The sequence below is a fragment of the Bufo bufo genome, chromosome 10 (assembly GCF_905171765.1).
Source record: "Bufo bufo chromosome 10, aBufBuf1.1, whole genome shotgun sequence".
Classification (NCBI taxonomy): Eukaryota; Metazoa; Chordata; class Amphibia; order Anura; family Bufonidae; genus Bufo; species Bufo bufo.
The window spans coordinates 128,271,954-128,414,506 of NC_053398.1; the positions used below are offsets into that span (position 1 = coordinate 128,271,954).

Consider the following 142,553-nt stretch of genomic DNA (forward strand, 5'->3'; position numbering starts at 1 on the left):
AGCAAAAATGGATTTTATAATGTTGGAAAAGAGGAGACGAACCCAAAAAGATCTGGTTCTGAGACAGAGGAGAGGAATCTCCCAACACAAACCACTGTTCGCTTTAGGGCGAAAAGACAATCAACCCCCGGATATGGACAATGAAGCCTCAGAAATGGCGTCTAAAAGACAGAATCTGGAGAAAATGAGAAAGATCCTGAGACATGAAATCCTTACTGAGAAAAGGAAAATGGAGAACCTCAAGGAATCTCACTCTGCAAACTCCGCCGATCAAGAACTTCAGAGGACCATACTTAACACCTTAAAGAAAATCGGAGAACTGGTCCCTGAAACAAGGAGGAGGAACAAAAATGAAATCCTCAAAAAGCGGAGAAATATCATCAGTGTAGAGTTGGAAATGGAAGAGGTTCTCCAAGAAACACCAAGACATGTCCCAATCTCCAGATCTGAGACCCCAGAGGCTCGAAACCTACAAAGAGAGGCAGCCCAGAAGAGAACCAAAAACAACAGGGACTGGGTTGTCCAATGTAGGAGACGTCTCATCTATGCAAGGCCAATTGTCAATGGAAACGGTGCATTAAAAAGGTCCAGGTCATCATCTAAAAACATGTCCTTCACAGAGTCCAACAGTCCACTGGTGAAAGATGCATCAGGTAAGATGGAAATAGTTCATTATAATAAGACTGGATGATGTGGGTTATACTCCCAATATTATGTATAGGCTTTATTTATCAAAACTGTCTTCTGGAATAACTGTTGTTGTTGCCCTTAGCAACCAATCACAAGGCAGCTTTCATTGTTTCTGAGAATTTTAAGAAATGGAACCTGAGCTCTGAATGGTTGCTATGGGCAACAAGGAAAATTGTTTCAACTAGACGGGCCCAAATATTCTAGCATTTCCTGCTTATTTACATTAATAATAAGGAATCTTCTTTCCTTCCAGCAGATGGAAGCCTTAATCCAACCTCCCATACAGCGGCCATGTCAGTAGAAGACCTTGGTTATGCCAGTAGCCGTACTCCATCCCCCAAAGAATCGGTCAACACAATAAAACCTATTGACCTTGACAATCTGCAGTTTCAAAAACTGCTTGGAAAGGGGAGCTACGGAAAAGTAAGTGACCAAAGCTTTTTACAAAGTGTAAATGACTTCTAAAAATTACACTTCTCTGTATGACGTCACTTTCTTTCCTCCAAATTCCTCTTGGTCTGATCTGTTGTCATTCTCCTTCAGGTCATCTTGGCATCAGAGCCGGCCACACAAGAACTGTTGGCTGTAAAAATTATGACCAAGAGTCGTATAGAGGACAAAATCTTTGCAGAACTAAAAGTCCTCAAAATTGCGGCTGGGAGTCGCTTCCTGACATCTATGCGGGCATCTATGGAGACACCTGAGGTTTACATCATAGCAATGGACTACATGGCTGGAGGAGACCTGTTTAACCTGATGATGGAATGGATGCCGTTTGATATCCAGACAACAAGGTAATAATCCTAATAATCTGCTGCATGTACATTGTAGTCCTAGAGCAATGGACGGCAGGAGATAATGAAGACATGGAGAGGACACTTCTCTGGAACCATCTCATGTCCTCTGTATGATTATGTACGTAACCACTGATCCATTCTCTACTTTCTACTCCAGGCCTTTTGCGGCAGAGATGATCTGCGGACTCCAATACCTTCATGACCATGGCATTGTACATCGGTGTGTAGTGTATATGTATTACTACATCTTCTTCTTACCTATCTATTCTATAAAGATCTTCTCATGAGTTATCCATCATACTAAGTGTCTGCTCCTTCTCCCTGCAGTGACCTGAAGCCTGAAAACATCCTCCTTGATGACATCGGACACATCAGAATTGCTGACTTTGGTTTAGCAGCAGTGAATGTGTTTGGGGAGGACACAATGAACGACTTTTTAGGCTCTACTGGTTACATTGCCCCAGAGGTGAGGAACATCCCTGACTGACTGATGCAGATAGTAGGACTGAGTAATAATCTGTAACTTCTTACATGACCCAAATATCTATACTGTATGTATGTAATCCCAGACTGGACCTCATAGCCTCTGTGTGTAAGTCCCCTCACCAGTACATTCAGCTCATCCCCTACTGATCTTCCTACAGGTGATGGACGGTGAACGATACAACCATCTGGTGGACTCATTTGCCTTCGGCGTCACCTTATTTATGATGAGTGTAGGTGATCAGCCGTTCTATAGCCAAGGCTCAGTGGAGGATTATCATCTGTCACTGCAGGAGGATGACCCGTCCTTTCTACCGGGAATGTGCCCTGATGCCATCAATATCATATCAGGGGTGAGTAGGATCAGATGGCAGATTAGTCGAAGGAGTAGAATACGAGAAATGGAGCTGATACATGAGTGTGATGCTGGATCAGACATTTTCCATGTTGTCCTCATCTTTATATATATTGTGGCATAACATAATGGCTAAATGTCTCTTTTTCTCGTTTTCAGCTCCTCTGCAAATCTCCATGTGGCCGACTGGCAATAACATCGTCCATCAGATGCCACCCGTTCTTCCACTCAGTAAACTGGGAGGATGTGGAGTCCGGCAGAGCCCACCCGCCATTCCAATGGGACTTTGTAAGTATAACACCCATCACACCCATCTATAGTGTCATCAGCGCTCTGTAGGACACACCGTATACAGCATTTAGTAGATGAGATACTGATCTGGACATATATATCTGTCTTCCCACAGGAGTAATTGGCTGATATAACCAGCCCCATTCCAGTAACATCCAGGAATGAACCTCACTTCACCGGATATGACAAACTCACCAAGCTTCCACTACTCTGGACATGGAGATCTGTCCATTAACATCAAGTGGATGATACAACTCAACCGGACTGGCAGAGACAGAAGGAAGCTGCTGAGATACAAAGCAGCTCCTTCACCCACCGATCAGAGACAGAAGGAAGCTGCTGAGATACAAAGCAGCTCCTTCACCCACCGATCAGAGACAGAAGGAAGCTGCTGAGATACAAAGCAGCTCCTTCACCCACCGGACATGACAATCAGAAGGCTGAATGGTTGATCGCTGTGTTGTAGGAAGAACATCATAGAGGAATCCGGACCTGGATTTTCAAAAGCAACACAAGTGTAAGCCAAGCCCTGAAGAGCGGAATCATCATCATCTGCTTCTTTCTACAGAAAATGACGAGATAAAGTCTTTTCTTGCTTGTATGATAATAACATCTTTCATTAATAATTAAACATCAAATATAAACATCAGAAAAAGCTTTGGATGAATTATTTCAGCTTTTCTAGGGTGTAAAAATGTGTCTGTTTTCCATAAGTCACACAAACTTTGCTTTTACTTACCTTTGTAATCCTGTAACCTCACGACACATCATCACACTCCTGTGTGCACAGAGGGCCAATGAGCGGTGAGTAACAAAAAAAAATCTAATTTTCTCATCCGTGTCATTGGGGAACACAGCAAAGACCTTGGGACGTCCTAGAGCAGTCCCTATGGGTGGGAAGACAAAGAAGCAACTTGAGTAGCATGAGTGCTGTCAATGCAACACCGCTTGCAGCACCCTGCGACCAAGAGAGGTGCTTCCCACGTGTGTTCGCCGCCCCATTCCCTTCTATAGGACTGCTGCGGGCACTGTACTCGGCAGTCCCATAGAAGTGAATGGACTTACAGACAAGGATACCCACCGTCGCTCCATTCTCATAGGCAGATAGGCGGCACTTGCGGATCCCATTTCTTGTGATGGCTGATGGTCCAGCAGTCAGACCCCCGGCAATCAAACACTTATCCCCTGTTCTGTGAATAGGAAATAAGTGTTATTAGTGGCACAACCCCTTGAATATTATCAGCAAGTGAAGAATTGCAAAGGTGACTACATGACAAGAATTACATTTTAATATTAGGCACTATTCACACAACCATATTTTCGGATCGACACCTGATCTGCATTTTTTGCTGATCAGATGCGGACTCAACCACTTCAATGGGGCCACAAAACTGCGGCCAGCACACCGTGTGCTGTGTGCATCTGTATGTCCAGTCCGTGGCCACAAAAAAAGATAGAACATGTCCTATTCTTGTCTGTTTTGCGGATAAGAATAGGCATTGTTACAATGGGGCACGCGAAAAGTGCGGGATGCATATGAACCAGATTCAGGATACCACAAAAATAAAGTCCCTAATACATGCATAAAAGTAATACCGACCAGGGAAGGAGGGGAGCCCTACCCCAAAGCATGTTTTGCCTTAGATTCTTCTGGGACTACCGGTATATATATATATATATATATATATATATATAGACTAGCAGTAAAGAATATTTAGATTTGATGTCTGGTGCACTTTATGGTAATTTTTTGTAGGAGTTGTAGCTTGCAATACACTGTTTTGTTTCTTACAATTTATCCCCTATACACAGAATAGGGGATAGTTATTAAATCGGTAGGGGTCCTATCGCTGGCATCCCCACCAATCAAGAATACAGGGATCTCATACCCCTCAGAGGACCCTGAAATGAACAGAGGTTGAGGAAGCACTCTGCCGCTCCGTGCATCTTTACGACAGGTCCGGAGACAGCAGAGCACAGTGCTCGGCTATCTTCAGAACCCCCATAGAGATGAATGGAGCAGCAGTGCATGCCTGACCGGCCTCTGCATTCATTTCAGGGACCCTGAGGGGTACGGGTCCCCGTTCTTGTGATCAGTGGAGGTCTCAGCAATAGGAACCCCACCAATCTAATAGTTAACTCCTATTCTGTAGACAAAATATCCCTGTAATTCCCAGGAAGCCCCTTAAAATTTCTTCCATAACTGAAATAATCCTTTAAAGGAGTTTTCCGAGATATTTTATCCTCAGGATAGGTAAACAGTATCTGATCAGAAGGGGTCAGACACCCGGGACCCCCATCGATCAGCTGTATGAGAAGACACCAAGCGGTCCTGTGAGCGCCGCGGCCTTCTCTCTGCTCTTCCTAGGCCAGTAATGTCACGTTCATGTGTCACATGGACTAGGAGCAGTTCAGCCCCATTCAAGTGAATAGGGCTGAGTTGCGATATGAAGCACATCCACTATACTATGTACGGCGCTGTGCTTGGTGAGCTGTGAGAAGGCACCTTTCTTCTCAAAACAGCTGATCGGCGGGGGGCCCAGGTGTTGGACCCCCACCGATCAGATACTGATGTGGTAAAGCAAATAATGTTTGGTGTGAGATACTAGACCAAGCAGCGGTGCCCTTGATAGGGTAGGTTCAATCTCCTTAGTACAAAGTAAAAAGTTAAATGCGGGAACCGCGCTGTATTTTTGACAGTTTATATGCATGTGAAAACTTTGGAATATGTGAGTACAATAAAACTTGGTTACCTGAGTGTTGAGGGTATTGCACCATCTCTTTGTCCTTCTGTGAAGGTAATCTTGACCCGGTTTGGAGTGAGCGGTCGGTGGCTCAAAGCGAGATCTAACGACAGGCTGGAGGTGGATAGCAGGTTCACTATACGAGAAGTACGGACTTGTGATTGCCACTTCTGACAGCTGAATATAAACTTGGTTCTCCACGTTTATGGTTCTTCATTCCAACTACTTTCATAAACTGTCAAAAATACAGCGCGGTTCCTGCATTTAACTTTTTACTTTGTACTAAGGAGATTGATCAGATACTGATGACCTTGAAAAGCCCAAGGAGGGAAAAGATTAGAGGTGAGCATAGCTGCTAATTTTTATTACACTAAGGGTCCATTCAGACAACTAAGTGTTTTGCAGTCCGCAAATTGCGGATCCACAAAACACGGATACCGGCCGTGTGTGTTCCGCATTATTTATCCATTTATACGGTCGTGTGAATGCACCCTAAGGCTGGGTTCACACATGACTGATTTGCTATGGATTTGCCATTGCGGAAATGCATGTGTGCTGTCTGCATCTTTTCCGGCCTCATTGAAAATGAATGGGTCCGCACCTGTTCTGCATAATTGCGGAACGGATCCGGACCCATCTACGGACGTCTGAATGGACCCTAAGGCTGGGTTCACACATTACTTTTTTGCTAAAATTTCAGAATCCGTATGTTGCATAAAAAAAACTCAGTAGAAAAGCTGCGGTACTGGGGATTTGAAATCCACAGCTTGTCAATTTATCCAGTGGATTTCTCTTCCGGATTTCACCCTTCTCAATGGAGAGAGTGAATTTTGCTGGCTTCTCAGCAGTAAAAACCGCTGCATTTTCCATAACGTGTCCTTGGCCTTAACGTTGGCTTCCAAGATTTTTATACCGATGACTTATCCTCTGGATAGGTCATTGGTATCTGATCAGTGAGGGTCCGACACCCAGGATCCCTGATCAGCTGTTTGAAAAGGCCGTGCTCGCAGTAGCGCCGCGGCCTTCTCTTTGCTTTTCCTAGGCCGAGTGATGACACGTTCATTGATCATGTGGCCCAGGAGCAGCTCAGCCCCATAGAAGTGAATGGGACTGCATGCGATACCAAGCACAGCCGCTATACTAGGTACAGCACCGTGCTTGCAATACCTTTTTAAAACAGCTGATCTACGGGGGTCCTGGGTGTCTGAACCCCACTTATGAGATACTGATGACAGTTAAAAAATCCTTTTAACCACGCTTGTAAGGGCTCTTTCACACGAGCGGATGCCGTGCGTGGAAGAGAGCCAAGCCCCGTTCCGGGCAGCAGAGACACAGAGCATTAACATGACTGACAATGCTCCGTGCCTCTCTGTGACCTTTTTACTACAAAATCAGGGTGACAACTTTATCTCACTGTGATTTTGTAGTAAAATGATCACAGAGAGGCACGGAGCATTGTCAGTCATGTTAATGCTCCCTGTCTCTGCTGTCCGGAACGGGGCTTGGCTTTCTTTCACTCAGCGGAGTACCCGCACGACATCCGCTTGTGTGAAAGAGCCCTAACTGTGCCCAATGCCTATCTACACACGCCCAATCCCACCCAGCACCCCATACAGCACTTATTTGCCCCATAGTACTCCCCGCACAGTAGTTTTGCTCCGTTAGTACTCCCCACACAGTGAGAATACCTTGTCAGCGCCCCCCACTGTCAGGCATGGTCGCACACCCTAGTTATGCCCCCTTAGTGCCCTTCTCACAGTAGTTTTGCCCGTTAGTACTCCCCTCACAGTGAGAATACCTTGTTAGCGCCCCCCACTGTCAGGCATGGTCGCACACCCTAGTTATGCCCCCTTAGTGCCCTGCTCACAGTAGGTTTGCCTTCTCACTGCCCCCCTTACAATCAACAGGGACGCCCACAGATTCTGACAGAAGTCAGAGCATGTGAAGCAAACAAGCGCAATGTTATCATGTGCTGCATTACGGTGAGATATGGGGTTATTGATTTTTAGTGCACAAAGGTGTCCAAAGCTATGTTGCATGAGAGAGAAAGGAGTCCTATACCCTGCCAGGGTAGGGAGGTTTGTTAGCACCCACCATACACCCCTCCAGTTCCCTCCTCAGAGCCCCCCTGAGGCGTCCATTACGATTAGTGAGGTTTGCACATTGATAAACGTCCTTTTTATGTAAAGTCCATATACTGAGAGCTTTACATACACAGCGTCTCTTTCTTGACATCACAGCCTGTGTTCCCCTGACCTCACCCGGAGGAGTCAACCGTCCTGCTCATAGGACGAGTCACGACTACTGTACTACGTCATAGGGTTATACCAAATATCATTATATACTCCTCCCCCACCCCCTGCAAAGAGACTGTGTGTGTGTGGAATATTTCGGTCACGTGATCTGTTTAGCCCGCGAAATCCGAGTTCCACTGGGCGTTCTGCCCCGGATTTGTGTCCAATAGGAGGCTTCGGAAGCAGTGACGTCACGCCCCGGGCGGAGTGACCCTCTGGGTCTTTTCGCGGGTTTCCACACTCAGGTTAGAGGAGAGCTGTGTGCTTGGAGGAGGTGCGAACATGGCGCAGATGAGAGTCACCGATTTCTTCGGGCAGCGAAAGCGAGCTGCGGCGGCGGGGCCTCTGGAGACGAAGCGGAGGAAGGTCCAGTCTGTGCAGGATGGAGCTCCCCGCACCGTAACCCGCAGCAACAAGTTAGAGGAGTTGTTGCGGCCGCCCAGCACCCCGGAGCGGTCTACGCAAGCCGAACCTCCTGCCTCTGTAGTGCCCGGCAGCAAGAAGCGGAGCCGACAGGCCTCAGACCCGGAGGTCACCCGCCCGGAGGTGCAGGGCAAGAGGTCAGCGCGGAAGAAGCTGAAGCTACCGGAAGAGAAGCCCCAGGTACCTGCAGCGGCCGGTGTATTCCAGGGCAGCCAATCAGGTGTCGGCTTTCACTTCGTAAATACTTTCTGAAAAATGAAAGCTGTAACTTGATTGGCTGGCTTGCCAGCACCCCATAGCACTGTGGCCTGTCCATCCCATTGACTTCTATGGCCACCTGGCTGGAGTTTCTGTTGTGTGCCCCCCACTGATTGGTAGAATGAGGTGGCAGAGGTGCCCAGGCTGTTTCAGAAAAGCTTATTGGTCTAGTGATCAGTTAATATATTAAACTATCCATAGGATAGGGGACAACTATTGCTGGGAGCCCCACCCATTATGGTAACAGGGCTACTCTAGTCCCTAAAATGAATGGAGTGGCTGGCAGGCCATACACTTATCTGCTCTATTCACTTCTATGGGTATTCTGGAGATAGACTTTCCTGTAGAAGTGAATGAGGGAGGGGGCTGGAATTTGGACCCTTGCCGAGCTGATATATCAAACTGGACAACCCCTTTAATGTAACCAGAATATCCCTTTTAACAGCCATTCCTCAGCCCCATTCAAATGAACAGATGTGCACTACCACTCTATTCAGAGAAGGGATCCTTCTGGTTGGATCTCCAGAGATCCATAACTTTTGGGCTATCCTTTTGGCTGGCTAGTATGTATTTTTCTTTGTTTAACCCCCTTTAAGCGGTTGTCTTAAGATTCACAGAGCTGATCACAAAGACTGGCTCATTTGGAGGCTGCCATTTTTAATGTTCCCATGCTGCCCCCATTGTTAAAGTATGGCTAATGGGTGCTTCCTGAAGCAAAATCAGGACCTGTGGCAGTCTGGCGATCCTGTGGAGCCCCCTAATAAAGTGCTAAAAAATGGGAAATCCATAGATGATTACAGGGTTTCATATGTTCCCATTGAATACGGTGGTGCCCAACAGTTTACACTGTTCATTTCAGGGGGCTCCACAGGATACATGGCTCTTGTGAGTGTTCTCATGGTAGGACCCCCCCACCGATTTATTAGTTATCCTTTCCTGTGGATAGGGGATAATTTCATATAACCGGCATACCCCTTTAAAGGGAGTCTTTCACCTTAACTGACTGTGTTAGAACACTAACCCTATGGTCTGCATTATAGTCCCCATATTTGAATGCTACTTACCGTCTAGCTGTCCATCGCTTATTTCCCTAAAAAACACTTCACAAGATTTGCCGCGCCTGCGCACTTCATTCCCCATTATGGGCAGAGGCACAATAGCGTTTAATGCGCATGTGCCGGCCTGTACATCTAGCCGGTGTTGTGCCTCTGCCTATAATGGGGAATGAAGTGCGCAGGCGCGGCGAGTCTTGTGAACGGCACTGGCTTTCCTAGGGCGGGCCAGAGGGGTGTAAGGAGGGGCCTGGGCACCTTCAGAACCTAATTAACATATTGAATAAATGGTTCTTTTTTTAAAGCAAAAAATAAGAGACGGGGAGCTCTACGGTAAGTAGCCTTCAAATATGGGGACTATAATGCAGATCATAGGGTTAGTGTTCTATAATGGTCAGTTTAGGTGAACGACTCCCTTTTAAGTGAAGAGTCTAATTCTTGTTTTTGTGTTATCTCGCAGTGTTTGAGCCCATGCTCCAAAGTGCAAGTCCAGTGTGAGACTTCTCCATCTCTGGGACAGAAGATAAAGGACTTTGTCAATGTGACACTTTCTCCAAAAAGTAGTGTACTGCAGACTGGCCCAGCAGAGGTGCAGGTACGTGCTGGTTAAACAAAGCCTTGTATTGCTGATGTGGTGTCACTGCTGCTAGATGTCACCATAGCCGTAACCACTAAAAGGGGTTGTCCGGGTTCAGAGCTGAACCTGGACATACCCCTATCTTCACCCCTCTGGTCCCCCTGCTATGATGCTCTCCCTTGCCCTGTGCTGGATCGAGCAGGGCAAAAGCATTTTATGGAGTTCCAGCTCTCCATAGTGTAAGCAAGGTGGAGGTTTCTGGAGAGCAGTGAGCCTGGTGATGTCAGTGGCATTGATGGGCATGCTTTAGTGCTGCCCTAGCCTGTAAAGCAGCTAAGGCAGAGCCAGTGACTTCACTGAATACACTGCTGGGTGGTGGTAAATATGCAAGTCCTTCCTTTGCGCAATCCAGTGCAAGGTAGAGGATCAGAGAGGCGAAGATGTGGGATATGTCCAGGTTCAGCTCTTAACCCGGACAGCCCCCTTTAAAGGGGTTATCCAGTAAAAGCTATTTATGAATTATCCTTGGGATAGGTAATCGGTATCAGATCTGCAGGGGTGAGGCGCTGAGAGTGTGGCCTCATCCTAGGGCAGTGACATCGCTGTATGTTGAGCACATGGCCTAGTTGTAGGTCTGCCCTATTCAAGTCAATGGGCCCTAGCTGCAATACTAAGGACAGCCATTATAGCTTACAAAAGAAGAAAATCCAGCACAGGAAAATGAAATTCCAGTGTAGAAACAATACAAAGCAGTGGCACTTCAACTCCCGACACCTCCCATCAGCTCGACATGTTTCGAACCAAAAAGAGGTTCTTAATCATGATCCATTATACATTGTACAGCGCTGTCCTCGGAAAGTTGCTGGGAGCCTGCATTGCTTTGGTGAGCGTAGCGGCTCCTCGAAACAGCTGATTGGTGAGGGTGCTGGAACTTGGACCCCTGCTGATGTGATAATGACCTATCCTAAGTACATCAGCTTGGTATATAGTTTAGCCTTGGGCAGTCTTGCAAACCTATGAATGCATGGACCTGGAGGAGAGCGTTTCCTGTTTGTGGTCTGCATTGTGCTTATTTATGTGTTTATTTTCATCCAGGTTCCATCCAAGGAGAATCTTGAATTACAATCTCGTCTGCAGAGGATACAGGAGCTGAGTCAGAAGCTAAAAGTTCCTGCTGCCCCCGTCGAAAGTAAAGTTACGATCACAGACTTGAAAGCAAGGCTCAAAAAAGCTCAAGAACTTGAGTCTAAGATCAGAGGGAAGAAAACTGTAGAAAAACAGAAGGCTGAGCAGGTAGAGGAGCCAAACAGGGAAAGGTCAGTTTTGTTTTTTATATTTTTAGCACATTCACTTTGGATATAACCAAATCGCTAACAAGGGTTAACTATTACTTTTGCAGTGAGAAGGCTCCAGCCTATGAGCGGTTTCACACACTTGCCCAAGATGTTCCACCAGGGCTCTCGCTGCCATTTAGGTACAAAGTGCTTTCAGAAATGTTCCGCAGCATGGACACCATTGTTGGAATGCTGTTCAACCGCTCAGAGACAATCACCTTTTCAAAAGTGAAGCAAGGAGTCCAGGACATGATGCGCAAGTAAGTAGGAAAGAGTTTAGTTGTACAGACCTTTTAAAAAAAATAAAGAAATGTATGTACAATAAACTAACTCTTGTCACTTCACAGGCAGTTTGAGGAACGTAATGTTGGACAGATTAAGACTGTCTACCCTACAGCCTACAGATTCAGACAGGAGAAGAATATTCCCACATTCAAGGATGGAGTGAAGAAGACAGATTATCATCTTACTGTGGAGCCAATTGTCCCAGAAGGTGAATTTGTGTTAAGATGTAGTTTGGTTACCACCATTATTTCAGTGTTGCATAAGCTAATGACTCTTAAATGGGTTGTTAAAGTAATACATCCCCAGCAGCTATAAATGTAAAGAGTGGGGAAGACCCCCCCCCCCCCCCCCCTCTAAGATTTTAACCAGTTCTGATGTTTCATTTCTTGATCTTGCAGAGGATAAGCTTGATGGTCGCCTTCAGCTCACAGCAAGTCGCCTACTGGAACGCAGGAAGCTATTCCACAGAAGCCTTACCAGTATTGTGAAGCAACACCACAAAGTAAGTGCTGGGTCAGATGTTGTGCAGATATTTTCACTGTTGTCGTGCACAAGCTAATCTTTTGATGTCCCTTTCTGTAGTCTTTTCTGGCGACTTTGACTCCACCGATGGTGGTGCCTGATGATCGGCTAACTCGCTGGCACCCAAGGTTTAATGTAGATGAGGTTCCAGACATAGCGGCAGCAGAACTTCCACAACCACCACAAGTAGACAAGCTGTCCACCGCACAGGAGGTATTGACTAAAGCAAGAGGCTTGATGACTCCTAAGGTGAGTGTTGTGCTAAGGCATTGCCCCCATCTTTGTTCAGTGAGCACTTTGCTACACATCTTTTATTCACATTTGGTAACTGCGCTGATTTATTTTTATAATTTTTTTTTTTTTCTAGATGGAAAAGGCTCTTGCAAATTTGGCTTTAAGAACTGCAGAGACTAATACTGAAGACAAAAAGCCTGGTCCTTCAGAAGAGTCTAAACCTGCCCCGGCTGCATCCAGTGCCCTAAAAGGAGTATCCCAATCCCTACTGGAAAGGGTAGGCATAGTTTAAAACCCTCCCCCGCCCTGTTTTAAAAGAGCGGTTTTTGCCTAAACTTTGTTCATACTAGGAGAAACTTTAGTCTGAAATACTGCCTGCTTTTCAGATTCGTGCTAAGGAAGCACAGAAGCTTCAAGCCATGATGACCCGCAAACCCCAGCATGAGGAGCATCTCCTCATGATGTCCAGGCTGCCAGAGCTTGCCCGTATTCTTCGAAATGTCTTTGTTTCAGAGAAGAAGCCAGCCCTGACTGTGGAAGTTGTGTGCGACAGAGTAATCTCCAGTTGCCGATCATCAATGTCTCCAGGTAGGGAAGACTTACTTTGTTTGTTGCATAAAGGGGGGGGTTGTTCTGTGACTTTCAGATCTGTGAGATTAACCTAAGTGATTCTTGTATGATTTGAGCAAACAATGACATGGATGCCTTATACCACATTGGGTTAAAAAAAAACTCATTGAACCACGTGTGTGCAAACATTTTGACGGAAAGTACACCAACATAGATGGTGTAAAGTTGTCTAAAGATGCACAAAATGTATTACATCCAGCATGAACCACTTGGGCACATCTTTAGACCGTCAGATTGGAGTTTACATTGTCTAATATCTGTTCAATTTTCTAGTTTTTGAGATCTTTGCTCTCTAGTTGCTTACCATAAAATCCTTCTCTTCCATGTGTTTGGAGGACACAGGCAGAACCATAGATATGGGGGCAGGGGAAAGGCAAGACCATGGTATGTCCTAGAGCAGTCTAAAGGGTGGGCAGAAAACAGATAAACGCAGTCCAAGAACCACCTTGTGGCCCACAACCATGTCAGTGGATGCAAAGGTATATTCCCGATAACATTAAAGAGAGGCCCAGGTAACAGCCATAGACACCTGGAGAGGGGACACCTAATGATGCAACACCTAAGAGCCCCACAAAACAAGTGGAGTGTGAAAGGAGGATCCCTGTCTTTAGTTCAGTATTAGATGGCCAAACATATCCTATGGGAGATGGCAGACTTGGGATGCAGCAAGATCCTTCCTGGGGCTATTGAAAATAAGATGGTGGGAAGTAAACCATGAGTTAGATTAAGCATTTCACAGCTGCTGGCTGCCTAGAACTGATAGTCTAGGTCACAGTTAAGGAAACCATGGGCTGAGTGGCGACTTCTACAGCGTTGCTGTTAAAGGTAATCTGCTAAAACCTGGTGACATATTAAGCTGTCACCATTGCCATGTACAATAAGTTACCTTCTTTCCTGCTGTGGTCCTCTTTTATCATTTCATGGTGTCATTTTGATAAAGCGCATTTTAATTGTTCATATTAAGACCATGTTTTCCATTAATTGCAAGCAAAGATCTTGATGTGATGTCTCCCTCTGCTTTGTCCTTGTAGTAATTTGTTTTTTTCCCCTCCCTCAGGAGAGATGGAGAAGCATCTGTCATTACTGGTGGATCTGCTTCCAGACTGGCTCACAGTTCACCCCGTCAGAAAGGACACTTACTACAAATTAAACAAGACTATGGACTTGAATCTTATTTTGGAAAGACTGGCAAAGAAAATGAAGGAAGAGGAGTCGCGCTGACATGCTAGTTTTAGATATTAGGCAAGGTTTTCTTTTTGAGACTTTGTTTATAGGTTTTTACAAGGATGCAGTCCTTTTTTAAATCAATCGCTTTCCAGTTTGTGTGTGAAACCATGTTCTGGTGTCTAGACTTCTGGCATCTTGGTGCTGCTAGTTTTGTGTAAAATTGCATTGAAGGGAATATTACAGGAAAATGTAAAATAAACCTGGATTTTTTTTTTTACAACATCAAAAGTTTCACATGGCAGTGCTGTCAAAAGGACTTATGACTTTTTTTTGACCAGCCATGCAACAATTAGTTTTACGTTGTGTTAAACAGTTTGGCAGGACCTAGGCAGTTTACTAACACTTACACCTAGCCACAGGCGTGAATGTTGGCAAAAAATGAATCCGGTCAGGGGCTGTAGTATCTTTTGACAGGTGCATGGACTGCCATAATATTTGGTTAATTAGGTGAAGATGAGACTGGTGTAAAAAGCCGGTCTTAATAAATGACCCAGTGTTTTTGTTTTTTTATATTTACTTTTTAAAAGGCTTTGTCAGGTCAGCAACTGTAGGCACTCCAGCTGTTGTGAAACTACAACTCCTACCATGCACAGTTACTCAGCTGTTCTCAGAAATTAGAATGGTGTGTGCTGGGAGTTGTAGTTTCACAATAGCAGGTATGGTGGAGGCAGCGGTCTGCATTTTCCCCTAGGGCTCATGCACATGACTGTATGCCCTCAGACGTACAGTCCGTGAGTGGGCCATATGTCCTGAAGCGGCATTGATTGTATGCACAGTATCATGGGCTACTATGATGCTGTGTGCATCGGGCTGCCTGTGGGACTATTGTCCCGCACTCATATGATATGTGTGGGACAATAGCCCTGTGGGTGGCCTGGTGCGCAGAGCATTATAGTAACCTATGATACTGTGCATTCCCGTGCATACAATCAATGCTGCTTCAGGACATATGGCCCACAAAGGGACCGTATGTCTGAGGCATACAGTCATGTGCATGAGCCCTTAATTTGCAATACTCTTTTGCCTTTCTGTCTGTTTTATGCCAGGGTTTGGTGTAGGTGTCCATGGACTAGTTCTAGTACTACAACTAGTAATACATGGAATCATGTGTATGAGACTTTCTATCACACAGCGGTCACAGGTTTATTTGCACAGCTCTTCAAGCTATTTGTGCGAGTTGCACATCAACAGCCATGAGCAGTTTGTTACCATGGCTTTCTGTAGATGTGTGGTGTGAAGCTGCACCACTCTGTGGCCTCACTATTCTGAGACCGTCAGTATAAAGGCAGCTGCTGTGCTACACACAATATAGTCTGACATGGTGAGCCTCCAGCCTGATCCTTTGTTTCATGCATCCTGTTCCTACGGAAAGCAATTCTGATTGATATCTATAGCTCTGAGCTGCACTGCCAGACTGACTTTTTTTTTTGTCTTATACAGGTATATTAAGTGGTTATTGACTGCATCAAATGCAGATTTTTATAAGTAAAAAAAGTAATTTCCATGTTGCCAATAAGCACAAGGCAAAACTGTAAATGCATATGGTTTATAGTTTGTTTTTGTTGGTCAATGACAATGTCTGAATACACCTTTTAGCGATCAACTCCTTGGCTGGGTTTACATGTTCAGGCAGTTTCAGCCTAAACCAGGTGTAGATTATGAAAGGGTATTTGTTCTGTGGAAATCACCCCCTTATGATCCACTTGTAGTTTTCAAGCCAAACCCATATTTAAATGTGTAAACCTAGCCTTAAAGGGCACATGTGATAACTTATGTAGGGCACAAGCATCTGTGGGTGTCCTACTCCAACTGTTGTACATGGGAAGGACGGGGTTCTGTGTGCCAGTATAAGTAGTCAACAGCATGCAGACATTTGCGCCATTATCTCTGGGAGATGGCCAAGCACTACTAATAAAGGTGCAGTGGACCTGCTCCATTCATACCCCTTAAGTTTGGTATGATTTAAAGGGTTTTTATTTATCTTAAACACCCATTTCAGGTTAGGGCTGCACCTGTAGTGGAGGGGGATAAACTGGCCTGCGCCTTTATTTTAGGGTGCAGCCCCCGGTGTGTCATGTCTGCTACTACAGCCAATGGCTTCGCTGGTGATGTGCCACCTCTGTGGCCAGTGATTTGGCTGCAGCAGTGAACATGACCCACCCAGGGACCAGACAGAGGTGAACCAGACCCTTGGCACTCAATTGAAACAGTGGGGTGCAAGGTTTTTTAAAAAAAATATTCAGATACAGCACTGTGCTGGCCCTAGCCAACATAGGGGGTTGAAGCTGGAAAAGCTTAAAATTGTACTAAGGCTGGGTTCACATGAGCGGATGCCGTGTGTGGCATCCGCTCCATGAAAGAGTGCCAAGACCCGATGGAGACTGCAGAGGCACGGAGCATTAACATGACTGATAATGCTCCGTGCCTCTCTACTACGAAATCATTATGAGATAAAGTTGTCACTGTGATTTCGTAGTAAAGAGATCAGAGAGGCACGGAGCATTGTCAGTCATGTTAATGCTCTGTGCCTCTGCAGTCTGCATCGGGTCTTGGCTGTCATTCACGGAGCGGATGCCATGCACGGCATCCACTCGTGTGAACCCAGCCTAAGAATAACTGGGCAGCATGGCAGGTTACTTTGTGGTTTGGGCCACCTGCTCACGACTCATTGTGAAATACGCATAGTTTGTGTGGAAAAATCATAGTGTAGTACAGTACCAGCAAGGTGTATGAGATTACACATCTCATGTACACTTTATAGATTGTGTGCGGAAATTGATCGGCCGAGCAGATTTCCAAATCCACAGCATGGTAATTGTGTATTTCACCCTTCATTGGAAATCCGCAATTTAGAAATAGCGGATTTTGCTGTGGAAATTTTATGTGGATCTTAAGTGTGTTCACCGGCACTCGTGTGCAGGCGGCTTAAAGGGGTTTTCTGGGATTATATATTGATGACCTGCCCCCCCCAATCAGCTGGTTGGAGAGATGACTGCTCATTGTTTACCTGCTTGACATTGCAGCGGTGGGCAGTGTAATTACAAGCGTCCCATTCACGTCTATGGGGCAGCTATGTAGTATTTAAGTGTAGAGGAAGGAGCCGTCCCATAGAAGTGAATGGGACGGCTTGTATAACACTGCTCACCGCAGTAAATAATGATAGGAAGGCCTTCTGTTCAAACAGCTGATCGGTGGGAGTGCTGGGTGTCAGACCCCTGCATATCCGATATTGATGACATATCCTGAGGATGGGTCATCAATATTAAAATCCCACTCAAGCATGTATTTTTGCAAGTGAAACTGATTTATTGCTTCAACTGCAATGTGTAAACCTGCCCTATAAGCCAGTTCTGTATGTGGTTTAATTGTTCATTGCAGGATCTTGTTTAACCACCTCAGCCCCCAGTGCTTAAACACCCTGAAAGACCAGGCCACTTTTTACACTTCTGACCTACACTACTTTCACCGTTTATTGCTCGGTCATGCAACTTACCACCCAAATGAATTTTACCTCCTTTTCTTCTCACTAATAGAGCTTTCATTTGGTGGTATTTCATTGCTGCTGACATTTTTACTTTTTTTGTTATTAATCGAAATTTAACGATTTTTTTTGCAAAAAAATGACATTTTTCACTTTCAGTTGTAAAATTTTGCAAAAAAAACGACATCCATATAGAAATTTTGCTCTAAATTTATAGTTCTACATGTCTTTGATAAAAAAAAAATGTTTGGGTAAAAAAAAAATGGTTTGGGTAAAAGTTATAGCGTTTACAAACTATGGTACAAAAATGTGAATTTCCGCTTTTTGAAGCCGCTCTGACTTTCTGAGCACCTGTCATGTTTCCTGAGGTTCTACAATGCCCAGACAGTACAAACACCCCACAAATGACCCCATTTCTGAAAGTACACACCCTAAGGTATTCGCTGATGGGCATAGTAAGTTCATAGAACTTTTTATTTTTTGTCACAAGTTAGCGGAAAATTATGATTATTTTTTTTTTTTTTTTTTTTTTTTTTTCTTACAAAGTCTCATATTCCACTAACTTGTGACAAAAAATAAAAAGTTCTATGAACTCACTATGCCCATCAGCGAATACCTTGGGGTCTCTTCTTTCCAAAATGGGGTCACTTGTGGGGTAGTTATACTGCCCTGGCATTCTAGGGGCCCAAATGTGTGGTAAGTAGGTAAATGACCTGTGAAATCCGAAAGGTGCTCTTTGGAATGTGGGCCCCTTTGCCCACCTAGGCTGCAAAAAAGTGTCACACATCTGGTATCTCTGTATTCAGGAGAAGTTGAGGAATGTGTTTTGGGGTGTCTTTTTACATATACCCATGCTGGGTGAGATAAATATCTTGGTCAAATGCCAACTTTGTATAAAAAAATGGGAAAAGTTGTCTTTTGCCAAGATATTTCTCTCACCCAGCATGGGTATATGTAAAATGACACCCCAAAACACATTCCCCAACTTCTCCCGATTACGGAGATACCAGATGTGTGACACTTTTTTGCAGCCTAGGTGGGCAAAGGGGCCCATATTCCAAAGAGCACCTTTCGGATTTCACAGGTCATTTTTTACAGAATTTGATTTCAAACTCCTTACCACACATTTGGGCCCCTAGAATGCCAGGGCAGTATAACTACCCCACAAGTGACCCCATTTTGGAAAGAAGAGACCCCAAGGTATTCGCTGATGGGCATAGTGAGTTCATGGAACTTTTTATTTTTTGTCACAAGTTTGTGGAATATGAGACTTTGATGATTTTTTTTTTTATTTTTTTTTTCATACAAAGTCTCATATTCCACTAACTTGTGACAAAAAATAAAAACTTCCATGAACTCGCCATGCCCCTCACGGAATACCTTGGGGTGTCTTCTTTCCAAAATGGGGTCACTTGTGGGGTAGTTATACTGCCCTGGCATTTTCCAGGGGCCCTAATGTGTGGTAAGTAGGTAAATGACCTGTGAAATCCTAAAGGTGCTCTTTGGAATATGGGCCCCTTTGCCCACCTAGGCTGCAAAAAAGTGTCACACATGTGGTATCGCCGTATTCAGGAGAAGTTGGGGAATGTGTTTTGGGGTGTCATTTTACATATACCCATGCTGGGTGAGAGAAATATCTTGGCAAAAGACAACTTTTCCCATTTTTTTATACAAAGTTGGCATTTGACCAAGATATTTCTCTCACCCAGCATGGGTATATGTAAAATGACACCCCAAAACACATTCCCCAACTTCTCCTGAGTACGGCGATACCAGATGTGTGACACTTTTTTGCAGCCTAGATGCGCAAAGGTGCCCAAATTCCTTTTAGGAGGGCATTTTTAGACATTTGGATACCAGACTTTTTCTCACGCTTTGGGGCCCCTAGAATGCCAGAGCAGTATAAATACCCCACATGTGACCCCATTTTGGAAAGAAGACACCCCAAGGTATTCAATGAGGGGCATGGCGAGTTCATAGAAATTTTTTTTTTTTGGCACAAGTTAGCGGAAATTGATATTTTTAATTTTTTTCTCACAAAGTCTCCCGTTCCGCTAACTTGGGACAAAAATTTCAATCTTTCATGGACTCAATATGCCCCTCACGGAATACCTGGGGGTGTCTTCTTTCCGAAATGGGGTCACATGTGGGGTATTTATACTGCCCTGGCATTCTAGGGGCCCTAAAGCGTGAGAAGAAGTCTGGAATATAAATGTCTAAAAAATTTTACGCATTTGGATTCCGTGAGGGGTATGGTGAGTTCATGTGAGATTTTATTTTTTGACACAAGTTAGTGGAATATGAGACTTTGTAAGAAAAAAAAAAAAAAATTCTGCTAACTTGGGCCAAAAAAATATCTGAATGGAGCCTTACAGAGGGTTGATCAATGACAGGGGGGGGGGGGGGGTTGATCAATGACAGGGGGGGGGGGATCAATGACAGGGGGGGGGGGGGGTTGATCAATGACGGGGGGGGGGGGTTGATCAATGACGGGGGGGGGGGGGGGGGGGTTGATCAATGACGGGGGGGGGGGGGGGGGGTTGATCAATGACGGGGGGGGGGGGTTGATCAATGACGGGGGGGGGGGGGGGGGGGTTGATCAATGACTCTATATGGGGTGATCACCACAGTCATTGATCACGCCCCTGTAAGGCTTCATTCAGACGTCCGGATGCGTTTTGCGGATCGGATCCATCTATCAGTGCATCCGTAAAAATCATGCGGACATCTGAATGGAGCTTTACAGGGGGGTAATCAATGACAGGGGGGGTGATCAGGGAGTCTATATGGGGTGATCACCACAGTCATTGATCATGCCCCTGTAAGGCTTCATTCAGACGTCCGGATGCGTTTTGCGGATCGGATCCATCTATCAGTGCATCCGTAAAAATCATGCGGACATCTGAATGGAGCTTTACAAGGGGGTGATCAATGACAGGGGGGTGATCAGGGAGTCTATATGGGGTGATAAGGGGTTAATAAGTGACGGGGGGGGGGGGGGGGGGTGGGTGTAGTGTAGTGGTGCTTGGTGGGACTTTACTGAGCTACCTGTGTCCTCTGGTGGTCGATCCAAACAAATGGGACCACCAGAGGACCAGGTAGCAGGTATATTAGACGCTGTTATCAAAACAGCGTCTAATATACCTGTTAGGGGTTAAAAAAAAACACATCTCCAGCCTGCCAGCGAACGATCTCGCCGCTGGCAGGCTGGAGATCAACTCTCTTACCTTCCGTTCCTGTGTGCGCGCGTTCACAGGAAATCTCGCCCATCGCGAGATGACGCATATATGCGTGACTCTGCGCAGGGCTGCCACCTCCGGAACGTGATCCTGCGTTAGGCGGTCCGGAGGTGGTTAAAGGATTTGTCTGAGATCATTAAATCTTGAACAAGCCCTAAAATGTTACTCGCCCCTTTTTTCAGCGTTCTTCTAGTTCTCCTGTCACTGTTTGTTCACATGCCATATTTCTGCAGTTTGCAATCGCTGTCCTTGGCGGTATACCTCAGGTGTTTCAGAATGACTCGTAATGCAGTGTAAGGTGGGATTGTATTTATTATTGCAGTTCTTCATTGTAGGTAATTACCTCCCAAAAATAACCGTGTGTGGACAGGACCCTAAGCCAGGTTTGTCCATAAAGACCAGTATAAAATAAATCTACGTCTACCTCCTCTCCACATGTGTGTGTATATAGTGTCCCAGTAATCAATGCCTGGCACCATAGATGAAGGGATCAGCAACTTCCAGCACTCCAACTGTTGAGAAACTAACTCCCAGCACTTCTATAGGAGTTCCTAGAATAACCAAGTGAGTGTGCATGCTGGGAGTTGTAGTTTCAGCACAGCTGGACTGCTACAGGTTGCTGATACCTACCCATATGCTTGGACATGACCAGATACACTGGGGTCACAGATGGGACCCTGATTAGTCCTTCTTCGTTCCTCAGCATGCAGATGCTCCTTTTTGATTTTAAGTCCTGGAAACCTAAATTAAGGCCTCTTTCACACTTGCGTTGTTGGGATCCGGCATGCACTTCCGTTGCCGGAGGTGCCTGCCGGATCCGGAAAAACGCAAGTGTACTGAAAGCATTTGAAGACGGAACCGTCTTCCAAATGCTTTCAGTGTTACTATGGCACCCAGGACGCTATTAAAGTCCTGGTTGCCATAGTAGGAGCGGGGGAGAGGTATACTTACAGTCCGTGCGGCTCCCGGGGCGCTCCAGAATGACGTCAGAGCGCCCCATGCGCATGGATGACGTGATCACATGGATCACGTGATCCATGCGCTTGGGGCGCCCTGACGTCACTCTGGAGCGCCCGGGGAGCCGCACGGACGGTAAGTACACTGCTCCCCCGCTCCCCACTACACTTACCATGGCTGTCAGGACTTTAGCGTCCCGGCAGCCATGGTAACCACTCTGAAAAAGCTAAATGTCGGCTCCGGCAATGCGCCGAAACGACGTTTAGCTTAAGGCCGGATCCGGATCAATGCCTTCCAATGGGCATTAATTCCGGATCCGGCCTTGCGGCAAGTGTTCCGGATTTTTGGCCGGAGCAAAAAGCGCAGCATGCTGCGGTATTTTCTCCGGCCAACAAACGTTCCGTACCGGAACTGAAGACATCCTGATGCATCCTGAACGGATTACTCTCCATTCAGAATGCATTAGGATAATCCTGATCAGGATTCTTCCGGCATAGAGCCCCGACGACGGAACTCTATGCCGGAAGACAATAACGCAGGTGTGAAAGAGCCCTAACATGTAAATCAAATGCAGCAAAATTAAGTCCCAGCAGCTTCTGGATCTTCCGGATCAGTCGTACTGCAGCAAGGTGTGAACGGGGTGCGGTTTAAGCTTCTCTGCCCCTTTCAGTGACTTGAGCTCTATCAGCACCAGGCAGGCCAGTATGTCTGCCTGTCTTCTCTGCAGTAGTTGACAAGCTGCAGACATTGTCCCTGTAAATAACCAAATACATCAGGTTACTATGAGCATGGCTGCTCCTAAAACAGCACCACACTTGTGACTTGTGCTCAGGTGGTATTGCAGCTGTTCCCAATTCGAAGGACAGGTATTGTGCTATTTCTGGAAGAAAGCAGCCATGTTTTTGTAATCCTATACAACCTCCTAAAAAATAAATGTATGCAGATTTTGTAATTGTCACCTCACCTGATCCTGTCAATGGAGTAAAGGGAGGGGCAAGGGTGCACAGAGTGGCTTTGGCCCGCCCTTGGTGCACTTAACTGTTTATTTGCATATGAATTGAGAAATACTTATTCTCCAGAATGAATCACTAAGTGAAAGGTATCATGTTCAGCTGAGCTGAGTGACACTCCCTTTAAGCGATCGATAAAGGGGGGGGGGGCTCTCACCCCACCAATCATCATTTTAACAAAAGTTTGTTAAAATAAGTAGTAGAGAAAAGCAAATAGATTTGAGAGAGTTCTGCACCTGCAATGGAGTTTCTCAGAAGCCGAGGATGTCCCGCCGCCGCCCCCCCTCTTGATTGACAGGGGCTCTGACAATCTTGTGCCAAGTAGCGGTGCAAGCGCAGGGCCTCTGCTTCCGGTGCAGCAACTGTTCCTGCGAAGCTGCCCAGAAGTGTAGTGACGTCACTTCTCCAGTAGCGCAAGAAGATCGTCAGGTCCGGCCCTGTCAATCAAGCAGCAGAGGGGGTGTCCTCCACTTTAAGGACACCCCGTTGCAGAATCCTGCTTGATGAGACGAGTCAATTCTGATGAATTTGCTCCTTCTAACAGGTACATTTTAAAGTCACATCTCAGAATGAAAAATGTGCATACAATGTGGCATATTAGACCTGTTTTTACCTCCAGTGGCCAATAAATCATCAATTATCACAACCTTCTGCCCCGGATGCACAGCATCAGTCTGAATTTCAATCTCTGCCTGAAAAAGACACAAAAGAACTGGAATGAGGGGAAAAAAAAAAAAAGGGAACAGCATTAGGCTGTCCAAAAAATTCAATTTTCTTTTTATTTATATAAAAAGCTAATAATGCAAAAGCTAACTATGCCCCCCTCCGCCCAAACCCCTACATGTATATGACATCCCTGGCGCCCGTGTGACGACGGCGCCCCTATACTGTATTTACCTTTCCATACTCCAGAGAATAGGACACAGACTCTGTTGGACCTGGTAACTTTCCCTTCTTCCGAATCAACACAAACCCAATTCCAAATCTTTGTGCCAACGACGGACCGAAAAGAAAACCGCGGGAGTCCAGCCCTGTAATGAAGGAATGCCTCCATTATACTTTATTATCCAGACGTGTTTTGTTGCGTTTTATACATCGCATTACAATTAATTCAACGTAGCAAAAGATATTGCTGTGTCCTGGATGTCACCCCTTCACAGACGCTTCCCTAAATAACCCAAAGGCCTCATGCACACGACCGTTTTTTTTTTGCGGTCCGCAAAATGGATTTCCGTTGTTCCGTGACCGTTTTTTCTTCCGTGGGTCTTCCTTGATTTTTGGAGGATCCACGGACATGAAAAGTGAAAAAAAAAAAAAAAGTCAAGTTTCCATTGAAAATGATAGGAAAAACGGATCACGGACGACTATCTTGTGTGCATCCGTAATTTTTCACGGACCCATTGACTTGAATGGGTCCGTGAAAAAAATAGGACGGACTGGAAAAACGGATCACGGACGCGGAAGCCAAACGGTGCATTTTCCGATTTTTCCACGGACCCATTGAAAGTCAATGGGTCCGCGAAAAAAAACGGAACGGCCGCGGGTGTGCATGAGGCCTAAGGCTGAGTTCACACGGGCGCGACGGATTTGTTCAGGATGCGGCCCGGGCGAGTAGGTACCCAATTTCAGTTTTTATCACGCGGGTGCAATGCGTTTTGCACGCGCGTGATAAAAACCTGAATGTGGTACCCAGACCCGAAGTTCTTCACTGAAGTTCAGGTTTGGGTTTGGTGTTGTGTAGATGTAATTATTTTCCCTTATAACATGGTTATAAGGGAAAATAATAGCATTCTTTAATACAGAATGCTTAGTAGAAGGTCAATTGAGGGTTAAAAAATTAACTCACCTCCTCCAATTGATCACGTAGCTGCTGGTCTCCTGTTCTTTCTTCAGGACCTGTGGTGATGTCACTGAGCTGATCACATGGTCCATCACCATGTGATGTGACGTCACCACAGGTCCTTTAGCCGGCAGCTCATGATTAAAGAAGTAAGAAGAGACCGGGAACTACGCGATCAAGAGGCGGAGGTGAGTTCATTTTTTTTTCTTTTTTAACCCTCAATTGACTTTCTACTAAGCATTCTGTATTAAAGAATGCTATTATTTTCCCTTATAACCATGTTATAAGGGAAAATAATACAGTGAATAGACTGTCATCTTAGCAACCATGCGTGAAAATCGCACCGCATCCGCACTTGCTTGCGGATGCTTGTGATTTTCACTCAGCCCCATTCACTTCTATGGGGCCTGCGTTGCGTGATAAACACACTATATATAGCATGCTGCAATTTTCACCCAACGCATAAGTGATGCGTGAAAATCACCGCTCATGTGCACAGCCCCATAGAAGTGAATGGGTCCTGATTCAGTGCTGGTGCAATGCGTTCACCTCACGCATTGCACCCGCGCGGAAATCTCGCCCGTGTGAACTCAGCCTAAGGGTTTGATTACACTTGTGGCACACCCACCCCTGGCAGGCAATTGCCACACACTTTTATGGTGAAATCATGTAGCCAGCCGCACCCTGGGGTTGTACCCTACACATTTTATCCTACTGTCTACGTACGTGCCCACTTTACATGGCCCTATGGGTACAAGTGGGGCATTAGCTGCTGTCTAGCTTCCATAATTACTTTCTTGATATATCACCACCCTTGCACTAACATTTGTTAAAAAAAAATAATTCTGTTTGCCCCCCCCCTCAAGCCCTCCACCTCTAAACACATCAGTTTCCCCAGCGATTCATCCATAGATGCACCTCTAGAGGTTGAGTATGGAGGACCTTTTGGCCGATAACATTGTGTGGACTATGTGTGGCTGGCCATAGTGATGCATCCATCAAGGCAACTCTTCGCTCTGCAAAAGATAGGACATGTCCAATGTTCAGCCGCACCTTGCTTATCGCGGACCCATTGAAGGCAAATGGTCTGCACCATGATGCAGATTGCACACAGCCGATGTCCGTGTTTTGCAGATGCACGCTTTGCAGTTAGAAAAACGGGCAAAGCCGTCCCACAGTGACGTGAACGTGGCCTAAGAACAAACAGATCCCCAATAACCTGGTGGCGAAAGGTCCCCTCCCACTATGTGCCACCTTACCAGCAATGAGATCGATCTTTGGAAATTTTTCTCGGAGGTAGGCCTCAAACAGGTCGATGGCGGCGGAGAACGCAGCGGGGTCTCTAAGAACTGGGGTGATGTCCCTGGAATGAAGGAATCAGAAGACACACACATAGGATATGGAAACTATAACATGGAGCCTATCCCACGCATTGTATCCTGGGACAACCATAAGTATCTGATTGTTCGGGGACCAAATGATGAGACCCCCCCCACTGATCACAAGAATGATAGTTCCAAGTTCTCCAACTGAATGAAGCAGCAGTCAAGAGGTGCACCCCCTCCCTATCCACAATCAGATACAGTGCCTTGCAAAAGTATTCACCCCCCTTGACTTTTTTCCTATTTTGTTACATTACAGCCCTATGTTCAATGTTTTGTTAATCTGAATTTCATGTGATGGATCAGAACACAATAGTCTAAGTTGGTGAAGTGAAATGAGAAAAATATATAAATAAAACTATTGTTTAGAAATAGAAAACAGAAAATTGGCATGTGCCTATGTATTCACCCCCTTTCTTAGGAAGCCCATAAAATGCTCTGGTGTAACCAATTACCTTCAGAAGTCACATAATTAGTGACATGATGTCCACCTGTGTGCAATCTAAGTGTCACATCATCTGTCATTACATATACACACCTTTTTTTGAAAGGCCCCAGAGGCTGCAACACCTAAGCAAGAGGCATCACTAACCAAACCTGCCATGAAGGCCGAGGAACTCTCCAAACAAGTAAGGGACAATGTTGTTGAGAAGTACAAGTCAGGGTTAGGTTATAAAAACATATCCAAATCTTTGATGATCCCCAGGAGCACCATCAAATCCATGATAACCAAATGAAAAGAACATGGCACAACAGCAAACCTGCCAAGAGACGGCTGCCCACCAAAACTCACGGATCGGGCAAGGAGGGCATTAATCAGAGAGGCAGCACAGAGACCTAAGGTAACCCTGGAGGAGCTGCAGAGTTCCACAGCAGAGACTGGAGTATCTGTACATAGGACGACAATAAGCCGTACACTTCATAGAGTTGGGCTTTATGGCAGAGCGGCCAGAAGAAAGCCATTACTTTCAGCTAAAAACAAAAAGGCACGTTGTGAGTTGGCGAAAAGGCCTGTGGGAGACTCCCAAAATGTATGGAGGAAGGTGTATTTGAGGAGACTAAAATTGAATTTTTTGGCCATCAAAGAAAACGCTATGTCTGCCGCAACCCAACACATCACCCAAAGAACACCACCCCCACAGTGAAACATGGTGGTGGCAGCATCATGCTGGGGGGATGGGACTGGGAAACTGGTCAGAGTGGAGGGAAAGATGGATGGTGCTAAATACAGGGATATTCTTCAGCAAAACCTGTCCCACTCTGTGCGTGATCTGAGGCCAGGACGGAGGTTTACCAGCAGGACAATGCCCCCAAACACACTGCTACAGCAACACTTGACTGGATTAACCCCTTCAACCCTGTCCTGTTTTCACCTTCCTGCCCAGGCCATTTTTTGCATATCTGACCAGTGTTACTTTATGTGGTAATAACTTTAAAACGCTTTTACTTATACAGGCCATTCTGAGATTGTTTTCTCGTCACACATCGTATTTCATGACAGTGGTAAAAATGAGTAAAAAAATACCAAATTTTTATTTCTCTACTTTTATAATATATAGTAATACCTCCAAAAATAGTAATTACTTTACATTCCCCGTATGTCTACTTCATGTTTGGATCATTTTGAAAATGACATTTTATTTTTTGGGGACGTTAGAAGTTGGAAGCAAATCTTGAAATTTTTTGGAAAATTTCTAAGGACCAGTTCAGGTCTGAAGTAGGGGTGGGCGATATGCGATATAAATTTGCGCCACGATATGGATTTTGTGCATATCGCCGGACCGCGATATAACCACGGAGCGGTAGTGAAAGATTGCGCTCTCAGCGCGCACCATGTTCTCCTGAGCCGGCACAGTGGAGAAGGAGAGGAGTCCCTCCGTCCCCACTGTGCGCGGCTGCCGCTGGCCACCAATAAGAACAGAGTAGGAGGAGGGGAGGGACTGTGGCCACTGCGCCACCAATGAATGCCTGAATACCAACGTGCCGCCCATATCCCGGCCCCTATGACTGCACGCTGCGATCCGCCGCAATTAACCCCTCAGTTGAGGGGTTAATCGCGCGGATCACAGCGTCCTGTCAGAGGTCGGGTGCCGGGAATGTTCTTCAGTCTCTGCATTGGTGGCAGTGGGCAGTTCCGATCGGAGTCCCAGCAGTGTAATGCAGCCAGGAGTCACGCTACTGAAGTCCTGGCTGCCATGGTATGTTAGTGAGCAGCATTATACTCACGTGCGCCGTGGCCGCCGGTCGCTCCTTCTTCTGTCTGTGCGGCGCATTGCTAATGCTTATAGCATTAGCAATGCGGCGCACAAACCTATGAGAAGAAGGAGCGCCCGGCGGCCACGGCGCACGTGAGTATAATGCTGCTCACTAACATACCATGGCAGCCAGGACTTCAGTAGCGTCCTAGCTGCCATAGTAACCGATCGGAGCCCCAGCATGGTTATAACGGAATCCCATAAGACGGAAGGACGGATCCGTTCTTCTGCCCATAGACTTTTATTATGACGGAATGCAAAATGGAAGCCTTTAAAAGGCATTCCGTTTGCTCTCCGTCCTAATAGAAGTCTATGGGAAAGCATAACGAATCCGTCTGGGTCCCGTTATGCAAGACGGAAAACAAAGTCCTTTGCTTTCCGTCTTGCATAACGTGACCCAGACAGATCCGTTTTGATTCCCATAGACTTCTATTAGGACGGAGAGCAAACGGAATGCCTTTTAAAGGCTTCCATTTTGCATTCCATCATAATACAAGTCTATGGGCAGAAGAACGTATCCGTCCTTCCGTCTTATGGATTCCGTTATTTTCTGTTATAACGGAATCCCTAACGCTAGTGTGAACCCACCCTAAGACACATTCTTATCAGTAAGAACTGGGCTATAATGAGTGCGCTGTGTCCTCTCCGTCACTTCGGGACCCCATTTTGAAGACAGGAGCAGATCCCTGAGGTGGGACCCATCTGGCACTGATGGGTATATGGTACTGATATGCCATCAATGTGCCAGATAGGAATAGGCCTTTAAATTATGATGGGCTCCAGTAATATGGCCGCCTCCAAGGTATAGAAGTGAAAAGAACGTGCGGCCAAAGGAAAAAGAAAACTAATTGCAAGCTCAGCCATCTCCCTGATGATGTGTGCAGCCCGTGGGGACGGCTCATGTCGTCTGATGGGACTCTGCTACACAGGACAGGTATGCCAGAAACGGAGGAGGAGGAGGGCACTGACCTGAAGATGATGCCGGGAGCGGGGAAGTCGGGGAACTCCCGCACCGAGCCCCGGAGCAGCATCTGCTTATCCAGCAAACTCATTCTTACCGGAGAACACGTGACCTCCCGTGACGTCATCACCACGCTACTGGGAGACCCACGTGCGACCTGGGGAGCGGCCATCTTAGTACACCCACTGCTCTCTGTGTGTCTGTCGCACAGTGACCCCGTGTCTCCCGGCAGAGTACAGCCCCCCAGCTCAGAAGTGATGTGCACATCAATGGGACGTCGTCATTCAAGAGGTTTTACAAGGAGAGCAAACAGAAGCGTCTCCTAGTTTCAATTGTGTGGAATTCTTTTCATATGGGAAACAGGCACAGCCACGTCACCCCCGTGCACAGGGACAGCCACGTCACCCACCCCCGTGACAGGGACAGCCACGTCACCCACCCCCGTGACAGGGACAGCCACGTCACCCACCCCCGTGACAGGGACAGCCACGTCACCCCGGTAACAGGTAACTCCATTATACTGGGCCTCTAGTTCTGTTAATGTTTAAAACCCCAAAAAACTGATTTCTCATAAATTTGTAAACAGAACAGAAGCTTTTATGATTTATCATTTTATAATCAGCGCAGTTCAGTCCAAGCATTGATAAAAAAAATAAAATCACCCGTCCCACAGGCGGCGCTCCTGCCGGCAGGCGTACAGTCTAATCCCAGGCACATTGGACCAAACCTTCTGCAGACAAATGGAAGCGAAGTGTTCGGTAGCGTCCAATCAGATCACTCCGATTCTGATGGCTGGAATCTGATTGGTTTCTGCCTCTTGTCTGGAGGTGACCCTTGGTATATTGCAGATGAAATGCACATGGAGGTAGGAGTGTTCATGTATAAACAGCACGATAAATCACATACAGCAGATTTCTACTATTATTTTCTACCAGGAAATTCATCCTAATATATAAATTGCTTTAGAAGAGAGAAAAACATCTTATGGCACCGAGGAAACGAAACAGGATAAAAGACATTTAAAACTGCTTCCATGTAATGGAGGTGAGGATGCAGAAGTCACACTCAGGACCTGGTACCTGAAGGAGCCCCTGTAAGAGGACACGAAGGTCAGAAATGCTGTGGGATGGCGGCGGGGATCAGCAACCTCCTAAACTACAACTCCCAGAATGCTCTATTCACTTTTATGGGAATTGTTAGAACAGCCGAGCATGTTTGCATGCTGGGAGTTGTAGTTTCACCTCAGCTGGAGCGCCGAAGGTTGCTGATCCCTGTAGTAGAGAATTTGCTTCAGGCCTCTCCTGCACATCTCAGTGACCACGGCTGTATAGTTATATGTTGCATCAGTTCACATAGGCTGCCTTATGGACAAGGCACATCCATAGGTAGCTGTAAACACCCTTACAAGTTTACATTAATGTACTTCAAGGGCAGGTCCAGCCTCCCAGACCATTTACATTCTTGCGTCTAAAATGAATGAAGCCACGTTGCAAGTAGCCTGGATGTGAAATCTCCTTCCATTCTGTATGTTCAGTGCAGATCTATAGGTATCTATGGTTACAGACTACAAAAAGAACCCTGTCGTCTGATCGTCCACCAGACTCCCTCTTAATTCTTGCTAACCCATTGCTGTAAGAGCATGCTGAGAGTTGTAGTTTCTTTAAAAACTAAAAAAACGTATATTGAAGACTGCCGCATAAGGGTTTCACAAAATTTTGCACAAGCATAGATAGTCTGTAAAACACTGGTCTATCCTCAAACCCTGAGTGTATAGAAAAGAGAAGGTTCAAGTTAAAATGATTTAGATTTTTCACCTTGCTAGATCATCTCGTTGTGCAGTATTAGGCTGTGGAGTGTACAATTGGGCAGCATGTGCCAGCTTAGGCTACTTTCACACCAGAGGCACGGACCTCCGGCAGGCTGTTCCGTCGGGTCAACAGCCTGTCGGATCCGTCCTGCCGCTAGTGACTGTCAATGGGACTGCCGGACTGCTGCTTCGTCCCCATTGACTAAAATGGGGGCAGAGTTCCGGCAGAGGCACGGCGAGAGGCTGCCGGAATAAAACTACGGCATGTCCGACATTTATTCCGACAGCCTCTCACCGTGCACTGCCATGCCTCACCGGAACTCCGCCCTCGTCCCTATTATAGTCAATGGGGACGGAGCGGAAGTCCAGAGGCACGCGGTCACTAGTGGCAGGACGGATCCGACAGGCTGTTCACCCGACGGAACAGCCTGCCGGAGGTCCGTGCCGCTGGTGTGAAAGTAGCCTTAGAAGGGGTGTCTTGACATGGCAACCCCTATCCACCTGCCCTGCCGTGTATGACATGATACTACTTTCGCCCAGTGGGGGATACGTGGAGTCATCCCCTGGTGATCGCTAGGGCTTTCAAATGACAGAGCGGCAGCAATCTGCTGACCACCATGTTGATCTCCTTTTAATGTGGAGGAGTCTGGTTGAGGCTAGCCCCTTCATTTCTACTTAGTATTGTTCCTACAGCGCTGTCCTTACAGTTCATTGCAGGAATACAGCATTTCATAGAGCGCCAAGGCAAAGCGGTAATAATGCAGTAAGTGTCAGGGGAGCGCTGCTCTGGTCCTTGATTCGCAAAAGAAAGATCCGTGGTTTTCTGAAAGGCTGGAGAATAAAGCACATCTTGCAGCCCGTCAGTGTGGCCAGACACATTTCCAAGGTTTTGACTCTGGAGGAGTCAGGCACTTCCCGAGCTTCTCACATCCAGGAGGTGACCAGTTCTGCCAAACATCAAGAAGTAGGAGACAAAAATAAAATAAAAAATAAATCAACATTTCATATATTGAGTCAAATTAAAGTCCAGAAGTAGGTGTCGCAAATACCCAACTCCATCCATTGTGTAGCGGATGAAGCTGGAAACCACAGCGCTGCTCCCATTCATTTAGTGGGAGCCGTACTGCAGAAACCAGCTCTGTCCACTACACAATGGACGAGGGCAGGTAGTTCCAGCGCTGGGGCTACTCCAGAACAGTGTTAGATCCGATATTGATGGCCTATTGTGAGAATAAGCCATCAATATAAAAGTAGACTTTTTGCTCAAATGTAAATAAAAGCTGAGAAATGTTTTTTTCCCCCACAATAATGCCTCTTGTACATCGTCTTATTATCTTTTGGGAGACACCGATGTCATTTCCCGTCAAAAAATTACTTGCTGGTTGAATAAAAGTAACTTTAAGTCAAAATTTGCCAGGGGTATGAATAATTATGGGCAGCACTGTACATGACCACTGCATCACTACCTGTAGTGCTGTCAGCAGTTTTGAGTGCTATAGACTCTTATTAGACTCCTTTTAAGGGGCATCTGTCAGCAGATTTGTACCTATGATACTGGCTGACCTGCTTTATGTGTTGGTCCGATGTTCCTATGTGCCCACATTGCTGAGAAAAGTGATGTTTTAATATATGCAAATGAGCCTCTAGGAGCAACGGGGGCGTTGTCATTACACCTAGAGGCTCTGCTCTCTCTGCAACTGCTGCGCCCTCTGTACTTTGACGGAGCCAGGCAGTGTAAACATGATCACACCTGGCCCCTGATTTCTCCTAAAGTCTTGCGCTGTGCCGTGCGCTTCAGAATCTGGTGCAGGCGCAGCACAGGAAAGAGGCTCTGCAGCAGTTCTCTTCTGTACTGCGAGGCTCTCTCCTGTACTCCTACTGAGAACACATCTTGTTTCAGATGAGCAGGCGTATGTATGAGGGGACTGGGCCGACAGCTGCCTTATATGTATGTCTAGCCTTTGGGTAACTGACCGCGATGTGGACTACATGCGGTTTTTACACAAAAACTTTCGCTCTCAAAAACCGCAGCGGTTTGCGACTTCAATAGGGTTAACAAACAGGAAATATGCACAAAAAAAAACACTTAAAAAAATGCACCAAAACCGTAATATATAGTGCAGATTTATGTGCAGTTTTGGTGCAGATTTCTTGCAGAATTTCTGCACACAGATCTGTACCATGTGCAGGTTTCAAAACAGAAAATCAGTTGTTTTTTTGTACAGATTTGTGTCCGTTTCTGCGCCAGATGTTACTTGCAGTTTTTGTTGTGGATTTGAAAAGGGTGAAATCCGCACACTCAAAAAAAATAAATAAATAAAAAATCTCACAAACAATTGACATGATGCATAATTCTAAATCCACACGGCAGGTCAATTTACACACGGAAGAAAGAAGCAGAGTGTACATGAGACTTGCCTCACGCCATACACTTTGCTGGTACTGCATGACGCTGCGGTTATTCTGCACTTAAATCCGCTTGGAAAAAGCACACGTAATTTACCTCGTGTGCAGGCGAGCAGTAAGGGTCCATTCACACTTCCGTTGTTTCTTTCCTGATCTGTTCCGTTTTTTGCGGAACAGATCTGGACCAGTTCTGTACCCATTCATTTTCAATGGGTCCTGAAAAAAAAAATCAGACATTGAGCTGTCCGATTTTTTTCAGGACCCATTGAAAATGAATGGGTACAGAACTGGTCCAGATCTGTTCCGCAAAAAACGGAACAGATCAGGAAAGAAACAACGGAAGTGTGAATGGACCCTTAAAGTCTACAAAATACACTAGGTTTAGACTACAGCTTGATGTGTACAATAATTCGGCCACTAGAGGGCGCTTACAGCTCATACATTTAGCAGAATTCTAGAATACAGAATTGGGGTATTTGCGAGTTCTGAAAACATACATCCCAAAATGTAGGATATGGCAGCAATTCAGACACCTTCAATATCCTATACAAACTCACCATAACAGCCAAGTCGCACACATTCAGCTGGGGCTCCCCAGGAATCATGGAGTCCTTGTGCTGGCGGACCACAGGGGTAATTCCTAACATCGCCGTCTGGTACTCCGCACTTTCTGTCCTGTAAGATAAAGCACAGGGAGTAATGGAGGCGCAAGTCTAGGGATAGACAAAAGGTCTGTGCTACCCCCTCCCCCCCCAAATACATACTGTTCTGTATACTGGTCCCAGTGGTGCTGTTGTGTTATCTGGAGCAGGTGAATATACGGGATTAACCCCTTGGCTGCCTTAGAGCTTTCACCATCTCCTGGGGAGTCCCCGGGGACCCGAGCACAGGTGTGCAGTGCACTTGCTTCATTTACTATAATTGACCCTTCAGCTATGTGCTAGGCTTATGGAGAGGGGAGCAGCTGCGCTGCAAGACACCAGGGTCATATTCCTGGTCTAGAGAAGATCTGCATAACCCTGTGCGAGGCATGGTATGCAAAGATCTCAGCCCCCCATCTGCCTCACCTGCTCAATGTGTGCATGAAGCGCCTGGCATAACTCTACCAACCATCTCTATCTTTAACCGGCGGGCACAGACGACCAGAGGTCACTGCTCCATCTGTGTCACTGCCACGTTTAGTCAGCTCAAGCCTTACCACGGTCAGTGTTGGATCCTGCAGTAAACTGCATTCTTAAAGTGAACGGCCGCTTGAATGTATAAGGAATGGCATCTGCAGTAATTCCCTAATATATACTGTATGTCGTACATGCTATAATTACATATAGATGGAAAAACTAGGCGCCATTCAAAGGGTTTTGTGCAGGCAGAATTTGTTGCGTATTCTGCACCAAAAAGTGGCCGTGTGGAGTCCGGCTTCCCATTGTTTTCTATAGAAGGCCACGCCCGCATTTATACGTCTGCAGTATATTGCTGCGACCCCTTCTTAGTGCAGCCTCCCATTGAAAACAATCTGGAATTTGTGCCAACTTCTGCTAGCACAAAATGCAGAGTGAACGGTTACCTTTTTGTGTATGGAAAAGCCTCACCAAAACCACCCAAAAAAAGCGCACAAAAATCCACACTATTGTGGGTTTGGTGCGTCTTTTGTGTGGTTTTTATGCAGATTTTTATGTGGTTTCATGCTGTTTATGTTAACAACCCCATTGAAGTCTAATGAACTGGTCAATTTCTGCACAGAAATAAAAAAACAAAAAGGGGGTCATTTATCCTGCTCGCCTGATTTTTAGATTGAGATTAGATCGGCGCATAGTATTTAGAAGGAGTCGCGCAGCAGGTGATGAATTAGGTGCGGCATCTTTGTGTTCATCAGGACGCAGGTGGATCGTGTTCAATTACACTACACGTTGGTCAGCTCATGAATTAGGTGCAAAATTGCAGCCAAAAAGTCGCATATAAGACATAAAAAGTGGTAGCCATATAGATATGTTTATGTTTGTGAAAAGCGGATGCAACTATTTTAATAAAATTTTTGCAGGGCACCACTAAAGACTTCCAAAAAAAAAGTAAGCCACCCCTGGAGTGGTGTAAAAATTTGAATGTTTTTGTGCCTAATTCATGTGTAACAAAGGAACGCCTACACAAATAGGCCAAAAAAATGCACAAAAAAAAATCACCAGAATTAGACTAAAACTGAAACTTGAAATGTCTCCAAAACAGGCGCACTTTCATTAGTAAATGCATCTAAAACAATGAAAGAGTCTAAAATAGGAAATATTAAACTAAAACAGGCGCAAAACACTATAATAAATGACCCCAAAGTGTACATGAGATTAGTCAAATCTCATTCATTTTGCAGCATTTTTTCCGCATGAAAATAAACGTGGAAAAAAACTAAAATAATTCTGCATCGTGTGTAGTTGCCCTTATGGTTTCTGTAACCCCCTCAACTGAAGGGTAGATTGGCTGCACTAATGTCCGCAACCCTCACATCTGAATGGGGCCTGCAGAAATACATGCACATGCTGCAGAAAATAAAAATCCATTCAGATGAATGGAACCGATATTCAGTCACAGAAATTTCTACAACAAAATCTGCCGCGTGTGGATATTCCCCAAGTCTTCCTGTGAGAGATAGGAAGCTAGGACATTACTAAGTTTACCTTATGGGGTACTTTTCTCCAGGGTCTCTTCCTAAGTGGAACAAGAGAGGCTTGACATACCCCACTTGGTCATGTGTCGTCACACCGGTAATATTCTGTCCCGGACAGAAATTAATACCCTGTAACAAGAATCACTGGGTTGGAATGATGCTGGGAATACAGGGAGGACTGATCAATTAACATTACATACAGATATTAAAACATTTCCATGAGATAATACGTGGAGCTGTCAGTGTGTGCGAGGAGGGGGGGCATTTACGTATTGCTATATGACCTGCCTCCAGGGACTTCTCTGGACATGGACCTAGTCATACAAGGCCTGGGTCAATGTCATATAAGGAGCAGACTGGTCACTGGCTCTAAATCCGCCGCCAGGTCTGCCCTGTATTATCAGAACATAGGACATGACTACTTACCTGGGACAGTTCCTCCCATGAGTTACTCCAGGTCCAGTAATGAGCCTTGTATGGCCCCATCCGGACGGCCATGAGCTCGTTGCCTCGATAATAGAATATTGGCCTGAGAGAGACAGCATAAGATATGGTTAGAAATGGCAGAGGAATAGACGCTTGGTTCTGGCGGTATTGTAATTGCTGAAATTCCTCATGGAAATACTGTATATCAAGACATTGATAAATTGCGTTACACAATCTGAGAGCGAGACCACACGGTGCAGCGGCCGAGATGGTGCAGCTTGGATTATGCTGCCAGGTTTGCAATCGATTCCTACATTTCCAGGAAGAAAAACCGAAACAATGCTCCATAAGGAAAATCAAGTATATGTAAAGCTGACAGGTCCCTTTCAAAGTGTTGTTTCATCAAACAAGCCCTTTCAGAATGCGTCCCCCCAGGGTGATCAAATAATCCCCCTGGGTCCCACTCCTGGTGACCCTGGCAAATAATCAATATTGTTTGGCTGGCACTGACCAGGCATTTATCTTAAAGGGCACCTGTCAGTAAATTTGTACCTATGACACTGGCTGACCTGAGCTGAAGGCCTCTGTCTTAGTCCCATGTTCCTATGTGCCCACATTGCTGAGAAAAAATATGTTTTAATATATGCAAATGAGCCTCTAGGAGCAACGGGGGCGTTACCATTACACCTAGAGGCTCAGTTCTCTCTGCAACTGCTGCGCCCTCTGTACTTTGATTGACAGGACCAGGTATGATGATGTTTACACTGCCTGGTCCTGTCAATCAAAGTGCAGAAGGCGCAGCAGTTGCAGAGAGAGCTGAGCCTCTAGGTGTAACGGCAACACCCCCGTTGCTCCTACAGCCTCATTTGCATATATTAAACCATCATTTTTCTCAGCAATGCGGGCACATATGGACATTGGACCAACACCGATGTCTTTAGCTGCCAAGCGCACATGTAACAGGTCAGCCGGTGTCATAGGGACAAATCTACCGACAGATGCCCTTTAATCCAGGCACTTCAGGGAAAACACAGTATTACTTGGTGGCCATTTAGATAAATGGACGCCAGAACACTAGCAGCTCTTCGTTGGGGGTATTCTCAAGAAGGGACCCATGCCCCCTATGATGTCCATATGGACAAGGGTTGTCTTCATGACACAACTCCTTTAAGGACTGACAATCCAACCACCATTAAATCTTCTACATCCAAAACCAATCCATTCAACCAAATGCCCCCATTGCCAAAAATGTCCCCCGGTGAATAATCTCCAGCACACAGAAAAATTGCATCAGTTCCTGGCAGCAGCCAATCAGATCTCTGCTTTTATTTTCCGGCTTGATTTTGTCCGATTGGCCACCAGGTCACTGCTTGCTTTGCACTAGTAGTAACGCACGAACAGCGTGTGATCTTTACCTCTCAATTTCTTTGCCTGCCAGAATGACAGGCGACAGATCGATGCCATCAATTTGTCTGTCCGCAGGAGGGTCCAGTCCTGCCAGGGCCAGGCTGGTTGTGAACAGATCCATGATGCTGGCCAGCTGGAAGCTCACCTTGGAGAAACATAGACAATCACAGTTATGGAAAATAATAAAAAAAAAGAACAAATATGATATAAAATTAGACTGGAGCAAGGCAAGTGCACAACGCTGGTCTGAACTATGCCCACCCGTGGAAGCCAAGGGGCGTAAGAACCAAGTAATGGATCAGCAAATCAATAAAAACAAAATAATCTGGAATCACGGATTACAGAATTTTTTGAATTTTTTAAGATGACATGTGCTGTATATGAGAATATCCAAACTCAATAAAAAAAATAAAAACTAGCAGATTGCCAGCCGTTACTAATGCAGGAAAGAATGAATGACCTCAGCCGGTCACTGACTGTTATCAGCAAGTCACAGACATGGAGTCATTTTCCTTCTGCATTTTACTTCCTTTACGTTAAAGGTGCAGAAACCTTCTTTTCAACACCTTTCTGCCACCAAATCTGCTTAAATGGACGCTGTCATCAGAAAGGGAGATATTTTTATACTCAATGGGGGTCAGTTACAAAGACTGACTTTTTACGCCGGTCTTTGTTTCCCCCTTGCGCCGGTGAAGAAAGCGCCTAATATATGACAAGCCTTGTCATATATTAGGTGCACCTCTGGCCAGGGGGCGGTCTGGCCATAGACCCTACAGGGAAATTTCCTGGTGGGCAGACATCCAGGGGGCTGCCCAAGCCTTCATGCTGGCTGATCTGACGCTCTCAGTATTAATTAATGCTAGAAACATCAGGTACGGTACTTATGCACCTGGCTGCCGGCCATAGGTCCCCTCCTGAATTCAACCATATCGCCGCCCTCAGGACAGTGGAGTATTGCAGCTGAGGCAGCAGTATTTTGTGCTGCACTAAGGTATTGTTGGCCTTGCCTACTTCTTTTGCCCCACCTACAACATAGGGCCACTGTTAATATATATAATTTTTTTTCAGGGCCACTTTAAGTTCCTCGTCCGCCGTTGCCTCTGGCAGTCTGTGCACCTGGAGTAAAAACTACTCCAGCCCCTGACTGTAGAGTAGTTTTTATTCCTCTTTTACGCCAGTTTCTAGGTGTAAAGATCGTAAATATGTCGGGGCCAAAGTCCTGGCCCCAGCCACACCTTTGTCACTCCCATGTGGCGAGAATGACACAAAGACACCCCTGTGACGAAATATTGATGCACAGGCATTCAAAGAAGGGTCTGGTGGCCAAAAGCTGGCGTAAAAATAATAATAGTAAACTTTTTTTTTTGAATTTTTGCCATTTTTCTTTTTTCACTCATCCTCCTTCGCACAACTTACCTGACCAGCAGCCAAGCGCCCCGGCCACCAAGCAATGCCGGGTACCCTCATGCCGCCCTCGAATGTTGTCTGCTTCCCACAAAGGAAAGGCGAGTTACTGCCGCCTAGAACAAAATAGAGGAATGTAGATTAAAGATGTAACGATCCCTCCGTCAAAATCTGCAGTCTGTTACCTTGGTTCGGAGCAGAGATGAGCGCAGCGCCATTATCAGACGTGAAGAATACGAAAGTGTCATTCGCGATCCCCATGTTCTGTAAAAGCTCTAAGATCTTCCCTATGCTGAAGTCAATTTCACGAACGGCATCTCCATACCTTGGGAAAATGAAGTTATGCATGTGTATCAGCTATGAGGTTCTGTATACTATGGCTTCTGCCACTATGGAAGATCTGGTGGTTTCTTTTGAAGGAAAAGTAAATCCTTTTTTATCGGTGTCCCTTTAAAGAGGAGCTTTCACCTCACACTCTCACCTAACTACTTGCATTCCCCATGTCATAAAAATTCTGGAGCATCTATTCTTATAACTCAATGTTGTATCATTTCTCCATTATTCCTTTTAGAACTTTATGAGCGAATTGCTCACAGTCTGCAATAAAGGTCCATGTGGGTGTTAACAGTTGGGGGGGGTCCCTGCACAATCTGACACTATCCAATCAGTGCTGCCAGTGTCAGATTGTACAGGAACACACCCTTAACTGGTAACACCCAGCTGGACCTTCATTGAAAACTGCTAGTAATTCATTCATAGCTTCTGGCGGGAATAATAAAGGAATGGCACAACATAGAGTCATAAGAATAGATGCTCCAGAATTGTAATTACATGGGGGGGTCCAAGTAGGCACTAAAACACACATGTCAGGAGAGGGGATAGCTTCTCTTCAATATTGTATTAGGCTAGGGCTCCAGGGGGTAACAAACAGGGTCAACAGCTTACAGTCCGCGGCGACTTGTTCCAAGGAAGGGACCGGAGGCATAGACGGGAGCGTGCGTGGCATCAATGGCCCAGTACATAAAGAATGGTTGCTTGGAAATCCCGTACTTGCTGATAAAGCTCAAGGCTTCCTGATGAGAGGATAAAAGTATAAGTAAATCAGGAGGAAAGAAAATAAATTGTACAAAAAGCCTACAACAGAGGTGGTTTGAAGGAAGGTTAGTGTTCTGGGGCTTGAACCTACAACCTCCCCTATGTGTTCTCTGCGTCTTGACCGCACCTATGTGTAGGGGCCCCCGACCTTAGCTCGTTCTTGCTCCTGTCTGTTCACTGGCCCATCCGCTGCCATTCCTGTAGATAACTGATCTTTAGCTGGCGTGCCCCAATCCTTCTTGCAAACCCGCGGGGTCATCAGTGAGAGTATGGGACACATATGATGCAGGTTTTCCGCCACAGAAATGTAGGCAGAAAATCTGAAGCGTTTACAGTAGCAGCAAAGTGGATGAGATTTTATATAATCCGATTCACACGCTGCAGAAAAGAAATGAATGGAAGTTGAACTGCAGGGTGGACTTTAAAGCCGTAGCGTCTCAATTTATGCTGCAGGTTTCACCCTTTATAATGCAAACATTCAAATCTGCAACAAGATTTTTCTATACATTTCTCCATAAATACCACAGCAAATGTGCAACAGATACGTTTCTATTGCAAACACCCTTATACTTCATCTTTTCCTCAACGCTCAGGACAACGAGCATCAGCATTTTGTAAGGACTGCCCACAGATTATCAAGTAGAATGAGGGTTCCTTCCGACGGCCGTAGTGTTTTGCGGTCCGCAAATTCCGGATCCGCAAAACACAGGCTGTGTACCTTCTGCATTTTGCGGGACCCCACATGGCCGGCCCTATGATAGAGCATGTCCTATTCTTGTCTGCAATTGCGGACAAGAATGGTAATTTCTATCTTTCTTGGGGGGGCTGCGGAATGGAACTACGGATGCGGACAGCACACTGTTTGCTGTCCGCATCTTTTGCGACCCCATTGAAATGAATGGGTCCGCACCCGTTCCCGCAAAATTGCGGAACGGATGCGGACCCATTCATACGGTCGTCTTAGTCATATACCAATTGGCATAAATCCAGATACATGTACCCAGCCAGTTAGCCGTGCCCCATCTCTGCCGTCTACATGCCCCCTGTGGCATAGAAATGCAATCTGCGATAAAATTTTGCAAAAGCGGTGGATTTGCAACTTTTTAACACCAGAAAAGTAGCGTTGGGAGGGAATGATAAATTCCCCCCTATGTTCTTTTATTATCAAGCGCCTTAGAGTAGTACCTGTAAGTATAGCTGAGTTAAGTTCGACTCCCCCGTCTTATGATTGATATGTATGTCTTCATAGTATCTGGCAAGACAAGGAAGCAATAGCAATGAGTATGGTCACTGGGAAAATAAAGGAAAATTGTTGAAATACTAAAAAAAAAATCAAATAAATTATTACAACTAGTTGTGCGCTCTTTGTAGCCACTCTCTACTATGGTTATGGGGGGGGGGGGGGGGTCACCTCTTTTAATTCTACGGGCAGATACACTGCAAATTTTCTGCAGCAAAATTGTAAGTGGAAGATCCTCAGCATTTACAGCACAAGCAAAGTGAATGAGATTTTATAACATTTCATCCAAAATTCAATGTCTTTAGAAAACTGACCCGCAGTGCAACATGTCAATTTAGGTTGCACCCTAACGCAAGGATGGCCAACCTGAGGCTCTCCAGCTGTTGAAAAACTACAACTCCCAGCATGCCCACACTGCCTACAGCTATCAGCCTACAGCAAGGCCTGGTGGGAGTTGTAGTTTTACAACAGCTGGAGAGCCGCAGGTTGGCCATCCCTGAACCATAGGGTGAAATTTGAAGAAAATCCATGGCAAGATCCCGGGATGTGCCCCAATAGTGTGCTTGTAGATACATTACCTTCCAATCATCTCCCAGTCCTTGTACACCGGTATATTTGGCCGTTCTAAGTTATTATAAGGTCCAAAATGACAGTTTGGAGAACCGAACCATTCATCAAAACCATGGCTCAGCGGGTGATATTTTCTTCTGTGCCCCAAATGCCTGCACGTTTAGAGGTCAAGGTTAGAAAAGGAACAGAAGAAATGCTCTCTTAAAGGGGTTGTCTCTCCCTTCAGCACTTATCATGTAGAGGAAGTTAATACAAGGCACTTACTAATGTATTGTGATTCTCCATATTGCCTCCCTTGCTGGCTTGATTCGTTTTTCCAGGGGTTACGACCACTGCTGCAGCGCAGATACAAGGGACAGGACCGGGATGTGAGTTCCCACGGTCCCGGCCACCAGAGAAGCCAGTACTTTTTCCTATAGTGTGCAAACACGACCACCACTGCTGGACTGCGGGGTGGTCGTAACCTCTGGAAACAGGGAGTGTCTAATGTGATGGAAAAATGAATCCAGCTGGCAATGGAAGCAATATGGATAATCGCAATACATTAGTAATTGCCTATTAACTTTGTTTACAAGATAAATGCCATGTGCTGAAGCGAGACAACCTCTTTAAAGAAATATAAAGCTCTGGGAGGTCACATTTAGAAGTGGGGATGTTTTACTGTATAAAGCATTTTGAGTCCAATATTACAATACATTATTATTAACATTTGATGGGTTTGTCTGTGTTACACAACTCCGCGCCAACTTCTCTGCTATGGCATATCAAAGTGACCTTTTCATCGGGACACTTTATTATCCAGACCTGAAAGCCACATCAAGTGCACCTCTTGTCTACAGGATCAAGTGAATTCAATACAGGGATATTCCTATCTTATAAAGTGGAATATTTAAGTGGAATAACCTCTAGGACCCCGACCAGGAGCACTGATTTAGCACTGTGTCCCCGTCTATGTTTTCCACTGGCTGCGCAGGGAACAGAAGCGCAGTGCCATGACCCCAGGTCCATTCATTCTCATGATCATATGATGGGACCCCAAGTGATGGCCTATCCCGTGCCCCATGTCAGACCTACCGGAATCTTACCATTTGCCGACAATTTTATTGATGTATCCAGCCTTCTTCAGCAGCTCTGGTAGCAGCACTTCAGAATCGGGAATCCCACCCAGGATCTCCTGTGGGGTGTAAGCTGTGAACGGGTGGACGTTAATTAGCATTCACAAAACGTCCAAATTTCCTGAAGATAAGTCATCAATATATAAATCCTGGATAACCCCTTTAAAGGGCATCGGTCAGCAGATTTGTACCTTGACTCTCACACCTATGACACTGGCTGACCTGTTACATGTGCGCTTGGCAGCTGAAGACATTGTGTTGGTCCCATGTTCATATGTGCCGGCATTGCTGAGAAAATGATGTTTTAATATATGCAAATGAGCCTCTAGGAGCAACGGGGGCGTTGTCATTACACTCAGAGGCTCTGCTGTCTCTGCAACTGCCGCACCCTCTGCACTTTGATTGACAGAGCCAGGCGTTATCATGTTTACACTACCTGGCCCTGTCAAAGTAGAGAGGGTACGACAGTTGCAGAGAGAGCAGAGCCTCTAGGTGTAATGACAACGCCCCCGTTGCTCCTAGAGGCTCATTTGCATATATTAAAACCTTATTTTATTCTCAGCAATGCGGGCACATATGAACATGGGACCAACACAGATGTCTTCAGCTGCCAAGCGCACATGTAACAGGTCAGCCGGTGTCATAGGGACAAAACTGCTGACAGATGCCCTTTAAATTATATATATATATATATATATATATATACACATACACACACACATGCACACACACTAGACATAAAAAATAAAGCAATTACAGTTGCCCTTACCATTCCTGGCGTGGTCATTTGTAGTATAAAAACCGTTCCGTATCGGGAGACGTCCAGTAAGTAAAGATGCTCTGGCTACATAATACAAGGGAAATAATAGTATTGTGAATGAGAAAGCGCCACGCACAGGCCTCACACACAGACATAGGGTAGGTGGATATGGAGTTCATAGAAATAAATGATCCAACCTCGCAGAACACATAAGTTGACAGCTGAATGATCGGTCAGCAAACAGCTATCTTTTGTGACCCGCCCATAGACATGCATGCTCGGCCAACAGGAGAGGGGTTAAATGGGTACTCCAATCTGGGACATTTATGGCGTATCCTTAGGAGATGCCATAAACGTCAGATAGGTGCGGTTCTCACCTCTGAGACCTTCTGCTTCTATCTCCAGAATAGGAACCATAACAAGCCACGCACCCATCTGACATTTAGGGCACGTCCTAGTGATAAGCTATAAATGTCGGGCCATAGTACTGATAATGGGTATTACGCTTACTGCTTTGTATGTCTATTTTATTTTCTAAGAGGAGACCATATATGCACTTTATTATTATTATTACCTGCTCTGGTTATGTTGGGGTGGGGGGGGGGGGGGTTCTTGTTATAGGGGATATATTTACTTTTGCTTGGTACTTGTATATGTTGCTTTTTGCAATGCTTGTCAGAATCGTCTCTCTGTATATGGTATTCCTTAATTTGTCTGATTCACATATTGTATGTGTATGTTGGATTATGCAAAACTTGAGGGGAAAAAAAGCAATAAAAAGATATCCGATTAAAAAAAAAAAAAAGTCCCGTATGGGAATACCCCACATGGGCCGATGATCGGAGCATTCATCATACACAAGCATTCCTACTGTAGAAACACTTGTTAATAATTGCCTCCACATGTGGCGGAAAAATCCACCAGAGGATACACAGGTGCGGGTTTCTACAACGCTGCCGATTTTGGGGCGGATTTTTATTCACAGATTAGGATGCAGATTTTGTTGTGAGATTGGATGAGGATTTCTGGGCAGATTCCATCTCCTATTGAAATCAATGGAGAAAAAGAAAAAAGCCGCAACGCGTCATTATTTAGGTTGCGGAATGGTATTGCGCAGCGGAACACAGCGCAGGGATGGACACCTTTCATCCACATAGGATAACATGGGGGAAGTCTTTATGTGGTGGATTTCATGGCAGATCCTGAGCGGCTGCCAGACACTGAGGCCTCTTTCGCATTTTCGCATTTCATGTGGACAGCACACGTACCCATTGATTTTAATGTGTTTGTTCACACAACTGGGGTTTTCCAGTGACCGTGAGTCTGTGAAAAACAAATCGGAGAGACATGCACTACTTTGATCCATGATGCGGACCAAACACACCCAATGAAGTCTACGGGGCTGTGAAAAATCACTGACATAACACGTATGGCATCCTCCGTGTTTGTTCTGCTTTTCATGGACCATTAGTAGGAGATGTTCTGGAAATAAATTTTCAGCTGAGCAGTGTCTGTGGACTATGGAAAACACACAGAGGTCCAGAAATGGACACATGGACCAAACACGGATCATTCACGGCTAAAATACTGACGGATTTTTCCATGGACTTTAAACGAACACGGAAATGTGAACGAGGCCTAACATGAGTTCACAAACATATCACCATCACAATTATATTTAGCGTGGGCAGTATCTGATGCACATATCATACAATCCCCATCTCCTACCAATGGTCTGTGAAATCCACGGACCAAACATGAATGGCATCCATGTCGTGTCTGATTTTCACGGACCCATAGATTATAATGTGCGCGAGGGATCCAAGGTCAAGGACCTGGACGTGCTTCCGGGGTGTCGAAAAAACTTATTTGTGACATTTGGTTATGCACCATCCCTTAGATCAGGGATGCCCAACCTGCGGCCCTCCAGCTGTTGCAAAACTACAAACTCCCAGCATTCCCTGATAGCGGACGGCTGTCCAGACATGATGGAAGTTGTAGTTTTGCAACAGCTGGAGGGCCGCAGGTTGGGCATCCCTGCCTTATATCTACAAGGAGTACCATGGCTGCCTGGTTTTAGGATTGCTTTGAAGTGGTATATGCGTGTGCATACAGAGATTGACTAGATCATGAGGGACTAGTGTCTCACTAGTTCAGCGTACAAGGTTCAGGTCATCTAAGAATTCCACGGAATCCATAACGGAATTCTTAGATAACCCGAACCTTGTACGCCTTATAAAAGCCACGGAACGTGCGAAAATCACTTCCTTCCACTCTCCCAGCCAGTACCGTGGGAGAAAATTGTAATATTTCTGACACTAAATACACTGTTCACGTGATATGTACTCGTGTGCATCATCTCTTACGATAGTTCATACACTTACATGGGGAGCACAGAGGATTGGCAGTGTAGAAATCCGGGAAAAGGATGCCCTCTGACGCCATCCGATCCAGATTAGGGGTCTCTTTGGAGGGTTCTCCGAACACACCGAGATCTCCCCATCCCATCTGCAGGGAACAGAAAAGAAATGTCGAGTTTCAGCAAATGATGATTTATGTATTGTTAATTATAGATACTTAAATGGCTCCAATGGTGGGTTCTTTCTTAAACTATGTAGTTTTGCCTTGTACCTATCGGGAAGCTCATGCTGCTAATGCGGTGTGAACTGGGCTAATAACACGTAAAGTAGCGCGAGTGGCGTCCGAAGCAGAAAATATGCCGACTTCTGCCCACAAAGCAAAAACCTCAACTTTTTGCAAGCACAAATGATTGTAATCTGTAGAAAGCCTGCCCCCAGCCCCCCTGTCCTCTCACATCGTCCATCAGCAGCAGGATAATGTTGGGTCGAGTCCCATTAGTTGCCAGGGCCGGTCTGAAAAGACATAGAACGACCAGATAGAATACAGGAAACATGACTGCCCGTGGGAAGCCAGGGAGTGCTGGGGCCTAAGGGGTTAAGGGACATGTGACGAGGTTGTAGTCATGTGACCTGTGACAGGCGTGGGAGGGTAAAGCACAGTGGTTTGCTGCTGCTGGGAGTGGGTTGTCTCCTGTGTGGGTCCATGTGGGTGTTTAACCCCTTAAAGGCCACACACGCTCGCAATCAGCAGCTCATAAATGTGCAGAGTTATGGAAAGAGCGATTTTGGAAGGGAACAGACCAGAAGACTTCAACTTGCAGCTCCCCAAGCGGTGTGAAACGACTATTCCCAGGGCATGCTGGGAGTTGTAGTTTTTACAGCAGCTGGGGGGGGGGGGAAACATAGGGTTAAAGGGGTTGTCCAGGATTAGAATAATATGACGGCTTTCTTCCAAAAACAGCACCACTCCAGTCCACAGGTGATGTTTGGTATTGCAGCTCATCTCCATTCACTTCAATGGAACAGAGCAATTCCAGAAACGGCCGACGGACAGGGGTGGTGCCGGGAAAGAAAGCAGCCATGAGCCATGTCTTTCTAGTTCAGGACAAGCCCTTTAAGACCTCTGGAATAGATACTCACAGTTTCTCTTATGACTTCGCCATCCAAATGCGAACGTGTCCGAAAGTAGTCAGGCAGGGCTGACACTGATGAAGATTACAGGCCGCTTCTTCTCCTTCTGGAATGGCTGATAAGAGCAAGCAATAGATTAGGTCAGAGCAAACGCAGATGTGAAATGCGTGAGTTTGAAAGCTCTGTTCACACCAGCATCATGGCTTATTAGAATAATGAGCTGTGACCGCTATGCCAGATACGGGTAAATCCTGATATACCCCATTGGGGGATATTTCACACTCGCGTTTTGGTTTTCCGTTTGTGAGATCCGTTCAGGATTCAGCGGTCCAAAACGGATCAGTTTTGCCCTAATGCATTCTGAATGGAAAAGGATCCGCTCAGAATGCATCAGTTTGGCTCCGATCAGTCTCAATTCCGCTCTGGAGGCTGCCTGCAGAGTTGTGCTGTCCGCTTGACGAAACTGAGCCAAATGGATCCGTCCTGGCACACAATGTAAGTCAATGTGGACGGATCCGTTTTCTCTGACACAATCTGGCACAATAGAAAACGGATCCGTCTCCCATTGACTTTCAATGGAGTTCATGACGGATCCGTCTTGGCTACGTTACAGATAATACAAACGGATCCGTTCATGATGGATGCAGGCGGTTGTATTATTGTAACGGATCCGTTTTTGCAGATCCATGACAGATCCGCCCAAAACGCAAGTGTGAAAGTAGCCTAAGACGTTTCATATACCTGTCCTAGTCTAAGGTCCGACTGGAGTAAGATACGATGAATATATTAAGATATGTGGTGAATCTTCCTGTCGTCCGGAACTAAAAACTAAGCTAAACTAAAAATCTACGCCAGCTTTATGTCTATTTCTGCTTATAGTAAATCGGTTGGAATAGCCCCTCCCCTCCTGCTAAGTCCCACCTACTTTGCACAACAAAGGTGCAAACATTGATAAATCGGACACATTGACAGAGCAAGGACTCGTGCCCACGGCCATAGCTGTTTTCGTGGTCCACAAATTGCAGATCCGCAAAACACGGGTACCAGCTGTGTGCATTCCGCATTTTGCGGAACAGAACGTCCAGCCCATAATAGAACAGTCCTCTATGTGTCCCTATTACAGACAAGAATAGGACATGTTGTATTTTTTACGGGGCCGTGGAACGGACACACGGTGTACAGTCCACATCTTTTGTGGCCCCATGCCCACTCCCAATGCCTCTGTGCGTCTCTCTCCCTGGCGCCTCAGCCCCGCTCTCCTCAGCTTCGGTCCTTGTAGTGCAGGCATCCCTTTTGCGCTCCAGGTTCGCCCAACTCCTGACCACCACGTCTCTCATGCTGGGTTCCTTGCAAGGTCGATTTAGTTATGGCCCAGGCTTCTTAAAGGGGCTGTCTCACTTCAGCAAATGGCATTTATCATGTAGACTAAGTGAATACCAGGTACTTACTAGTGTATTAAGATTGTCCATTTTGCTGGCTTGATTCATTTTTCCATCACATTATACACGGCTCGTGTCCAGGGGTTATGACCATCCTGCAATCCAGCAGCGGTGGTCGTGCTTGCACACTATAGGAAAAGGTTCCAGCCTCAATGGTTGCCTAGACTGTGAGAGCGCTCATAGGCGCGCATGTCCAGCAGTTCCTGTCCCGGCAACCTCTTATCTGTGCTGCAGCGGTGGCCATGAGCCCTGGAAACGAGCAGTGTATAATGTGATGGAAAAAATGAATCAAGCCAAGGAGGTGTTGCTGAAGTGCAACAGCCCCTTTAAGAAGCCTGGGTCAGCTGGCCATAACTATATGGACCTTGCAAGGAACCCAGCATGAGAGACCCAGTGGTGAGGAGGTGACGACCTGGTGTCATCAGGTGGGAGTGCAGGAAGGGCGCCTGAACTGCACAGACCCAAGCAGAGGGCTGAAGCATCCCCTACATCATAAATGCCATTTTTTTAAGTGAGGCAACCCCTTTAAGGGCTGTTCCCCTAGTCTCCTGTGCCTAAGCAATAGGTCCATTTTTTCCTCTGTCTTAGGGCTCGTTCACACGAACGTGTGAAGTCCGTGCTGTGGACCGCAAATTGCGGTCCGCAATGCACGGGCACCGTCCGTGGGGCAGCCGCATGGGGATCGTGAACCCATTCACTTGAATGGGTCCGTGATCCCTCCGTTCCGCAAAAAGATAGAGCATGTTCTATCTTTTTGCGGTGCGGAGGCACGGAACGGAACCCCAGGAAGCACTCCGTAGTGCTTCCGTGGTGTTCGGTTCCGTGCTTCCGTTCCGCATCTCCGGATATGCGGACCCATTGAAGTGAGTGGGTCCGCATCCGTGTATTGTGTGTAACATCCCGGGGTATGTCACTAAACTCTTTCTCCCCGCTACAACATGTTAGGTGTATGTTTATTGTCATCTGGTGTAATCTAACATTGCATTCTTAATTATGTGTATTTTCCAGGCCTGTTTTATATATTATGCTGTAATTTCCATGTACACCAGCAGGTGGCAGCAGTATGTAGCAGGACCTTAGCCAGTTTAGTATATCTGGACTGGAATAGTACATTCCAGTCTAGCCCCCCTCTGTGAGCAGAAGTGGGCTGGCCCATGTCCTGTCTCATGGGGAGGAAAGGAAAGTTCTAGTTAGTGTACCAGCCACCCTGACTAGGGGAAGGCTGTGTTGGTAGGAGCTCCCAGTTACAGGGATCCCAGCCCTGGAGCCAGCCTCGGCTGAGGCCAGAGATCTCCATTCCCAGACTGAGCCATCAGCCTCAGTGCTGGTAAAAAAACAAGCAGCACCTCCAGTTCTCCAGGAAGAGCATTCCCTGTGAGCATAGCTGTGAGTACAGATCCAGAGACCAAGAGAAGCCAAATTCCTCCTCAGCTAGTCAGGCCCATATCAAGCAGAAGACAGACAGAGCAGAAGATATAGATTCCTGCCATATTCTCCTGGCATATAGTATAGAAACAGAGGAGATATTGATCCCTGCCATACATTGCCAGAAACCTGCTGGGACCTAAGACTAATGCTGTATCTCATATGGATTTATGCTGCAACCAGTAAAGACAAGTTGAACTTTATTACCCGTCTGGATCTCATTCCTTATTACCAAAGTTCCTCAATTACTCCTACTAACAACACTCAATTTATTGCAAGTGAGCCAGGATCCAGGAGTCCAGCCGTACCAAGGTAGGAGACACCGTTGACACTACATAGAGACATTATCCCCACTCTGGCATTCCTCACCTGGTATGTGAGTTACAACATCTTAAAGGGCCCTGCAACAGTTTTTGCGCAAGCTGCAATTGGCGTCACGAACAAACCATAGACTTATATACACAAGCTCTGACCCACTGCATAATTGGCCACCATACCACGGTCCTGCTCATTGCATGTGGATCCGCAAATGCGGTCCGCAATACGGCAACGGGCAGCACACGTTCGTGTGAACGAGCCCTTATTGGAGTGTCCTGCTGTATTGTTTTCCTGACTTCTCATCTGGCTTATCCTTCTGACCTCACTGCCTGTCTTCTGCCCAGTGCGGCCTGACCTCTTCCCTCCTGACTACGACTACAGTCTGCCAATCCCTTTAAGGGCATTTTACATATAAAATTTCTAATACATTTTGAAAGAAAGGATATCATGAAATTAAATAATTGGGGTAGCAATTAAAAGCAGAAGACGGCAAACAGATCTTCATATCAAACGCATAAAGTCGTGCCGGACTCGTGTTCCGGACGCACAATATATATAGTGCCCTTTCATAGTCCGGTGACTGTAGAGTAATAGCGCCGGACAGAAAATCGTAGCACTCAGGGTTTTTCTATCCAGATCTATTTGACATCCAGCGTCGTAAGTGATGTGCGGGATGTATGAGAACAATCCCATATACAACTATGGGATCAGTTCTGGCTTCAGTTTCTGCTTCTAGCCAAAGGGGAACTGGAGCGGATCTCCGGATGTATGTGAAGCACCCATACACAACCCTGGTGCACCTCTCAGCCGCTCAGCATGACAGCCAGGTCAAACATTCGCTGTTAATGGACGCCTCCAGAGAACGCAGATTCCCAATGCAAGATCACAAAGGAAATGATCTGACTGTCAACAGAACAGAAGGGAATCAGGGAGAAGTGAACGCTGCAGGGCGGCAGGACACCATGGCAAAGCTTAAAAGGGTTTTCCCATGACTAATGGAAAAAAAAAAAAAAATCAGACATCGTATAGTACATGACAATCTCTGTCTAACAAAGCTAGAACCAGCCCTGCACCTCACATGGATCCAGAGATCTCCTCATTCATTGCTCTGCTAGATTTATATCAAGTGGGTATGTCCCTTCTGCTACAGCTCCTTCCCTTTCACAGCTCAAGGGGTGTGAGCTTTTAAGGGGGCATGTTCTTTCTGTAACTATCATAGCTTCTAACAGGAGATATGGCTGGTGGCAGTGGAAGGTTGGAACCGAGCATGTGCGTCCACCTCAGTGAGATGGACAGAGAAATAAGAAATAGAACAAGCAGCAGGTGGCGCTATACAGATAGATTTCATCGAATAACTCAACGGCCATATTACATTTTTCATTAAATGCAGTTTTAATAGATTTCAGAGCCAGGTGCTGGGGTGTAAACTGCAGGATATTTTTTATGAGACGACCCCTTTAAAGGGCCCCGCTGCTGTGCTTTACACAAGGATTATTCAATAATTAGTTATGGCTGCCTCTCCCATTTGTCAGTATGATGTAAATGCTTCTGAAATAAGACCCTGTTCACATTGGCATCGTGGCTTCTACTCATTTTGGCGCCCTGAATGTCAAAGCCGCATCCATTTTCGAAGACAATCCCATTCAAGCTCATACCCTCTTCCCAGAATTCCAGAGGGGCATGACTAAGGTGCTCTCCATAAGGAGATATAGTACCCCCCAAATCCGAACCCATCCCAGAAATTCTTAAAAAAAACAAAACACTGACTTCTAACAGATCCTGTGTATTGTGATGGGATCCATCAGCTTTCTCCTGGGGTTTCGCGATTTTTAACGACCGACATGAAGCCCATATCTCCAATGTGAAATGCGTTATGTTTTAGACAAAGTGCGTCTGTGTATGGCTCCACCCTGTATTATAAGCGGTGACAGATGGACGGATGCTTTGTTTTCCACTACCGCTATACAGTCGAAGGCAAATGACACGCAACCGGACCCGGGGTCCCACAGGTCTCTTCAGCATCAGGAATGTGACCTTGGTGTCTTGATATGCAGCTGCTCCTCACACCGGAAGCTCCAGCCGAGCACCAAAGGGGCAATTATAATAAATGAAGTGAGTGCAGCGCACACCTGTGCTCGGGGCCCCGGGGACAGGACGGGGAGGTTTTGGAAACAGAGGGCGGGGGTGCCATCCGTCAGTATGAGATTTCCACAGCAATCGATGTACCCATAACAGAACCTCCGCCACGTTGCTGTGTTGCCGTCTCCGGCCTCATTAGAAGGTCTCTTGTGACAGTGGAAGGGTTAATCCTGACTTTCACCTGAGCTGCCGTACCGGAGGGACCCGACTGGGTATTGCCAGGCACCGTATAGGTGTCGATTAACCCTCGGCAGTCCTGGGGCTTCCTCCAACATCAGGCGACAATTATATGACTCCCCCTTTTTATCCACACATTGTACCCTACAGATTTAGGAATGGGTGAGGGGGGAACAGAACGGGTGCAGTACGATCCTTATGCACCCTTTCATGTGTCCTTGGTTGGGGGACAGAAGACTATATGAGACCCCTTTAGAAGTCAGTGGGGGTCTTGTTAGTGGCCAGAAATTAGATTAATTTAGGGTTAGTGAAAATTTCGGCGCAGAATCCGCACAAAATTCCGCACAAGCCCCCTTTTTTTATGCAGTTTTCCGTTTGTTTTTCCATTGAAAACAATGGAGGATGATTCCATACTGGGAAATGACGGTGAAATCTGCGAGAAATCCACAGCGTCTCTGCACTGAAGTCCGCAGCAAAATGTGCATAATTTGGTACAGATTTTGGCGCTGTGGATATTGACCACGTATACTGTGGATTTTCCGCAGAGGACCCGCTACGTGTGGCTGTAACCTAATTTGGAGACACTACGCATGCACAGCCCCAACGTCACCAGTAAGAAAGCGTTGGGCGTCCCAATTTTCAGGATCAGGGTGGGAAAAGGGAAAACTATGAAGTGATGCCTTAAAGGTTATGTACACCTTCGGAGGCAATTTTTTATGCCGGCTTCCTCACTGCGCCTGCGCCGAATATGTCGCAGTGAGGAAGCCGGCAGCCGGCGAGCGTCCTTCCCTCACTGCGCCTGCGCCAAATACTGAATGGGACGGCGCAGGCGCGACATTTACCCCGTCAGACAGGGCCGGCAGGAGGAGACCAACACTGGCCTGGCCCTGTCAATCAAGAGTAGAAGGGAGTGGAAAGAGGTGGACGAACGGCGCCTCTAGGAGCAGGTGCAACGCGCCCCCCCTCCTAGGGGCTAATTAGCATATAATAAGAGTTATAATTGCACAAAAACAGGGGCACTTCGAAAAAAAAGAATAGCAGAGTTGAATTCAGGTGACATTTGCACATGTATAACATCAGCCTGTTTAATAGGGAAAAGTGTGGTGACAGAAACCCTTTAAGTGAGACAACCGCTTTAATGGGGCCGGACGGCAGGAATACAGAGAGATCCGGGACAACCTGCCGGATATACAAGCACTAGTGACCCTAAGACCGCCGTCCTCCACAGACTGGAGGAAATAGAAGTGATCTCAATGGGACTCACATCTTGACCCCCGGAGATAAATCTCCTCATTGATTCTGCGTTGTATACAGATTTATCTCCGGAGATCGCAGCTTTTCCCGTTCAGCATTCATGTAATATCCCCAATCAGGCGGCTGGATCTCTGGACACGCTGCCCCCGGCACCATCCGGTCGTCCGTTTCCTATTGCCCCATATAATATAAAACTGTAGCCGAAGAATCACTGAATGTCCAATAACCAGAAATCTACCGATACATGAGTCACCTAGCTACACATATGGCAGTGACCTTGTGTTATGTAATGTCCTCTTCTCCAGTCACATCCAAAGCTGTATCTAAAATGTTGCTGGTTTCCTGTTAGCTGTCAGATCGCTGGACCTCACAGCTCCCCGAGAAAAGTGAATTTCCAGCGAGTCCTCTTACTACAGACTGCTGTAGAATCCATACAGTCTGCAGTCAGCGGATGAAGCGCATCTAGCTTAGTAGTGACTGGAGTCGGGCCGCGCCAGTATTCTGAAATTGCTAGTAACCTCTGTGATGTTCCGGATTTCTGAAGGACGGCCTATATTCACAGGCCCAAAGAGACAGGGGAGTGGTACCGCCATACTGTCGGTGTACCAATGCATATAGGGCTAATGATCTTCCCTGCGCTGTGTGCAACCTCTACCCAACAGAATGGCCGCCCTTCCTTTCAGCTCCATTTATCAGCAGCCATTGTACTGAGGGTTGCCCAGCGTTTCATGCTGCAGACCAGTTCTCAATGTGGAAGGCTGTCCGGGGTCAGCCCTGTTTTCCCCCAGGCAGCCCCCCTAATATGCTCCGATGCTCTCCTTTGCCTTGCACTGAATCGCGCAGGGCAAGGGCTTTTTTTGGAGATCCGGTGACTTAAGCTTCCGCCCAGCAGTGATCCCGGTTACGTCATCGGCACTAATGTTAAAAACGGTCCCCTTCAATTGTATGGGGGCTGTCAGTCAGTAAAAATGGACAAAATAGGGCATGTTCTATTTTTTGACATCTGTTATTGACAACCTGCTGTGTGAATAGCCCCATAGACTACCATTGTTCTTGTAACGGACGTCTGACAGGCGTTAAAAACAATGGCCATCACGCGTCCGTTTTTCGTGTGAATGTAGGTGTATCTGGCAGCGTTTCCACCACAAAAAAAAGACCTGTTTATAGCTGATGATTCTGCCCCTGATTTTTCTGCTGCCGATATTAGCTGTGTGCACACAACCTTATGTTTGGTCCGTATCCGATCCGCATTTTTTGGGGATTGGATGCAGACCCATTACTTTCAATGGGACTGCAAAAGATGCGGACAGCGCATGTGTCCGTTCCGCAGCCCCACAAAAATGATAGAACACGTGCTAGTCTTGTCCATTTTGCGGACAAGAACAGGACATTTCTACAGAAGTTCAAAAATAAATGGTGGCATTCACATTGCTGGGATCCGTGATTTGCAGACCGCAAACACTTATGGCGGTGTGCATGAGGCCTTAAGGAGCATCCTCCAGAATTCAGCCTGTGCATTGCCTCCAGTGCCGATTGACTGATATAAACCTGAGCAGGTATGGAAGCACAGGTATGGGTGCACAGGTATAGGTGCACAGGTATGGGTGCACAGGTATAGGTGCACAGGTATGGGTGCACAGGTATAGGTGCACAGGTATAGGTGCACAGGTATGGGTGCACATGTATGGGTGCACAGGTATGGGTGCACAGGTATGGGTGCACAGGTACGGGTGCACAGGTACGGGTGCACAGGTACGGGTGCACAGTTACGGGTGCACAGGTACGGGTGCACAGGTATTGGTGCACAGGTATGGGTGCACGGGTATACTGTAGGTGCACGGGTATAGGTGCACAGGTATGGGTGCACAGGTATAGGTGCACAGGTACGGGTGCACAGGTATGGGTTGGGCGCACAGATTTTGACTCCGGAGGATCAAGAGGTTGTGATTGCACCCAGGAACCATTGCTTGTGGTGGCCCAAAAGGTTCCTTTACCCCATTGTGAGGAGGCAAATACCACAAATTATGTAAAATACTTTGGGGAGTGCAGAAGTTTTAAGGTGGCATTCACACGAATGTATCCTTTTTTATGGTGTGATCCGCAAAACATGCATACCGGCCATGTGTGTTCCGTGTTTTGCGGATCAGCATGTCCAACCCCTTTGTTAGAAATATGGATGGGGAGAGAGAGATGTGCTATGCGCATCTTTTGCAGCCCCATCGAAATGAATGGGTTCGCATCTGATCCGCCAAAAAAAAGGATTGGATGTGGACCAAAATTACGGTCGTATGAATGACCCCTAACTTAAACTTCTGGAAAAACAGGCCTGCTACATAAATTTCCCTGCTGCCATGCGCTGAGCCCTTGGCGTGTATGCGAGGCTGTCGTTCCAGCTCAATCTTATGCAAAACGAAGTATATTCAGCTATGCAGAATGTAAGCATTTCATGAATAAGTAATAACGCTGCTACGGAAAAGACGTTCACCTTTCTACTTGAAGACTCCTTAGAGGGTCTATGCATCATTATCATTCATGGCAGCCGGCCGCCGGGGAGGACCTGTTTGGGAGTGTGCCATCATGTTCCACTATTGCTATGCGTTCATGTGCAGCGGCTGCAGGCTCCGGCGCTCACCGCTCACTCACTGATAGTCGCCCCCATTCACACCAGCACTCAGCATCCGCAATGTGGCCAATCATCTCTAAAGTGCAGACGTCAGAAGATCGCAGCTTGTGGGAGAAGTTGATAATATGATGCTCCTTCTCTATTGAGGGGTCACTGGCATTTATAGGGGGTGCTGTCTGTTGGCAGTACTTCTGCAGACAGTGACGGAAACACATGGTGGCTCTGACCTAGAGGAAGCAGCAGTTAGCAGCAGCACTGGTGGCCTCTTTAGGGAGCACTGGGGCAATTCTGGAGGCACTGTACCTGTCACTGGTTTGACCGCACTAATGCTGTCTAAATTATGGGGTGAATTGTGGCAAGCACCATGGAAGCCCTGGCTGTCTCTTTTGGCTGAACTGTTACTGACATTATTATAGAGGCACCGTCTTCCTCTTGTGGGGGCACTGTTACTGTCATTATTATAGAGGCACCGGCTCCTCTTGTGGGGGCTCTGTTACTGTCATTATTATAGAGGCACCGGCTCCTCTTGTGGGGGCTCTGTTACTGTCATTATTATAGAGGCACCGGCTCCTCTTGTGGGGGCACTGTTACTGTCATTATTATGGAGGCACCGGCTCCTCTTGTGGGGGCACTGTTACTGTCATTATTATGGAGGCACCGGCTCCTCTTGTGGGGGCACTGTTACTGTCATTTTTATGGAGGCACCGGCTTCCTCTTGTGGGGGCACTGTTACTGTCATTATTATAGAGGCACCGGCTTCCTCTTGTGGGGGCACTGTTACTGTCATTATTATAGAGGCACCGGCTTCCTCTTGTGGGGGCACTGTTACTGTCATTATTATAGAGGCACCGGCTCCTCTTGTGGGGGCACTGTTACTGTCATTATTATGGAGGCACCGGCTCCTCTTGTGGGGGCACTGTTACTGTCATTATTATGGAGGCACCGGCTTCCTCTTGTGGGGGCACTGTTACTGTCATTATTATGGAGGCACCGGCTCCTCTTGTGGGGGCACTGTTACTGTCATTATTATGGAGGCACCGGCTTCCTCTTGTGGGGGCACTGTTACTGTCATTATTATGGAGGCACCGTCTTCCTCTTGTGGGGGCACTGTTACTGACATTATTATGGAGGCACCGGCTCCTCTTGTGGGGGCACTGTTACAGTCATTATTATGGAGGCACCGGCTCCTCTTGTGGGGGCACTGTTACTGTCATTATTATGGAGGCACCGGCTTCCTCTTGTGGGGGCACTGTTACTGTCATTATTATGGAGGCACCGGCTTCCTCTTGTGGGGGCTCTGTTACTGTCATTATTATGGAGGAACTGACTTCCTCTTGTGGGGGCACTGTTACTGTCATTATTATGGAGGCACCAGCTTCCTCTTGTGGGAGCACTGTTACTGTCATTATTATGGAGGCACCAGCTTCCTCTTGTGGGGGCTCTGTTACTGTCATTATTATGGAGGCATCGGCTCCTCTTGTGGGGGCACTGTTACTGTCATTATTATGGGGGCACCGTCTTCCTCTTGTGGGGGCACTGTTACTGTCATTATTATGGAGGCACCAGCTTCCTCTTGTGGGGCACTGTTACTGTCATTATTATGGAGGCACCGGCTCCTCTTGTGGGGGCACTGTTACAGTCATTATTATGGAGGCACCGGCTCCTCTTGTAGGGGCACCGTTACTGTCATTATTATGGAGGCACCGGCTCCTCTTGTGGGGGCACTGTTACTGTCATTTTTATGGAGGCACCGGCTTCCTCTTGTGGGGGCACTGTTACTGTCATTATTATGGAGGTACCGGCTTCCTATTGTGGGGACACTGTTACTGTCATTATTATAGAGGCACCGGCTCCTCTTGTGGGGGCACTGTTACTGTCATTATTATGGAGGTACCGGCTTCCTATTGTGGGGGCACTGTTACTGTCATTATTATGGAGGAACTGACTTCCTCTTGTGGGGGCACTGTTACTGTCATTATTATGGAGGCACCGGTTTCCTCTTGTGGGGGCACTGTTACTGTCATTTTTATAGAGGCACCGGCTTCCTCTTGTGTGGGCACTGTTACTGTCATTATTATGGGGGCACCGTCTTCCTCTTGTGGGGGCACTGTTACTGTCATTATTATGGAGGAACTGGCTTCCTCTTGTGGGGGCACCGTTACTGTCATTATTATGGAGGCACCAGCTTCCTCATGTGGGGGCACTGTTACTGTCATTATTATGGAGGCACCGGCTTCCTCTTGTGGGGCACTGTTACTGTCATTATTATGGAGGCACCGGCTTCCTCTTGTGGAGGCACTGTTACTGTCATTATTATTACAGCACCAGCTTCCTCTTGTGGGGGCACTGTTACTGTCATTATTATGGAGGCACCGGCTTCCTCTTGTGGAGGCACTGTTACTGTTATTTTTATGGAGGCACCGGCTTCCTCTTGTGGGGGCACTGTTACTGTCATTATTATAGAGGTACCGGCTCCTCTTGTGGGGGCACTGTTACTGTCATTATTATGGAGGTACCGGCTTCCTATTGTGGGGGCACTGTTACTGTCATTATTATGGAGGAACTGACTTCCTCTTGTGGGGGCACTGTAATTGTCATTATTATGGAGGCACCGGTTTCCTCTTGTGGGGGCACTGTTACTGTCATTATTATAGAGGCACCGGCTTCCTCTTGTGGGGGCACTGTTACTGTCATTATTATGGGGGCACCGTCTTCCTCTTGTGGGGGCACCGTTACTGTCATTATTATGGAGGCACCAGCTTCCTCTTGTGGGGCACTGTTACTGTCATTATTATGGAGGCACCGGCTCCTCTTGTGGGGGCACTGTTACAGTCATTATTATGGAGGCACCGGCTCCTCTTGTGGGGGCACAGTTACTGTCATTATTATGGAGGCACCAGCTTCCTCTTGTGGGGGCACTGTTACTGTCATTATTATGGAGGCACCGGCTTCCTCTTGTGGGGGCACTGTTACTTTCATTATTATTACAGCACCAGCTTCCTCTTGTGGAGGCACTGTTACTGTCATTTTTATGGAGGCACCGGCTTCCTCTTGTGGGGGCACTGTTACTGTCATTATTATGGAGGCACCGGCTTCCTCTTGTGGGGGCACTGTTACTGTCATTATTATGGGGGCACCGTCTTCCTCTTGTGGGGGCACTGTTACTGTCATTATTATTACAGCACCAGCTTCCTCTTGTGGAGGCACTGTTACTGTCATTATTATAGAGGCACCGGCTCCTCTTGTGGGGGCACTGTTACTGTCATTATTATGGAGGTACCGGCTTCCTATTGTGGGGGCACTGTTACTGTCATTATTATGGAGGAACTGACTTCCTCTTGTGGGGGCACTGTTACTGTCATTATTATGGAGGCACCGGTTTCCTCTTGTGGGGGCACTGTTACTGTCATCATTATAGAGGCACCGGCTTCCTCTTGTGTGGGCTCTGTTACTGTCATTATTATGGGGGCACCGTCTTCCTCTTGTGGGGGCACTGTTACTGTCATTATTATGGAGGAACTGACTTCCTCTTGTGGGGGCACCGTTACTGTCATTATTATGGAGGCACCAGCTTCCTCTTGTGGGGGCACTGTTACTGTCATTATTATGGAGGCACCGGCTTCCTCTTGTGGGGGCACTGTTACTGTCATTATTATGGAGGCACCGGCTTCCTCTTGTGGGGGCACTGTTACTGTCATTACTATGGAGGCACTGGCTTCCTCTTGTGGGGGCACTGTTACTGTCATTATTATGGAGGCATCAGCTTCCTCTTGTGGGGGCACTGTTACTGTCATTATTATGGAGGCACCGGCTTCCTCTTGTGGGGGCACTGTTGCTGTCATTATTATGGAGGCACCGGCTTCCTCTTGTGGGGGCACTGTTACTGTCATTATTATGGAGGCACCGGCTTCCTCTTGTGGGGGCACTGTTACTGTCATTATTATGGAGGCACCGGCTCCTCTTGTGGGGGCACTGTTACTGTCATTATTATGGAGGCACCGGCTCCTCTTGTGGGGGCACTGTTACTCTCATTATTATGGAAGCACTGGCTTCCTCTTGTGGGGGCACTGTTACTGTCATTATTATGGAGGCATCAGCTTCCTCTTGTGGGGGCACTGTTACTGTCATTATGAAGGCACCGTCTTCCTCTTGTGGGGGCACTGTTACTGTCATTATTATGGAGGCACCGGCTTCCTCTTGTGGGGGCACTGTTACAGTCATTATTATGGAGGCACTGGCTTCTTCTTGTGGGGGCACTGTTACTGTCATTATTATAGAGGCACCGGCTCCTCTTGTGGGGGCACTGTTACTGTCATTATTATGGAGGCACCGGTTTCCTCTTGTGGGGGCACTGTTACTGTCATTATTATGGAGGCACCGGTTTCCTCTTGTGGGGGCAGTGTTACAGTCATTATTATGGAGACACCGGCTCCTCTTGTGGGGGCACTGTTACTGTCATTATTATGGAGGCACCGTCTTCCTCTTGTGGGGGCACTGTTACTGACATTATTATGGAGGCACCGTCTTCCTCTTGTGGGGGCACTGTTACTGACATTTTTATGGAGGCACCGGCTCCTCTTGTGGGGGCACTGTTACTGTCATTATTATGGAGGCACCGGCTCCTCTTGTGGGGGCACTGTTACTGTCATTATTATGGAGGCAACGGCTCCTCTTGTGGGGGCACTGTTACTGTCATTATTATGGAGGCACCGGCTCCTCTTGTGGGGGCTCTGTTACTGACATTATTATGGAGGCACCGGTTTCCTCTTGTGGAGGCACTGTTACTGTCATTATTATGGAGGCACCGGCTTCCTATTATGGGGGCACTGTTACTGTCATTATTATGGAGGCACCGGCTTCCTCTTGTGGGGGCACTGTTACTGTCATTATTATGGAGGCACCGGCTCCTCTTGTGGGGGCACTGTTACTTTCATTATTATGGAGGCACCGGCTCCTCTTGTGGGGGCACTGTTACTGTCATTATTATGGAGGCACCGGCTCCTCTTGTGGGGGCACTGTTACTGTCATTATTATGGAGGCACCGGCTCCTCTTGTGGGGGCACTGTTACTGTCATTAACGAGGCATTTGACTGACTTGCTCTCATTTAGGTTTAAGCGCCTCTCACATGGCTCAGTTATGGGGGTCCTATGACTGCTGAGGCCTGCTGTGTCAGTCCTCCTGGAGCAGCACCGTCTATGCTTCTGCCTCATAGCTCCGTACACTGAGCTGTACACATAAAGGAACAGACAGGAGAAGTCGCACAGCGATCACCTACAGGTGCAACTACTTTAGCCTAGCAAAGCCTTCCTTCGAGAAACCACGTGAGATCGATGTGTCATGTGATCACAATTGGAGCTCTGAGACGCCGTCACGTGACCGGTAGCGCACGTCCTGTCGTTGGGAGGACCAAGATGGCGGTGTGCGTGGCTGTCATAGCTAAGGAGGTGAGATATGTTTCTGTTTTATCCTGAAATCTGTCTGGTGGCTGACAGTGAAGATCCATAGGGCGCGATTATCTGGAAGAGGTGGCCCCGGCGACATCGTAATGTCTGATTTGGAGCTAATTTTCGACGGAAGGAATTGATCCGTCTGGATGAGACTTGTAGTCCCTCTGCCAGGATTGGGCTTGGGTCAGCGACAGTGTGCCCGTTCTGGTTCATCATGATGGACGAGCTATGCTGGTAGCTGTAGTTCACCAGGCTTCAGCACTCCCTGCAGGCATGTGCTGTTTACTGATTGAGAGTTGTAGTTGACTGTAGGTTTTTACAACTCTCAGCATGCACATGCTATTTTGTGGCTGTGAGAATATACTGGGGGTTGTAGTGGATCATTGTTTTTTTTTTAGAACTTCCTGTAAGCCTCAGACTATGCTGGGAGTTGTAGTTGATCACAGGTGCCCACAACTCCCAGGAAGCATCTGCTGTTTTCTAAGGGCTCATGCACACGACCGTATGTGATCTGTGGTCAGCAAAGAACAGACCCGCCAAAAATACGCATGACATCCGTGTGCCCCTAATAGAACAGTCCTATCCTTGACCGTCATGCGGACAATAATAGGACATGTTCTAGTTTTTTGCGGAACGGAAATACGGAAACAGAATAACTTCCTTTGGTTCCGCATATGGTCCGGAAAAAAAAAAAAAGAAAAAAAACGGACAAGGAAAGAAAATATGTTCATGTGCATGAGGCCTAACTGTGAGGCTGGGTTTGACCTAAAGTGTTACAGCTCCCAGCATGTGCCTGCTGTTAACTATTTTGATGATCGGTTGGGAGTTGTAGTCCTCGGTCCTGTATAGAACCTGTAGTTATCATGGCCAGGAGTCAGGGACGCTATGCGGGACGGAGGAGGGTCATCTGCTGCTGTAGTAACGGCGTCTCTGTCTTGCAGAATTATCCCCTCTACATCCGCAGCATCCCCACCGAGAACCAGCTGAAATTCCACTACACGGTGCACACCTCCCTGGATGTGGTGGACGAGAAGATCTCAGCCATGGGGAAGGCCCTGGTGGATCAGAGAGAGCTCTACCTGGGACTCCTGTATCCCACAGAAGACTACAAGGTGTATCCTCCGGGGTGATGAAGTGGGGAATATTGAATATCACGACATGCTCTCCGTCTGGCGTCTTTTCTCCTATACACATCCTTTTTTTTTTTTCTCGGGGCCAGTGTGTGTGTGTGTTGTTTTGTTTTTTTTATGGCATTTTTCATAACAAAGCATTTTCTCCATACCTCTCTACAGATGACATTAAGGGGGTATATTTTTTTTACTCTATAAGACGCACCTTGGTTTTAGAAGAGGAAAATGAAAACAAATTTTTCATAAGACTTCAGATCAGACCAGTGCTGGTGCTTTACCATTATGTATTTCCAGTACGTGGAGATCTGCAGGTGTCACCCCGCTGACCATCGTTTGTGCCTAAATAATGGTGTTTAAAGAGGACCTTTCACTGGTCCTGACATTACAATATTAGTACCCGGCAGTGTAGGGCATGATCAGCAGATGTCCGTGCACCCATTTTTATTTTATTTTTCAGATCGGCGGCTCCATTCCCCCATGTCAACGCCAGGGATAAAAAAACTAAAACTCACCTTCTCCCTGTGCCCCCCACATATGTTAATTAATAGCATTGGTACAAGGAGAAGCCCCCTGAGAAACACGGCCATCTCCTCCTCCCTGTACCAATGCTATTAGCATACGGGGGGAAAGAATCAGCCGATCTGAAAAAACATGAGTGCACGGACATCTACTCCCTATGCCATACACTGCCAGGTACTAATATCGTAATGTCAGGACCAGTAAAAGTCTCTCTTTAAGGCTCGGGCTACACAGCGACATATTTCATAATGCTAGTCTATGGTTTCGCCACAAACCCATCCAAGATGGATTTTTTTTGTCTCAGCACGACACCGTAGACTAGCATTAGACTGCGTCACCTACCAGTCATTTCGTTGTGGAGTCTCCTAATAAATCGGTGCAGTATATTCCAGCATAGCACTACAGCAGGGTGGAGCATGCCGTTATTTTATGATGCTCTGCCTCGGAATCAATGCAGATCTAAGAAATAAAAAAAAAACATCCTTCACCGGCCCCCAGATATGGCTACGTCACCAACTCCAAAGTCAAATTTGTGATGGTGGTCGACTCCTCCAACACAGCTCTCCGTGACAACGAGATCCGCAGTGTGAGTACAGATTGGGGGGGCAACTGTGGGTGAAGTGCGGGTTCACCTCTGATAAATGGAAATTAGTATTTTAGGAAATTGCTTGTCCAACAATTCCAGAATATATTTCTGTTATTAGAATCACTTCCTGTGCAATTGCAGGACTTTTGGGGTCTGTTACTGAATGTAAAGGAATACTAAGAGAATCTCTGTATATTGTGGAATTGCTGTATAGGCAGTTTTTTTGTATATTTTTTTTTTTTTTTCTTCTATGTAATAATTCTCTCCCACGTGTCTTTATATAGATGTTCCGGAAGCTTCATAACTCCTATACAGATGTGATGTGCAACCCCTTCTATAACCCCGGAGACCCTATACATTCACGGTAGGTCGCTGTCCGGTTACAGTATGCTGTAGGGCCCTGTGCTGCTGTTCCCACAGTTGACATCGACTTTTGATTTTTTTTCAGGGCGTTTGACAACACAGTCACCTCCATGATGGTTGCAGCGTGCTGAACTACTACCTCCTGGGATTTTCTTCAAGTGACAGAAGCCAATTCCTACTTCCAGTAATTTATGGAGCTATTCCCATCCTGTATGTCTGTTACCAGAGAAGTGTGATGATACTTTCCCAGTGGACTGGACCAGTTACTGCTGCTCTGCCCCGCACCTTTAAACTTATAGGAGTATATCCTATACTGAGCTTCATGTGCGTACATGCAGGGGATTCAGGCAGTAAAGGCACAGCCTGGAGTTATTGTGTGATGGTCCTTAAATTCCAGAATGCCGTTTTCTTAAAGGGGGTTTTGCACCCCCTTTTGGTCAGACATGCGAAGGGAAGCATACTTACCTGTTCCCAGCTCCTTCTCTCCCCAGCCTTGGATGCTTCGCTGTGCTCCCAGGATGTAAACCTCAGTTTTGACACCACTGCAGCCAATCGCTGGCCGCAGCGGTGACCTGCCCCTTCTGCTTCATGTCCTAGGATTACATGACACAAGGGGATCAGGTCACCGCTGTGGCGGTGTCAAAACGAAAGTCTACATCATGGGGGCCCAGTGGCGCAGCCGAGGCTGGGAAGAGAAGAAGCAGGGAGCCAGTGCCAGGAAACAATTAAGGGCGAGTCCACATCAAAGTTTTTTTTCTGATCAGTCAAAAATAAAAACAGCTTCTATATTTTAAGCATCAGTTTTAGCCATTTCCATCTGAGATCCTACACACAGGACTTTTTTTTTTTTTCCCTATCTAAAATAACGGATCTCAGATGGGAATGGCTAAAACAAATGGCAGATGCCTAAAATACAGGATGCGTACTTTTGTCTTTATTTTTCTGACTGATCAGAATGGAAAAATAGTAATGTGAACTGGCCCCAAGTATGCTTCCCTCCACAGGTTTGCCATCCCCATTAATTTAGCTTCCTCCATGCAGTGGGCTTACAAATATCTATGGATTAGAAGAAGACGTGTAAATGGGTAGAGATTGGAAGGAGGACCTATGTCCATACCGTCAGAAAAGACAAGAAATGCTACCAGTGTGAATAAAAGATGGGTTCAGACATTAGCACGTTCTACTTCCAGGTGTATCCTATCCCTGTGTAATAAGGGCAGTGTACGTTAGTTGTGCATGGAATAATAAATGTAATAGTTAAACATACAATGTGTAAACGTTATTATAGTTCACGTGCATTAACCCTCTGTTGCCCATATGTCCTGAATACCAAAGGTGTCACCATATGTGGCTGTAATGGCTCTATTAGCATTTTCAGATTTAAAGGGGGGTTGCTGTGGTTAAGCACTTCCCGTATGCACACCCCTTTCTTCCCGGTAGTTTTCAGCACCACAGCTCTGACCCTCCTTCCAGTGTTTGCATACCCGGCTGCATTGGTGACGTAGTAGGTGACACCTTGACTACTGCAACCAGTCACTGGCCTCAGCAGTTATGTGCTATATACTTCTGTCTCCACTGCAGCCTTTTACACAAACTTTAGGAGAAGCAGAAGTGGAAAAAGAGGCTTTTTTTTTCCCGTTATAAGAGAAATTACAATGTTTCTTATCTTGGCCTGTACTGTTGATTCATCTAACATTTGTTGAAATGACTGTGCCCATTTAAAGGGGTTGTTTAACCCGGGGGACCTTTTCTATATACCCTCCAGTGTAGGCGGACCCACACTGGTAATCATACTTACCTGATCCCTGCTGCTGAGTTCCAGCTCCATCGCTGCCCCGGTGGCTCTGCAGGTCCCTGGTCTCCTCACGTCGCCATCTGGTTTGCCGTAAGGTCACACGACAGCTGCAGCCAGTGACTGGCCGCAGCAGGTACATGACTCCTGTGGCCAGATTGGTCAGGTTAACCAGCATCAAACCAGATGTTGATGCAGGAAGACCAGGGACCTGCAGAGCCAGAACCCAGAGGCAGGTAAGTATTCCCACAACTGTGGGTCCAGCAGAAACAGTCCACAGGGTTGAACAACCCCTTTAAAAAAGGGCTTTTCTGGCCCAAACACCATGTTAATTTGGTCTTGGACAGTTTTATACATAAAGTAAGAGTGCTTTTACCTGCTCCCTGCCACTCCATTCCAGCACCAAGACTGCGTTCCTTCTGGTCCCCACTGGTTTTATCAGTGATATGTCCCTAAGCGGCATGTCACTGCTGGGTCACATGCCACTTGGGAACAGGTCTTCATGAGCATTCTACCTTTGTAAGTAGATACGTGGTTAGTTAAGATGCTTTTTAGTCTGCAGCCCATGTCCTTGTAATTCTAGAACATTTACCTATACATGCTGTCTACTACACCGCCTTGGTTTCATATAGCAGGCATGTCCAACCTACGGCTCTCCAGCTGTTGTAAAACCAACTCCCACCATGCCCTGCTGTAGGCAGTCTGGGAGTTGTAGTTTTGCATCAGCTGGAAAGCCTCAGATTGGTCATATCGTATTCAGATGACCAGGCGGGACTATTGTCATTTTGGTTTAAAGGGTACTCCGGCTAAAGTCATCTGACAGGTTCACATCTGTGTGAGGACAATAAAGACACCATGGTGTTGAGCACCTGAACTTTTTTTTTTTTTGTGCTTTGCAGAGTATGTCCGCGGTGGAATAATCTGCACCAAATAGCACAGATTTTGCTGTGAATTTCACTCTGCATTGCAAAGAGTGGGATCTGCGGCAGATGTCCACATTAAAATTTACACTCTGCAGGCTTAAAATCCACACCACGTGTTAATCTATGTGTGGATAAGATTATTATATTTTTTTTTACTTAGTTGCTACTGTACAGTGCTGTGGATTTGCTGTAAGCATACCCACATCGGAGCACGCTGCAGGTACCAGCTCCGTCCAGTACACAATGGAGGGAGCTGTGTACTTCCGGTGCTAGAGCTACAATGAAACAGCTGGTCAGAGGGGATGTAGAGTGTTAGGCCATCAATATTAAAATCCTGAACAACCCCTTTAAAAAAGGTTATGGGCACCTTCAGGCAATTTTTTTATGATTGCACTTTACTTATTTTGAGCTAAAAATAATTTTTTCAGTTCATCTATTAAAAATTCTCATCAGTTTTTGTGATACATGTGGTTAAAAGTCAGTCCGTTTGCAGACAGACAGTCTCTTCTGAGTTTCATCATGTGAAGCTTTATCTCTGATCTCCTGACCTCAAACACTCATCTAAGTTTAGCTATAATAAGTGTATATGAGGTCAGATCATCAGATATAAGGCTTCACATGAGCCGCCAGCAGACAGAACTCAGGAGGAACAGTCTGCAAATACAATGATTATTAACCGCGTATATAGCACAAATACAGCTGAAAATTTTTAACACCAATTACAAAAAAGTTTTAGCCCAAAATGAGTAAAATGCAAATCATAAAAATTGCCTTCAAGGTGTTTATAGCCTTTAAGCTTTCAGCACTCTCTTGGGATTCTGTGGGCATCATGACCCGACGTCCATGTTGTGCTTTCCTATTACAGAAGGACTTTTCACCAACAAATTATTTATACTTAAAGCAATAAACATTTATTTTTCCAGAAGAAAATGAATGTCAGTGCAAAGTCATAATCTGTGTGTACTGGAACTATGCAGAGGATTCATGTTCCTCTGCTTTCTCAGCACTATTTGCAGGTGATTACACAGGAACAGATCTAGATTGGTTTCTTCAAAAAAGGTGCCAGTTGTGGAAAGGCCTAAAACGTTCCAGCGTGTTTGCTGACAGAGGGCGGACATGAGGGTAGAAATGGCCAGCCACAGAGCCGAGGTTCAGGGTGGACATGAGGGTAGAAAGGGCCAGCCACAGGGCTGAGGTTCAGGGTGGACATGAGGGTAGAAAGGGCCAGCCACAGAGCCGAGGTTCAGGGTGGACATGAGGGTAGAAAGGGCCAGCCACAGAGCCGAGGTTCAGGGTGGACATGAGGGTAGAAAGGGCCAGCCACAGAGCCGAGGTTCAGGGTGGACATGAGGGTAGAAAGGGCCAGCCACAGAGCCGAGGTTCAGGGTGGACATGAGGGTAGAAAGGGCCAGCCACAGAGCAGAGGTTCAGGGTGGACATGAGGGTAGAAAGGGCCAGCCACAGAGCCGAGGTTCAGGGTGGACATGAGGGTAGAAATGGCCAGCCACAGGGTGGAGGTTCCGGGTGGACATGAGGGTAGAAAGGGCCAGCCACAGGGCCGAGGTTCAGTATAGATTATTCCACTGGCCTGTCCTTCCACGACCTCTAGGGAGGAGAGAGAGAGAAAAAAAATGGTCATCAGAGGAAGCCGAGTGATCCAGTGATCCATTGAAAATCCCCCTTTATCCAATTTTTATGCAGCACCAATAGGAAAATAGAAGTATTTTAATTGGGGCATCCTAGGAGCTAATCTAGTGGAAGCACTTACCAGACATAAAACAGGGGCTGCAATAAAGCATCAGTGAATAGATCAGAGCTGCAACAACAGGCACGACCCATAGAAGAAAGGGGGTCTAGGAGGAACATTGGCCCTTTCTGTAATCTTATACAACCTCTCTTCCCCCAATAAGATTTCACAGAGTGGGAGTCCTCTCCTGGTATCCACCTCTATTAGTCAGAAGGGAGAGCCCCATTAGGGTCCAAGAATGTAGGGTCTCACAAGATTCTTATACACCTCTCCTGACATACCTGTTTTAGTAACTACTTGCATTCCCCGTGTAATAATTGTGGGGCATCTGTTATTTTGACCATGTTGTGCCATTATTCCTGCTAGAAATTATGAATGAATTGCTAGCAGTTTGCAACGGAGGCCTAGATGGGTGTTGCAAGTTTGAGGGAGAGGAGAGGGGGGTGTCTCTGCACAGTTTGACACTATCTAATCAGTGCCCCCAGTGTCAGACTGTGCAGGTACCCCCCCCCCCCCCCCAAACTGGTAACACCCAGCTGGACCTTTGTTGCAAACTGCTAGTAATATTCATTCATAAATTCTAGCAGGAATAATAAAGGAATGGCACAACACAGTCATAAGAATAGGTGCTCCCGAATTTTTATTACATGGGGAATGCAATTAGGTACCAAAAGAGACTCCTCAGGGGAGACGAGAGGTCCTCTTTAAGCTTATAATGGGAAAGAATACAGCGGCATTCCTTGGCCAATATCACAGTGGGGCACTCACATGTACACCACACCATAAAGCGTTGTCCTTTGATAAAAACTAGTGCACTGACCTGTATGGACGACCCCGGGGCCTCTGACCCCTCTGGAAGTTTCCCCTCAGCCCTCGAGGTCTTCCGCGGAAGCCTCCCCTATCTGTAGTGCTAATTCCGGGCATGTTTGTCCTCTTTGGTTGAACCTAGAGAGGTGTTAAAAGCCATGGTAGGATCTACAGTTAATTGGGTCTCCATATGTAAAAGAGAATTTGGCAAAGCACAGGAAAGGTATCTGCACAATGAACTGGTGAGCATACCCCCTCCATAAGGGTATATCCAAAGGACGCCCCCTCTTCCAAGGATTAGTCTATATTTGTTACACGAGTCCTCTCAACCATGTTAAATGGTTGAAAGGACTCGTAGAGTAGCAGCCCTTGCACCCTTAAAGAGACCGATCTGTCTTAAGTAATTATTCCCACTGTCGGGAAATATTATACTCACTGACCAAAAAAAAAATTAAAGATAGAAATGTCAGATTGCTGCAAAACTCAGCATGCAGTCATGTCTCAGGCAGATACAGTATTTAAATTATTAGTTGTGGTCTGGCCATAAAAGGGCATAATAAGTGCTTCCCCAGATGCCCTATAAAAAAAGGTTCTCAGGGGCTACTTTTGGGTAGTGTACCTTATAGTGAGAGATCGTTGACTGCCAAAGACATTGAGATGTGACACATCATTAGACTGAAAGAAGCAGGATAGTGGTTTCAACAAACTGCCCTAGTCTGTCAGGAGGTGCTGGGAGTAGTGGTTACCTGAGGCCACGCACACACGACAATAAACAGGCTCTCTACGACCCCTAGACAGACCAGCAGAGAGGATCGTTTGACCCTTGCCAAGTGTGAGCAGCTCCCAGAATTTTGTTGTCCACCATACAGACAGGTGGACCCTTCATTACACATCCCCGTCTCTGCCTGGACCATTTCCAGGTGCTTAGCCGAAGGACATTTGGTGTCACAGCGCCCATTACGTGCCCTGCCATTGACAGCCATCCACAGTCACCTTCGTTTGCAGTGGTGCAATGAGTGAAAAACCTGAACTGCCATGGATTTACTAATCCTAAAGATGTTAGCTTAGACCAGGGCTGGCCAACCTGCGGCTCTCCAGCTGTTGTAAAACTACAACTCCCACCATGCCCTGCTGTAGGCAGACTGGGAATGCTGGGAGTTGTAGTTTCGCAACAGCTGGAGAGCCGCAGGTTGGCCATACCTGGCTTAGACAGTCTCTCCTAGACCTGCACCAGATTTATGACAGAGGCTCAGGCTGGATGATAAATCTGATGCAGGGACAGACACTTGTCTGGTTCTCCACCAACTACTGGCTTACTACGAGACAGATGTTTGCGCAATTTTAGAGCAAAATGGTGCAAATTAGGCCACACCCTTTTCCTGCAAAGCTCCACCCTTTCCCACTAAGCCAGATTCCTTTTCGAGCAAGTCAGAAAAAGCGTAGCACCTCTAGTTGTGCCAAATTGCGCCACATTTTAGGTGCAGACAATTTTCAATGAACCTCACCTTGATAGTTCGTCCACGGAACACCGATTCATCCATCGCTATGGCGGCTTCCGCCGAGCTCTTTTCTGCAAATTCTATATATGCATATCTAGGAGATGGAATGCATTAGGATCCACTAAGGTTACATATTATCTGTATTAGTTAAAGGGGTTCTCTGGGAATGAATGTCCGCCAGCAACCTGTCCTAGAATGTGAGGAGGACTGGTTGGCATAACTTGCAGAGCTGCCTGGGGGGAAGAGGGGGCGGACTCCCTACACACTGACCTGCTCTACAATAGATGGTAATGATGTGATCCTGCCTATGATATGCCATTATGGCTGAGCAGCCTAACAGTAGAACTCACCAATGTGTAAAATATGCACGTGCCAGAATGTAGTGTGTAGAGAGGCCTCATCCCCTGGGCAGCTCTGCAACTGGAGGCAACCAGTACTGCTCACATTCTAGGACAGGTTTCCGGTGACCTTTTCCTGGAGAACCCCTTTAAGATATTGCTTGTAGGAAGAAAAACAAATCTGTAATATCTACTTGAAAATGAATGCTTACCCTTTGGGATGGCCAGAAAATTTGTCACATAGAATTGTTATCCGGTTGATGGACCCGCAACTGCTGAAGTGAGATTCTAAGTCCCGGGCTGTGCCTCCATAATCCACCTGAGATATTGAGAGACAGAAGAGGCAGATTTCAATTTTCTAAAGAAAAGGCTCCAGAATTCTGGCGTAAAACATGTGGCCCTCACTCTGCAAGTGGGGTGGATCTGCTGGAAAAGGGTTGTGGCTTGGTGAAGGTTCACGTTCCAAAATGGCAGAGCTTTACAGCAAAGTAAGTTACACAGAAAGAAAGAAATACATACAGAATGTACTTTTGCACAACGTTGCCAAGTTGTGAAGACTTACATTTCCTACATACACTGAGCGTTTGTCGGCCTCCCGCTTTTCTTCTGTGGTCATAGGACGAGGAGGGCCTGAGAAATGGACATGGTACATATATGAACAAGAAGATATCTCCCCCATCGAGAATTTCTGGATGGGGCGATGGATCTTTCATGAACAGCAGCCAACAACCAGCTTGGCTGAAAGAGCTTGGAACGACCACAGGAGGACATCTAGAATCTGTGTGACCGATATCCAGCCAAAGCGGACACCTGTATCGCAGGAAGGGGAGATGCCACCTAGTATTAATGTCACCGTCTCATCAAATACTCTGCTGCAGAACCCAACATAAAGGGCACACCATCTTAGTTGTTTGACCATTGACCGAGCACCACTAGCAGTTTATTCTTTCATCAGTCTCAGTTTTCCAGCTGTCATTTTCCAATGCATGTCCATAGCCCCCGAACATGCATCCATCACATTACCTACCAGCTTTAGGATTTTCCGCTGACTTGGTCTCATCCCCGGTCAGCCCCTTCAGGCGTTCCGTCTCCTCTTCCATCTCCCGTACTCGCATCCTTATAGCTTTCAATTCCTGCAGAGCACAGGAACGATCACGTGAATACACATAACGACTGCAGAAATCCCTTTAATTACTGCACATACGGCCATCATCTCACTCCCACCCCTCCCATAGGGCTATGGGCTAGTGCCACACGGCTACCTGGTCCATGAGTATTCGAAATAAGTCACAGTCACGCGCAAACTTAAATTGAACTCAGTGTTGGAGATGCTTGAAATTAGTGGCCACAAATCCAGCAGGTTTGGCTTTCTTGTGACTGGTGTTGCCATCACGTGTAGCAACCACAGTCAGAATAATTACCTGCCACGTAGACGCCATAGGTCCACAGCTGCAAATGGCCACGGCTATACACAACTCATCCAGACATGCAGGTGGGGGAAAGATAGGAAATAATGGGGTCCAACATTCTTGCATCTGTGGTTTAGGCATGCTCGGCAGTTGGGTGGGACGAGGGCGCAATCCAGTCTCGGGAAAGTAACTAACATTTACACCTGGAAACAGGAGTAAATATTGGCCAAAAACCTATGCCAGATGCAACGACTGCCCCAGATTTATGATAAGGCTCACACTTCATGAGGGCAAATTAAGACCGGATGTAATAATACCCTATTAGTAAATGTGCCCCTGTGACTTTCATACATTATGGAACCAACAAAGCTCTTCCGGATTCATCATACACCAGACCCTGACGTACTGCATTTGCTTATAATGGGGAAGCAAGACTAGTCAAATGCAGCAGAAGTGTTGAAGATGCCCTTTCCAATAATGGGCTGGTAGGGCAACATACTAAAAATGCCATGAAAGTCTAATTAATGATGTGACTGCTGGGACCGTCTCGGGTAAGGCCTCATTCACATCTCTGTTTGTGGATCCGGCAAACTGTTTCGGCAAAGAGCAGGCTGCCAGATCCCCATTGACTTCAATGGGGTCCGGCGGCGATCCAGCCTATTTCAGGCAAAAACGCCAAGTTACAGCTGGAAGAGCCTGCTGGATCCACAAACGGAGATGGGAACCAGGCCTAAACAGGTCCCCAGTTTGTTTCTACAGCCAAAACCCACACCATCAGACAGCTGAGCTCCAGGTCTTGATTCTTTCAGGCTGCAGTGATCTACACATGGTTCCCTGTGCTTTAAGGCTGGGTTCAGACCTGAGCCTATTTGATATGCGCGTTTAACGCGCGTTTTTATGCACGTTTTTTGCAATAGTAAACGCGCGTTTGTGTGATTGACTGCAGTGTCCTATGGCCACAAACGCGCGTCAAAACGCCCCAAAGAAGCTCAAGAACTTGTTTGAGCGTAGGGCGTTTTTCAGCGCGTTCAAACGCGCTGTAAAACGCTCAAGTGAGAACCAGGGCCATAGGGAAGCATTGGTTTTCATGTGTTGAGCGTTTTACAGCGCGTTTGAACGCGCTGTAAAACGCTCAAGTGTGAACCCAGCCTAAAGGGGTTGGAAAACATGTCTGCTTCCTTCTATAAAACAGCACCACATCAGTGTCTGGTATTGCTGCTCAGCTCTATTAAAGGGCCTGTGGACAGGTATGTTTTTTTGTCTAGACGGAATGAAGAGCAGAGCCTGCTGGGAAACCAGCGATGCAACTTACAGGGTCATCATGTTCGCCGTCTTCATGGTGGTCTCCATCACTATGCGCTGGTTCCGGTTCTGAATCTTTCCCAGACATATCCCACGTTACATCCCAGTCGGAAGGCAATCGGTGGTGGTTACCCACACCTTACTAGTATGGTCCAGGCCTGAGGAACACAACGGGACAGAAGCCAATAGAGATGGAAGGGGGATCAGTCTCCAAACCTGAGCGTGTACCTTTCACAGACACATAGCAGAAGAAGCCATTTTATAATGCTGAAATTCAATGGAGTCTACAACATAGATCCAATACATGCAAACACTGGATATATACACACACAATGGGGCACACTTCTCAAGCTCGCCTGTTTTTAGGCTTTCAATTAGACAGGAGTATTTCCTTCACCTGTTGGTATTTTGCTGACTATCCAGCACTTCATGAATTAGACTAGGCGTATTGGCATTAGTCTGACCTCTAGTGGTTCTTTATCAGTATGACAGGTTCATATTCACTAAGACTGGTCTAATTAGTATGCACGCAAGCTGAATTTAGGCACAAGTCTCCACATTTTTAGCCAAACGTGGCACAACTCGCCACTCAAAACAGATGCAGAAAAGTACACCAGTAGTCCTGAGCGAACTTGTGTTTTCAAGTTCGGGTTATCTAAGAATGCCGTTATGGATTCCGTTACCGTGGACCATAACAGAATTCTATGACGGCATGCGCCATGGAAGCCTATAAGAGGCATTCCATCATAATAGAAGTCTATGCTGGCCATGGTCCGCAGTAACAGAAAACATAACAGGATTCTTAGATAACCTGAACGCCGAACTTGAAAACACAACACTATACGCCAGGGATGGCCAACCTGAGGCTCTCCAGCTGTTGCAAAACTACAACTCCCAGCATGCCCAGACTGCCTATAGCAGGGCATGGTGGGAGTTGTAGTTTTACAACAGCTGGAGGGCCGCAGGTTGGCCATGCCTGCTATACGCCATCCCTGGAGTGGAGTAGAAATTAGACTGTTTTTACAACTAAACCATGTGCAAAAAAAGGCTCACCTACATAAATAGATTTGAAAATAGGCGTAGCAGTCAGAAAACTTCTAAATTGGTCTGAAAAAAATAAATCAGAACACACCAAAACAGGCATATTTTCAGTAGTAAATAGTGGAAAAATAAGACTGTCTAAAACGGCATTTTGATGCCTAAAAAAAGGCGCAGACACCATAGTAAATGTGCCCCAACTAGTTGGTTCCGCAGATTAGATACACCATTTATGGAGGCAGCGACCATTCCTAAACCATCCCATGAGCGATTTTAGACGTGGTCACACAGGTGGATGTTTTTCAGGGCTGACTACATTTTTTTGTAATGGCGGAGGGGTTGCACAGAGTTACCTGCTGATATCATGACACTCACACCAAGGTTCCTGCAGAAAGCTGCATGGCTACAGGGAGGAGACAGCCACCCTCATATTGCACACCCCCATCCAACCCTTTCAGACCCAGGAGGAGGCCTAATACTCAGCAGGCCAGGCCTCTATACCACACGGCAGCAATGCAAGAGTTAATAAGGCAGGTGCAGGGGCAATCAGGGACAGAGGATGGTGGTGGGGGAAATGTAGGCAACCAAGCCCCCCTTACAGCCTTTAGGCTGGAGCTACGCGGCCTGTATGGCAAGAAGTGTAAGTGAATGGGGTCACACACAAAAAATGTCAGCGCTGTGTGACCCCATTCACACTTGCATTACTTGCAATACAGCGGTCTTGTCATGTGACTCCTCTCATGGCCCATTACAATAAGTGTCATAATTGGTTGCTATGGGCAAATGCTCATTTTTCTTCCAACCAATCGGATAACTCCTCTCATTTTCTAACCTGCAGTAGGTAAAATAAAGCTTGAATCCGATTGGGTGGTACTGGCAGCACAGTAAGATGGGCAATCATTTTGTATAGACAGCAACCAATTAGAGCTTAGCTTTCATTTTCTATCCTGCTTTGGTTGCTATGGGTAACAAGGTCACATTCCCGAGATGGTTTAAATATGAAGACCCTCGTTTAATTTAGATTTTTTTTTTTTACCTATCTCCTGTAATGTCCCCATTTACAATTTTGCTCTTGGGTTTTGTAATTTGTTTTTGTTTTTTTGCCTTTCTAATTCATACTGGCATTTTTGTACTTTATGTGGCGGTTTTTTTTTTTTTGCCTTTCTGAATGCTGTTTCTGCCATTTCTTTAGTGGTAAAAAAAACACTAGACAAAATTAGTGTAGTAGATTTATCAAACTGGTGTAAAGTAGAACTGGCTTAGTTGCCCATAGCAACCAATCAGATTCCTTCTTTTATTTTTCAGCGCTCCTTTGGAAAATGAAAGAAGGAAACTTATTGGTTGCTATGGGCAACTAGGACAGTTTTCCTCTACACCAGTTTTGATAAATCTCCTCCAATGGCTTTTTTTTTTTTCAAAATCACAGCAACCACTGAGCCTGGCATTTTTTTTTTCTCATAGACCTGCATTGTTTTTTTTTTTTTTTTTTTGCAGCTTTAGGGTCCATTCACACGTCCGTTGTTTCTTTCCTGATCTGTTCCGTTTTTTGCGGAACAGATCTGGACCAGATCTGGACCCATTCATTTTCAATGGGTCCTGAAAGAAATCAGACATTGAGCTGTCGGTTTTTTTTCAGGACCCATTGAAAATGAATGGGTCCAGATCTGGTCCAGATCTGGTCCGCAAAAAAACGGAACAGATTAGGAAAGAAATAACGGACGTGTGAATAAGGCCTTATGGGGGCACAAAAAATGGCAGGTGCTAGAACATAATATGGTGAAAAACATTAAAAAAAAAGCTGCTGAGCCCACTCCATCACAGCACCACACATGTACGGTTTGGGTTCCCTAATGACCTTCTTTGGGTGTCGTACATGTACAGCATTTGGTGGGTAGGGGTTAACTTCATGTAGGTCATGTGTGTGGCCAACTTTACCTAAAGTGCCTGTACTGAAATGTGTTTGGGACCCACGTACTATTTCCCCAGCATGCGCTGTGCATGCGCCGAGAATAGGACACAATAGCGCGTGTGTGAAATCTGAGGAGTTGGAAATCTGTAGTTGGTAAATTCAGGGCATGTAAGCCCCACCCTGGGAATGACCCAAAGCTATATGAGAACACCCGCATTTGGGTGTGGCCTACTCATTTTTGCCCTGAGACAGCCCAAATTTGCTAGAACTAACTTTAAAAATTGCAAATTCGGGACTCTTGGCAACTATGTACTGGGTACATGAGAAACAGAACGGTCAGGTACTACTGGCGGCAATGTCCAGCTGACACGCTCCCTTTAATAGTGGCAATGCATTTTTTTATTTTTTTTTTGTAGATTTGGCTCCACACAAGTTCTCCATGAACAGACTGCACCTGACAAAAACAATAAGAGGACATGTGGTCATCAGAATCTCTCAGTAGTGCAGCCTCGGGCGTTGGGCCTGTAACTTCAAAAGAGCATATCTCAGCCTATGGCCTCATGCACACGACCGTTGTTTTATTCCGTGTCCGTTGTTCAGTTTTTCGTGATTTTCTGCGGACCCATTGACTTTTAATGGGTCCGTTGAAAACTCGGCTAATGCACCATTTGTCATCCGCGCACGTGATCCGTGGTTCCAGTCCGTCCAAAAAATATAACCTGTCCTATTTTTTTCACGGAAAACGGTTTGCGGACCCATTCAAGTCAATGGGACCGTGAAAAAACGCGGAGGCACACAAGATTGTCATCCGCGTCTGTTTTTTTCCTATCATTTGCATGGCAAACTTGACTTAGACTTTTTTTTACTTTCCTTCATGTCTGGTGATCCTCCAAAAAAAAAGGAAGACACACGGAAACGAAAGCGGATCACGGAACAACGGAACTCCATTTTGCGGGACGGAACACAACAACGGTCGTGTGCATGAGGCCTATCAGTGCTATAATAAAAACTGAGGTCACATATTTAATGTATAGTAAGGGTCCTTTAAAGGGGTCGTCCCATGAAAAATATTCTACAGTTTTCAAATGAGCACCTGGATCTGAACTCTTTTGTAATTGCATGTCATTAAAAATTTTGCATAGCCACTGAGTTATTCAATAAAATGTACTTGTATAGCGCCACCTGCTGTTTATTTTTTTCTTATTTCTTTGTCCGGCTAACTGAGATGGCCACACATGCTCAGTTTCATCCTTCAACTGCCTCCTGAGCTGTAATAGGGCTCATGCACACGACCGTATGTATTTTGTGGTCCGTGTGCATTTCGTATTTTGCGGAACGAAACAGCTGGCTCTTAATAGTACAGTACTATCCTTGTCCATGATGCGGACAATAATAGCACATAACTTTTTTTTTTTTTTTCCGGACCCATTGAAATAAATGGTTCCGCATACAGTTCTCCCCAAAAAAAACGGAACGGACACGGAAAGAAAATAAGTTTGTGTGCATGAGCCCATAGGGTGAGAGCTGCAGCAGAATGGACACGCCCCCTGAGCTGCAGCAGAATGGACACGCCTCCTGAGCTGCAGCAGAATGGACACGCCCCCTGAGCTGCAGCAGAAAGTAGACTCCCCTTAAGCTGTCAGCTTGATATAAATCTTAGCAGAGCAATGAATGGGGAGATCTCTGGATCCATGTGAGGTACAGGGCTGGTTCTAGTTTTGTTAGAAAGAGGTCGTCATGTACTATATGTCGATTTTTATTTTTTACATTAGTCACGGGATAACCCCTTTAAGTGTTGATGACGTGTATATGTATATACCGTGTACTGTATGTTTTAGACCTTGTACAGAAAACAGCTGAGTCTCCATATTAAAGTTTCCTTTATGACACATATACCGATCACAGAACAGACATTGATCTGAATGAATGATTACAGCTGTCACAGGTCAGACATACAACACATTGAGATACCAGCATGCAAAGATACGCAGCTCTGTGTCTGGCTGGAGCCACAGGGGCCCTGCCTTTCCCATCAGGAACGCAAACCCCTAGTTCTCTCTGCCTTACAGCGTCCTGCTCGGTGCACCTTCAGTATGCTCTCCCGTAGCCGAAATCCCTTAAATGACAGCGATGACTGTCCCCTAGAGGTAACCTAACTCTTTTCGGACAGTGGCAGGAGGCCATGACCAATTTACAAATGAAAGTAATGGATACAAACAATAAGCCCATTGAATAGCAATAGTTTTTTAATATTTTTTTTTTTTCACTTTTTTTTTATCTTCTCACTTCTAGGAAACTGGTGCTTGAAAAAGTTAGTTTGGTGGTCAACTAGCTCCCTGCTCCGCCTACAGGACACAGCAGGTATTACAAGTCATAATAAACTGCTTACGGGTAACAGCTACAGATGTAGCAGAGATAACAGGAATGGTGAGCAAACAATGGCAAGAAAATGTTAATTGACTTTTTCAATGCCTTTTGTCACAAGATAATACCCTGACCTGTGTTATCACAGTTTCTTTTAATTTTGCTACATCTGATACCTCTGCAAGAAAAATTAAAATCCCAGTTGACGTCATGTTCACCTCCTTGTTTTACTGCTTCTTAGGTAAAAAGGTGTTTTGTTGCTTGTGCTGTGTGCTATCTTGTCTATTCTTTTCATTTAGGCTACTTTCACACTAGCGTTTTTGCTGGATCTGGCAGGGCTCAGCAAAAACGCTTCCGTTACTGATAATACAACCATCTGCATCCGTTATAAACTCTATTGAAAGTCAATGGGAGACGGATCCTGGGATGCGGAGCAAGACGGATCTGTCATGACCCCCAATGCAAGTCAATGGGCACGGATCCCTCTTGCTCCGCATCCCAGGACGGAAAGCAAACTGCAGCATGCTCTCCGGTATGAGAACGGAACGGAATGCCTTTTGTAGCATTCTGTTCTGGTCAGTTACGTTTTGTCCCCATTGACAATGAATGGGGACAAAACGGAAGCATTTTTTTCCGGTATTGAGACCCTATGACGGATCTCAATACCGAAAAATATTAACGCTAGTGTGAAAGTAACCTTACCGTTACAATGGTATTTCATCTTTGATATTTTTTTACTCTTTGTTCCATTGAATGTAATGTTAAAAAAAAAAAGAAATAAAGCTTAATCATTATATAATAAAAGGTTCTAAAGCTTTCCAATATGCTTTGTGTTTCCATTCCTTAGTTATTTCAAAACCTCTGATTGCTGTCAATGAATGGAAACATTACGTCCGTAACAGCGAATACTCCTATTTATGGCCAACTGATGCCGTTGGGTGGTTCTAATACGCTTAACGTGTCCACCATTATTTTAAAAAATAAGTAAGGCCTCATGCTCATGACCGTATACGTTTTGCGGAAGGGACACGGATGCGGAAAGCACATGGATGATCCGTGTGCTTTCTGCATCCATATACTTGGTCGCAAAATGCGGACCACGGACCCACAGAAGTCAGTGAGTCTGCAAAAAATGCGGATTCAACATGGACAGGTGCCATATTTTGCAAAATACGCAATATGCATGAGGCTTAAGTTCAAAATAATGTGCTAATTGATATATCTATAAAAATCTATCTTTATAGTAGGCTGGCTCCATTTTTCTGACACAGAGCTCCAAATACTCTGCATCACAATGAATTATTCCTTTCAGTTGCCACTAGGTGGAGCTTTAGGAGCTCACGACATAATGGTTTGTTATTGAGTGCAGTGTATAAACAGTACACAGTAAGCTCATAAGCTCCCTCTAGTGGTGGCTGCAGGTAGGCCGAATTTTATCCTTTTTGTCTATGCAGGAGATTTGGAGCTCTGTATCAGAAAATAAATAGAAGATATCTTAATAAGTCAATTTTGGACGTGGTGTTAAAAGGTAGACACTATAAAGAGCCTGTACCAGTTTGGCCCGAGGAAGTCAGGTTTCCAGCGTCTAGATATGAAAGAAGAATGCTCACATTCATGGACAGCAAGCAGAGATCTTAACAAACAACAGTGAATAATTTGTGAACGCTGAACAAAGTTTCCGTCGCTTTTGTTAAATAATTAAGCTTTATTTACAGAATTCCGGAAAACCTCTTTAAATTGACGGTACCTTTGGCAATGGAGGAAGGGATGTTCTACCAGAAAACACAGCAATGAAATAATTTACGAAATAATTTACAAATACAACATGAACCTCCTACAATGAAAATTCTCAACGACCCGGATTTTTGGATGCGGGTGACGGACAACCGGTAAGAAGGGGATCTTGCAGGTCGGCAGTGTGACACAGGAAAGCTACGGCAGAAGACCTCCCCACTGCTTAGGAGAATCAGGCTAGTTTTGGATACGTGGAGGCCAAAGCAGGAGATATAAGAATGAATTTAAAGAGCTGCCATCTTTTAAAGCTACGACCTCTCGGAGTTAACGACAAGCCTCGGACTGTGAGGTCCCTGTTAACTGATCCTTGGGACATTGTATTTTGTATTAAAGCTGCTTTTTTTTTTTTTTTTTTTCCAGTCTGCACTGCCCAAGTCCTTTCTCCACGTTGACATTTTGGTTTAAGAAGGTCGGTGGCCAATGCGTAGTTCCACGTCGGGTGATGAACTTAAGAGGTAGTGCAAGAGAATTAAGAAGGGCAGTAATCCGTGCTGAGATTGAAAGTCCAGCTGTTCAGATCTCCTCCAATCCACCTTAAATAGAGTGCCATGTGGAGGCAAGTGCATTGACTCTAATACCTCACAGCATCGTGGATGCGAACTGCGAGTTACATAAAAACTGGCCTACAACAAACTGTGCAGAAGGAAGTGCGCGAAGAACACGGAGATCAACAGAACAGAAGACGCCGCATGAAACAGGATGGGCGCCACCTTAAGAGACTGGTGGCCCGAGGGGTATCATACATACAGTAAGAGGGTTAGAGAAGCAGTAGGGGTGCAGCATTACGCCGCTATAAATACGCACACACATCACATAATTTATATATTACTTTGTCACTTCCATAAGATGTATAAAAAAATAAACATCCTTCATATCTGAATCGTAAAGAGGTGGTCGCACGCCAACACAGGGGGCTCTTTTAAAGGAAAACTCTCATATATTATGTGTACGTGTAGAATATACAGCATCCAGGGTTGCACGATCAGTTGTCTTATGAGATCCCTTTAAGAAGAAGCCGTACCCTCTCCCGACATGTCTGTTTTAGTAACTCCTTGCACCCCACGTGTAATAACAATTCTGCAGCATCTATTCTTATGACTCTTTGTACCATTCCTTTATTATTCCTGCTATCAGGTCCAGATGGGTGTTACCAGTTTGGGGGGGGTGTCCCTGCACAGTCTGAAATCCAATCAGTGCTGCCGGTGTCAGACTGTGCAGGGACAGTCATGCTAACTCCCAATTGGATCTTCACTGCAAACTACTATAGCAATTCATTCATAACTTCTAGTAGGAATAATAACGGAATGGCACAACATTGAGGCATAAGAACTGTTATTACATGGGGAATGCGAGTAGTTACTACAGCAGACATCAGAAGAGGTGACAGCTCCTCTTTAAAGGACAGATTTTACCTGCACACTGGTATAGCATTATAATAATCCTATCATTTCACTAGGACATATTGATATTGTAGCGTGACGTGATCGAGAGACTCTATTAATAACATTTTACCTGCAAAAATGACTGTGGTATTTTATCCATGGGCAACAGGTGTCCATTGAGGTTTCGGAGCATTCATCATTGTGGCCAGCAGGTGTCACTATAGCTGCTAAGAGCAATAGTTACTCCATGTGAGTGGTTTGTCATCTGCAGCCCAAAATCTGTTCTAAAACTACAACTCCCAGCATAGTCAGGTTGCAGACCATTGCTCTACACAACCGATACTGCATATCTTTGTGGACATTTATGTAAGAAAATGCCTTCCTATGCTATGGCAGGGTTGGGGGAGGGTGAAGAATTTACATGAGATTTGCACCATGTGGACACACAGGCGCAGTAGATGCCTGTATTTGGTTGCAGTTGGAATGATGAAGGATGTTCACCCATGTACTGTTCATGTGAGGAAGACATATTGATGACCTATATTCGGACGACCTATAAGAAAGGGGAAGATGGGGAATTCTTCCAAATCATAGGTTCATCCAGGAATTTGATACTGATAGCCTATCCTCAGGATAGGTCATCAATATCTGATCTGTGGGAGTCCCACACCCGGCACCCCTCCATCCCCCCCGATCAGCCGCGTAAAGAGGAGTCCCACACCCAGCACCCCCCCATCCCGCCCGATCAGCCGCGTGAAGAGGAGTCCCACACCCGGCACCCCTCCCCTATCAGCCGTGTGAAGAGACTGTGGGCCTCCGGTGACCTCCGTCTCACAGTATATAAATCACCGCGCTATACATTGTATAGTGGCTGTGTTTGGTATTCCAGCCCGTGCCCATTCACTTTAATAGGACTGAGCTGCACATAGGCCATGTGACCAATGAACGTGATGTCACTGACCTAGGAAGGCCGCGGCCTCTTCAAACGGCTTATCGGTGGGGTTACCGGGAGTCAGACCCCCCCGATCACACACATATATATATATATATATATATATATATATATATATATAACATATCCTGAGGATGGGCCATCAGTACTAAATTCCCAGAAAATCAATTTAACCACTCTGTTGTTCTCTATTATAGGATTGTGTTGTAATATTGTGTACTCAGGGATGTATAATGAGCCTATATGGCGGCCTCTGCTTCCTATTAGATCTTTTGGTCAAGCTTGGACTAACGAGCCTATATGGGGGCCTCTCCTTCTTATCAGATCTTTTGGTCAAGCTAAGACTAATGAGCTTATACGGTGGCCTCTCCTTCCTATACAGATGTCTTGGTCAAGCTTGAACTAATGAGCTTATATGGTGACTTCTCCTTCCTATACAGATCTCTTGGTCAAGCTTGGACTAATGAGCTTATATGGTGGCTTCTCCTTCCTGTAGAGAATAGAGATGTCTTGGTCAAGCTTGAACTAATGAGCTTATATGGTGACTTCTCCTTCCTATACAGATCTCTTGGTCAAGCTTGGACTAATGAGCTTATATGGTGGCTTCTCCTTCCTGTAGAGAATAGAGATGTCTTGGTCAAGCTTGGACTAATGAGCTTATATGGTGGCTTCTCCTTCCTGTAGAGATGTCTTGGTCAAGCTTGGACTAATGAGCTTATATGGTGGCCTCTCCTTCCTGTAGAGATGTCTTGGTCAAGCTTGGACTAATGAGCTTATATGGTGGCCTCTCCTTCCTATAGAGATGTCTTGGTGAAGCTCAGACTGATACACAGTGGAAAAGGTGAATCCCTAGTAGACCTCAAAGTAAAAAGTGCATGTTGGTAACGCGTTTGGCCACACTGTGGCTGCTACGTAGAAGGTCACCCTTTCCAGTATATGCCATAAATGCCACCTCAGGGATCCTCACCTATCGGGTAAACTTGAGCCCATCAATTTCTATCTGCCACAGTCTCTATACACTTCAGTGGAGACGTATCTGCGCACAGACGCAGTGGCCTTTCCATCGAAGTTTATGGAGAATGGGGCAGTGGGGAATTTGCCAAGAGCGGGCAGGTAATATTTGCAAGCAGCTGTACAGATGGCCCTTGGAATTAATTTGACTGGTATGGCCTAGGCATCCCAGTTCAACACTGCTCTCAGTGAATTTTGCCAAGTCACGTGGCAAGCTGCGGGACTCCAAAGAAGAAGAGTCTTTGCAGATGCAGAGGGAAGTCACAAAGACAATTGGTCATCTAGTGGTTAAATTTGTCCCTACTATTAGGGTATGGGCGTACGGTGTGGCCTGCCTGTGTCAGCAAATGGCTTCATGATTTTAGCACAAAATCGTGTGCCCATTAGCTGCTGTAGGTGGACATGGCTTGCTCACTTGTGGCCAGCTGCACCGTGGGGCCCTACCCTTATAGTTGCACTAGGATATCCCTTAGATACCTGAGTTTACATTGGTATATCACAATGACAGATTCTGTTTGAAAGCTTATAATGAATGCTATTATGGTATTGGAAAAGTTGTGATTGGCAGTGCAACGTCTGCAATCTTAAATGGGCACTAACCTTACAAATAACTTGTCATAAATCACTAGTACAGGTGAATATAAGAAACTCTGTAATATATCTAATTGGAGAGAAAAATGCCTCTTTCTGCCCTATCCCTAGCTAACATTGTCTGTTGAATCTTGAGAGAAGAGACCGACTGCTCACTGAAGGATCAGATTACATACTGTCCATAGAGGTCTATGGAAGGGGGGGCAAAAAAAAGCATTTTTTTTCTCAGATAAAATATATTACAAAATTTCTTATATTCACCTGTATTATTCATTTATGTAAAGTGTGTTGAAAGGTTATTGACCATTTAATGTCACGTGGCCACAAGTAGCCTTAGCCTTAAAGAGCGTCAATATTCACTAGTATTCTCTACTCATTCATTTAATAGCCACTGTTTATGAGGCTAGGCCAGATTAATGAGTTGCTGGTTGCCAGTAAACTGATTTGCTGCATCCTAATAAAATGGCTTCAGCCCACAATATGTCTGTAGGTGGTGGGTGCCCTAAAACTAGCTGCCTCCAGGCTGATTTATGCTAAGAGGTTAACATTCAATCACTTAGCCATTACAGGTCTGCAGAGCTTCTGGGGAGTACGGGCCTCCACGACACAGTCCTGGGCGCTAGTGCTGAAACCAAATTATACTGTAAGGTCAGTTTAAGATAGTTCATGGCTAAAACCAGTCCTAGATCAGTGATCTGCAAGCTACAGCTATAACTCCCAGCATGCCACGTCAGGGTTTGCCTAGAGTTGTAGTCTCACAAGAAGCACGGTGATTAGAGGGTGCTGGTTCTACTTGTGGAGATCTATTTGGTTTATGGAATCTTCTAGCCAATGCATCATAGGAAAAGTAGGCAAATTAGCTCTCCTCCAGAAGGAAGAATGCCGTCTCTCTAGTGCCACCTATAGGTATGAAGCAGAATTAGCCTGACCTGGAATTTCTGGCATGCACAGAGCAGATGGTAATGAACTGCCTCACATGAAAACAGCACAATTGTCCTTTGGTTCCTCACAGGTGCTACATTATACATTAGGAAGAAGGAGAACAGGCTGTTTAACTACCGCCGAGAAACATGATGGTGGTATTACTTTTGGGACCACAGCATAAGTCAATGACGGCAAGTCATTGCCTTACTTCAGTCATAGGACAGAAAGAGGAGCCCTCCACCACACATGGGTGCACACCTTAGTTCAGGCATCCTCAAACTGCGGCCCTCCAGCTGTTGCAAAACTACAACTCCCAGCATGCCTGAACAGCCTACAGGTATCAGCCTACAGCAGGGCATTGTGGGAGTTGTAGTTTTACAAAAGCTGGAGGGCCGCAGTTTGAGGATGCCTGCCTTAGTTCCTCCACCCACCTAGGGTACGTCCACCCTGGATATGCCCATGTTTTTGTGCACAGTCTAAATACTTCTGTAATAAATCCGAGCGGGGGGGAAGGGGGGCTGTGATGTTCTATAATAACCATCCGCATACCTTTACTGTCTATAATCACACAGCCCTTGTCACATTTCAGAATTTTTTTGATCATTCAAACTCCTGAGACCATAATGGGAGAGTATATGAACTGCTACTTCTAAACAAGCTGCCACGACATTCATGCCTGAAGTATGCTTAGGATAGTTGCACGCTACATTATAGGGTTCACATGGGCAAGGTTTGTCCCAGCGACCGTGCACCCTGCCGGCAGTGTACTCGTGATGGCGACCACTGCCATGGTAGCTGCAGTATGCCACCGTCACTGAGTATATCTGCATACAGCACTGGAGCACAGAGGCTAAGACAAATGTTTGGAGAATACGACGGATCCGTTTTAGACCTCTGCTACGGTCACTTTTGTGTTGATCTCATCTGTCGCCCATTTTTTTTTTTTAAACAAATATATAAATTTGCAGCTGGCTCCCCGCCCATCAGTAGCCTTGCACTTTTTATATTGCACTCATGTCCCCTATATGGGAATTTTTGCTTTTATAAATAGGAAATAAAAAAAAAACTGTACAATTTTCCCCAAGGTGGGCTAAAGTCTGTGAGCCAGTATGGGGAGGGTCCTGGGTTCACCTTCCACCAGTCCCCCAAATGACGATTTAGCTGCAACAATCCATGAAATATTCCAATTCAGGGAATCTCCAACGCTTGACTCAGAGAAGAGCAGAACTGGGGTGTAGCAGAGACACTTCTACACAAGATCTCAATGTCTGTCTGAACGGGACAGAAGACATGTCTCTAGGCGTCTTTTTTCCTTCCTCTCATACAATCCAAGGGCTGGACCAGAAATCCTCCTTGGACGGATGAGCAACGCGAGAGACAATGTACTAGACCAGAGGTAGAGGAGGAAGATCCAAGTGCAACGACGATGGGGCCCCCCTCCGGGGAAGAATTTACCCAGAGGAACTCCCAGAATGCAATGGACGCCTGTTGTCCGCAAGGTGACTCCCTCCGTTCCTCTTGCCATGACGGACCAAGCTTTGGCAGGGCTGGTAATGTTTGGATTAGGGTTTCATTTTTGGGATTTCTTTTTTTAAAAGAGGTGTTCTTGGTGTCTGACATTTCTTGGCTGTCTAGCAAGGTAGTTTCATTTGTATATGTTTTTTTTTTTTCTTTTTCTTTTTGGATTTCAATTAGGTTTAAAGCCAAAGATTTGAGTGTAGTTTTAGGTAAAATACTTCCCGCACCCCATAGTGTTCTAAGTCTGCCCCCTTTAAAAGGGGTTTTAAGCTCCAGAAAAAAACAAGAAGGGGTGAGGGCTTTTCTACAGTTAATTCCATACCACAGTGTCATAGATCCTAACCCACCCACAGGCAAGAGGGGGCTGTGATATTTTCACGGAATTTGACAAGAACCCCTTGGTGCTCCTGTCGGGTGCAGCCAGCCATGTGACTGGTTTGTGTTTGCTGATGCTGAATGCCTGTTGTACCCATTAGCGAGAAGCGGTATCCAGCAGGAGAGGTGTGGCAGGGGTCCCAGAGCGAGAGGCTGAACTGCTTGCGGTGGGACTGGCAGCAGGTGTGGCTGGGGTGGTGGGTGCTGGCTGTACACTGGGTGGGTGGTGCAGGGTCTGGCCGCAGACATGATGGTGCTTCTCCCAGTCTTTGTGTTGGCAGAAGGAACCACAATATCGTGCCGTGTTGCAGCCGCTGCAAGTCTCACTCGCTTTCCGGCCGCAATTCCAACAGCTCTGCGTGAGATGAAAATAATGAGAAACGAATTACACTCCACATTATTCTAGTCTATGAAAATGTAAAACCAATTGTGTAGGTGTATATGTATCCGAAAACTGTGCAATGCCTCGCTGTTAGGGCTCATGCACACGACCGTATGTATTTTGCGGTCCGCAAAAAACGGATCCGCATAAAATACAGATGACATCCGTGTGCATTCCGTATTTTGCGGAACGGAACAGCTGGCCCCTGATAGAACAGTCCTATCCTTGTCCGTAATGCGGACAATAATAGGACATGTTATATATTTTTGCAGAACGGAAATAAGAACATATGGAAATGGAATGCACACGGAGTAACTTCCGTTTGGAAATGAATGTTTCCGCTTACGGTCAGCAAAAAAACTAAACGCGACGGACACGGAAAGAGAATACGTTCGTGAGCATGTGCCCGTATAATGCCACATAAAAGTATGTTGTGCTCCATGGTTGTTACCTCACTTGAGTCTTCCTGCTGATTGATGACGGACACGGCATCCTCTGATGCTTGCCGTTTTGCTTCCGCCAATGCTCGCTCCATTTTGGCTCTCTCTGAAGTGATGAGGTCGTGAGCCTTGCGTTCCGCTTCGGACACAGCTTTCTGCAACTCCGACATGGCCTGGCGTTTGACTTCGTTCACCGCCTCCTCTGTGCGGGCAGAGAGACAGCTCAGATGGGAAGATCAGCCCTGAGAGGTGGGGGGACTCAGGTATAGGAGGGGTTTAAAGATTTAAGTATATACCCTACAATACAACTTTTATATGTGTTACTTCATTTTATACTGGCCACGTAGCAGAAATGCATGCATATATCTGCGACAGAACTGCAGCCCGTACATAAAAAGCATCATATACAAGCAGCACAACAATTCAGTAAGATGTAGGCTATATTACCGAAGTGGCTTATGTTCTAATATTCAACTAGGGCGCAACTGACACTCTAAGGGCCCTTCATAAACCGCGAGCGGCAAATGGCAGGGTCACACAATGAGAGAATACTGGGTGCGAACACAAAAGACTGGGCAAAATGAGCAGTGAGATTTAAAGGGGTTTTCCAAGACTTTTTAACTGATGACTTTTCCCTCAGGATAGGTCGGTGGGGGTCTGACACCAGGGACCCCCGCCGATCAGTGCTCCTGTGAGTGCTTCGGCCTTCTCGCAGCTTACAAAGCACAGCACCGTCCATTGGATAGCGGCTGTGCTTGGTATCGCATTCACTTAAATGGGACTGAGCTGCACATGGCTATGTGACCGATGAAGATAACAACACTGGTCTAGGGTAAGCTTCAAGAAGGCTACGGCAATCACAGGAGCACCGGTTCCTTCTCGAACAGCTGATCGGCGGAGGTCACCTCCACCAATCAGATACTGATGACCTATTCAGAGGACACTGCATCAGTTAAAAAGTCTCGGAAAACCCCATTAAGGTGGACATACATCTTAGATGAAGATCCCGATTTTGGTGGGACGAGCTGACTATCTAATGTGTATGGGAGTGGACTGACTCCCCTCAATGGCAGATGTCAGGATCCCTTTGTTCTCAAGGGAGATAAGCTGACATCAAAGGTGTTTGGCAGAAGCCTACTCCTCTCTCCCTATTGAAAACACATGCATACATGCATGCTCAGCCAAGCCAAGCATGCATATGTATCAGGGGGTTGAAAGGAATAGCTGATGGCCGAATGAGTGTTCATCCAACACTTATTTAAGATGCATGGCCACCCTTACACTGCAAATATGGGCTGCATATGATAGGAGGATGTTAGTGATGAATGCATCAATAGCCCCTTGCTGCATTTTACCCCCTCACGGATGCCCAAAGAGTTTATCACTCACCTGCCTTCCTCCAGATCTCTTCTGGCATATATCCGGGTGGTGGCCTATGTAGGAATTCCCGTGTTGGTTCTAAAGGGGAAAAATTTAATGTCATAAATGCGAAAGGTCAAAGAATTCCCTTTCCAATTCCTATCCCAATTTCGCTTGTCATTGCATATGTGTCCCTCGGGCGCTGCTGCCGCTAACCTGCTGGAGAAGACTCGGTGCTAGAGGAACTGTTGAGGTGTCTCCCCGGCTGGGGCACAGAGCTGACATTCTTTTTCAAGTCCTCTGCATCACTGTAGCGGCGTATCCAGTGGTTAAGCTCTTCTCTGTCTGCTTCTTGGCATCGGCGGAGGACGGTGAGGGAACGTCGTGTTTTTTCCACCATATCCATTATGCAGTTTAACAGCTGATAATAAATAAGAACGGGCAACGGTTTAAGAATTCATTTCTTCATACATTTTTTTTCAGACACTTAGCCATTACCAAATAGCACAAATCCATCTATTGAAGGAAATATACTATCTCTGGAGTAGCCACTATCTATAAGTCCATTCTTAATAGTCTAGAGAGAAGGGACTATTTTTTTCTAAAGCAGTATCACTTTCCCTTTAATACCAAGGTTGCCTTGGCCCACTCACGTTGTTGAGATGCTTCCATTCCTCTGCCCACTCGCGTTCCGTCAGCCTATGGTCTATTACCTCGTGCACGGCTGAAATGCAAAAACACAATCTGGTTAGGTGAGGTCCCTTAATGGCTTTGTTTTACGGCAATTGAAGATCCTCCTTTATGGAGTACGGATTGACGGGTGTGCCGCTGGCAATGCAAAACCGCAATACATCAGTGAGCTAGCAAGTGTCTTGTATTTCAGTGGTGTGATCACACCATTCTCTAGTGGTGATGTGATGGGCTGGACTGTGATAGGCACGGAGTATGGCGGTGTTATCACGACAACTGATGTATGAGTGACAGGGTGTCATGGTGCAATCACACTGTTTTATTGGCATCTGCACCAAGAATAGACAATGAAATAAGTGCATGCTGTAACTCTACTACAACACATCAGATCTCAATCACTTGGCATTGCCTACAGACATTTCTTCCATTCATTTCTTCAATTTATGGAAACACCTAGAAGTGGCTGTCTCATGAAGACACCCCCTTCCTGTAAAGAAGCCAGCTTGGCGATCAGATCACCGGAAGTCCAGCATCTGAAACCCTTTAAGATCTCGTGTTATTGCAAGGAAAATTTGTAGACAACCGTCCATTTCCCTGCAGAGACTCCTTCATTCAAAGACAGACCGGGTCCGCTAGAGCAGGAGCGTTCATGGTTAGTGTCTCTTCATTCTGGAAAGCCCAAAGCTAAGGACCCCCACTTTCAAGAGCTTCTCAGTAATAAAATATATACTCCAAAGTCTGAGCACGGAGAACCATATACCTCACCTGCCTGTCGGTGACGTTCTCTCATCTCCCGTGGATCTGTATGTCGGTAGTGGTGGGCTAGCACCATATCCTCTAAGCGATAGTGTTGGGTAGGTGGGGGAGTGGGGTGCGGGAGACCATTGGTAGGTGGGTGAAGGAGCCCATTACTGGGACTGTATCTTTGTGCTGGACTTGTGGTGCATGGACGCTTGGGGAGGTGATCCGGATGGAGACCTTCCTGCGCACTCTCTTTGGTCCTGACAGAAAAGAAGAGGATAATTAGTCATTTTTGGTCCTCTGCATTTCTGCAAAAGTAAACCTTTTTTTTGTAATATCCTGTCCCTAGAAATGTTCTCAGTAACTTGGTTATGCATACATGGACAACCAGGGACATCCATGAATGGATAGTTATAATAACCTGTGCATGAACTGGTTTCTGCGGGGATGATCTCTCCTTAGTAATAGTCTATGAAAGTGACATGGACATCTTGAAGGTGAGCCACCTTGACCTGCTCCAGCAAAGACACCCTGAGACCTGACTGTCCCTCTCCTCAGGTCATGTCTCCATATCACTTGCTTTCATTGTAACTAAAAATCCTATGGGCAGAATTTAAAATTCTGTGACTTTTCTACCCTTTCCAGCACCCTGGCCACTTTTGCATAAAGTGGGGAAGGCCACGGGCATGACCTCCACGGCCCGACACGTTTACCACTATGTACACCAGAAAACTGCCCCACATTACACCAGAAATATACACCAGCAAAAACAGTTCCATTAATTTTCTGCTGCAAGGACCCTTGAGGATGTACTAAAATAATTAAGAGGCCAGCACCTGCTTATTAGACTGGGGTAAGAAGTGCAGGTCTTAATAAAAGTGCTGCTATGTATATGCACCGGAGGAATGTTCTAGATCAAGCATTTATGTCAGATACCTATTGTCTTCTCAGCTATTGCCTAATCCTTTGATCTTTCGTAGAAAGTCACACAAGACGTTGGTTCTCTTTTAAAAAACTTGGTTTTGTCTTGCAGGGGACGCTGTACCTGTCAGGTGTCCTCCTTTTACCGTTCTCATTCACTTCCAGTAAGATCTCGGAAGAATCGCTCGGGGAGCTGCTGACGCTGGTGTCAAGGAGGAGCTGTTCATGTTGTGCTAAATACTGGGCAGGACTTTGCTTCGCCAGGCGAGCACAATGGAGAAGCTCCCGCTGCAGTAACGGGAGGTTAGCCTACAACAGAAGGTGAAAGTAAGCCTATAATTTAATGTACTTCAGTACTAGGATGCTCTAGCTGGCAAAGAAAATTTAAAGTACAGAGGCGGATGAGCAAGAAAATGGTCTGAAACAGCAGGTAATAAATGCCAGATTGGCAAGGGGTCTGACCACTGGGACCTTTAGCAATTCCAAGAGATAGGGTTCCAAGTGACCCCTCTGAATGGCGCTGTAGTATGTGTGCCAGTCCACTTTGCATTCACTTCTATGGGACTGATGGAGCACTGCCTATATCAGTTCCATTATAGGTGAATGGAAAGATGGATTGACATACGCACTAGTGCTCCATTCGGAAAGAGGACGCGGGACCCCCGTTCCAGATGTCAGACCCCAAGCGATCCACTATTTTTAACCTGTGGATAGGTGATAAATACTTTTCCATTTAAGTGTCTACGTCTTAGGGGGTTATACCTTAAGGAAGGGGATGACAAATGGACGGAGAGGAAAGTTGGTGGCTTCTTGTAGCTTCGAGTGAAACTCTTCAATAGTAAGTGTGGAATTCTGCAAAAATAAGATAAAAAAATTACAAATTTTACTCCTGACGCATCTAGATTCTTCTTGATTCTCCAAGAAATCATTATTTCCGATTTGTTAGAAAGAAAAACATATTTTTTTAGTCTAGTGTCCGTTAGTCTATCAAGTCCAACACTAGTACATTACAGGCTCTGTTCACATCTAGTCGGGAGTATTCTCAGCCTCTGACGTACGGGGATACAGTGGCATAAATTGGACACTGACCCCAGCCGCTAAAAAAATAAAAATACTGCATAGTGTGCACTTTTTTACTGCATCACTCTGTATGTGGTACGCTGGGTGTGTGGGGGCCTATGGATATGTTCACCATGAGCACCGGGAGATTTTTAGGTGCATATATGAATTTGAATAAAAAAATTGGGATGTGCACGAAATCAGAACTAGGACAGCTTTTCAGTCTTGTACTCACCACAAGCCCGAGCACCAGCGCACGCACTCGTTCCCCGATCTCTGGAGATATATCGTTGCCAAACTGCTGTAAAGTAGTCAAGAAGCGCTTGAGTTTGCTCAGCTGACGTGCCCCGCAGGCCGGGGGTAACTGCTGATTGGTTAATGCGGCAGACGACGACGCTGAGGGTCCATTACTGAAACCATTGGGGGTAGAGGGTGCTCCGTTGATGGCGGTGGGAGAGTGGCTGCTCCCGTTCATCACTGTAAAGGAAGGGTCATTAAGGATTATTACTTCACAGCAGCGCACAGTTGCACAACCCAACGTGATATTTATAAACCACACACAACATTCCAGTCCTTGTCTGCCAGCAGTTGTGTTGACCAGACGAACAGATCACCAGAAAGCCCACCCCTAATGCATCTCTCCCACCCATGTAGCGGCACTACTCTTTCTGAATACTCTCTGATTTCTAATACCCCTTGCATTGCAATTGCACGAAAAAAGACTTAGCAATAGAGCAATCACATGTTTGAGGGGAGACGTCATATTCTACATAATTCTTACATTTGCATGCAATAGAAAATGTACAAAAATTACAGAGCCGAACAACTGCAATTAATGCACATAGACACCACCGATGCATAACTTTCTGGGTCATTCAGATTATTTCTAAAAAAAATATTATTCTGATGTTAACCAATAATGTAAAGCATAAATTCCTATATTTTACCCAATGCAAATGAGAACCTTCAGCATCAAGATCCAAGCTGCACAGAATGGTAACAGATTTTAACCAAAAATACTTGATTCTGTTCCAGCCCCCTTCTGGTGCAGATCCAAATTTTCTGCAAGTGTTTAATTCATCTGTTATATATTCATGCCATAAAATATCTCACAAAAGACATGCCTGAGCAACAGGTATGGGAGCGTCCATGGTTCTGCAGCCTCCACTTACCTTTCCCGGTATCTCTACCTCAATCCCTATTGCGGTCTGCTCTCCTAACACACTGGCACAAAATGCAAGCTAGCTGAGGGGCGGCCCAGGAAAGAGCAGCCCAAAATAACCACATGCCCACAACCGACAGGTGGGATCCCAAAGTGACACAGAGTATGTGTGTGTGCGTCTCACATGCTCTCTATGTATCAGTGCTGCATGCGTGATGTGTGGGTAAACGTAGAAAACAAGAGAATACATGTGTGTAAATATCACCGAAAATACATCCCAGAACATAAGACAGCGGGACGTGTGGATTACAGGCGCAAAAACACACACATTAGAGATACGGATTATAGACACGCGCGCGCACACATGCATCTGTTCCTCTACAGCTTAAACTAAAAACCCATCAGATCAGAAGCTTCCACAACCCAACATCTAATTATACAACATCTGGCCAAAGGCAGCAAAGCTCATGGACCTGTTGAGAGACAATGCTGCCGAGTACGAGAGACTGGAAGAGACAGTGGGAGTTGCACAGCCAAAAGAAAACTAGACCTCACCATCACCAGGCACCAAGTATGAGGCACATAGGAGAAGTTACAGCCATCCTCACTGGTCAGGCAACATCTTTTATTGATGGAACCATTTCTGGCCAAAGTCCCCTGTTCTTCAAATACTCCAATATCAAGAGCAAAGTCAACCAGGAGATGGACGTCACATCTAGGATCCCACATGAACGTGTCAAAAGGAAGCCAGAACATTGTGGAGATACACTAATCATAGGGTCTCCATGAACACCAGGAGTCCAATCCATCTAAAAGCACTTAAATAGGTTGTCCAGTTTAAAGAACCCATTCTCACAAACCCTACTAGGTAATTCCAGTGTAATAGAGGGGGGATCTTCAGTTCAGGATCCTCATCTTTTGGCCAGAGTTACAAAGAACATCTCTCTGGAGGACCTGTCCTGTCTTGTGTTACACAAACAACCCATACATTTGAGTGGACCTTGAGTAATACTTAATTTCCCTTGTGGTGGCGCTCCAGGAAATGAAGATGAAACACTTCCTGCCAGGATTCCTCACAGATGATTGCAGGGGGTCCCAGCAGGAAGACACTTTGTGATCAGCTTATTGTCAAGAGATGAATCTAAGAAGTAGAGACTGTCCAAACTGGAGAACCCCTTTAAAGATGATATTCCACGTATTCCATTAAATAGTTGGGTGTATGATCCAACACAACCAGCAGCCCACTGCATAACTTATAAGTTATCAAGATCCATTCTAATCACTGGGGTCTATCGGAAAACTATTACATCTAAGAGAACATGTGGTTTCATGCACAGCATTATATTGGCAGCCAAAAGGGGAGAATATCCGTGCCTATCAGCAAGGGCTGCCGAAACCTCGTCTTCATCAAAGTCAAATGATTCATCTACTAACTGAAGATGGGTTAAAAAATAATCAGTATGTAGTAAGCTACACAACACATGAGCCCTGATCCCTCAACCCCCATGGATTGGAAGTTTCGGTGCTACTCAATGGGTGCACTTGCACCCCCTATCTTCTGATCCTGTAAATGCGCTAATTTATACTGATCTGTATGGTGACCTAAAGGATGACTGAAACACTCATAGCATAGGGAAGGAGCATTGATGTCATGAAGGTGGCTGATCAGATCGGCCATCGTCAGTTTTAGTTAGGGCTTGAGATGTTCAGATCGATTTGTCCGATACCAGTTTTCAGATCAGCGATACAATTGGCAGTTCATCCATTTGACACGTCTGGTAGTCAACATAAATTTTCATCACCCAGATCAGCCTAGAGGGCAAAATGGCCAATCTAATGGAACAATTTGCTCCTGACTAGGATTTTGCAAAGAGGTATCTTGCAAGAAAAAGAACCATCTGATCCATTATGGTATGGAGACTTATTGTCAATGCTTCATGGGAAACAAATATGCAAAGAAGTATCTCCCAAAGAAGAGAACCATCTCGCCAGCGCCACCTATTGGAAGTAGCTCCCGATGAGCCAAGATCTGACTTTCCAACAAGCCTTGGGATTTGACAAGGGAATATAGCCAGGTCAGATATCCATCCGTAGACAGCTTGTCAAATCCCAAGGCTTGCTGGAAAGTTGGACCTTGACTGATAGGAAGCCACTTCCAATTAGTAGTGCTGGTGAGATGGTTCTCTTTCTTGGGAGATACCTCTTTGCATATTTGTTTCCCATGGAGCATTGCCAATGAGTCTCCATATCATGGAGTACTTCCAGTAAGTCTCCATACAGGGACATTTAGCACCCTGCCTCATGCTTAGGAGGAAAATATGTGTGGAAAGCTTCGGTACATAAAAAAAAAACAAGAAGAGCATCTCACTTGTGCTTGGGGTGAAGGAGGAATTGCGGTTGGCCCCCTGGCTCAGGGCAGGTGAGGGAGGGGGCATGTTGGGCGGACTGGTCCTTGTCTGGGTCTTCACATCAGCCGGGGAGTCTGGCATTGTATTGGCCGTAACGGCGAATTTGCCTGTGAAGAGAAGACGGACACATGAGTCAAAAGGATGCACGGAGAACTTACATCATCACCTAGAGAAAAAATAACAACCAAGTGTGTCGGGTGGAAATTACCATTCAGGTTGAGTAGAGAGGAGGTGGAGAGCGGGGGGAAAACAGGACAGAGAGCAGCAGTTAAAGCTATTCCCAAACACCTGCTGTTAGGATCAGCTGTGCCCCCTCCGTTACCCTCCCTCCAGGCTCTGCTATTATTAACCCTTGCCTGGCTGCCGGCGTTCTATTCCTTTGCCAGCAGTACGGTCCTCGGGGTTCGCCGCAGTTTGAGAGCTGAAGACAGGTGTGCGGCAGCTGCCGGGATCTGTCCCGCTCTTCAGTGTAACTCCGGCCAAGACCAAAGAAGGGAACGTAGGGCAGGAGACAGGAGGGGAGAAGTTTGCCAGGGGCAGCCCTTCGCCCGTGGCCTTAACCCGTTCTTTGCCAAAGCGGCGCCGCATCTGTATTGTCTCTCGCCAGTGGTCACCTCAACCTTCCGGCACTGCTTCCCTGGTGCCCCCTTCTGTAGGTGATCTCGCAGCCTGTGCCATAGATTAGAGGCTCCTCTTATGAGAATCCCAGTTCTCACCACTGGGATTCTTTTTTCTTTTTTTTCCACCACACTGGGTTTTTGACAGGTCCCTGGAAAACTCCAGAGCTCCCAGCGTTGGCTCCAGCCAGGAACTCTCCTCCTCTCCTCGGATTATTTTTATTTGCTCTGTAATGGACTGCAGCTGGACGTTTGTGTGAATGTGACATCTGGATTCCATCACCAGCAGCCGCCCGGGCAGTCAAGAGAGAGCGAGCTCGGCGGTACTCACGTCTCTGCAAAAAAAAACTAAAAAAACGTGCCACATGGGCAGGGAGGCGAGGAGTGAGCGGAAAAGAGGGCACCTTCTTCCATTGTAAGCTCAGGCAATCTGTGCCACACAAGCAACCAGAAGTTCCAGGAAGCTCTGCCAGCTGAGGCTTGCAGTATGTGCCCAGCTGAAGCGGCACCAGTAGCCTACATCTGCTCAGACTGGACAAAACATGGCTGGCAGCTGCCTCCCGCACAATGAGAACAACACGGAGAAATTCGTTTGGCAGCCATGAAAAATAAGTGGAAATTACTAGGATAAAAGTTTCAGGGTACAGCTGCCCAGAGGAGGTGTCTGTGCCAAATTACCCATTGTTAATAGACATAATCGTATTTTATCAGCTACTGGAGTGGACCTGAGAGTTCTTGGCATGAATTGATATTAAATCAATGGTGATGATATATATCACAATTATCACACGGTCCAATAGTATGTTATGGATGAGGACGGTATCTGATGGGAGGCGCGCGTTACATGTATTTCTATATACTGTTTCATGCGTGCACAATTTAGTGCAATATTGCATGGCGCTCTGGCCTTGAAGGCCTTTCCCCCCTTCTCTGCTTTCTATAGACTTTCCATTAATCCATACATCACTCGCTCTGCTTTCTATGAATCCGTACACTGCTCTCTCTGCTTTCTATAGACTTTTTATGAATCAGTACACCGCTCGCTCTGCTTTTTATGAATCAGTACACCGCTCGCTCTGCTTTCTATAGACTTTTTATGAATCCATACACCGCTCACTCAGCTTTCTATAGATTTTCTATGAATCCATACACCGCTTGCTCTGCTTTCTATGAATCCGTACACCGCTCACTCAGCTTTCTATAGGTTTTTTATGAATCCGTACATCGCTTGCTCTGCTTTCTATAAATTTTCTATGAATCCATACACCACTCACTCCACTTTCTATAGACTTTCTATAAAATCCGTAGACCGCTCACTCAGCTTTCTATAGATTTTCTATGAATCCATACACCGCTTGCTCTGCTTTCTATGAATCCGTACACCGCTCACTCTGCTTTCTGTAGATTTTCTATTGAATCCATACACCGCTCGCTCTGCTTTCTGTAGATTTTCTATGAATCCATACACCACTCACTCCACTTTCTATAAAATCCGTACACCGCTCGCTATGCTTTTTATAGACTTTATATGAATCCATACACTGCTTGCTCCGCTTTCTATAGACTTTCTACGAATCCATAGACCACTCGCTTTCTTTCTATAGACTTTCTATTGATCCGTACACTGCTCACTCTGCCTTCTAGAGACTTTCTACGAATTCTTACACGACTCGCTCTGCTTTCTATAGATTTTCTATAAACTTGTACACTGCTCGCTCTGCTTCCTATAGAATTTCTATGAATATGTACACCGCTCACTCTGCTTTCTGTACCCTTTCTATGAATTCTTACACTGCTTGCTCTGCTTTCTATAGACTTTCTATGGGCCCCTACACTGCTCACTCCACACTGCTCTGGCCTTGAAGGGCTTTTCCATTTTGCTCTGCTTTCTATAGACTTTCTTTGAATTTATACTGTGTTTTCCATAGACTTTCTGTAAACCCGTACATCGCTCGCTCTGCTTTCTATAGACTTTCTATGGATCCATACACCACCTGATCTACTTTCTATAGACCTTCTTTGAATCTATACTTGGCTTGCTCTGCTTTCTATAAACGTTCTTTGAATCTATACTCCGCTTGCTCTGCTTTCTACAGTTCTTTGGGCTCATGCATACGATCGTTGTTGTTTTGTGTCAGTTTTTCACTGATCCGTTGTTCCGTATCTGAGGTTTTTATTTCTCTGATTTAAGTCCTCTTCCGTTCCGTTAATGCACAAAACATATCCGTATGGTTTCCGTATTTGATCCGTTTTTTTGCGGATCGTATACAGAAACAGTTACTTATTAATCCCCAAACACATGAGCAATATGGGCTGGGCATAGCATTTCTACAGTATGGGTCAGCAAAATACGGATGACATACGGATGTGTTCCGTGTGCGTTCCGTATTTTTTGCGGACCCATTGACTTGAATGGGGCCTCGGACCGTGATTTGCAGACAATAATGGACATGCACTACTTTTTTGCAGAACGGACATGTGGACAAACGGAAACGGAATGCACAGGGAGTAACTTCTGCATTTTCTACAGCCCCATTGAAGTGAATGATTCCGCACACCGTCCTCAAAACAACAAACGGAACAGAAGCGGAAAGAAAATACGTTTGTGTTCATGAGCCCTTTCTTTGAATCTATACTCCGCTTGCTCTGCTTTCTATAGACATTCTATGAATCTATACTCCGCTTGCTCTGCTTTCTATAGACTTGCTTTGAATCTATACTCCGCTTGCTCTGCTTTCTAAAGACTTTCTTTGAATCTATACTCCGCTTGCTCTGCTTTCTATAGACTTTCTTTGAATCTATACTCCGCTTGCTTTGCTTTCTACAGACTTTCTTTGAACCTATACTCCGCTTGCTCTGCTTTCTATAGACTTTCTTTGAATCTATACTCCGCTTGCTCTGCTTTCTATAGACTTTCTTTGAATCTATACTCCGCTTGCTCTGCTTTCTATAGACTTTCTTTGAATCTATACTCCGCTTGCTCTGCTTTCTATAGACTTTCTTTGAATCTATACTCCGCTTGCTCTTCTTTCTATAGACTTTCTTTGAATCTATACTCCGCTTGCTCTGCTTTCTACAGACTTTCTTTGAACCTATACTCCGCTTGCTCTGCTTTCTATAGACTTTCTTTGAATCTATACTCCGCTTGCTCTGCTTTCTATAGACTTTCTTTGAATCTATACTCCGCTTGCTCTGCTTTCTACAGACTTTCTTTGAACCTATACTCCGCTTGCTCTGCTTTCTATAGACTTTCTTTGAATCTATACTCCGCTTGCTCTGCTTTCTATAGACTTTCTTTGAATCTATACTCCGCTTGCTCTGCTTTCTATAGACTTTCTTTGAACCTATACTCCGCTTGCTCTGCTTTCTATAGACTTTCTTTGAATCTATACTCCGCTTGCTCTGCTTTCTACAGACTTTCTTTGAATCTATACTCCGCTTGCACTGCTTTCTATAGACTTTCTTTGAATCTATACTCCGCTTTCTATAGACTTTCTTTGAACCTATACTCCGCTTGCTCTGCTTTCTACAGACTTTCTTTGAATCTATACTCCGCTTGCTCTGCTTTCTATAGACATTCTATGAATCTATACTCCGCTTGCTCTGCTTTCTATAGACTTTCTTTGAATCTATACTCCGCTTGCTCTTCTTTCTATAGACTTTCTTTGAATCTATACTCCGCTTGCTCTGCTTTCTACAGACTTTCTTTGAACCTATACTCCGCTTGCTCTGCTTTCTATAGACTTTCTTTGAATCTATACTCCGCTTGCTCTGCTTTCTATAGACTTTCTTTGAATCTATACTCCGCTTGCTCTGCTTTCTATAGACTTTCTTTGAACCTATACTCCGCTTGCTCTGCTTTCTATAGACTTTCTTTGAATCTATACTCCGCTTGCTCTGCTTTCTACAGACTTTCTTTGAATCTATACTCCGCTTGCACTGCTTTCTATAGACTTTCTTTGAATCTATACTCCGCTTTCTATAGACTTTCTTTGAACCTATACTCCGCTTGCTCTGCTTTCTACAGACATTCTTTGAATCTATACTCCGCTTGCTCTGCTTTCTATAGACATTCTATGAATCTATACTCCGCTCACTCTGCTTTCTATAGACTTTCTTTGAATCTATACTCCGCTTGCTCTTCTTTCTACAGACTTTCTTTGATTCTATGCTCAGCGCCTGGACCCCGGCCGATCAAATCTTATGACATGTTAGAAGTTTGTTAAAATTATGTTGGTTTAGCTGCAGGTCAACGTTAAGAACATGGGGGGGGGGGGGAGGTAAAAATGCCCATTACTGTCACAATAATCTCATGAATTCCTGAAGAATTAATCACCGGAACAGAAATGTATTGCAAAATGGCCGTCTGCACCGTGTGTAGATGACAGATAGACTTTATTACAAAAAGATGTGAGGAAGCGGCAGAAAAGAGGAAGAAAATGAACCAATATAATGCAAACAAGCACACGGGAAGAGGAAGAGAGAGCGTGAGAAATGGAGATGTGCTGGGACCATACAACCATCTGACAGGGGGTGAAAAATGGTGAGTAGAGAGCGTGGGAGGAGAGCAAGGGTTAAAAGATTTCCCCCCATCAGTCCCATCCATACTCTTTAAATGGCTGGAAATGCAGAGCAGATGTTGGGAGGATGATCCCAGCCAGAGCCAGCCCTGCTCCTAAATAAAGTAAAGTATTCCTGAAATTCAGGACTAAGCCCCGCCAAGAACAACTCCAGATAAGACCCTGAGACACTGGGCTCCATCTGGTCTGTGTTATGGAAACACTCAGTGCAGCTGGGAGCCAGGCAAAGGTTGGAGCTGGGAACGAAAGAATGTGCGGCCTGTAAGAGCGAAGACCGGACCGGCCATACCTGCGGAAATGTCTGTTCTAGCACACACTTCCCCCATAATATAACAGTCCTGCAGCCTTTTCTTATAACTCTGCATTGTGTCGTTCCTCTGTTGTTCCTCCTAGAAATGTATATATATCTTGATGGCTGGGTGTTATCATTCTCCTTGTCAATGAGGTTAGATAGTGTCAGAATATACAGAGACACACCCAGTTGTCAAGTTAGGGCTCATGCACACGACCCGCAATGTATTTCACGATCTGCAAAAAATACGGATTACGGAACAGCTGGCTCCTAATAGAACAGTCCTATCTTTGTCCGTTATGCGGACAATAATAGGACATGTTCTATTTTTTTTTTTTTGCGGAACGGACATACGGAAACGGAATGCACACGGAGTAACTTCCCTTTCTTTTATAGACCCATTGAACTGAATGGTTCCGCATTAGGTCGTGTGCATGAGCCCTTAGTCACAGATTTCCAGGAGGAACAACAGAGGACAAGGTAGAATTATAAGAAAAGATGCTCCAGGATTGTTATTACAATACAAGTATTTACTAAAACAGACATGTCAGGAGAGGTTGAGGGGTCCTGAAACAAGGAGCATGATGTCGCACAACGGACAAGGATAGGACAGGTTCTATAATTCATGGCCCAGCTGCACAGATGCAGATGCTGTCGTTTTTTTTTTTACAGAACCATAAAAATGAATGGGTCCACGTTTGGGGGGGGGATGCCACACGTTCAGGTTTTTTTATGCAGTTTTTTTCCGTTTATGATCAGGTGTGGATCATAACAGGAGAGAAAGTCTTAAAGGGGTCGTCTCACTTCAGCAAATGGCATTTTTCATGTAGAGATGTTAACACAAGGCACTTACTAATGTACTGTGATTGTCCATATTGCTTCCATTGCTGGTTGGATTCATCATATTATAGACCACTTGTTTCCAGGGGTTACGACCACCGCTGCAGCACAATTATGAGATGGCCAGGACAGGAGCTGCTGCGCATGCGTGTCTATGCACGCCCCCACAGTCCCAGCCACCACAGAGGCCAGCGCTTTTTCCTATAGTGTGCAAGCACGACCACCACTGGTGGATTGCAGAGTGGTCATGTTTGGTCCACCATGGATTAAAGTAGTGCACGTCTCCGTGATTTTTTTCACTGACTCAGGGCTCATGCACACGAATGCATTTTATTTCCGTGTTCGTTCCGTTTCTTTTTGCGGACCGTATGCGGAACCACATTCTCTTCAATGGGTCTGCAAAAAAAAAACTGAAGTTACTCCATGTGCATTCCGTTTCTGTATGTCCGTATTTCCGTTCCGCAAAAAAATAAAACATATCCTATTATTGTCCGCATTACGGACAAGGATAGTACTGTTCTATTAGGGGCCAGCTGTTCCGTTCTGCAAAATACGGAATGCACACGGATGTCATCCGTATTTTTTGCGGATCCGCAAAATACATACGGTCGTGTGCATGAGCCCTCACGGTCAGTAAAAAAATACTGATGCGTGAACAAACAATGGTTACGTGGAAAATGCAAACAGCACAGGTCAGTGAAAAGCGGAAATGTGAACGAGGCCTTAGTGCTGGTAAAGACCCCTATCTATGAGACAGGAATGTGCTCCTAACAGTTGTCACCTCCCTTCCCCCGCTCATAGCCCAAGTCTAGACATGGAAGAAGGATGCAGAACATGGAAGTTACAAGACAGACTCCTGATCTAGACCAGACCTGATCTAGACCGCAGAGGACCACCCCTCCAGAAGACCATTTTTCACTGTAATGCTGGGCGGCCACCCACCAAGAGCTCTCGCTGCATCTGTTTATGGATAAATTGTACTCAATTACCTTTAATATACATAGAATATTCCCAGATCGAGCAGTTCCTATGAGATGCCTGCCCATTGTCACAGTCGGTGGAGCCTATCCAGTTCTAAAGCACCTAGCATGCCCTCCATTATAAACTTGCTGAGCGTAATAACACCTTTAATACAGATCTGCGCAAGCTAATATCCCATCTGTTACAGATCTGCAGACGGCAGTCAGCCGCGGACACATCAAGGCTAATGCTGAGTGCATGTGGGGCCAGAGAAGAGCAAACCACCTACCCGCACATATCAATACAAATTCCGGCACCAGGCATTGAGAGGTTCCCATCCCTCTGTGTGTCACAGCTGCACATCCTAATGTATGGTAAAACGTCCAGTGCCTCCCACAGTCCCTGACCTTCATATCTCTGGCCCTTGAAGACGCCTTCTATCTTCTGTTGCTTAGTTTGATGTATCCTGGTTAACCCTCTTTCCGGTAAAATTGGCGAACAGCCAATGTGGCTGCCATATGGTCATTAAAGCCAACAAATCAAATTCTGCCTAGCTCTAGACACATATGGAGATATGGGCAGAATTAGTGCATCACTAGATATATTGCCATTCAGGAGTTATGGTAAAAACTGGGTGACAACCTCACATAGATTTGTTATTGTGGCCATGTCAGTTGTCACCCAGTGTTCCCAATAAAATACACTCATTGACAAAAAAAAAAAATTCTCTGATTTACGCCGTCCAGTGTCTAAAGTGCTTTCCCCGGCTATAAAAGGCTCTCAGAGACTACTTTTGGGTAGTTTACCTGTTGGTGAGAGATTGCCGACTGCTGGACATGCCTTTACGACTCACTCAAATACATTTTGCCCATTTGACAGAATTTGAGAGGGGAGGAATCATTGGACTGAGAGAAGCAGGATGGTCCTATCGAGGAACTGGCAACAGTCTAGGCCGCCCTGACCTAGCTGTCAGGAGGTGTTGGAGCACTGGTTATGTGAGGACACGCACACACGGTGAACAGGCTCCAGACAGCCCAGGCAGACACCTGTATAGAGGATTGTTTGATCCACCGAAAAGCACGGGCATCTACCACGGTAATGTTGTCCACCATCCAGACACAGGTGGCCCCTTGATTACACACCCCTGTCTCTGCCCGGGCCATTTCCATTTGGTGTCCCAGCGCCCATTACACGCCCTGCCACTGACAGCCACCATCGCCTTTGTCTGCAGTGGTGTCGTGAACGAGAAGCCTGGACAGTTATGGACTGGAACCTTATCGTCTTTAGCAACAAATACCGTTTTTTTTTTTTAGATACAACGAAGGTTGGGTTGAAGTATGGAGGCCTTGTGGTGAGAACTTCAATCCTGCCTTTGCTATAGAGCAACACACTGTCCCAACTGCTGGTGTGATGTGGGAAGCCATCGCATACGACGGTCGGTCACCCCTAGTAGTGATACGAGGAACACTAACAGCTCAGCGATATGTGCAGGACATCCCGCCGCCAGATGTTTTCCTCTCATGGCAGGGCTTCCACCTGGTATATTTCAGCAGGATAATGCTCGCTCACATAGCAAGGGTTTCCCAGGAATGTCTACCCCAGATTACAACACTTCATGGCTGCTCGGTCGCCAGATTCATCACCAATCAACATTTATAGGACTTCAGCTTCAGCAACCTACAAATGTGCAGGATCTACAGGCCCAACTGTAATATCTGTGAGACAATGTGCAACACGATATCATACAGAACCTGTATGCCTCCATATCCAACCGTATCTCCTCTTGTATCCAGGCTAGAGGCTGTATCTCATCTTCTATCCAGGCTAGAAGCCGTATCTCATCTTGTATCCAGGCTAGAGGCCATATCTAATCTTGTATCAAGGCTAGAGGTTGTATCTCATCTTGTATCCAGGCTAGAGGCTGTATCTCATCTTGTATCCAGCCTAGAAGCCGTATCTCATCTTGTATCCAGCCTAGAAGCCGTATCTCTACTTGTATCCAGGCTAGAGGCCTTATCTCATCTTGTATCCAGGCTAGAGGCCATATATCATCTTGTATCCAGGCTAGAGGCTGTATCTCATCTTGTATCCAGGCTAGAGGCTGTATCTCATCTTGTATCCAGCCTAGAAGCCGTATCTCATCTTGTATCCAGCCTAGAAGCCGTATCTCATCTTGTATCCAGGCTAGAGGCTGTATCTCATCTTCTATCCAGGCTAGAAGTCGTATCTCATCTTGTATCCAGGCTAGAGGCTGTATCTCATCTTGTATACAGGCTAGAGGCTGAATCTCATCTTGTATCCAGGCTAGAGGCCATATCTCATCTTGTACCCAGGCTAGAGGCTGTATCTCATCTTGTAGCCAGGCTAGAGGTCATACCTCATATTTTATCCAGGCTAGAGGCTGTATCTCATCTTGTATCCAGGCTAGAGGCTGTATCTCATCTTGTATCCAGGCTAGAGGCTGAATCTCATCTTGTATCCAGGCTAGAGGTCGGATCTCATCTTGTATCCAGGCTAGAGGTCGGATCTCATCTTGTATCCAGGCTAGAGGCTGAATCTCATCTTGTATCCAGGCTAGATGCCGTATCTCATCTTGTATCCAGGCTAGAGGCTGTATCTCATCTTGTATCCAGGCTAGAGGCTGTATCTCATCTTGTATCCAGGCTAGAGGCCGTATCTCATCTTGTATCCAGGCTAGAGGCCGAATCTCATCTTGTATCCAGGCTAGAGGCCGTATCTCATCTTGTATCCAGGCTAAAGGCTGTATCTCATCTTGTATCCAGGCTAGAGGTCGTATCTCATCTTGTATCCAGGCTAGAGGTCGTATCTCATCTTGTATCCAGGCTAGAGGTCGTATCTCATCTTGTATCCAGGCTAGAGGAGCCCAACAGGGTCCTACAACCTTCTTTCATGTGTACAGTGTACCAATAAACATATCCTTTCCCTCTAATATTGTAATCACTTACATATCATCATTACATTAACATAGAAAGCTCAATGGAAAGTATCCTTTTAAGGATGGGTTCGAAAACAGTTGAAAAGCTACTTGTATTTGTAGATTGTAAGCTCTTGCGGCTAGGGTCCTCTCCCCCTATGTACCAGTCCATTAATAGCTTCTTGTATTTGTTTTTCTATATTATCTATGTGTAACCCCCTCTTGATGTACAGCGCCATGGAATTAATGGCGCTTTCAAATAAATAATAATAATAATGAATAATAATAATAATAATAATTGCTTTATGCTTCTGGAATGCTCCCACCACATTCATCAAATGTCACCATAGTCCTCCATTCACCCAAGTGTAGACATTTTTGGCCTCTGTTGGGCTGGTACATGTTATAATACCGCTTGCGGTACGGAACAGAACAGCACAGACACATCCAGCAAAGAACATACAGTATACAGTGCGGTATATTTTTTAAACATGGGCGCCTATGGGTGATGATGCCAGTAGCATCAATTGGAGTTGTATTGCGGAGGTACCGGTATATACTGAAAACCTAACGAGGATTGCACCCCAAAAATCATCACCAAAGGTAGCTATAGTGAAATCCTCTCCAGTACATGACATAAATGGTGACTGTTTTCTGTTTCTCCGGTGTCCGGGGGTCAGCGATGTCCTGGGCGTCTTCACTGACACAGCGGAGATAAAGCACTTTACTTTTAGAACATCACACCTCCTCCAGTACCTATGGGAATGGGACATGAACAAATCCTCCTGCAGCTCATCACGCATCACCTTCTCTAATGAACAGTCTGCAGAGTATTTCTTAACTTTTGACTGGCAGCCAAAATAGGAAAGGCGAGATAGAGAGAAATCTCCCCCCAAGGCTATGCCGAGAATTTATTATTTTTTTGCCATAGGCAATTTTCTTGGTCTCTGGTTTCTTATAGCACTTCCAATACAAAGTAAAAAATAATAATTGGGATACTGCAATAAACTGCCATAAACTATAGTATATAATACTTGGAAGTTTGCCACCTGGTTAACCCTATGCTTGTGGCCCCTCTGAGTTAGGCCTCATGCACTTGACCTGTCTGTACCGCTATCCGCAAACCATGGACCCACAAAATACAGACACCTTTTGCTTCCGAGCTGCATTTTTCCTCACTCCCATCACTAGAAATGACTATTCTTGTCCACAATATGCCCTTAATAGAAGGGCAACCTCCTGAACAGAGTGGAGACCAGTGGGTCTGGAGGACCTGTCCTGTTCCTGCATTACACATCAAAACCATTGATTTGAAACACCAATGTGTAATATCTCATTTTCCCCTGTGGTGGCGCTGCAGGAAAACTGCGCACTCACTGTCAGGTTTTCCCACAAATCACGGCCGATCACTGAGGATCCGGATGCGGGCACACCTCGTGTTCTGCTTATTGTCAAGGGCCGTTCTCTGGGTAAGGACACACATTCGCGAGATCGAGGTAACAGACGAGGGGAACGATAATTTAAAAGGAGGTCAACTTTGCAGAATCTCTGCTTGTTAGGGTACGGCCACATGGTCAGGTTTCCTGATGCTGTTCTAGAAGCCGAAAATCAGGAGTAGATCGTGAAAAAAGAGAAAGTATAAAGGACAGAAACAACTTTTTTTCTAATTAACTCCTGGCTTTGGTTTTCCAAAACTTCATCAGGAAACCTGAGCGTGTGGCCGTACCCTAACAAGCAGAGATTCTCCAAAATGGAGCCCCCCTTTAAACTACCAATCCTACTGTCTGTTATTTGGATCTGATGCGCTGAGTGGCATGGCAAGAAGACTTTATTCTTGCCACTCGGGCAGGGTGAATTTCTTGTCTCCTGTCGATTCGTCATTTCCTATGTATAATACATACACTACAGTAACACTTCAAGCCATCATCTGCTAATCCGGACAGTATGATAATCTGGCACTGTCCTGCACTGGTTTTTTCGCCTCTGTTTTATGGCCTTGTGAAAGGATATGCTGCATTATTATTTAATGTATAGGAGATAAACTATTAGAGGTGCCTGTCAACAAGATTTGTCGACTGTTTCCAATGACAACCAGCAGAACTGTGAATGCAGCTCTGGATTATGAAGGCATAAAGACAAGGGGGATGATTTACTAAAACCATTTTTTTTTTTAACGACAGATTTCTCCCTGCGCTGCCATAATATGCGGCTAATTTATGATGAGGGCCCATTCAGACGGCCGTATGAACGGGTCGGCAACCGTTCCGCAATTCATTAAAATGGGGCCGGAAAAGATGCGGACAGTACAGTGTGTGCTGTCTGCATCCGTGGTTCCATTCCGTGGCTCAGCGGAAAGGACAGAGCATGTCCTATTCTTGTCCGCGGACAAGAATAAGCATTTTCTTTTATGCCTGCGGCCATGTACGGTCTGAAAATTGCGGAATGCACACGGCCGGTATCCGTGTTTTGAGGATCCGCAAAACACTACGGCCGTCTGAATGAGGCCTAAGGCAGTCCGTGCGCCTGGAGAGAAAAACCACTGGCTGGAGTGTTTTTTTTTTGCCACATTTATGCCTGTTTCCAGGTGTAAATGTGAGTAAATTTGCTGCACGGACCCTGACACACCACCATCACAGTACACTTGTTGTGCAACTAAATACTGTCACACGACCGGTTAAAAAGAAATAAGTTGCGCCAATTTTTACGACTAAATTAGTCACAAGTTTCTTAATGAATGATCCTCAAGAAGTATTACTTCTGTCTGGTCGGATATTGCTGAGTAGCGGGACAGGTGATTGGGCCAATAATAATCTATAGTAGATGACACAACGCGTTTCAATCCAGGGATATTTCTCGGCTCTGAATTACACCAAAAATTGTAGCTTGCGATGACTAACTGCCTATGTCTGAATGAAGCATTAGCATCTGCCATTACTGTTCAGCTTCACATTAGTCAGTGCATTTCAGGTGAATCCAAAACCCCACTTTAACGGCGGTAAGGGCAATGAACTTGGGCGTCTTAGCTGGAAACGCAGTAAACAGCTGAACGCATGGAAATACATTACGTTTTTTTCACAATTTGCTGTTTATGTCCACAAATGACCATCCCTTGCATATTACATTTCCACAGTGGGTCTACAGCGGAACTGCACCTCCTGTAATCTGCAGCCAGTAATGGTCTCCATGGGATGTTAGGAGCTGTAGTCCGTACCCAGCTGGAGAGAACAGGGTTGAATTCACCCAATTCAAAGTGTTATGTCGCACTGAGCGCCATACAGCAAGGCTGCATCTTGGCACCTCCGCATCCATCTGTCAGGGTATAAATGATAACCATTTCCCCCCCCCCCCCCCCTAAATTTGTGCGGACCTCTGCCAAACAATATAAATGACAGTCTGATGATCTTTGGGTTTTGCGTTCTTAATTGTCCCATGGCGCCTGGATGGCGCTCGTTGTCAGACTCGTCACACCAGGCCTGTCACTCACGCGCCTCACTTTTGTTGATATAAACAGGTGAATTGTTTGATGCCACAATTAAAACCATCTGCCATGCAAATGACTGCCAATTAACTCATCCTGTTTTAATTACCCTGATAATTGAACTCAATGTGTGGAGAGAATCACAGAGAAATACTAAGTGGTCATACGGTTCAAAATACCCGAAAGCCAAGGGAACGACGACTTAATATTTAAAGCGGTCCCTGTGAAGGATGCTTTTGTGCCGGTGGAACGTACCCGCTGGACTGGCGCCAACTGTTAATGTGCGATTATTTAATTGTAATTGCGTTAGGCGACAACAGATAATACTCACTTGGTACCGGATCCTTCAAGGTAACCAGTCAAATTAAAATGACTCTGCATGGCTCTAATGAATGGCTTTAAGGGCACGTCCACACCGGGCGTAGGCTGAATTGCGAAGGGTTTTACAGTGGCAGCAAAATGGATGAGATCTAAACCACATCCACGCGCTGCGTGGAAATCAACTCGTGGCTCAGATTTGAAATCCGCAGCGTGTCAATTTATCCAGCGCATTTCTGCCATTGGGTGAAATCTATGTTAAATCCGCCTCAAAATCCACATCAAATTCTGCACGTAACTCATGTTTTTTAATTCTGCTTTGGCCGCATCAGATTGTCCGCAGCAAAATACGTCCTAAGTTCCCGCGCACGCGCCGTATATATTTTGCGGTCCACAAAATATGGATACCGTCTGTGTTGCATCTGCATTTTTTGCAGACCCATTGACTTCAATGGGTCCGTGGTCCGCATCTTGCGGCCAAGTACAGGACATGTTTTGTCTTTTTGGGGAATAGACATATGGATTATCAATGTGCTTTCCTGAGTCCGTATGTCCGTTCCACAAAAAGATATGATACCCCCACAAAATGTGGCCCACAGATCTACTGAAGTCAATGGGTCCGCAAAAATAATTTGGATGGCACACGGGCCGCATCTGTTTTTTGCGGATCGGCGATTTGCGGACTGCAAAACAGATACGGTCATGTGCATGTACGTTAACATGGTGGAATTTCCATGTGGAATTCGGTGCATATTCCAAGCTCAGATCCTCCAGCACACGTGGATCCCAGATTATTGTGTCTCCGGGCCTGAATTTAGCAGATAAATCATGCACAGCAGTTATTCAGATTTCAGACAAATGAGGAAACAAGGCCTTGCAATGTAGAGGATGCCGTCTGGGTAAAGGGCATCAGTTTGCAGATCCTGTCAATGTTACTTGGCATATGCCAGACTGATGCACTGAAGGGGGTTGAGGTGTCTGCGTGTTGGGTGCGAGGGTGATCGCACACCATAGATAGCACAGGAACAGAAGGGCTGGCACTGATCTGTATCATGGTGTGTGGATGGCACGGCGCCACCCCTGACAGAACTTAGAAGGAAGGAGAATGCTTAGAGCTATAAAATAAGAAAATAATGAGAATCTGCTTGTATATAATAGCCCCGTAAATATCCAATATGAAGCTATATATCAGCACAAATCCCAGGAACCAGGTAGTCTCTGCTGCTAGAGTCTCTCTCCTGGCACCTTCTTCTACAGACTCTCTCCTGGCACCTACCTGTAGTGTCTCTCTCCTGGCACCTACCTGTAGTGTCTCTCTCCTGGCACCTTCTGCTAGAGACTCTCTCCTGGCACCTTCTGCTAGAGACTCTCTCCTGGTACCTGCCTGTAGTGTCTCTCTCCTGGCACCAGCCTGTAGTGTCTCTCTCCTGGCACCTGCCTGTAGTGTCTCTCTCCTGGCACCTGCCTGTAGTGTCTCTCTCCTGGCACCTGCCTCTAGAGACTCTCTCCTGGCACCTGCTGCTAGAGGCTCTCTCCTGGCACCTTCTGCTAGAGGCTATCTCCTGGCACCTGCTGCTAGAGGCTCTCTCCTGGCACCTGCCTGTAGTGTCTCTCTCCTGGCACCTGCTGCTAGAGGCTCTCTCCTGGCACCTGCCTGTAGTGTCTTTCTCCTGGCACCTACCTGTAGTGTCTCTCTCCTGGCACCTGCTGCTAGAGACTCTCTCCTGGCACCTTCTGCTAGAGACTCTCTCCTGGCACCTGCCTCTAGAGACTCTCTCCTGGCACCTGCCTCTAGAAACTCTCTCCTGGCACCTGCCTCTAGAGACTCTCTCCTGGTACCTGCCTGTAGTGTCTCTCTCCTGGCACCTGCCTGTAGTGTCTCTCTCCTGGCACCTGCCTGTAGTGTCTCTCTCCTGGCACCTGCTGCTAGAGGCTCTCTCCTGGCACCTACCTGTAGTGTCTCTCTCCTGGCACCTGCCTGTAGTGTCTCTCTCCTGGCACCTGCCTGTAGTGTCTTTCTCCTGGCACCTACCTGTAGTGTCTCTCTCCTGGCACCTGCTGCTAGAGACTCTCTCCTGGCACCTTCTGCTAGAGACTCTCTCCTGGCACCTGCCTCTAGAGACTCTCTCCTGGCACCTACCTGTAGTGTCTCTCTCCTGGCACCTGCCTGTAGTGTCTCTCTCCTGGCACCTGCCTGTAGTGTCTCTCTCCTGGCACCTGCCTGTAGTGTCTCTCTCCTGGCACCTGCCTGTAGTGTCTCTCTCCTGGCACCAGCCTGTAGTGTCTCTCTCCTGGCACCTGCCTGTAGTGTCTCTCTCCTGGTACCTGCCTGTAGTGTCTCTCTCCTGGCACCTACCTGTAGTGTCTCTCTCCTGGCACCTGCCTGTAGTGTCTCTCTCCTGGCACCTGCCTGTAGTGTCTCTCTCCTGGCACCTGCCTCTAGAGTCTCTCTCCTGGCACCTGTCTGTAGAGACTCTCTCCTGGCACCTGCTGCTAGAGACTCTCTCCTGGCACCTGTGTAATGAAGTCAGGCGGCACAGCGTACTGGTTGAGGGGTGCTCGGTTTGTGTGGAGGTAATCCCAAAAACAGAAGAATGGAAGAAAACCGGCACTCCCAAAAATCTTTGCTGGTGATAGATTTATTGGTCACTCATATGACGCGCAGCGTTTCGGCACTCACAGGTGCCTTTTTCAAACAAGAAGTGAGCATACTGCTGCTCACTTCTTGTTTGAAAAAGGCACCTGTGAGTGCCGAAACGCTGCGCGTCATATGAGTGACCAATAAATCTATCACCAGCAAAGATTTTTGGGAGTGCCGGTTTTCTTTCATTCTTCTCTCCTGGCACCTGTCTGTAGAGACTCTCTCCTGGCACCTGCTGCTAGAGTCTCTCTCCTGGCACCTGTCTGTAGAGACTCTCTCCTGGCACCTGCCTCTAGAGACTCTCTCCTGGCACCTGTCTGTAGTGTCTCTCTCCTGGCACCTGTCTGTAGAGACTCTCTCCTGGCACCTGCCTCTAGAGACTCTCTCCTGGCACCTGCCTCTAGAGACTCTCTCCTGGCACCTGCCTCTAGAGACTCTCTCCTGGCACCTGCCTCTAGAGACTCTCTCCTGGCACCTGCTGCCACTTTTGATTCTTTTCTCTTATTCTCTATGGCAGACCTCATTACCTGGCTCCTACGAAAACCACACTTGCTTCAGAAAAGTGGTCTATGCAGTACCCAAAAGTCTACAGTATGTGGTCCGTCCTTGTATATATATACGCTTTTACATGTAGGAAAATGGGCGCCATGAAGGATGTGCAAATGCGTAGAGCTGCAAAGCATCCCTATGGAAGGAGAAAAGTTCATGGCAGAGATCTCAAGGAGATCTGGAGGAGGTCACCTGCTGTCAGGGCCATGCAGCCCTTTCAGCTGTGGAGCAGGTGGCATCCATATCTACCCCTTCACCCGATGTCATTAGTAGGATTGAATTAGAACTCAATGGTAAATTCCTTGCAGGTTCTATTGATGACTAGATTGCACCAAACAAGTTTTCGGTGAATGCTCTTGAAATGTGCCAGCGTCCAGGTTGAACTCAATGCCATAAATCTACTGGTAATCGGAGTAACTGGGGAAAAAACAGAAGAGTTATATAATGCCCCCTTTTCATCTTCTGGGTTGCAGATCCCCGAGTTCCCAAGCTCCTCTTTTACCATCCACGGCTTCTCAGACTAGCTGATATACTTCCTGCTGCCCTGGTAGTGCCCAGCACCGCTCACGTGGGCAGCGCTGGCTAATACAGGAGCAGGGCTGGGTGGTAAGCAGAGAGTGTCTTGGACGACCAATGCACAATGTCCATCAGATAGTCTGGGAAGCGATGCGGCCATCTTGGATGACAGAGGAGGGGCCCAGGAATTTTCAGATCTGCAGATGAAAAGGGGGGAGTCAGGTAAGTGTCGTCTGCTCCCCAGTTAATGTCATTTTTTCTTCTTCTTGAATCGGAGGGTGACTTTAGAGTACATCCACATGTGCTGTGTTTTTGCGGCGCTTCATCCACAAAACTCTCATGTACGACACTCACATGTTTTTGCCACGGAAAATCCAGCGGACTTCACTCTCTCGATTGCAGAAGGTGAAATCATTAAACCAAGGAAGGTTCCCATTGGATTTGGATATCTGCACAATGACCTGTTGGGCACTACAGCACCCATCAATTGGATTCCTGGTGTGCCAGTCATGGAATCTTTTAGAAGAGCAATGCCCTGATCCAGGACTACAGATGATGGATCGTGCCATGGGTATCGGCTCTGCTGAATTGCTGTGTCGGCTAACGGAGCGGAGCGCACTTATGCGATAAATTACCGCCCAGCCTCTTGTTGGTACTTTGGTGGTGCTTGGTACACTTCGTGGGCAAAATCTGCTCTTTCTAACATTCGATTTCGATATAAGAATCGGAAATGACTTCTCTGCCGTAGGTGGCAGGTGTCACATAAGTGCGGCGGTCCGAGCACTTAGCCCCACAAGTGACCGTGTAACGTGTTCTTGTGCATAAACCGCCAGTGATTTACTGAGCAAAGACTTTTTCCTCTTACAACATCTGGAACGTATCGACTGCGGATAATTAGTAGAATTAGTGACGGCGTCCATAACGGGCACCCATCAGCGCAAAAGAATGAATCAACCCCTAAGAGGCGGTTTTCCAGTTGGATCTTGGCAGGACGTCTCTTCCTGTGGGGCTCTTGTGATCTCATCGCTACCACAGAGGAAGTGCGAGAGCAGAGGGCGAGCGAGGGAATATTGTGTCAAGTTCATTTACCCCCCTCCCGAAAAAAAAAATAACAAAAATTAAAATTAAAAAGTCATGTTGAAGATTAAGCAGCCACCGAACTGAAACGTCATCTCCTCTCTCTTGGCTGTGTGACTAAATGCGCTTTGTTTTGCCGAGTTATCAGCCTCTGCCAGCGGAGTATGACGTACGGGTAGGACACATCAGAGGGCACGCATTTTTGAGTGGTCCGACTGCAATCCTGAACGTAGGCCCGGTTTCTGTAATTCGCTGCACGGTCCCGCTCTCCAGGGAATAAAACCAGCCCAGAAACGATTGGCGGATTTATGACATATTTTAAGATGATTCCCATTTAACCCACCCGGAAAGCATCTATGAAGCAAGAGAGTGCCCCTCCTGATGCGTTACTATTGGTAGCGTGATGTCATCATAGCCTGCTAATTAGAGTAATGTGATATCATTCACCCTGACACTGAACCCAGACATACCCAGGGCCCCAATGCAAAATCTGTAACAGGGCCCCTCCTACCATGTCCCACTTATAACCCTAGCGTCTTCTTATGTAGCAGAGAGGCCTCTGGGCCCCTACGGGCACCAGGTCTGGGCGCGACTGGTGCATCTGCACCCCCTACAATGGTACCCCAGACTGAAGCAGATACACTATATTCAGTGACCTATGATGAATATCACAGATTTATCTTCTAAGAGTCAAGAAAAGGAGTGGTGGTCTTCAAACGACCCTTATTTACCACCTATGCTCCATCTAATTGGAAGGACAATACAGTGAGGTTTTTCCGATCTTCCCAGTTATAATGGGTGAACACCTAAGAACCAGTATTAGAAGCACAGTATCAAAAACGAGATCCATAGCTATGTTCATCCAGAGCTTTCTGACAATATCAACTCTTTATATGGCAGAGCAATAGGGGAAGAGATACAGTATAATACTGCATAATAATATATATATATATATATGCCACTCAGGGTCGGTAGACATGTGGGTGACAACGTCTATGGGCACAGTCATAGCTGACATCACTTGGTAAAATTAAGCATAGTTGCCTAAGAGGACATTTCAGGTTGTATATATATATATATTAACAGAAATAAAAGTTTAATATATTAATTTTATATACATTACATATAAATTCCCATCATGTAAGGGAAACCCCCCTTCCCCCATTGCCACGGAAAAGTGAAGCAAGTTCCCCTACCTTATGCAACAAAGCCTACATGGCGCAATTTCTCCATTATAACGCCGCCGCTGTAATGCAGCAGTTTTTGTGACAGCATAAAGTGAACGCTGCAACCCCCCAAAAGTGTCCAGTGACAAACTCTGCTCTGCTCCATCACTACAACGATGCTGCAGCTTTTCTAGGGTCTTGTATTTTGGCTACCGTATCTAAAACATCAGTCCAAAGGTGGGTAGCGCTGGGAAGAGCAGCAGCGGTGAACGCTCCATGTGGTGCAGAGATTTGCGCAGGAGCTTTTCAGACGCCTGCGCCACGCAAATCCTACAATTTTACCATTTGTAGAATTTCAGGTTCTCAAAGTCAATCCTCTTCCATCCCTTGAAAAAAAGATGAAAGCATTGGCAGGATGCTACTCCCCGAGAGACGCCCCCCAAGTAAATGTCAACATAAAGCTGATATCTATGGAGACCTGTCACTGACTGTAACGCGTATGGCCGCCGTTAAGGGGTCTATGACTTTATGCGCTCCCTGCTGTCACTGCTGTCCCTGCCTGTCACCAGCCAGGTGTCAGAGAACTCTCTTCTGGTACATAGCGGGCGTGTGACAGACGGAGGCTGCAAACAATACCCTGGCATCGCTTAGGAGAAGATTACATCTTTTATTGTTTGAGACATGACAGAGATTACTAAACAGTGCATGAAAGATCTACTGATCATCGCCAACAAGAAACATATCTAATAGGAGATTAGATTGCAAGCTCTGCAGACGAGTCCAGCCAGTGCTTTCTAACCAGGCATATATTTCCACCCCCCTTTTCACTCCATACGCTGAAGCACACACAGAAGAAGATCTCTGGCTTTTCTCTGAAATAATTTCCCAGTCTGGAAGCTGTTGGAGCTGAGACCTGATCCGCCCCACACAAGGGATTTCTACATTGCATTGTTTTCTGTCTTGGTTACACGATGCAGATAATAAATGCTAAATATTATTACCCACAAACCAAATATTAACATTAAGTGTATTTACAACACACAGCGACCGCCTGAGAAAGGCAACAAAGGGGACAGAAAGTACTTTAAGAGATTATAGAACATAGCAGAAGAAAGTAACACCCGAGTCCTGTATGGGGTCACCTGTGTCTGCCAGCGAGACGACGACATGGCAGAGGGGCAAAAATAGTGGAAAAGTCAGGTTCTAGGGGATGTCAGGAGAGCAGATGGAGATCACACCAAAAGATGTATTTCAAGATAGATATTAGATAGCAAATAGACAGACATGATAGACGGACAGATAGATGGGAGATAGATAATGGATAGACAGATGTTAGATGATAGATAGGATATAGATAGACAGACAGATAGACAGACAGACAGATAGATAGGAGATATATGATAGATAGATAGATAGATAGATAGATAGATAGATAGATAGATAGATAGATAGATAGATAGACAGACAGACAGACAGACAGATAGATAGATAGATAGATAGATAGATAGATAGATAGACAGATAGGAGAAAGATAGATATGAAATACAGTATATAGTATATATATATATAACACACATATATATATAGGTAGCTGTTTTAGTTACTATTTACTGTATTTCATATCTATCTATCTCCTATGTATCTATATATGTTAGATAGATAATGAAATATAGTAAATAGGTATTAGACAGTCACTAAGACAACTAGCTAGATACATATATATTAGATAGATCTCTATTACATTGCCATTTTAAATGTATAATGTGACTATACTATAGAGATGCAAAGTTAGTCTCCCCTATATCAGATGGATCATAGATAGATAGATAGATAGATAGATAGATAGATAGATAGATAGGAGATAGGTAGGTAGATAGATAGGTAGGTGTTATCCCAGGTCACCTGTCACTCACCTTCCCAGGATCAGGCTGGAGCTGAAGGTTACAGATCACTAGGCACAATGATGGGTCCAACAAGAGGTAGGTGCACCATGTCACATCCAGTGGTCCCCCATCCCAGAGGTGCCCCCAGTGCCTCCTTCCACTATCTATAGGGCTGCTCCGCAGTTGGTGGCTATCCTTTGCTCCTCTCCTGGACACTTTGTTGTTTGTGCTTTCTCTTTTTTTGTTCGGGTGTTTGAGGGTCAGCAGTGGCCCCTGCAATCCCAGATGAAGGTGTCCAGAGGCTTGGTGTCCAGGTCCTGTCCCCCTGCAGCCTGTCCCTTGGCTTTGCAGTGCAGGGTGCCCTAGATGCCTCCTCCTTGGTTGGCTCTCAGCCTCACACTGCCGCTGCTGCTCTGCTTCTCAGCTGAGAGATGCACAGGCTGCAGTATGAAGAACTGCCTGCAGGGGGAGCTGAACTCCCACCTCTCCTCTGTTAACCCTGTCCTGCCCAAAGCACACAAAAAAAAAAAAAAAAAAAAGTCTTGTCTTCAAAAGGGAGGTATCAAAAGCTTGTCCCAGGTCAGATTTGTCTGTTTGGCTGCAGCCAATGCTTAGCTGTCCATATATATTTCAGAACATGAAAGTAGAAGGCTTCAAAGCTGCCATCATATCCATCATTCTGCACAGGGAAAAACTGAGGACTATAGATAGCTCCAGCTGTCCTAAAATGTGGCTGCTAAGGCTTTAAAGGTTGCACATATGGACTGGCAGGGTAATCCAGAGCATCATGCCTGCAAACTAAGCCAGGCAGCATGTGCAGTCCTGTCATACCAACTTGTCAAAATGTGCCATGTGCTAAAGCAGAGCATGGGGCATCAGGCTACAGCCAGGGTGACAGCAGTCCTGCCACCCCCAATTGTGGAGCCCTGGGCAACTGAAATCATCTGCTCATCTGCAAGTGCAAGGGGGAGGCCTGACCGTTCATGCAAATACCCAAGGGCCCATGGTTAATAAGCAATTGTCTATCTTTATTTTATTTTTTATTTTTTTTGCATTACCTTGATAAATCTATAATCACTATACGGGATTCGCTATTATTCATTGAGTTTTGCAACTTTTTCTGCAAGTTTGTGCAATAGGAAACACAAATGTTATGTTCATGCTATGAAGATGCATCAGCATGCAGCAGATCTCTGCAGATCCAGGCTCTTACTGATAAGGCTGTGCAGAAATGGATGTGCTGCGCTGACAAAGGAGCAGCCCAAGAAGGCAACCAAAAGAACTGATGCCTCGGAAGTAAGGGTGGGTTCACATCAGTGTTATGTATTCCGTTATGGCTTTCCGTTATAACATGGTTATAACGGAAAATAACGGAATCCATAAGCCTTTAAGAGGCATTCCGTTTTGATCTGTCATAATAGAAGTCTATGGGAATCATAACGGATCCGTCTGGTTCCCGTTATGCAGGACGGAAAACAAAGTCCTGTCGACAGGACTTTTTTGTCCAATCTGCATAACGGGACCCAGACGGATCCGTTATGATTCCCATAGATTTCTATTAGGACGGAAAGCAAAACAGAATGCCTCCGTTTTGCATTCCGTCATAATACAAGTCTATGGGCAGCATAAGGGATCCATCCTGGTTTCCGTTATGCTGCCCATAGACTTGTATTATGAAGGATCAAAACGGAATGCCTCTTAAAGACTTCCGTTTTGACTTCCGTCTTATGGATTCTGTTATTTTCCGTTATAACCATGTTAGCCACAACGGAATACATAACGCTGATGTGAACCCGTCCTAACCCATTTAATGCAGGCATCGTCTGCAGGCCAAAAAAATGCATTTTGCTCCTGCTTTGCACATGACTGGCAGTGCTGAGCAGCCATAAACTACAGTGCATCTCAAAAGAAGTATTACAAAAGTATAATTTTACTATCCTGTAGAGAGAGAGAGTAAGAAAGAAAGAAAGAATCAAGGAAGGAAGTGAAAGAAAGAATCAAGGTAAGAAGCGAAAGAAAGAAGGAAAGAAAGAGAGAAAGAAAGAAAGAAAGAAAGAAAGAAAGAAAGAAAGAAAGAAAGAAAGAAAGAAAGAAAGAAAGAAAGAAAGGGGAAAAAAATGGAAAGAGAAAGAAAGAAAGAGTGAGAGAGAGAGAAAAGAAGGAAGAAAGAAGGAATCAAGGAAGGAAGGAAAGAGCGAGAGAGAGAGAGAGAGCGAGAGAAGATGATGAAGAAAGACAGATACAGAAGACAGAAATGAAGAGAGAAAAAGAGATAAATGGAGAGAATAAAAGAGTGAGAAACAGAAAGAGAAAAGATATAAAGAAAGATAGAATGCAAATAAGAGAGAGATAGAGAGAGAAATACAGAGAGGGAAGAAAGAAAGGAATAGAGAGATAGAGTAAGAAAGAAGAGGGAGACAGAGAAACGGCAAAGGAGAGAGAGAGTGTGAGAATGAGAGTAAAAGAGAGCGAGAGGGCAAAAGAATGGGAAAGATGGCGAGAGAGAAATAGAGAAATATTGAGAGAAAGAAAGCAAGAGTGAAGAAGAGAGTAAAGAGATGAAGAGACAGAGAGGAGAGAGAAGAAATAGAGAGAAAGTGAGAAAGAGAAAAAGACATCTACTGTACACTATACACATCTGAAGCATCTTTTTCTTCTTCACCACATTACAGATGGGTGTGCTGCAGCGTGGCACTGATGTCTCCCCCCCCGGTGTCCCACTGTCCCCGAGAAGCGTGACCTGTCACTGGGGGCTGTCAGCGACTCCCTATCTCTCTGGGCGGCTGCAATTACCAGCACTTGGAAGACAATGCTCCCTGTGTAGTGTGACTGATGGATCGGGCACTCAGGTCTGTCATATCACAGCAGACAGGCAGCTTCTCCTCACTTCTAATTAACAAGGCATAGAGATCAGCAGGGGCGGCACAGCAGTGCAGGGGTTAATCCAATCACTGACAAGGCCCTCGAACCATCCACAGTGAACTGGTTAATAGGGCAGCTTGGTTGTGTTAAGAGAATGTCCAGATTGACAGGTCTACCTCCGTATAGTGTATGGGGAATGGCATGACCTGACTGTCGCCATGCTGCTCTTCCCCTTCTCTGCTGGAGTCATCCAAGCGACAATTTTTTTATTTATTTTTTAGGCCGGGAAGCTATTAGAATACAAAAAAATAAATATTTGATTAACCGTCCTGAACCCCCTCCGTTTCACCACCCCATCCCCCTCATCGGGCTCTGTCTTTGTGACTGCAGCAGTGACGTGTCCATATGCCACATGTGACCGCTGCAGCCAATCACTGGCCTCAGCCATCTCATGTTGTATACCGCTGAGGCCAGTGACTGGCTGCAGTGGTCCACAGAGCTAATACCGCCCCTGTCGTTTTCAAAAAACAGTTTTAACTTGGACAACCCCTTTAAGGCCAAGGCACTTGAGGCAGACCTGCTGCTTAGGAAACACTCCATATCAACCACAAGTGGGTCCTAGCAATCAGTCTGTCTCAAGTTACCCACTGGCATAGAGGGCAAAGGCATATTAAGGTCTATAGAGGCTCCTGGGCAAAAAAAAATAATGTAAAGATTTCAGAAGGAATGGAAGGGAAACAAATAAAATACAACCAAAATATACTAAAATATTAGAAACCGTAAACAGGGCTATCATAAAGGGCACAGATGACAGTACCAAGCAGCGTCTTGATAATACCACCATATAGTGCACAGAATGCCATAGCAATGCCCTACCGTGTCTTCATAGTAGTGCCGTCATATGTCAGCTCCCAGGGTTTGATTTGAAGTTGCTAGAATGGATGCGGCCATGGGACATTTGACCCTATACTCTTGCCCCGGATGAGGGCAAAGAATGGGGCACGTACTGATTTAGTAGTTCTCAAACCAATCTGTCTATTACCACTATAATAATCCGATCTACTGTACAATAAATGTAGATGGATAGTTCCTGTATTGCCATGATGCGTAAAAAGTCTTATCCAATGTGGCTTTGGGGGTCCAGTTCCTGGGGTCTGAAGATTGGGACCTGGAGGCCTTTACAACCTCTGTATGCAAACGGTCAATATGTGCATGCAAAATGCAGTGTGAAAGTAGCTTCATAATACACCATATCAGGGGATGCTTTGTGCAGACACTGAACCAGCAGGGGGCTGCAGTCTGGGAGCCGCAGAGTTTTCAGTACACACCTTGATGAGACTGATGAGATTTGATTGGCTATAGGACACAATGTAAAGTGTAAAGTAACATTCCCCAACATTATGTGTAGATTGAAAGAGAACCTGTCACCTCTCCTGACAAGTCTGGTTTAGTAATTACTTGCATCCCTCCTGTACAGGGGCGTAGCTATAGGGGGTGCAGAGGTAGCAGTCGCTACCGGGCCCAGGAGCCTGAGGGGGCCCAAAGACCCTTGTGCTGCGCAAGAAGACACCGGTATTATAGAAAGTCCATGCCGGTTGAGTTACACCTCTGGCTGGAGGGAAGGGGTTAGGTTGAGAATCTGGCATGGGGGGGGTACTGTTTCAATTTTTGCCTCAGGCAGCACGAAGGCTATGTGCTCCCCTGCCCCTTGCCACAAGTCTTGCACCAGGGTCCATGAGCCTTGAGCTACGCCCCTGATCCTGGAGTAACAATTCTGGAGCGTCTATTCTTACAATTCTATGTTGTGCCATCCTCTTATTCCTGCTAGAAGGTAGGATGAATTCCTAGCAGTTTGCAGTGAAGGTCCAGATGGATGTTACTAGTTGGGGGGGGGGGGGGGTGTCCCTGCACAGTCTGACACTATGCAATCGGTTCTGACAGTTTTATACACCCCCAGCTGGTACCTGCAAATTGCTAGTAATTACTTTATAACGGCTAGCAGGATCGGCACAGCACAGAGTCATAAGAATAGATGCCAGAATTGTGATTACATGGGGGATGCAAGTAGTTACTAAAACAGACTCCTCAGGGGAGGGGAGAGCTCCTCTTTAAACTGCAAAAAGTTGGAACTGTCCTTTAAGAAGCTTGAAGATTGCATCTGGCCCTAATTATATGGAGTACAGGCCACCATGACTGCCGGTCAAGCAACTCTTTAGTATAAATGGTACAGTAGATATTTGTATGGAAATATAAGCCTTCGGACATCTTTACCGACCAGCGATGTACCAGAGGCAGTGGGAATATGGCATCTATGAGATGAAGAATTTGATACAGAGATTATTATGTCTTCCTCGGACCCGGTATATCATTGCCTCCTTAGCATGTGGCCTCCACACCGCCTCTGATTACAGAAGCCTCGGCAGGACACATTTTTGAGAGCGCTCTGCTGGTGTAGGGGGGGCAGATAAGCGCAGTCTAGAAGACTGGGACGCTGATAAGGAGCTGTCTGCATCCCGGAAACAGAGCTGCTTAAAACTCCAGGCAGCAGATGGAAGTTATAAGCAATAAGCCAGGATGACGCCTTTCAGAGTCTGTGCACTTTGCTGAAACATGGAGAATCAACCCTAGGACTCATGCACACTGGCGTGGAGCCTGTACAGAAGGCAGCCGGGATTTGGCCATGTGCATTGATTCATAAAATGTTATGACTCCTGGCACCCCACCAATCAGCTGATTGAAAGAGCTGGCGTTCCTTGTTTACCAAGAACAGCGCCATACTTTTAGTAGTGGCTGTACCTGAAATTGCAGCTTAAAGGGCTGGGCCCATCTGGGACATTGATGGCAAATTGCTAGGATATAGCATCAATGTCAGAAGGGTGCGCATCCAAAATCTGTGTCCCGCCTCTTTTCTCCCAAAGTGAAGGAGACCACACCGCGCATGTGGAGCATGCTCTCCATTTATTGCCATGGGAGTCCCATAGCAGTGAATGGAGAGGGTACTGAGCAAGCATGGTCACCTCTCCATTCACTGCTATGGGACTGCTGTAAATATTTTTAAAAAAGTTTTGGAACTTCCATAGCGGTAAATGGAGGGTGGTCGTGCATGCTTGGCTGTTCTCTTTTCACTTCAGGGTCCCGTTCTGGAGATATGGAGTGGGTCCCAAGTGTGGGATCTTCCCCCATATGACATTGATGGCATATCCTAACACTATGCCATCAGTCTAAAATTGGCCAACCCCTTTAGGCTGGTTTCACACAAGCAAGTTCAATGTGTTGAACTCGCAGCGTGTGTCTGCGAGAGCTCCCATCCTGACCTACATAGAGTTCTGGAATGTATTAAATAACACTGACAGCATTATGTCAGTGTTATACAATACATTCCAGAACTCTAAGGGTCATATAGCATCATAAATCAATATAATTCTATGCGATCCTATCATTGCTGCATAGGGAGCTCTCGCAGACACACGTTGTGAGTTCAACGCATTGAACTTGCTCGAGTGAAACCAGCCTTAAGCCCATTCACTTGAATTGGACTCGGCAGCAGTGAGATGCAGTACCCTGAACAGCCACTAGCCAAAGTATGGCGCTGTGGCTGGTAAACAGTGAGAACCACAGCACTTTCAGTCAGCTGGCCGCCTGCATTCCATCCATATTGTTGTCCCAGGAACCCCCTTTAAATCCTAGTGCTGCTAAAGCGGCATGTGGGTCCAGTCGTTGTTGTACTGGGGTTCCTAAGGCCCACCAGAGGAAACGATTCTGAGGACCCATCATTCACTTGCACCTGCAGGGCACATCATTAGTAAGGTCTCACGGGCAAAACACTGTCACTTTTGTCCTTTGGCTGCATTAGGAATTGCAGCTTAGACTTTACTAAGTGAATGAGGCCACGGACAAAAATACCGCTGTTATTGTAAGGGTTCATGCACACAAACGTATTTTTTTTCTGTGTTCTGTGTCTGCAAAAAAACGGAAATGACTCCATTTGCATTCGGTTTCCGTAAATCCGCAGGGCCGTTCTGCAAAAAAGATAGAACATGTCCTATTCTAGTCTGTTTTTGTGGACAAGGATAGCCATTGTTACAATAAATCCGCAAAAAAACCTAATTCAATACAGATGTCCCAAGGACGTCATCCATATTTTTTGCGGCTCCGTGTTTTGCGGACCGCAAAATACATAGGGTCGTGTGTATGAGCCCTAAGACAGAAGCCCCATTTTTTCTAAGCTCATACAAGCTTTGATCCAAGGCGGTTTTCCAGGACGTAAATACTGATGAACTATCCTCGGGACAGAGTATCAATCACGTCAGTAGGGGGTCCGACTCCTGACACCCCCGCCGATCAGATGATGAGGGGTGAGTGCTGCCACCTCTTCATAAAATACCAACCACGGCGCCATACATTGTATAGTGGCTGGGCTCGGTATTGCAGCTCATTCACTTGAACTGAACTGAGCTGCATAACGGCCATGTGACCGACGGATGTGATATCACAAGCTGAGGAAGACGCCCATCCAACAGATGATTGGCGCGGGCTCCTCTTCTGTCATCCAAAATGGCCGCACTGCTTTACCTGGTGCACAATGTGTATCAGCAGTCCAAGACATTTCCTGCTTCTCCAGCCCTGCTCTTGGATTGGCCAGCACTGTTCATGTGAGTAGTGCTGGCCAATCCGAGGACAGCAGGAAGTGTCCTGGACTACCAAGTGCACAGTATGAGAAGCAGTGACGCCATCTTGAATGACACCTCCCAACGAAGCTGAGGCGAAACGCTCGTCGAGGTTCCTATCCTGACCTGTGCTGCTGTCTTCCCCCCCCCCCCCCCCCCCCATCATGTCTTGCGGTATACATTGATTTTGACAATGATTTTTTGCTGGGCTCAGTTTACCCTTTATTATAGGGTCCTGTATTGCTACTCTTTGAGGGACTAATCCTCCCTCTTGTCTCTAGATTTAGCCTCTGCTTAACTCCTGTCTCTGGCTAGCGGATTTATCATCTCTATTACCCTTTTTTTGGAAATTCTACTTTAGAGCTGTGTCCCGCCTGATAGCTATATATCTGGGTGATGATCGAATGTCCTATACTGAGTTATAGCAGCATTATTAGTGTTGCTTTTTAGGGACTGTATTATCTTTATATATATCATCTGTATACCTGACATGCTTTACATCTTTTGGTGGGTGACAGCGGTATCTTTATTTTTATGTATATTATGATATGTTTATTACAATAAAATGAATTATATATTTTTTATTACTTTGGGCATTTTTTGTTGTTACTTGTTGATTAACAACATTGTAGGTTTATATTGAATGACAGAAGAGGAGTCCGGGAGCCGGAGGGTCTGCAGCTGAAGAGATGAAAAGGAGGTCACCGGGTAAAGTTAGGCCTCTTTCACACGACCGTATGGCTATTTCAGTGTTTTGCGGTCCGTTTTTCACTAATTCGTTGTTCCGTTTTTTTGTTTCCGTCGTGTTTCCGTTCCGTTTTTCCGTATGGCATATACAGTATACAGTAATTACATATAAAAAATTGGGTCGGCATAACATTTTCAATAGATGGTTCCGCAAAAACGGAATGGATACATTTCCGTATGTGTTCCGTTTTTTTTGCGGACCCATTGTCTTGAATGGAGCCACGGAACGTGATTTGCGGGCAATAATAGGACATGTTCTATCTTTCAACGGAACGGAAAAACTGAAATACGGAAACGGAATACATACGGAGTACATTCCGTTTTTTTGGGGAAACCATTGAAATGAATGGTTCCGTATATGGACCGTATACGGAACGCAAAAAACGGCCCGCAAAACGGAAAAAAAACTGGTAGTGTGAAAGAGGCCTTAATGTGATTTTCTTTTTCTTTATTTGGAGGGTCGCTTTAAAGGGAATTTGGCAGCTACAAACAGCCCCCCCCCCCCCCCCCCCAAACTAGAGTAAGCGGTGTATAGTGTAAGTGGTGCCGAGTCCGGACATGTAATTTTTATTTTCATGCTCACTTGCATTCTAACTCTGTGTTCCCACAAACCAGCAGTAAAGGACTCTTAAGCTCACACACATAATGGAAAGGACTTTGTGGAAGCACAGAGTCGATTGAGTATGAAGATAAAAATTACATAACTGGATTCGGCACCACTTACACTATGCACAACTTATTCTAGTTTGGGGGGGAGGGGGGTTTCGGACCCGACAGATTCCCTTTAAGGGAGTATTTACATCCATAAGGTTCCATTCACGTGATGGAGGCTAAAGGAGTATTGTTTTGGCCTCTATTGGGCTAGTATATCTAACAGCATACCTTTTTTTTTACAATTGTATGAAGCCTGCTGCCATATTCTATACAAAGACACCCTGCAATATATATATATATATATATTTTTTTATTTTATGTGGGTGCCTGTAGGCTATACTGTATTTTGCCATTTAAGAAGATATATATTCTGCTATATCCTCCTTCTTCTTAATATGGAGAAAACTGAATTTATCATCTTTCCCGAATCTCACTCAACCCCCCCATCGATCTATCACAGTCAATGGCTGCGCACACTCCCTGGTCAACCAAGTCCGCTGCCTTGGGGTAACCTTTGATTCTGCTCTGTCCTTCAAGCCCTTTCCACCTCCTGCCGCCTCCAACTCAAAAATATCTCTTGGATCGACACATTCCTCAACCAGGATGTGGCAGGAGCAGCACTATGAAGTGCCTTTTGCGCTGTGGCATTAGAAGAATTTTGATATCTCTGACTTTTAGTCTAACCAGACTGTCTATTACTCTGTAATTCTTCTCTATGGAAACACCAAATGCTTGAAATAACTTCTTTATTGAATTCTACTTTTCTTCATATATAACACTGCCTCCACAGCAGATAGTCCATGTACATAACACGTGTTGAAAAGATATCACAAAATGGCGGTATGCATAAGATGGTGGTTCAACTGTTCAATCTTGTCATTCAACATAAAATGGTGGATATATTTCTCTCTTTAGTATCTGTACTATCACTTTAAGTTATTTAAGCACTTTATGATCTCTCTGAGAGGTTTATCTGAGGTCTAAGATAGTTCACTTGCTGAATTTGGTCGCAATTTGCAATATGCAGTTAGCAGTAATTATTTGCAGATTGGTTGAGTATGATCTGGTATGGTTGTATGCAATATGGAATTTAAATTTGGATTGTGAACTTTGTAGTTTGCAATTGAATTTGTGGTTGGCAATTGAATTTGTGGTTTGCAATTGGTGGAACTGTAAGTAAACACACATATAACTGGTTCAGTATACAGTTCTGATCACTATATTAATAGTATGAACATTATATAACTGTTCTTAATACCTATTTTGGCCTCTCTGCTTCCATAAAACAGAGCTCTTAGTGGAGTGAATGTTCAGCTTCTCTCTCTGGTGAATAATGATTCTAGCAGCTCCTGCTAGGGGAATTTTCTACAAAAGCTGTGTGTGAGGCTGGCTGTAATTGGTCAAAACTCCTGCTGTGTGTGAGGCTGGCTGTGATTGGTCTAGACTCCTGCCCAGCAACAACAGTTTAACTCTATGCTTTCTGTTGTTTCTGCTGTGTCAATGAGCTTACCTTACATTATATAATGAATCTTAAAGACATTTTATCTTTTCTGCTTCTGTGAACACAATATATAACAGTTATATGACATCCAAACATGAAGTCACTGTAAATAACTCTGCTTTTGTCTTTAACACACAAACATAGGAACTGTATTAAGGTTATTGGCAGGTTTAGCTGTATAAACATATAAGATATATTAGCAACCTAGGACAGGTCTTAAGCTGGCCAGCTACACAGGAGCCTGCAAAAATGCTTGTACATGTCCTCACCATCTCCCGCCTAGACTACTGTAACATCCTCCTCTAGCCTCCCATCTAGCACTCTTATAAGCCTCCAATCCATCCTCAGCTTTGCTGCCCGACTAATCCACTTCTCCCCCTGTTACTCCTCTACTGTCTTTTTTCTCTGCCAATCCCTTCATTGGCTCCCCGTTGCCCAGAGAATCCCGTACAAAACACAAACTATGACATTGAAGACCGTCCATAACCTGTCCCCTCGGTACATCTGTGACCTGATCTCCCGGTACCGTCCTACAAGTAATCTCCGATCCTCACAAGACCTCCTTCTCTCCTCTCATCACCTCTTCCCACAATCTCCTCCAAGATTTTTCCCGTGCATCCCCCACACTCTGGAATTCTCTACCACAACATATCGGACTCTCTCCTACCGTGGAAACCGTTAAAAGAAACATGAAAACCCACCTCTTCAGACAAGCCTACAACCAGTAACCCCGCTGCTGCTATACCGCCATATGAGTAGCTTTACCCTCACCTACTGTTTTCTCCCATCCCTTGTAGATTGTAAGCCCTTGCCAGCAGGGTCCTCTCTTCTTTTGTACCAGTTTGTAACTCATCTTGTTCGTGATTATTGCAATTGTTTTATATTATGTATGTGCACCGCTCCTCATATGTACAACGGCGCTTTAATAATAAACAATAAAATATGCCACTTTACACCTATACAATGGAATAGTTCACAGGCAATCCTCCCGACGTATACCGCAGACATCCACTGCAAACATAATGTGATTAGACCCTCACAAGGTTGCTTTTGGCCCCTCTAGAAAGTCCATTGTCAGGTTCTCTATGGACAGGTAATTGGGTGCTTGATTCCCTCACTAGTCCTGCAAACAAGCTGCAGGCTACTAGTCCTTTAACTTCCCGCCAGTTGTGTCTGCATGCTGTCTATCTGCTCCGCCACGCAGTACCTAGCTCAGTATGCAGCAGCTTTTGCTGTGCGCATGCAAAGAGCAGATAAGGGGCTCAGTATGAAAACAGGGAAGTCTCAGCCGGGTGTTAGCGGATATCACACACTGCAGCTGGGTCTGAGTGGCCACATCTGGCATCATCCTCCCCTCCTCCCTCGGCCGCCTCTATAAACATCTCACCTCGCCCCCCTCCCTGCTCCATCCAGCTCTCCTTGCTATTATCTCTCCTTGTCAGTCTCTCTCAGGCGCTTTATTTAATATGGTGAATTAAACTTACTGCATTGTCGACGGTGCCTTCCTCTGCTCCCTGCAGTACTGAATAGAAAATCTTCCTTTCTGTCTTCAGGACTTCATACACTCCGGCTGGCGGCCTGCTAAAAATTTACTTAGTAATTATTACATATATATATCTTTTTTGCAATCACTATTGTATTGTATCAGATCTTATCGATGCACTTCCTTTTGTTTGGCAGGTATTAATATGATCCGCAATTGGGCCGCCAGCGGCATCTATAGGTTTGGGATGAAAGCAAATAATCTGCCTTGTCGTCCATGAACTTGAAAGTCAGCAGTGGAATGAAGAACATTGATTTACTCATCTCTATTCCTTTAAGGGCCTGTCCAGTTTAGAAAACCCATTCTCATACACAATATTGTAGAAATCCGATTTAATTAATAGTGGGGGTTCTCCTGATCACGATCCTCATGGAGGACCTGTCCTGTCCTGCATTACATGGATGACTGTGCAGTACTTGATTTCCCCTGTGGTGGCGCTGCAGCGAAATCAAACTTGTTACCAGAAGATTACACATAATTGCTGGGGATCCTCCCAGCATGGGGACACTTTGTGATCTGCTTATTATCAAGGTACCTACCTAAACTTGACCATGCACATCATGAGATAACTTTTGGTCAATTGCTTGCTCCCATGCATATGAATGCTGCGCCAACCAGCAGTTTAAACAGGCTGCAGTGATCGGGTGGGTGCTGCAGCTTTTGCCTAGGCCAGTGACTTCCCGTTCAGCGGTCTAGTGAAAGGGTTTGGGCTGCAATACCCAGCACAACCACTTTACCATGTATGGCGCAGCAGCAGCTCTCAGGGTGGCCTCTTCAAACAGCTGATTGGTCAGGGGCGTAACTGTAGTCATAGCACTTGCAATGGGGCCCAGAGGTTGGAGGCCGATCAGGTGCAAGAACATTGTACGTTTTTGCGGGAAATAACAATATGGCGGCTTTTTGCTATAATGTGGGTTTTCTGATATATGATGCGATTATATATATCTAACACATGCCTCCCAAATGCCCGGGCCCCTCATATAGATTATACTTATCCCGCTCCCCACATGGCCGCCGCTGCATATCCCCGTCACGTGGATCAAAACATCCGATGCAGGGGGTGATCAAAACATCCGGGCGATGGGGGTGGGGATATTCTGGCGGTCAGCCAATAGCAGGCTGCGACGGAGACGAGCCTCCCTGATGGGGCCCTATGAATTATAGTTACATCCCTGTGATTTGTGGTGGCACCAGGAGTTGGACGCCCACTGATCAGATATTGATGGCCTATCCTGAAGATAGGTCATAAATATCGTACTCCTTGGAAGCCCCCTTTAAGAAAATAGTAACTACCCGAACCGCAGTGTAGCTATAAAGGGTGCAACGATAGCAGTCGCCTTCTCTCGGAGGTGTCCCCTATGCTATACAGTCTATATTCCTAGTTTCCAAAGGAGAGTTCAGATTTGAGCACCCTAAGGCTACCTGCACACATTGTGGATTATGTGCGGTTTTTCCACGTGGACTCTCATGCAGAAAAAACGCAGAGTAATACAATACCAGCAAAGTGTATGAGATTAGACAAATCTTGCGTAGACTTAGCTTTTTTCCTTCCGTGCAGAAACTGTCCTGCCGTGTGGATTTTACCTTTTGCAATGCATGAGATCTGCAGCAAAACTGTATCAAATCCGCAAAGAACCCGCAAGTAAAGCCTCATTCACAAGTCAGTGATTTCCATCAGTGATTGTGAGCCAAAACCAGGATTGAAGCCTCCACAGACATGAGGTATAAGGACTCACGCACACGAACCTATTTTCTTTCCGTATCCGGACCGTATGCGGAACCATTCACTTCAATGGGTCCGCAAAAAAAATCCGGAAGTTACTCTATGTGCATTCCGTTTCCGTATGTCCGTATTTCCGTTCCGCAAAAAAATAGAACATGTCCTATTATTGTCCGCATTACGGACAAGGATAGACAGCTGTTCCGTTCCGCAAGATACGGAATGCACACGGATGTCATCCGTATTTTTTGCGGACCTCAAAATTCATACGGTCGTGTGTTTAGAGCCGCACCTGGTTTTGGCTCAGAATCACTGATGGAAATCACTGACCGAACACTGAGGCTTCATTCACATTTCCGTGTCAGTGTCACGTCCATGAAAAAAAGTGTACGTGTTTCATCCGTGAAGATGTCCGTGAAGAATCCATGGTCTGTCCATGTGTCCGCTTTTACCATCCATGTGTCATCCGCAATTCACGTAAGTTGCTCAGCTGAAAATAATTTTCCAAAGAATCTCCTATTAGTCTTCAGTAAAGAACGAATGAAACACGGATGCCATCCATATTGTGTCAGTGATTTTCACAGACCCATAGGCTTCAATGGGCGTGCTTGGTCCACATGACGGATCAAAGTAGCGCATGTCCCCGTGATTTTTTTTACTGACCCGCGGTCAGTAAAAAATACTGAAATGTGAACAGACACATTTAAATCAATTGGTACGTGTAGTCTGTGGAAAATGCGGACAGCACACGTCAGTGAAAAACGGAAATCTTCATTCAGAAGGACCTGCGCTGACGTCACCGCGCTCACCACGTGGTGAGCGCGATTACGTCATCAAAGGTCCTTTTGCAGGTCCTGAAAGAAGAAGAAAGAAGACGATGCCGGCTGCGCGATCAATTGGATGAGGTGAGTTATGTTTTTATTATTTTTTAACATTTTACTAAGAATTCTGTTTTAAGAATGCTATTATTTTCCCTTATAACTTTAATGGGGTCCGGGGTTGCTCATCCCGATCATCTCCTAGCAACCATGCGTGAAAATCGCACCGCATCCGCACTTGCTTGCGGATGCTTGCGATTTTCACAGAGCCCCGTTTATTTCTAAGGGGCCTGGGTTGCGTGAAATATAGAACATGCTGCGATTTTCACGCAGCGCACAAGTGATGTGTGAAAATCACCGCTCATCTGCACAGCCCCATTGAAGTGAATGGGTCCGGATTCAGTGCGGGTGCAATGCGTTCACCTCACGCATTGCACCCGCGAGGAAATCTCACCCGTGTGAAAGGGGCGTTACAAACAACATCTCTTAGCAACCATCAGTGAAAAACGCACTGCATCCGCACTTGCTTGCGGATGCAATGAGTTTTTCCACTGAAGCCCCATTCACTTCAATGGGGCCAGGGCTGCGTGAAAAACGCAGAATATAGAACATGCTGCGTTTTGCACGAAACGCAGAACTGATGCGTGAAAAAAAAAAAAAACGCTCATGTACACAGACCCATTGAAATGACTGGGTCAAGATTCAGTGCGGGTGCTGTGCATTCACGTCACGCATTGCACCTGTGCGGAAAACTCGCTTGTGTGAAAGGGGCCTAACAGATACAGTTTTTGGTGTGTATTTGGTGCAGAAACTCATAGAAATCTGTCTGCCAGTTGGGTGGGACAGAGGCGGAGTGTGAGCTCGTTGGCGGCTGTTCCAACTCCAGTCCTGGCAAATTTAGGACTGGTATACTTTTTATGCCAAGCGCCATGACTGCCACACGCCTCATCATAAGGTAGACAAATCTTATGGCAGAGCAAGGGGGAAAACTAAGACCAGCATAAAAAGCCCCAATGGGTACATGTGCTGTCCGTGGAGACCCCCAGACAGCACAGGTCCGCTATTCACTAACTTGGAAAAAAAAAAACAGTTGTTACCTGCATGAAACAGCCTGGAAGAGATCTATGAAAACTGGTGTAAAGTAGAGTTGGCTTAGTTGCCCATAGCAACCAATCAGAATCCACCTTTCATTTTTCAGAGCTCCTTTGGAAAATGAAAGATGGAATCTGATTGGAACCTATAGGTTCCTTCTTTTACACCACTTTTTCCGTACTGTATGTGTTTTTTATGCCGTTTTTTTCTGAATGACTGTGTGAACCACATTTGTTTTCTAGAATTTTTTTCCAAGTTTCATCAGTAGGCTGTTTTTTTTTTTCAAATATTCCAGAGACCCACAACGCCACCTAATTAACCAAAACGCCAATATCTAAAAAATGCTTCATGTTTCCTGTGTTTCATACTTCCCAGATGCAAAAATTGCCACTGAAACCGCGTAAGTGCAGAAAAACACCACTAACAAAAAAAAAAAAAACAACAACAATGTGTGAACGCATCCCAAAGCAGGTGTGTCTGGTGAATGATAAAAGAATGATGAGCCGGTCACAGCTGTGCCCACCATAGTAATAAAAGTCATCTACTAATAACCATCTTATAACTGTGACGCCCTGCAGCAGCTCAGTATAAATAATACCGCTATATCATACTATTTTACAAGTGTAACGTTTGTGGGTTCTTCCCGTTCCTGGTCTTTTAATAGAGGGAGTGCTGTCTGTGCCGTCTGTGGTCACTCCAAATGCCCGATGTCACATTCAGAAAACAAGCTTGTTTAAGGCTCTAGCACCTGCCATCTGTCCTCTGCCGGACTCTGCCCGCTTAGAACCCAAGTGCCAGCCAAATACAGATTCATCTCCCAGCTGTCTGCTCCCAGCTCCCCTGAATCTGTGTCAACATCTATATGTGTGCACAGCCCTGTGTGTCAACATGTGTAGCCTGTAGCATGTGCTGTCTTACACAAATTAACCTGTTCAGGCCACGAAGGTATAAAACCAGGGTGGGTGGGTGGGGTGGGGGGTTTGACCTGGTATTTGACTATGAGTTCATGGAGCCTGATTTAAAGGGCATTTCCACCTGCCACACAGAGGCCGGCGATCAGCGACCATTCAAGAAAGATAGCAGGGTTGTCCAGGATTAGAACAGCATGGCTACTGTCTTCCAAAAACAGCACCACATCTGTTCATTGGCTTGCATCTGGTATTGCAGCTCAGCTAAATTAAAGTGTTTTTTTTGGGAGCTTGATATTGATGATTTATCCTCAAAGTAGGTCTTTAATATCTAATCGTGGGGGTCCAACTTGGGGCTGTTTGGAGAGGCCAGTGACACCATGTTCATTGGTCACGTGGTCTAGTGCAGGGATGCCCAACCTGTGGCCCTCCAGCTGTTGTAAAACTACAACTCCCCCCATGCCCTGCTGTAGGGTAATAGCTATAGGCTGTCAGAGGCATGCTGGGAGTTGTAGTTTTGCAACAGCTGGAGGGCAGCAGGTTGGGCATCACTGATCTAGTGAATGGGCCTGGGCTGCAATACCAAGAATAGCCTCTACACAATGTACGGCGCTGTGCTCCGCTTCGGCCTCTGCGAACAGCTGATCGACGGGGGTACCAGGGGTCGGATCCACACCAATCTGATATTGAAGACTTAGCCTAAGGAAAACGCCTTTAAAATGGATGGGATTAAATTGCTATACTATACACAACCTGCGGACAGCTGTGGCGGTATGTTTGTATGAAAGCAGCCATGTTTTTCTAATCTTGCACAGCGCCTTTAATTCTGTCCCTTTAATATGATTCATGTCTATTCAGATCCTTAAAGGGAACCTATCCCCAGTACAGGCTCAACAGAACCCATTAAAATGCCAGCTTCCAATTTCCGGCCACTCACGTGTCATATGGTACCTGCAAATGCTAATGAATGATACATAGGCAGGAGTAGATTCGCCATAGGCCCTACAGCGAAATTCCCCAGTGGGTCGATGCCCCAGGGGACCAGCCGATTCCTCCTCTCCGCTGCTGGCCAGTGGCCGCAGGTGCCCTCCTAAATTAAACTGTATCGCCACTGCACTACGGTATCGCTGGCCCCCCCTATTCCCATTGTCCATGCCTACTTTTGACTTGTGTTGGCCCTGCCTACTCGTGTTGCCCCACCTTCTGTCAATTTGGACTCGCCTACAACACGGGGCCACTTTTAGTTTTTTTCCAGGACCACTTTAAGTTTCCAGTCCGCTACTGCACAGAGGAAATATATCATATCTGGGAAACCAATTCCCTTCCCCAAATAGGAATAATAGAGGGCCGTTTGGCTAATGCAGTCCCCACCAGATCAGCATTACGAGAGCATCTGTTAGGCCCCTTTCACACGAGCGAGTTTTCCGCGCGGGTGCAATGCGTGATGTGAACACACAGCACCCGCACTGAATCCGGACCCATTCCTTTCAATGGCTCTGTGTACATGAGCGTTGTTTTTTCACGCATCAGTTCTGTGTTGCGTGAAAAACACAGCATGTTCTATATTCTGCGGTTTTTACACAGCCCTGACCCCATAGAAGTGAATGGGGCTGCGTAAAAAACGCATTGCATCCCCAAGCAGGTGCGGATGCGATGCGTTTTTCACTGATGGTTGCTAAGAGATGTTGTTTGTAAACCTTCAGTTTTCTATCACGCGCGTGAAAAACGCATCAAAACGCATTGCACCCGCGCAGAAAAAATTGAACAATTGAACGCAATCGCAGACAAAACTGACTGAACTTGCTTGCAAAATGGTGGGAGTTTCACTGAACGCACCCTGAACGCATCCGGACCTAATCCGTATCGTTCTTGTGAAAGAGGCCTTAGGGGCCCTGTCTGATGACAAAAGGGCACTGGGACACCCACCAATCAGAAGGACTGGAGGTCGCACATGTCCATTCATTCTCTATGGGACTCCTACGCCAAATGAGTTAGAAAATAAAGGCAAAACTATAAGAGAATACTCTTTTTTTGTTACTTCTTTTTCCATGTCTTCCTCGCCGTCTCTGTGCAGCAGCAGTTGTGCCATCCTTAGTAACCAGGCTCTTCTCTGACCCTTTGCTGGAGCCCAGAACAGTTATACCGGATGGTAACAGATGCGGTTGCAGCTGAATTCTCCGTCCTCACAGATGTTCCACTTTCACAACCCCCCACAAAACCTCTCCACCTCACCAGGAGGAAGCACACATCACACACGGCTGGCTCAGTACTATTCCTGTGCACATCTGCAACCATGTTCACCCTCCTAGAACCACGCACCTGTTACTGCAAACCTCAGAAAGTCTTATCAGCAGGGCGTATCGACAGAAATCGCCCGTATACCAGATCCTTTGAATGGTCCAAAACACGCCCAATATGTACTGGTTTGTGATGTTATTCAAATCATTAATGATCAGGCCTGAAAGGGGTTTTCCAAGATTTTTTTTTTACTAATGACCTATCCTCTGGATCGGTTAGGGTCCGAGACCGTCCAACACTTGGCACCCCCGCCGATCAGCTGCTTAGGAAGGCACCTGGGCTCCTGTGAGGGCGATACGAAGCACAGCCGCTATACTATGTACGACTCTGTGCTTGGTAACCTGCGAGACAGTAGCAGCGCTCACAGAAGAGCCGCTGCCTTCTCAAAACAATTCATCGGTGGGGGTCCCGGGTGTCGGACCCCCACCGATCAGTATAGCTGATCACAAGGTCTTGCATATTAATGGCCTATCCTCAGGGAAAGCCATCAATATCTGATTGGTGGTGGTCTAACTTCCTACACCCCCCTGATCGCTCGGCCAAGCTCGGTAGCCCCTTCTAACAGCAGATTGGCGGAGCTGGACCCCCAATGATCACATATTGATGACTTATCCTAAGCATCGGTCATTCATATTTAAGCCGCTTTAACTTCCTCTGCAGTTTTACTACAGAGGAAATGGCCACTCTGTGCCTGGTCCCCTCCAATAATAAAGCTGATCACAAGGGATGTCAACAGAGCAACCCACCATGATCTTCTTCAATATCCTGGAGGACCCATCTAAAAGAATAGGGTTGTCTAGAGGGAACTGCCCCATACATTTACTACATTCATAGCAGACGTCCATTTGCTTTACAGTGGTCGTCACCACAAAAAACAAAAAAAATAACTGTGCGCAGCATACTTTACTAACCTCGGGGCTAGGGCTGAAACGATTACTCGATTAAATCGAGTAAGGCTACTTTCACACTAGCGTTCGGGTGTCCGCTCGTGAGCTCCGTTTGAAGGGGCTCACAAGCGGCCCCGAACGCATCCGTCTGGCCCTAATGCATTCTCAGTGGAGGCGGATCCACTGAGAATGCATCCGCCTGCCAGCGCTCAGCCTCCGCTCCGCTCAGTGAGCGGACACCTGAACGCTGCTTGCAGCGTTCGGGTGTCCGCCTGGCCGTGCGGAGGCGAGCCGATCCGTCCAGACTTATAATGGAAGTCAATGGGGACGGATCCGCTTGAAGATGACACTATATGGCTCAATCTTTAAGCGGATCCGTCCCCCATTGACTTTCAATGTAAAGTCTGAACGGATCCGCTCAGGCTACTTTCTGACTTAGAAATTTTTCTAAGTTATAATGCAGACGGATCCGTTCTGAACGGATGCAAACGTCTGCATTATAGGAGCGGATCCGTCTGATGAAACATCAGACGGATCCGCTCCGAACGCAAGTGTGAAAGTAGATTCATTCGACACCCAAAATTTTTTTGCATCGAAGACTCGTTTGTGTCATGTGACCACGGAGCGGGAGTGAAGCGCTTGCTATTACTCCCGCTCCGTGGTCTCCCGCTGCGCTTGGAATACTCACCTTTCCAGCAGGGGGCCTCCGGACACTTCACAGTACGTCCATGGTCCCGCGCTGCTCTGACGTACAGACGCCATGACCTGACGCACTGTGTGATGTCAGGCGTAGAGCAGCGCAGAACGATAGAGTGTCGGCAGCGCCCCTGCTGGAAAGGTAAGTTGGTGAAACCGAGGGGGTGGGGCGCGACTAAGGCCAGGCGCCTGGAGTGCACAGCATCATAGAAACCAGTGACGCTGTGCAATCCGGGTGGTGTGAGGAGGAGCATGGCAGCAGAGCTGATGGCACAATGGGGGCAGAGCTGATGGCACAATGGGGGCAGAGCTGATGGCACAAGGGGGCAGAGCTGATGGCACAAGGGGGCAGAGCTGATGGCACAATGGGGGGCAGAGCTGATGACACAATGGGGGGCAGAGCTGATGGCACAATGGGGGCAGAGCTGATGGAACAAGGGGGCAGAGCTGATGGCACTGGGGGAACAGACCTGATGGCACTGGGGGGGAACTGATGCACTTGGGCTGATCGCACAGTGGGGAACAAAGGGTGCTGGGGACTAATGGCAGGGGGTCTGGTGGGTTTTTATAAAGGAAAACAGTCTATTATTTTTTTCTTATTAAATTACTCGATTAATCGTAAAAAATAATCGATAGAATACTCGATTACTAAAATAATCGTTTACTGCAGCCCTACTTGGGGCCAATGGATGCCCCATCTTAATTTTTACTATGACGCCCCATTTCTGTATGTACAACGTAGAACACTATGTAAAAGTGAACTGTAGTGCAGAAAGTTAGATTTGTTCCATAACGCCCTGCATTAGATTACATTTAGGTAGTTTATGTATTAGAAATGGGGTATAGCGAGCAGTCGGGGGTACAGCGATTGTAGCCCAGGGCAGCCTTCTCGTACCATTTAGCGTGTGAAGCAGCTGGTGCTATGGACTTGGGCTGTTGCCCAAATTAGTTTGATCTGCATGATACAATCAATAAAAGTGCTTTTATAGTGCGGTGGCGGGAGCTCCGGCTCTCATCTCTTCTGAATGCTGGCGGTGTGGACTGTACGGTTGCATGAGCTAGACAGTCAAATACAGATTTATAATTTTTTGACAAATTAATTTGGGAACATGTATCAAGTGGCACTATAGTTCTGTCAAACAAAATTTGGTTTAGCATTTTCTACACAAATTTTTACGGCATTTTTTGGTGGCATTTTTTATTTTTTTTAAATAGTGTGATTTAGCATAGGCATTTTTTGTGGGTTTGTTTTGAAATCAATTAGTTTTTAAACAGGAAAGTATCCCCCCTCTGATATCACTTCCTCTAGACTCCTCTAGATCACTAATACAAAAAAAGACATTGTAAAAAAAAAAAACAGCAACAAAAATAAACAGTAGGAAAAAAATAAAAAGTTGTTTACGGAACAAAAATGCTAGAAAATTAGTCACAAATGACATAGCCACAACTTACTGCAATTTAAAGGGCATCTGTCAGCAGTTTTGTACCTATGAAACTGTCTGACCTGTTACATGTGCTCTTGGCAGCTGAAGGCATCTGTGTTGGTCTCATGTTCATATGTGCCGGCATTGCTGAGAAAAAGGATGTTTTATTATATGCAAATGAGACTCTAGGAGCAACGGGGGTGTTGCTGTTACACCTAGAGGCTCTGCTCTTTCTGCAACTGCCACTCCCTCTTCACTTTGATTGACAGGACCAGGTGTGATGATGCGTTCCATGCCTGGCCCTGTCAATCAAAGTGCAGAAGGTGCGGCAGTTGCAGAGAGAGCCGAGGCTCTAGGTGTAATGGCAACGCCCCTGTTGCTCCTAGAGGCTCATTTGCATATATTAAAACTTCATTTTTCTCAGCAACGTGGACACATATGAACATGGGACCAACACAGATGTCTTCAGCTGCCAAGCGCACATGTAACAGGTACAAATGTTCTGACAAAAATGCACCTAAAAAAAAAATTTTGGGCCTAAAAAGACAGTGAAAAGCAACCAAAATCTGGAAAAACCCTACAAAAAACTATGTGTCAAACCAGCCTAAGTAGGATGGTTTATGATATTTGTATCACTTGCTTGAATGGTACACAGGTGGTACCTATACATTTTCCCAGTTTATGGTACACAATATCCAATATCCTCCTAAGGAACCCCCTTGCTCTGCCGCAGGATGCAACAACTCCAAAAATTTCCTTAAATCTTTTCACTTTTGGGCAATCACATTTTGAAATGTGTAAAATTTGACTGTAGGAAAGATATTTCTGGATATATTTACGTGCAGCTAATTTCTTGGAGAAATGAACAATGTAGAAGGGGTGCATGGAGAAAAGTTAGAACAGGGAGTATAAGTGTAGGGGGAATGTGATA

General features: G+C 45.9%; 7 protein-coding genes and 1 long non-coding RNA gene across 14 annotated transcripts; 3 read left to right on the top strand and 5 right to left on the bottom strand.

The window, feature by feature from the left end:
• Positions 1-2,196: 2,196 nt before the first annotated feature.
• Positions 2,197-2,847, top strand: LOC120980769 (probable cAMP-dependent protein kinase catalytic subunit). Its single transcript, XM_040410048.1, has 3 exons — positions 2,197-2,323; positions 2,485-2,613; positions 2,732-2,847. Exons 1-3 carry the CDS (start codon positions 2,198-2,200, stop codon positions 2,735-2,737), a joined length of 261 nt encoding a protein of 86 aa, XP_040265982.1. The 5' UTR covers position 2,197; the 3' UTR covers positions 2,738-2,847.
• A 4,992-nt stretch (positions 2,848-7,839) lies between these two features.
• Positions 7,840-21,570, top strand: CDT1 (chromatin licensing and DNA replication factor 1). Of its 3 annotated transcripts, none has more exons than XR_005774483.1 (12): positions 7,840-8,257; positions 9,848-9,982; positions 11,060-11,280; positions 11,364-11,558; positions 11,646-11,791; positions 11,982-12,085; positions 12,166-12,354; positions 12,473-12,616; positions 12,726-12,927; positions 14,027-14,788; positions 16,958-16,960; positions 21,451-21,570. XR_005774483.1 is itself a non-coding variant. In XM_040409117.1 (10 exons), exons 1-10 carry the CDS (start codon positions 7,937-7,939, stop codon positions 14,188-14,190), a joined length of 1,821 nt encoding a protein of 606 aa, XP_040265051.1. In that variant the 5' UTR covers positions 7,840-7,936; the 3' UTR covers positions 14,191-14,958. The 3 variants fall into 3 exon arrangements, 1 of the variants encoding a protein (XP_040265051.1); XR_005774484.1 differs by lacking the exon at positions 16,958-16,960 and adding an exon at positions 15,467-15,469 and having other exon boundaries at positions 21,451-21,566; XM_040409117.1 differs by lacking the exons at positions 16,958-16,960; positions 21,451-21,570 and having other exon boundaries at positions 14,027-14,958.
• APRT (adenine phosphoribosyltransferase) lies at positions 21,211-29,509 on the bottom strand. Of its 2 annotated transcripts, none has more exons than XM_040409120.1 (6): positions 29,330-29,509; positions 25,983-26,086; positions 23,781-23,914; positions 23,497-23,575; positions 22,427-22,626; positions 21,211-21,663 (listed from the first exon to the last, which is right to left on the bottom strand). In XM_040409120.1, the coding sequence occupies exons 1-5, from the start codon at positions 29,491-29,493 to the stop codon at positions 22,484-22,486; spliced, it is 624 nt and encodes a 207-aa protein (XP_040265054.1). In that variant the 5' UTR covers positions 29,494-29,509; the 3' UTR covers positions 21,211-21,663; positions 22,427-22,483. The 2 variants fall into 2 exon arrangements, with proteins under 2 accessions (XP_040265054.1, XP_040265053.1); XM_040409119.1 differs by having other exon boundaries at positions 21,211-21,666; positions 22,430-22,626; positions 29,330-29,508.
• LOC120980192 lies at positions 21,211-31,339 on the bottom strand. Its single transcript, XR_005774485.1, has 2 exons — positions 30,481-31,339; positions 21,211-21,443 (listed from the first exon to the last, which is right to left on the bottom strand). It is a non-coding gene; the product is annotated as an uncharacterized LOC120980192 (long non-coding RNA).
• A 136-nt stretch (positions 31,340-31,475) lies between these two features.
• On the bottom strand, positions 31,476-47,158 carry GALNS (galactosamine (N-acetyl)-6-sulfatase). The gene is made up of 14 exons (XM_040409118.1): positions 47,020-47,158; positions 46,589-46,712; positions 44,214-44,288; positions 43,415-43,517; positions 42,338-42,481; positions 41,705-41,771; positions 40,370-40,497; positions 39,610-39,749; positions 39,437-39,540; positions 38,029-38,165; positions 36,614-36,716; positions 36,198-36,316; positions 34,092-34,209; positions 31,476-32,075 (listed from the first exon to the last, which is right to left on the bottom strand). Exons 1-14 carry the CDS (start codon positions 47,116-47,118, stop codon positions 31,989-31,991), a joined length of 1,548 nt encoding a protein of 515 aa, XP_040265052.1. The 5' UTR covers positions 47,119-47,158; the 3' UTR covers positions 31,476-31,988.
• Positions 47,159-62,440: 15,282 nt separating this feature from the next.
• TRAPPC2L (trafficking protein particle complex subunit 2L) lies at positions 62,441-66,390 on the top strand. Its single transcript, XM_040410121.1, has 5 exons — positions 62,441-62,515; positions 63,460-63,632; positions 64,666-64,753; positions 65,038-65,117; positions 65,202-66,390. The coding sequence occupies exons 1-5, from the start codon at positions 62,483-62,485 to the stop codon at positions 65,245-65,247; spliced, it is 420 nt and encodes a 139-aa protein (XP_040266055.1). The 5' UTR covers positions 62,441-62,482; the 3' UTR covers positions 65,248-66,390.
• Positions 66,391-69,355: 2,965 nt separating this feature from the next.
• PABPN1L (PABPN1 like, cytoplasmic) lies at positions 69,356-75,159 on the bottom strand. Its single transcript, XM_040410119.1, has 6 exons — positions 74,944-75,159; positions 73,250-73,355; positions 72,785-72,852; positions 72,435-72,541; positions 71,891-71,978; positions 69,356-69,436 (listed from the first exon to the last, which is right to left on the bottom strand). The coding sequence occupies exons 1-6, from the start codon at positions 75,019-75,021 to the stop codon at positions 69,407-69,409; spliced, it is 477 nt and encodes a 158-aa protein (XP_040266053.1). The 5' UTR covers positions 75,022-75,159; the 3' UTR covers positions 69,356-69,406.
• A 13,305-nt stretch (positions 75,160-88,464) lies between these two features.
• Positions 88,465-120,191, bottom strand: CBFA2T3 (CBFA2/RUNX1 partner transcriptional co-repressor 3). 4 transcript variants are annotated; one of them, XM_040409595.1, is made up of 11 exons: positions 119,836-120,191; positions 97,914-98,060; positions 94,619-94,860; positions 94,087-94,176; positions 93,449-93,633; positions 92,428-92,663; positions 91,626-91,696; positions 91,189-91,393; positions 91,003-91,071; positions 89,625-89,815; positions 88,465-89,146 (listed from the first exon to the last, which is right to left on the bottom strand). In XM_040409595.1, exons 2-11 carry the CDS (start codon positions 98,032-98,034, stop codon positions 88,889-88,891), a joined length of 1,668 nt encoding a protein of 555 aa, XP_040265529.1. In that variant the 5' UTR covers positions 98,035-98,060; positions 119,836-120,191; the 3' UTR covers positions 88,465-88,888. The 4 variants fall into 4 exon arrangements, with proteins under 4 accessions (XP_040265529.1, XP_040265530.1, XP_040265531.1 ...); XM_040409596.1 differs by lacking the exon at positions 119,836-120,191 and adding an exon at positions 98,162-98,295; XM_040409598.1 differs by having other exon boundaries at positions 89,012-89,146; positions 89,625-89,855.
• Positions 120,192-142,553: the final 22,362 nt, after the last annotated feature.

Excerpts from the sequence above, each read along its gene's own strand:
- LOC120980769 (XM_040410048.1), top strand. The coding sequence starts at position 2,198 with ATGAGTGTAGGTGATCAGCCGTTCTATAGCCAAGGCTCAGTGGAGGAT. Across the intron at positions 2,324-2,484 it reads CCATCAATATCATATCAGGG|CTCCTCTGCAAATCTCCATG; the intron begins GTGAGTAGGATC and ends TCTCGTTTTCAG.
- CDT1 (XM_040409117.1), top strand. The coding sequence starts at position 7,937 with ATGGCGCAGATGAGAGTCACCGATTTCTTCGGGCAGCGAAAGCGAGCT. Across the intron at positions 8,258-9,847 it reads TACCGGAAGAGAAGCCCCAG|TGTTTGAGCCCATGCTCCAA; the intron begins GTACCTGCAGCG and ends GTTATCTCGCAG. Across the intron at positions 11,792-11,981 it reads GGAGCCAATTGTCCCAGAAG|AGGATAAGCTTGATGGTCGC; the intron begins GTGAATTTGTGT and ends TTGATCTTGCAG.
- APRT (XM_040409120.1), bottom strand. The coding sequence starts at position 29,493 with ATGGCCGCTCCCCAGGTCGCACGTGGGTCTCCCAGTAGCGTGGTGATG. Across the intron at positions 26,087-29,329 it reads GCTCCCGGCATCATCTTCAG|GGACATCACCCCAGTTCTTA; the intron begins GTCAGTGCCCTC and ends CCTTCATTCCAG. Across the intron at positions 23,915-25,982 it reads AAAGATCGATCTCATTGCTG|GGCTGGACTCCCGCGGTTTT; the intron begins GTAAGGTGGCAC and ends CCTTCATTACAG.
- GALNS (XM_040409118.1), bottom strand. The coding sequence starts at position 47,118 with ATGTTTCCTGTATTCTATCTGGTCGTTCTATGTCTTTTCAGACCGGCC. Across the intron at positions 41,772-42,337 it reads GACTGGGAGATGATTGGAAG|ATACTATGAAGACATACATA; the intron begins GTAATGTATCTA and ends TTGTCTTGCCAG. Across the intron at positions 36,717-38,028 it reads GCAGGCAAAGAAATTGAGAG|GCCAATATTCTATTATCGAG; the intron begins GTAAAGATCACA and ends TGTCTCTCTCAG.
- TRAPPC2L (XM_040410121.1), top strand. The coding sequence starts at position 62,483 with ATGGCGGTGTGCGTGGCTGTCATAGCTAAGGAG. Across the intron at positions 62,516-63,459 it reads TGGCTGTCATAGCTAAGGAG|AATTATCCCCTCTACATCCG; the intron begins GTGAGATATGTT and ends TCTGTCTTGCAG. Across the intron at positions 63,633-64,665 it reads CCCACAGAAGACTACAAGGT|ATATGGCTACGTCACCAACT; the intron begins GTATCCTCCGGG and ends ACCGGCCCCCAG.
- PABPN1L (XM_040410119.1), bottom strand. The coding sequence starts at position 75,021 with ATGTCTGGGAAAGATTCAGAACCGGAACCAGCGCATAGTGATGGAGAC. Across the intron at positions 72,542-72,784 it reads GCTCAGTGTATGTAGGAAAT|GTGGATTATGGAGGCACAGC; the intron begins GTAAGTCTTCAC and ends TCAATATCTCAG. Across the intron at positions 71,979-72,434 it reads TTTTCTGGCCATCCCAAAGG|ATATGCATATATAGAATTTG; the intron begins GTAAGCATTCAT and ends TCCATCTCCTAG.
- CBFA2T3 (XM_040409595.1), bottom strand. The coding sequence starts at position 98,034 with ATGCCAGACTCCCCGGCTGATGTGAAGACCCAGACAAGGACCAGTCCG. Across the intron at positions 91,394-91,625 it reads AATGGAAGCATCTCAACAAC|CTGTTAAACTGCATAATGGA; the intron begins GTGAGTGGGCCA and ends ATTTATTATCAG. Across the intron at positions 89,147-89,624 it reads AGCAGGAAGACTCAAGTGAG|AGCTGTTGGAATTGCGGCCG; the intron begins GTAACAACCATG and ends CATCTCACGCAG.